The 121,896-nt window shown below is 37.9% G+C and overlaps 2 protein-coding genes across 5 annotated transcripts; one reads left to right on the top strand and one right to left on the bottom strand.

Annotated features, from left to right (window-relative positions):
• Nucleotides 1-1,630: 1,630 nt before the first annotated feature.
• On the bottom strand, nt 1,631-30,821 carry WDR3 (WD repeat domain 3). 3 transcript variants are annotated; one of them, XM_055312555.1, is made up of 27 exons: nt 30,791-30,821; nt 28,946-29,139; nt 27,706-27,915; nt 24,798-24,916; nt 22,899-22,977; nt 21,894-21,989; nt 20,846-20,959; nt 20,556-20,657; nt 20,010-20,107; nt 18,755-18,862; nt 18,040-18,270; nt 16,249-16,342; nt 14,148-14,249; nt 12,571-12,656; nt 12,266-12,401; nt 11,500-11,556; nt 9,999-10,099; nt 9,685-9,796; nt 9,400-9,534; nt 8,893-8,943; nt 8,303-8,368; nt 7,722-7,814; nt 7,205-7,252; nt 6,447-6,490; nt 4,298-4,426; nt 2,683-2,776; nt 1,631-2,369 (listed from the first exon to the last, which is right to left on the bottom strand). In XM_055312555.1, exons 2-27 carry the CDS (start codon nt 29,114-29,116, stop codon nt 2,214-2,216), a joined length of 2,832 nt encoding a protein of 943 aa, XP_055168530.1. In that variant the 5' UTR covers nt 29,117-29,139; nt 30,791-30,821; the 3' UTR covers nt 1,631-2,213. The 3 variants fall into 3 exon arrangements, with proteins under 3 accessions (XP_055168530.1, XP_055168531.1, XP_055168532.1); XM_055312556.1 differs by lacking the exon at nt 30,791-30,821 and adding an exon at nt 30,509-30,773; XM_055312557.1 differs by lacking the exon at nt 30,791-30,821 and adding an exon at nt 30,432-30,483.
• Nucleotides 30,822-30,907: 86 nt separating this feature from the next.
• On the top strand, nt 30,908-111,141 carry GDAP2 (ganglioside induced differentiation associated protein 2). 2 transcript variants are annotated; one of them, XM_055312126.1, is made up of 14 exons: nt 30,908-31,125; nt 39,275-39,515; nt 40,602-40,741; nt 51,111-51,264; nt 51,666-51,754; nt 56,877-56,953; nt 58,467-58,626; nt 60,647-60,803; nt 72,627-72,703; nt 73,450-73,526; nt 76,351-76,490; nt 77,140-77,194; nt 86,692-86,835; nt 89,654-111,141. In XM_055312126.1, exons 2-14 carry the CDS (start codon nt 39,340-39,342, stop codon nt 89,699-89,701), a joined length of 1,494 nt encoding a protein of 497 aa, XP_055168101.1. In that variant the 5' UTR covers nt 30,908-31,125; nt 39,275-39,339; the 3' UTR covers nt 89,702-111,141. The 2 variants fall into 2 exon arrangements, with proteins under 2 accessions (XP_055168101.1, XP_055168102.1); XM_055312127.1 differs by lacking the exon at nt 30,908-31,125 and adding an exon at nt 31,237-31,367.
• The last annotated feature ends 10,755 nt before the right edge of the window (nt 111,142-121,896 follow it).

Raw genomic sequence — 121,896 nt, 5'->3', positions numbered from 1 at the left:
AACAACATATAGAAATGTTACATTTCTATACACCAATAATGAAGCAGCAGGAAGAGAATCAAGGAATCCATCTCATTTACAATTACATCAAAAACGTAAGATACAATGGAAGAACAAATATTATTAAAGTGTCTATACCATCCAAAGCAATCTACATATTATATGCAATCCCTATCAAAATACCACCAGCATTTTTCACACAGCTAGAACAAACAATCCTAAAATTTGTGTGAAACTACAAAAGACTCCAAATAGCTAAAGCAATCCTGAAAAAGAAAAGCAAAGCTGGAGGTATCACAGTTCCAGACCTCAAATTATATACAAATCTATAGTCATCAAAACAGTATGTTACTGACACAAAAAATAAACAGATCTATGGAATGGAACAGAAAACCCAGAAATGAACCCACAACTATATGGTCAATTAATCTGTGAGAAAGCAAGAAAGAGTATCTGATAGGAAAAAAGACAGTCTCTTTAACAAATGGTGATGGGAAAACTGGACAGAAACATGCAAAAGAAACTGGACCACTTTCTTATACCAAACATAAAAATCAATTCAAAATGGACTAAAGATCTAAATGTGAGATAGGAAACCATCAAAATCCTAGAGAACACAGGCAGTAACCTCTTTGACCTTGGCCATAGCAACTTCTTTCTGGCTATGTCTCCTGAGGCAAGGGAGACAAGATCTGTGCTATAGGACATTTATGAAAGAAATTGAAGATGACACAAAGAGGGATCCCTGGGTGGCGCAGCGGTTTAGCGCCTGCCTTTGGCCCAGGGCGCGATCCTGGAGACCGGGGATCGAATCCCATGTCGGGCTCCCGGTGCATGGAGCCTGCTTCTCCCTCTGCCTATGTCTCTGCCTCTCTCTCTCTCTCTCTCTCTCTCTGTGTGACTATCATAAATAAAAATAAATAAATAAATAAAAATTAAAAAAAAAAAGATGACACAAAGAAATGGAATGTGTATATAGACACACAACACACACATATATACACTATATGTATATACATATATATGTATAGAACATATATGTGCATGTATATACTATGTACACACAGAGAGGAATATTACTCAGCCATAAAAAAGAATGAAATCTTGCATTTGCAATGATGTGGATGGAGCCAGACAGTATTATGGTAAGTGAAATAAGTCAGAAAAAAAACGCCGTATGATTTAACTCGTATGTGAAATTTAAGAAACAAAAAAGCAAAGGGATTCAGCTGTAGAGAATAAACTTTTGGTTACACAGTGGGGAGGTGGGTGGGTGGGGGTGGTCTAAATAGGTGATGAGGATTAAGGAGTGTGCTTGTGATCAGCACCAGGTGTCATATGGAAGTGTTGAATTGCTGCATGGACACGTGATTCTAATATTACACTGTACATTAACTAGTTGGAATTTAAATAAATCTTAAAAAAAAAAAAGACACGGAAATCTGAACAGAACTGCATCAAGGTTGTAGTCGTTAACTTACTTAAAAATGTCCCACCAAGAGAAGCCAGGCCCAAAGGAATGTATCGGTTTCTCCTCCTAAAATATTCCCATCCCCTCAAATCCTATGTATGTATGTATGTATGTATGTAGGTATATGGTATTAATCACCCAGAAGCCCAACAAAGCATCTCAGCTTGACTATACTTTAATTAGAAACAGCTCTTTAGAGAAGTACAATTTAGCAATTAGCTATTTTTATATACAGATAAAACCACCAGTATAGGCTGTTTTAGATAATTTTTATGTCCTTTTCAGCTCTGTAAGTCCATGAGTCTGCATTTAATGGGAGAGGGCAATCAATTCTGCACCTGATAGTCTCTGGAGGAGATAAAACGCAATACAAAAAGTAACACATCAACTAATCTGTTATCACAGAAATAAGAAAAACTTTGGAAATATTCATTTCAGCTCTAGTCAAGCAACTAGAAAAAATATTCTTTGTTCCCTGCTAGAATGGGAACAATTCCTGAAGGGCTCAGCCTTTGAGGGCACAGAAAGATTTTAAACTATTATGCCTTAAGTCCAAAAAATGGAGCCCAGAATCCTGCATTGGGCATTTCCTCAAGCAAAGCTAGGAAATACATCCTGACGTCTTCTGCAACACACCAAGCTCTGTTACTTGTTTATTTTCAAGTTGGCACCAATTCTGCTGCTTAGTTTAGAAGTTCCTTTAAATTAAAAAAAAAAAAAGGGGGGGGGGCACATTTCAGTTCTAAGTATATGTTAAAATTAGCTTCTCCCTCTTTTTCCTCTTCCTCTTCTTTTCTTCCAAGTGGCTGGTTGCATCAGCAAAAAACATAACTTCACTTTTTGCCTCGCATTCCCTCTTGAGATATTCAAGACCTGCCCTGTTGAAGCCAATAACATCCTGGAGAGGGACAAAAGAAAGATTAAATGACCTCTCTCTTACTTCAGTTCAACACAGCAGCATATGAGAGTCAGGAGAACCGATGTTTCTGGCGCTCTTACTCATCCCTCCTTGTCTAAGGTCTTTCTGGTTTGGTTTAGTTTTCTTCTATTTCTACCAGCTCCAATGAAAATACTTACCTCAAATACACATACATGTCTGGTCAATATCACCAAAGACAAGGCACAGTTCACTATGTTGTTTCTATGCTTCTAAGTCACACACACACACCAGGATTTCCCCCTCATTACTGTACTCCTACAAGTATACCTACCCGGACTTGGCTGACTTTTGAAATAGTTGTTTCCTTTAGCTTTTCAATCACTGGCACAAGCATTTGGTTACTAGTGATCTGCCCGAAGTGAATTCTAATAGAAAAGCAAAACAGTCATGTGACAAAAGAGGTAGTGGTTCTGGCTCTGCTTACCCCTTCTAGAAAAGCATATAGACAATATCAAAGTAAACAAAACAGAAAAAGATTCATTTTATCATATGGCAGTATAGAAATGCTTCTGGCAAAAAATAGCTAAAGATATTTCTTTCCTGCTAATCAATTTTATCTGATGTCAATTTTAACAATACTACGGTAAAAATCATAACACATTTAACTTGTGCAAAGCTGGCTCTTTTTGCAGCCAACTCCATGCAGCCACAGACTTACAAAATGGTATTTCATAGAAGGCTCAGAGAGAAATGAACACCTTAAGAAATACTAACTCAACAAAGATTTATTAATATTTCCAGTAAAGCCACTGCAATAAAAGATATAGTCACTGATCAGTAAGACTCTGACCTTGGGTATTAAGATGATGTCCATGAACTCATGCTCCTGAGTACCCTCAAGCTCACCTGTGACCTGCCACAGCTACTTGTATAGCACTCCCCATCTACAACCCCCTGATAAGCTGGAAGCACTCATGGTATTTCACTTAGAATCAGTAACCCTGATTTCAATAGTACATATGCTATAGTGATAAGAAGTTATTAGTAACATTGTTGAGTATCAATTTAAGGCCTCAGGACTTGCCCAAAATTATAAATCTGGCAACAGAATATATATACATATATATATGTATGTATGTATGTATCACTGTTTTTTTGCTACCATCTTGGTGGAATAAAAGGAACAGAGGATTAAGAATCATGAAAATAGATCAAATATCAATTTGTTAAATATACATGTTTGTTTTTTTTTTGGTTTTTTAACTATTGGGTATTGGCTGATCAATCTGTATTTTGTCTTCAGAACAGCATTTTAGAGTGTTCAATCTCTTTTTGTTTTCTGCTATAACAGCTGGAGACCGAGGGGCAGAGAGCAAGATAAAAGAGTATATTCTTAAACTCTTGGAAATATGTTCTTTTTAATTACACACTAAGAGGAAATGTTCATATTTAAGAATAATCCCATAAACATATTTTGTTTCTTCTTTCCCTCCATGTATGCCCTTTCTTTTCCATTTGTTTCTAGAGACCTGAAAAATAAAGGCACTATTCCTTACGACGCTGTTATGAGGACTAAACTAAATAATTTTGCTTCAACAGTTAAAAAGATAACAAATGAGGCAAACCGGCCACTCAGTGATGGCCTCTCAGCAAACAGACAAGGACTAGAGCTACTGAAACCTGGAGACCTGTGCTTACAGAAGTGTCCCTGAGCAATGCTCTATCTTGATACTTCAGAAGTAGGTCATCACTATTATTGTTTAAGCACAAGACTGATTCTGCAGGATCAGGAATAATTTGTCACACAACAAGTGAAATCCTGTAACCATCTCTCAGTCTGAAACAACAGATTTCTTAACCCCAAAGCATTGATTCTGTCCATCAGTTCAAGTAACACTGGAGTGGCGAGACCATGTAGACACAGTATTCTTTGGAAAGGATGTTACCTGAGCAGAAAGAAGAGGCACCTACACAGAAGTTCGATATCAGAGCCCAGCTGGATGAATTCATTAAGGAGCTTAAGGAGGTCTGGGACATACGAAAAAGGTAGCACAAGCAGAGATTCTTCTAGTTCGCTGAAGAAGACAGTAAACATGACATGAACAAGAAATGTTTATTTAAATAGTATGAACTGTTCATCTATATCCTGAATGGTTCCTTCTTTTCTGTTTTGTTTTTTATATTCAGTATTTTCATCTATCTGATGCATTCTGGTCCACGGCATGATAGGAGAATCTGACTTTTTTTCCCCCCAGATAACTCATTTCTCCAAAGTGTTTTGTTAAACATTCCACCTTTATATGATACTTCTTTTACCATACATAGAGTCCTTACATATGCGACTCTGTTTCAGGGCTTTCAAGTCTATTTCAATGATTGATTCTGACAACAATCCTATAGTATTTTAGTTTTGCTGACTTTAATAGCTTTTTAATCTGGGAGAACAGCTCTCTTTTGCTACTTTTCTAGTTTGTTTTGTTTTACTTCTCTTGAACTAGTTCTAGTATCATTTCATCAACTCCAATTTCAAATCTCAAGAGGATTTCAACTGAGTTACAAACCTATAAACTAGTTATTAAAAAGACAGAAAACTTAAATCTTCAGAACATAGACTATTTCCTTCTAGGAATGTACAATACTTCCATTAATTTAAATTTTGTTGTACATTTCTCCCAGGAAGATTCATCATTATCCTCAGATAGCCTGTTCTTATTAAAATGGACATATTTAGATATTAAGAATTACTATGAAAATAATTTTCAAAAAAAAAATAAAAAATTTTCAGTAGCTCAAACTCACAAATAAAATCCAAAGGTAAATCACAAATGAGAAACATTATTGCAAAAATACATGACAAAAAATTCTTAAAAACCAGTAAGAAAGTGATGCTTGGGTGGCTCAGCGGTTGAGCATCTGCCTTTGGCTAAGGGCGTGATCCCGGGATCTGGGATCGAGTCCCACATCGGGCTCCTTGCAGGGAGCCTGCTTCTCCCTCTGCCTGGGTCTCTGCCTCTGTCTCTCTGTGTCTCTCATGAATCTTTAGAATTCTTTAAAAAATTCTTTAAAAAAACAAAAAACAAAAAACAAAAACCAGTAAGAAAGTACTAGAGTACAAGAAAAGGAAAGTAAAAATTCACAGAAAAAAAACCCACAAATGACCAACAAATATTAAATTTTTGCTTCATTAATAATAGAAAGAAATTAAAATGACACAATACCACCTTTTGCCTCTAAAACTGGCAAAGAATTTTTTAAAGCCTGGTCAAAATCACTACAAGCTTTCTGAAAAGTAATTCAGCAACAAAACCTTTAAAAACTCATACTCATCAGTTATTGTTCTGCTACAACAAAGATTTCCATGTAAAGGTTTTTGTCGAAGCAGTACTGATAATAGCAAAAAACAAAAGCAAATCTGATAGTAATTATACATATAATGGAATGTTTTGATAGAATTCATTTTTTCTTTTTAAAAATATTTAATTATTCATGAGAGACACACAGAGAGAGGCAGAGACATAGGCAAGGGAGAAGGAGGCTCTTCACAGGGACCCTGGTGTGGGACTTGATCCTAGGACCCTGGGATCACGACCGGAGCCAAAGGCAGATGCTAGACCACTGAGCCACCCAAGTGCCCCATGTTTTGATAGAATTCCATGAATGTAGTTTTGAAGAATATTAGTAACTTGAGCAAATGCTCAGGGAATATTCCATGAAAAAAATACACAATATAAAATTATATACAGAAGATTCCAATTGTGTATGGACACAGAAATAAGGCAAAGGAAATAACACAACCAAAAAAGGTTACCAGTTGGTACTTGTGATTGATGATACAGGATTTCATTACCTACAATATAAAGTAGGACTACCCTTCACTTGTCTCTAAAAGTATCTCCCTTCACACACTAGAAGGAGCCTGCTAGTTCTGCTTCTAAAAGGACATCATAATATACTGTTTTCCACAAAAATATTGACATGGTTAAACCTATAAGGAAAATAAACATCAATTATAACTTCTGCTTATCTCATGGTCAGACAGCCATTCAATAACTGATGTTAGTGGACAAATGATAGTCATTGTACTTTGGGACTCACCTTGACTTGATTCCTTTAAAAATCTCCAACACATAAGCTGAAGGCTATAAAGGAAGCATGAGAACTTTAGTGGTACTCTAGGTTGATTTCTACTGAAGCTCCCTAATTCCCATCTAAAAACCAAGGATCCCACTCACAGGAGAAACAGCATTCTAAGATGGCAATACATGCACAGGCTTAGATTGTCACATGTGGGTTCACTTCCCAACTCTGTTACCTTCTGTCTGTAAGTCAGGCCAATTTCTCATCTGTAAAATGAGGCTACATTGACTCACATGATGACCCTGATGAATGATACAGGCAAGTAAAGTACTAAGTCTAGAGACTGCTATGTAAGCATACACTGTCCCATTTCTCTCTCTCTCCTCCTTTGTCTGATTTACATCAACTTTTCCTCTAAGAACCTCAATTTCAAAATTCACTTAGATGAGCAGAATTTTCAGAGGGTTCTGGATACTGAACAAAAATAGGCACTAGAAAATATGAGAATGCCAGTCCAGTCAGACCAGAAAGAATGACTTAGAAGTTACACTAAAACTTTTGAAATGCTCAATACCCTAGAGGGCAGGAAAGACTTAGAAGTTACACTTGGTCCTTTTGAAATGCTCAATACCCTAGAGGACAGGAGAGGTGTTAATGGCAAAGTACTTCCCAATACATTCAGCCTGAGATCATGCCTCTGCACTTCCTGCTGTGACTCTCTTGTCCCTGAAAAGTACCTCTGAGTAACCAAGGGGGAACCGTTAGACACTACTCACAGAGATATTGCCATAAGCCATCAGGATGGGATTAATGGGAAGAGGAACCTGTCAAGAAATCATTAGATCAAGTCATTAAAAAACAAGGCTCTGACAGTGCTTGTCACAGGCAGGGCAATGACAGTACGGTTTTTAAAAGGGAGACCCTACAAATAGAAAGAGTATAAAAGTATAAAAGAGTCATCAGGACTTTTAGTTTCCATTGCGCTTATGAATGAGTTTGGGCAATATATTTCATCTAGAAGCCTGTAACGGTTGTAGTACATCTGAAACCACACCAGGAGTTTCTGCTGCATCCGGTGAGCACTCCATCCTGAGGTTTCTTCTCCCTCACTTTTTATCCAGACCCAACTCCCCTCTTTCCAATCCCTCAACTCCTTCTAATACTTGGAATTAGAAAAGACTCTATTACATTTATGTCATTTCCTGATCTGAGTCAGTAACTCCCAAGTGACAGTGTTCTCAGAAGTTCTATGGATACATGTTTCTCAGAGTGTAGCTCCATGGGCTATCTCACCTCTTTCCCTGCAGCTTTACAAATAGCTTTGTGTTCCTTCCTTTTCGCAGTCTCCTCTCGGTATAGCTCAACAGCCTCCATGATCCTCTCAGCCTACAATGATGGCAACAAAGGAGAGAAATCATTGCTACATGCCCCAGCATCCTGGAACCCTGCAATTGGAAGGCCTGACTGAAAAAGTACCACCTAGCTAGAACTGGTTTAATAAACATATGCCAAGAGTGTCAAACAGTAGGTAATGACGTCTCTGGTGTTTGTTTTCTGTTTAATGTACAGAGAGGAGACTAAGCATCTTGGGTTTAGGGGAGGCCATATGGATGCCTCCATGTGGAGGAGGGCTGCTCCTGGGACCCCTGAGGGGTGCTGCTTCCAGGAGATCAAGCTTTCCTTTCTAGAAACCATGTACCGATTCGGCAGGACTGCTGTCTTTGGTTGCAAGGGAGGACCAGAGGTTCTGAGCTCCATCTATGAATTTCAACAACTTTTTGCCACAAAAGGGCTACCTGGTTGGTAAGAAGTTGGGATCTTCCTTAAAAATGTATGTATCTATAGATATAGATACAGAATGTATATTAACTTACTGCTTTGACCGTTTCAATAGTTTTCTTTCCAGTAAAGTAATTGTCACCTTGAGTCTCTCCTGGAACCTGCCAGAAACAGAGATCGTTGACAATACTGTTGACAGGCAATAAAAAACCAATAAAGTAATCTTCCATCCAGAAAAGAACAGGCATCATTGTGTTATGATATAGGTTACATGGTGTTATCAATTACCCATTAATAAAGTACTCAGGTGCCAGACACTATTAAGTATTTTATATTCATTATAAGAATATCCTACTCTCTAAAAGTATAAAGTGAATGCCCAATTTCTAAAATTTTTTAATTTTATTTTTGTTCTATGATTCTCTGAAGCCTCCTTAAAACAAAACAAAACAAAACAAAACAAAAAACGCCAGAATGACAAATTTGGTCAGTCATTTGTCCCACAAAATCAGGATATACAGTTAAATCAAACAGGACTACACAGATTGTTTCCCACATCAACTGATGGGAAACAACTTTAGCATCTGGCCCCAATTCTAATTCCATTAGAAATTCTTGAAATTAAAGTAAATTCCAAAAAGATAATTATAGGGCTCGATTTTGGGGTCCCAAAAGATTTACTTACTACTGGTTGGTCTTCTTTGGCCACACTCTCCTCATATTCTGCTTCCCTTTGCTGTCAAGAGACAGATAAAATTAATTTGGAAGAAAAATCATGGTCTCTACATGAAGTGAAATGAGACAGGGACGAGCTGCTTCTTTCAAAATGCAGTCCTCTGTTGGTATCTCTGTCTCTGTGTGGTTGCCGAAACAGTGACAGGGTGTTGGAAACCTCTCCTGGAGTCAGGCCTGACTGAGGGGTGGCCGCATTAGATAGAATTCTTAGGCTAGGACAGCAGGTTCAGATACCCACCAGCATGTTTTTTTTTTTTTTTTTATTTTAATTTTGTGTATTCATGAGGAACACAGAGAGAGGCAGAGACACAGGCAGAGAGAGAAGGCTCCCTGCAGGGAGCCCAATGTAGGACTCGATCCCAGGACCTTGGGATCACAACATGAGCCAAAGGCAGACACTCAACCACTGAGCCACCCAGGCATTTCCCCAACAGCATGTTCTGTAACCAAGCCTTACCATCTCCCTTTCTTCCTCAAGAATAAGAGGCTCCCTTGTTCTTTCCCAAAGTCTCAGAGATTTGTCATGGGACGATGACACAACATAGTCTCCACTAGGGCTTACAGCCAAGCACCAGATCTCCTGGTGGTGCCCCTGGAGAGAGAGAAGACACAAAAACAAAAAACCCTGAGAAGGAACACCTTATTCCTTGACCGATACCTGCTCTACATTGAGTGGGAGATCAACATTCAGTCTTAAAAGTGGTTCTCAAGTACTGAGCAACCAAAGCAGGAAAGTGGTTACCTCCAGAGTCTGTATGTGTTCAAATTTGTCTGCATCCCACTGCTTAATCTTGTGGTCCTTGCCAGTGGTGAAGAAGAGGTGGGACTTGGGTACAAACTGCAGGTACATCACACTGAAAAGTGAGAAAAGTGATCAAATGTCATGTCATGTCATGTCATCAAATGTCATGCTAGTGAAGAGCCTTGCACACATTTGTGAAGAGCTAGTTCTAGGATGCCTAATTATTTAGACTTTTAAATTTATGACTGCCTAAATATAGACATAGATGCTTGAAGGAAATGATACGTACAGGTGACTCAAAGGTCTGCACCTACCTGTCATCATGTGCAAAGAGAGACTTATGGCAGTCTCCGAAGTCCAAGCCCCAGATTTTCACATTCCTGTCGGCAGAGCCCGTTGCTATTAGTGCCCCATCCTACAGAGGAAGAGGTAAACTGTGACTTTACTTGATTATCAGAAACTCTATAGTTAGATAAAACAAGATAAATCAGAACATTTAGCCCATTTCTCTCAGAAACATTAAAATCAACACCATGCAATTTCACCTCTATCAAGAGCACCTATTTCTCTGCTTTTACCTAAGATTTCCTTAAAAAGCTTGTTGAGTAAAAGCAAGAACTCTGCTGGTTCCAAAGTTTTTATACTGCTACAGGGTGGTGGTGTGCCTTGATGTCGGAATATGTTCTGAATTACAATACTGTAATTGTTTATATACTTCCTTAAATAGGAAGAAGAATCTCGAATCTGTCATAGGATTTAGGTGAAGAGGGGAGGAGGAAGAAAGAAGAGTCTGGGAAAGAACCTACTAAAATGTTTGCAATCCAGCCTTTTATCCTACATTCTCTATTTCTCTTATCCTACGTCCTAATATCCTAAGAGAAAGATATTTCTCTTATCTCTTATGCCTCACTCAAATAGTTGTCGGCATAATAAGAACATCAGAAATATCTTGTGCTGTTCATGTACTAATCATAGACAGCGAGAGCATGGAATCCTTTCATATAGACTAGGCACTGTCTTTAAATACATTATTCCCACTTTTATTCATAACTAGACGTTGCAAAAATATGATTTTGCTATGGCTATAGTGCAAAATATTGTAAATGTCCAAATATGAAGCCAAGTTCTATCTTACTCACCAGCATCACCTTCTAGACTTTTTAAAATTTTTTGTATATTCAGGTGCTCTACCAATGATAGCATTTTATTTTTTAAAGATTTTTACTAATTTATTTGAGAGAGCAAGAGAAAGAGTGTGTGTGCATGAGCAGGGGAGAGGCAGAGAGAGAGAGAAGCAGACTCCCCACTGAGCAGGGAGCCCAACTTGGGGCTTGATCCCAGGTCCCAGGATCATGATCTGAGCTGAAGGCAGATGCTTAACCAAAGGAGTAACCCAGGCTCCCCCCACCCTCCAATTCTATATTTTAGACAAGATACTGGGGAATCCACAATAGGGAGTTAGTTCTAAGGATTAATTCAGATATTTGTGAACATATTCTGAAAACCCTAATGTAATTAATATATATATTATATACATATTATAATTATAGTTAATTGTACTATACATATAGTACAATTACAATATTTGGAAAGTCTTAAAGTAATTAATATATATGTTTTATATATATTATAATTATAACTAATTGTACCATATATCATGATACAATTACAATATACATTGTTTTATGGCTTTTTGGGTAAAGTCAGATATACAACGGGATGAAAAAATATTCAAAATGAAGATAGCAAGCCAAGAACCAAGAAAGTACTCTAGAAAAGACAACTTGTTACTCAGACACTTTAAATTTTACTTACATAAGAGATGTCCATGCATATAACAGGCAGTTTGTGTCCATAGAGTGAGAGAAAAAACTAAATATAAAAAAAATATATAAAAATAAATGATGTCTGTCTATAAGATACAGGCATTATTTGTTACATGTGGATCTAAAATATAACTTTTAAAATCCTAAATGCTGTTCTGGATTGCTTTATTTTATATTTTCAGAGAAGACAAACCACTGTAGGTGGCTTGTACCTGTGTCTAGCACACAGACCCTGCGCACACTTGCCAACAACATTGCACTATGGAGGAGCCAGGGATGCCCCAGAAGCCTACTACTTCAGTCAGAATAGGGCACAGGGACATTCTCTGCATCTTTTAGCTGAAAATACTGGGCAATTGCTTCCCAACAACATTCCCAGACCTGCTCCAGTCCTTCCGACTCTGGGCATAGGGCCCAGTAATCTATATTTTTAAAAGCAACCCAAATGATCCTGATGTACAGCCAAGCGTGGAATCACTGCCTAGGTGATGTAGCAATGCTCTTAAACTACTGGCTGCAACGGGATTTTGTGTCTACAGATTTTCTGAACTTATGAAATCTAACTTGCTTTAAACAAAATTTATGAACCAAAGGCTTCTTTAAAAGAATTCTAGCTTTCCTAATGCACCTACAATGTTTTGATTCACATAAACTTCTTCAGAAACATAACACTGCTGGGCAGTCAAGGCCACTTTACAGCCTCAAATCATGGTCACTCAGACAGACAAAACTATTTCCAGGCATAATCACTGTACCTTTAAAGTGTCAACATAGAAAATTTTCACAGTACAGTCCAGCAAAGATACAGCTAACAGTTTTTGGTTGGGAGAGTAACGGACACAGAGAACGTCTTCATCTAGTTGTAAGGTTCGGGTTTGCTTCACAGAAAGTCTAGTACAACAGAAAACATCAAGAAAAAAAAAATTAGCACTCTACAAAGACAGACAAAAATTCCAAGAACTCCCTGGAACACAAGGGAAATACACATGTCGAAAGCCCATTCAGGGGTTCCCCATTCTCATTCCCAAAAAAGGACACAAATTAAAAAACGTCTACTCACCTCTTCTGGGTACTATTTTCATCTTTTACCAATTCAAAATCCCAGAACTTGACAGATTTATCTGCACCACCTGTCACAAAGCCACGCTGAAAATCCAATGATATTGCAATTAAAAAATATTTTGCTACAGAAACTCTGGTAAGTTATATATCAAAATTGTACAAAGGACCGTTTTTATTTAACGGCATGGGAGAAGAATTAAGAAAAATGTGGTTCCTCCTTAATCCCTTTCATTGCTCTTTTGGGGCTGCTGCCACAGACTTTATTTGAAAATTCCTAGCAGGGGCAAATGGTTACTACTTCTAGTTATACTTTTGTTTACCACCAGGAAGACTCCAAACATTGTATGGTTTTTTGCTCCACCTAAGAAAGCACCAAATAAATTTGCTATTAAGTAATAAAATGGTTTGACAAATATACACAGATTGGATCATCAAGTTAAATTTATTCAAAGTAACAACTCAGAAGGGTGTAAGTTTATTCCTTCAATGTCCCTGCTCCAGGGGTACAGGAAATATATATTTTCAAATATATTTTATATATATTCAAATATATATAATAATATATATACATATTATATATAAATATAAACATATAATATAAATATGTATTATATATATAAGTATAAATATATATTCAAATATATTTTAAAATTAAAATATGTTTGAAAGTGTTTTCCAATATCAAGAAAATTACTCCCATTACATAGTATTAAAGTACATGGAATATGGGTCAGAAAACTAGATCTCAAGTGTTCATTCTGCCATTTGAGATTAGTAACAAGCTTACGATGGTCCTTTAATGTTGCTGTAATGACAAAGACTAGTTTATAAAAACACTATAAAAATAGCAATAAGTGACACATGGATGTAAAAATACTTTGCAGAAAGAGAATCCTCTATAAATGCAAGATGTAATTACTATTTAAATCTTAAATGCTGTTCTGTTCTGACCCCAAATGGCATGACCCACTCTAAATTCCGGATTCCATTTTTTCCAAAAATAGTATCTACTTTCAATGGATGAAGGTTTACCACTATTGAGAAGATTCAAATGAATGGCCCACAATCTCTTATTATTGTCCAAAAAATATCTCAAAATGTTCTGAGCAATAGCACCATTACTGGAGTTAAGTACACAGTTCTCCAAGATGACTCCTTTCAAGGGAAGCACCCTGTTACTAACTTGAAAGAGCTGATATATTTGCTATAAACATTAGACTCAAAGTCCTAGATGTATGGCCTAGAAGGAGAAAAGTTTACTCCATCCTCTGCATTTTATGGCTCAAGGGAATATTTCCTCTTAGGAAGTAGCACAAACCACTGGTGAAAACTCACGAGGGTAAGCAATCGGACATCTGATGATCAAGAGCAGCTGAAGGAGAATTCATTTGATAATGACAGCTATTCGTACTATGAGGCACATGATATGCCGTCATATGGGAAATCTAAAGATTAGAAAAAAAAGTGGGCTTTCTTTAAAGAAACCCTGAAGAAACCTTTGTTAGGCAGGAGTAAAACCTGATGTAAGAAATGGGAAAGTACTAAAGTCCAGATCCTGACATCTGATTTAGTTACCTGATCTGGAGAGAGAGACAAGGACCATAAAGCTCCATCATGTGCGTTTATTGTCTCCAGCAAATTTCCTGAGGCCAAGTCATAAAGCTGCAGCTTTCCTGTCTATGGAAGACAAAAAATGAGCACTACTCCAATGAGCACACCCACAACCACCAAGATTCATGCCTACATAGTTCAGGAAAGATTTCATAGCCAAGTAGCAGCCATGTGGCGGATGGCTTAGCAAATGGATCCCCATTCAGTGCTCTGTGCTTCCTATGTGAATATATGCTGCTGATGTGCGGAGTTGACTCTGGCAAGGTTGCTCTGTGGCAAAACGACACAGAACAGTGCAACCTGGCAGTCCTGCACTATTGTCACTTTCACTGGTTCTCCAACTTCAGAAGGGAAATAGCATGGTCAGAGACAAGTGAGAAGACGATAGCAAATACACCTAAAAACCTTTCAAGTTTAATCAAATTTAAATGGTAACTGGCTTAACCAACTCTTCCCCCATCTAGTTTCCTTTTCTATGATACGCTGACAATAAGAAACAGAAATTTAGGGAAGGCAATGGACTTAAAAAAACAAACAAACAAACACCCAAACCTCAAAAGCTTAGAAAACAATGAGCCATACTGTCTGCTTAGAATTTGGTATATGAAACACAAAAAATTAAAAAACTAAAATATATATATATATATATGTATATATAGAAATAAAAATAATGTGCCCACGGTGCCCACAAGGCACAAACAGAACAGCAAAGCCTGCTCTCTGATGGGCTTTTGTATAGGGGTGGCAAGAGTGTAGGTGGGAGACTCGAGTCCCAGGGCTGCCTCTTTCCAACCCTATGACTTTTGATGAATTCACCTCAAAGAGCCTGTTTTATCTGTAAAATGGGGTTCACAGCACCACCATCTCTAAGCTGGTGTGAGCATTAAATGAGCTTATGGACATTAACTGCCTCGCACAGGGACGGGGCTGGGGTCTGTGGATTGTACTTAAGTCATACAGGTAGACTTCGAAAATATTTGCAAAATGCTCTCTACACACACACACACACACACACACACACACACACACACAAATAGGGGGACATTTGTTGAAAGAATGAATGAGAAGAGAAACTTAGAGTTTAATGTTTATTCCCTGACACTGATCCTAAAACCTCTCTGGCTTATTTTACATGTTTAGCTGGGCAAAAAAAATACCCATTGTGATACCGAGGTTTACTAATTAAACAATCAGGCACATACGACACAAGTTTAGGGGGATAACAATGACAAATCCTTGCAAAATACTTTTAAGTACTCCACAGACATATTCTATTTTATTTTCACGGCTACTACTCCTACTACCCAGTAGTTCTGCTACCAGCTCTCATTTACTAGTTATTTACTATGAACAGTTTCTGTGCTAAGTGCTTTCCGTTGTGTGAAATAGGTTGTTTACCTAATCTTACAAGAGAAAACCAAGATGTATAGGGGCAAGGTCAAAGTTCTCATGCCTTGTGAGTGGAAATTCTAGAATTCAAACCTAGGTTTATGTAGTGTAAAAGCCATTGTGAAGAAGCACGTGTCATCCTATTATATGGATAAGGAAACACCAGAAGAAATTTCAAGACCTGCTCCAAATTACCCATTCTAGAAGGGGGAGAATCTGAATCCAAATCTGTGTCTGCTTCTTCCTGCACGTTTATCTCCCAATCTGATTAGCAACTGGGAATGAGGATGGGTCAGTCTGTCTTTATTGAATGCTTCTACCTGTCAAGCATGATACTAGGGACTTTGTATATTTTATCATTAGTCCATCTCAAAACATAATTACATATGTGCTCATGTAAAGTCGAGCACCAAAACATGAATGACGGTTATCTCAAGGTCATGACTGTAATTTTCTTTCTCACAATTTGACATAAGGTTTGATTTTTTAAAAACAAAGAAAACAAAACTAAGAAGAAAAACCCCTCAAAAAAAAAAGGGCAATAAACTACCAACCGTCTCATATTAGCCAGCTCTCATTCATTTCCAATATGCAAAAGAAGGACCCGAGTTCTCAAACAACTTTAAGAATACTGAGTAGAAGAGCCTCCAAATTCCAAGAAAAAGTCTCAGTGTACCTTTGTTCCTATGACCACCTGCCTATCACCAGGTACGAAGAATGAGCACAGTGCATATTCGCAGGTCATTGTGCGGATACACTGTAGTGTGGCCCTGTGAGAAAGAAGGAATAAAGAATTTGCATATTAAGAGAACCGGCTTCTCCATCCTAGAGGTCAGTGCGTTCATTCAACACACACCTAGCCACACAGTTGGGCTCTCAGACACAATTATAGTCAAGAGAGAAAAACTTAAATGGCACTTATTTTCTTTTGCAGGGACTTCCTAATTCTAAGGAACAGAGATCATGTAAAAGCAGGGCAAAAAAAGCATCTGCTGAGCTCAACAGAGCCCAAGGTGCCACCATAAAGAAGTAATTGAGCCCACAGAATTACAAGTTGAATTAGCCTGTTATTAAGTATCTCTACAAGTAAAATTCACTTTATTAGACTACAAAGATTCATCCCTTCAACAGATTTACATCAAATGCTCATTTCATTCCACATTTAACAAATGGCAGATGCTATTTTAGGTGCTGGAGGTTTAACAGTGTATTAAATAGAAATGGCCCTGAACCTTGAAAACTCTAACATTCTTCAGGAACAAGGCAAACACAAACTCATCTGACAGGTGATAGCAAGTGCTGCAGAGACACAACTTGGTGGGAGGGCAGAGGCGGTGAAGGAGCAGGACTGCCATTCAGTGACAAGATGGGGAGAAAGCCTGTATGTGAGGGGGAAGATGGTTCCAGAGACATAGACCAGGAGCGCAACCCCCACAACAGGGGCTCGTTCTTGCTGTGTTTAAGAGATGAGAAAAGGCCAATGGGCTCTTGTGCGGCAGAAGGGGAGAGGAGTAAGAGTTGAGGTCTGTGAGTACTATGGCTTCTAGGCAGAGTGAGGTGGAACTGCTGGGAGTGATACCAATTCCATTATGAAGGGCACCCTGGCAGCTGCATGGAGAATGGGCTATGGTGGGGCACACAGCAGAGATCCGTCAGGAAGCTATCACGCCGACCCCAGGGAGAGGCAAGGGCAGATGGGAATTGGTGGTAGCAGCACGGGTGACAACATGCAGTTGGATGCTGGCTAAGTTCTGAAAGTGGAGCTCACAGCATGTGCCAGTGACCTGGACATAGGATATGAGAGAATGGCCACAAGCATCTGGGGGAGAACAACTGGAAGGAAGTAATTACTTTTGAAGAAGACGGGGATGTCTGCAGGAATACGCGGGGAGATCATGGGAGAAATAAGATCACAAGCACTGTCTGGGGCATATAAAAAATGGAGATGCCCAATTAGACATCCAGGTGGTGATACAAACCAAAGACTTGGGTGTAAGGGTTTGATGTTCACGGAAAGGCTGAGGCCAGAGAAAGAAATTTATGTGTCATCAGCATAGAGAAAGCTGCAGAAAGTGAGTGTAGACAGAGACAGGATTTAAAGACTACCCTAAAGTATTTTAACACCTAGAGGTCAGAAAGGTAAGGTCATATAGGAGTAAAAAGCTGGGCAGTACTCAGAGCCTACTAGAATTTAAGGAGTAAGCAGTCTGTTTGCACATTTTTCTCTAGCCACGTACAGGGACAAGCTTCAGATATGGAATAAGCTTGTGGGAGTTTTTTGGCATCAAATTTAAAAAGGCAACTTTTCCTATTCTAAACTCCACAGGTCTGCAGTCAAGATATATGCTGAGAGAATTATATGTAGGGCCTTAAGAGATTAACATCTAACCGTCCAGAGTACTAACACCTCATTCACAGGGAAGAAAAGACAGCTTGATAAAGTGATGGAGAGCACCATTTCACAAACCTGTTCCATATTTTCACGGAATCTGCCGCAGCCGAAAGGACGGCAATATTGTCAGAGCTGAAAGACAGTGTCCGCACGTCACTGCGGTGGCCCCCAATGGTGATTCTGCTGGTCCTGACAGGCTGAGGGGCAGGCGCAGATGGGTGCAGGGAATACGATTCCACCAAGTTGTTCTGCAACAGGAAGACTGCCTTTAATTCTCCTTGAGGTGAATGAATCAAGTCAAAGGATCTGCATGAGAAAAGAATTCATAAATGTTCTAACCACCATCTTCACTCACAAGGTTAACTTTTTTTAGTAGAAAGGCTTCACAACGTGTCCTCAATCTATGTGACGTTTGAGCAAGTATAAAGAATTTTACAGGAAGTGCTGAGTATTAAAGTCAAAAAGATCTATGCTCAGATATAGGATATGACATGTATCTTGCTTTTATGTATATAATTTTTATTAAGTGACCTTAAATTGTTTTGGAACATGGGACATAGATTTTTTTCTTTTTAATGGCAGCAGAAAAGACGACTAAACAAATAGAAACAGTTATTAGAATAAAACAAATATGAGAGGAGTAAGTGGGCCCATGGTGAGGACAGATATCCCATGATCACTATCTCCTCTAGACTGCTTACAAATAGCATGAAAAAGTCAATACAAGTTTGTAGCTTACTATTTCTATAATATTGCTCTCAGGTACTTCAAATTCTATACTTTTACTCACTTTATTTTGGCAGAAGTTTTAATATTAGCCACCCGTTGGATTTCATCTTGCAGAGTCATTTTGACATCAACTTCAAGGTCTTCTTCCTCGCCTTTTGAAGAATTTAATCTAGAGGGGGGAAAAAAAGACAATCATGCTATCACTTTTCTAGAAGCAGCTTTGTTATTACATGAGTCAAGGTATGGCTCCAAGACCCACAACCTGCATGATCCTGGGAGTCACTTCATCACACAGGATTACCATGAGAATTAGATAACGCAGCATGAGTAGAAATGCTTTGGGAACCAGTGTCATAAACTTTTATTCCATTTAATGGGTACCTTCAACAAGTGGATTCTTTTTCTTTTTTTTTTTTAAACAAGTGGATTCTGAAGGCAACACCCCATGAAATTTCCTGGGGCAAGTAAGCCTTTGTAATTCAAATTATTCCAATGAAATGTAACCAATTAACTTTTCTATCTTCAAGACTTTACAGAGGATCCATTAAGCAGCACTTCTCAATCCAACCATGTCAAATAAATCAGAGGTTTCAAAAGATTTGCCAAGTCAGGTGACAACTTATTTGAGTCTTGATAAATTTCGACCACTGTAGAACAGCAGATTTCTGTGGTTACTATAATACCTATTCCAAGGTGATACTGCACCCAAATGTCAGTTTTATAGTCCTTCTCACAGCCCCCAAGCCGAGCATTATGTGACCCAACTTCCTTCTGTATGGGCTGCTGTCACTGAAGACACCTGTTGGCTTGAGAACTAAATCATTTAGAAGCTATTTTTAAAGATTTGTATAGCCTTTCTAATTCTATGTGGCTCTGAGCTCACGACTCAGCATATACTAGTTATGAAGCCATACTAGAGAGCAGAAATTTAAAACATGGGGATCCCTGGGTGGCGCAGCGGTTTGGCGCCTGCCTTTGGCTCAGGGCGCGATCCTGGAGACCCAGGATCGAATCCCACGTCGGGCTCCCGGTGCATGGAGCCTGCTTCTCCCCCTGCCTGTGTCTCTGCCTCTCTCTCTCTCTCTGTGTGACTATCATAAATAAAATAAAAATTAAAAAAAAAAATTAAAAAAAAAAAAAGAAATTTAAAACACGGCCTATCAGCACTCCATGATGTCATCTCTAGCTTTGAACAGTGATTACTAACACAGTAATTATTTCCTTAAAGAAGCCATGGTTTTTCTGTCAGTACTGTGTGGCCCACCCAAGATACTTTAATAATAGTAATTATCAAAACAAAACAAAACAAAACACACTTTGCTTTCTTTCTAGCTTTCTTCATCTTCTTATCCATTTTCTTCTGAACTTCCGCTTTCGAAAGGACGCAGAACACTTCTAGCACAGAGTCAGTTCCCTAGAAAGGCAAAAGTTGGTGTTGAGTCCAGCCAGGACAGGCAATTTGTAACATAGCTTTTTCTCAGTAAGACCTAAACAATAATGTTCCTTTTTCTTTTTCTTTCAACCTTACTGGTTGTACTACGTCTCCAGGACTGCTGTCTGGGAATACCATTTCCTACTCCCAGCATTGCTCTGAAGAACAAAGTGGCAGCCAGGTAATGCTTTTAAACTGCTCAGAAAAGCACACATTTAATGCTTGCTAACAATAAGAACAACTATAGTAACTATTACTGTGTTATGCTAATAGAAGCTAGGGATTACAGGTCTATACAGCAGCACATATTGAATTGCTAATATGACAGGGGAGGGGGGGGAATTAATCTCTACACTGAATATAAAACAAGCACCAGTTTCTGAAAGGAAGAGCCCCCTGCCTATTGCTGTCTCCTACAACTGGTACTCACGTGGCAAGCTAGAATCCTGCCTGTCCTGTCGACCGCAAGGTTCACAACTCTGTCCCTTCCCTCCCGCATGATGGAGCCGACTTTTCTGCATGTAAGGATACGCTATGGAAGAAGCAAGGGAGAAGACCAAGGTTAAATACAAATCTCTGAAAACATATGATTCTAAAAGAGATGCAGGTGATAAAGATATTCCCTAAAATGGAGATAACTGCCAAATTTTTAAATTAAATAATCTCCAGTTCTCGCTTTTCCCACAACTGAACTCAAATGAAAGTAAAAAAAGGAATTACATCCTCAGGAGTTTCATCTGTCTCTGGGATTCCATCCTCAGGTTCGTGTGTATCCTGTATTTCTGGGGAAGACCCTTTACTTTTCTTGGGTTCTGGTTCTTCTAAATCTTCCACCTGTTTTATAAAAATGGGAGAATAAAAGCTGAAATAATGTGTCGCAGGAAGTGACTCTTTAACCCTAATAACTTACAAACCCATCCTTATAGCCACAATTAACTTCCATTTAGTGCTCTCTTTGATCAATCCTCTGCGACAGTAGGATCCTTAACCAGGGTACATTAAAAACTGACTACGGAATTGCAACCAAAACAATATCCACTATACTGTCTCTGACAACTTCCCAAAATATACAGAGTAAGGTTTAGCAACTGTAATTTAGACGGAGGTGAAAAAATGATGACGGACTCTTCATTAACTTTAAAACTTTAAGTGAAAGAGCTACCTACCATATTTTGGGGGAAAGATGCCAGTCTGACAAGGAGAACTACAAAGGTAATCCAGAAATGAAAAGATAAAGCCTAGCCTACTATGGTAGAATGCACCAGGATAGCTACTGAACACAACACTACACACCTGCCGCCAGCTAAACCTGGGGTCTATAAACTTTTTTCCACACAAAATCTGTGAGGATCTGAGAAAGTTATAGTCTCAGAACATCTATGTTTATACACACACACACAAATTTTACATAGATTTTTGCCTAAGGGGAAAGGCTCACAGACATCCTGAAGTCCATCCATGGACACCCAAAGGTCCAGGAATACCATGCTGAGAACTCCACCAACTAAGCCATTAGCATCACCAGAAGGTGTAAGCCTAAAACTATCCTTCTTCAACCTCAGATAAATGAGGGCAACTGAGCTAATAATGAAGAGAAAAATTCTGATTAGAAGTTGGAAGCCATCAGTGTGATAAAATTCCTTCTAGCACTACCGAAGTACTCAATAATCATATCCGATTCTAAATTCAATGAGCCTATGACATTGCTAAAACATGGCATTGCCCATGGCCAAAAAAAAAAAAAAAAAAAAAAAAAAAAAGCAATTACCTCTTGCAGATAAGTTATGTCCCAAGCCCTCAGCTCACTGTCAGAAGACCCAGTGATGAGTCGCTTTTCTTCTGACACCAGGACCAACCCCCACACCTGTAAAGTATAAGAAGATTCAAATAACATGATTTATAAGAGACTCCAGGATATATGATGTGACATTTCAAAAATCTAAGAATACTACCAGTAGTGAAATCTCTTTGGCATTTGCAAAACCTAATGTTAAGGTAACCCTTTCAAAATACACTAAGAGAAATCTCACTTTTGGAAAGAAAATATAGCCTGTGGTAGAACTGTTGCTTATGAAGTAAACTTGAAGTTTCTCTGTAATTTCCTACCCTTAAATTTAGATAATGGCTGTTCAGCAAAAATCCTAACTAGAATCCACTCAAATGATGATTTTAAGTCTGGTACTTCTTTGCTTTCAGCCATACTTTGCAAACAAAACGTATCCTATTGATGTCTATTATATAATTTTCAGCCTCAGATGTCTAAGAACAATGAAAAGAACAATACTGTTGTGAATCAACAGTCAAGGAATCTCTTTTGCTTTTCCTCGTCATTGACTCCAATATGTTTTTGAAAGCCTGGTATGAACAAAGCATGGAGGATGCAAAGATATAAAATATTCCCTGATCTCTATTGAAAATACCTATATTTGGGGAACTATTATAATGGCTCCGACTTGCTGTTTACATGTCACCGGGCCAGGCACTGTTAATACAGTATCATTAAACCTCCGTATCATCAAAAAGGTGGATACATTATTTAAAAATGATGAAACCCATATTCATGAATCAGAAACTTATCCAAGGCCACTTTTTACTAAATGCCATTGCAGCTGTATCTGCTCTGATAGCTGGTGTTTCCTCCACCACCTGTCTTTCAAGACAGTACACGACGATTATCGTGAGTAGTGAAAACAAAGGGCCATGAAAGGCCCAGGGAAGGAAAACATCTTTTCCTTTTGCCTTGCCATTCTTTGGCCCATGACCCTACATGTACCTCAGTTCGGTGGCCAACCATTGTTTTAAAGCAGTGCTGGGTGTCAAGGTCCCACCATTTCACCATGGTATCTTTCCCACTAAAAAAAGAAAAAGGAGAAAAATCTTATTAGGGAAAATCAGTAAATGGAGGTCAAGGACACATTTGTTGCCTTTAAAAAGATATACCTAGCAACAATGTCTAATATTACTATTCCACCTCACTTTTTAAAAAGAGTCTTAATTTCCATTATTAGGTAGGAAATACAAAGTTTCACCTTTAAGCAGCCCAGAATTCAGTGTCAAGGAATATAGATGCCAACCTGTGGCCCATCAGCACAGCACCCACGCTCCCCCAGTGTCCCACAAAAAGCTCTCACATCTCTTCTGCTACTGGCTCCCACGTATATCTGGTCTCCACATCCTGAAACTGCCTCCTCTGTGAGGCCTTGACTCCTTCCAATTCATTTCTGTATGCGAATCTGAATTTAAGTTCTGCTGCCTGAACTATTTTCATAGCTTATCTGGTTTCTTTGTCCATTCCTGTGCCTTCATTACATCTAATAAACTATCAGATAATCTCAATTTTTTAAACTTTCACTAGCTCAAGGTTCTCTATAAAATCGAAATCAGGCTCTTCAGCACCACTTTCAAAACCTCTCATTAACTGGCTGAGTTTCCCTGCCACTGAGCTCTATTCCTCCTGCCTCAAATGTCTCCTCTCTCTTGTTTCTTCACTAATAGAAATCTAATATAATCCTCCTTAAAGACCAAACTGGGGAAAAAAAAAAAATCCAACTTATAAAGTCTTTCCAATACAATCCTGCCTCACGTTACTTCCTTTCTTTTACACAGTTGACCCCTGTACAATGAGGGGGTTCGGGGTCAACCCCCTCCCCACCAGCATGGTCAAAAATCCTCAGATACTGCTGACTCATTCAAAACCTAACTATTCCCAGACTACTATTGGCCAGAAGCCATACCAGTAACATGAACAGTTCATTAACACATATTTTGTATGTAATATTCTCACAAAGTAAGCTAAAGAAAATATTAAGAAATCGTGAGAGAAAACACATTTACAGTTCTGTACTGGATTTATTGAAAACAAAACAAAATCAAAGAAATGCATATTAAGCAGACCTGCCCAATTCAACCCTGTTGTTCAAGGATTAACTGTTCCCTAAGCTAAATGTGTATATTCTAGTAGAACCTAGTCATTCTCTCATAGAATCTGTATTATCTACAAGACACACCAATGTGCCATCCCACGGGAACTAACCCATCAATGGCATGGCATTCAGTACTCCTTCATAACTGCTTCTGAGTCATTACTATGGTTCTTCTAGTTACTGCTGGCAAACCTTAGGATCACAAACCTTCCTGGGTGGCCATTCCTTAGGTTGGATAATTATTTATTAGGTTGAACCATATGAAATTGCTGATATTTGGCCTATTATGTTTGACTACATAAATGGAAATTTGAAATGGTTCACCCTAATAGATGTTCAGAAGGCCTACGTATAAAGGACAAATCACCTGCCTTTGGTATTCACCTCTGCCCACGCCTCCACATTCTGTTCTGCTTTCCTGACTTTGTAGGGATCCAGAAAGCAGACCGCTCATTCTATAAAAGGCATGTTAAAGTTTAAGAAACATGGAAAAGCTAATATCAGAGGATAATAATGATGAACCAGAAAAGGAATTAAAAAATGCTAGAAATAACTCTGGATAGCTTCTATGATACTACTGGGGAGAAGAGGGAAGCAGAGAGGAAAGCAGAAGGCCGAAGAGGAAGAAGCTAGAACATGTGCCTGAGGGTAGTCTGGATGAATGAGGAAGGATCAAGGCAAATTCTGTTATTGAAACCCTCTGCAATGCATTTACAAAGTAAAGAGTTGGAAATGAGACTGTTATATACCTAGTAACTAGCAGATTCTTTTCTCTTAGAAACAATGCTTGTGTGACGGCGTCCTTATGCCCCTTAAGACGGTAGAGGCCACTTTCATTGATCACATCCCACACGATAGTATCTGTGTCCTAAAGGATTCAGATAATACAAAGAATTTTCTTTACCACATCAGGCCTTGACAAACAATAGGATGTAATATTTTTATTACTAAGTTGATATATCATCCTTGTAGAAAATTTAGAAAACATACAGAAAAGTTTAGAGGAAATAAACAGCCGTTTAATTCTACCATACAGATATAACCACCATAGATAATGTTGTTTTATACTACTACAATCCAACATCTAGATTATTTTCAGAAATAGCATGGGATCATGCTATTCATATCCTTTTATAACGACCTTTTTTCCATTATTTTAAAATACTTCTATTTTTCCATATCCTTCCAGACTATTCTCATTTTCAATGATCACATAATAATCAATCCTAAAGATATACCATAATCCATTTAAACATTTTCCTACTTTAGTCATTTAGATAGTTTCCAATTTTCTATTATAAATATGTGGAAATGAACATTCTTGTACATGAATCTTTGTAGAATACCTCAGATCAGAATAATACCTCAGATCAGAATACTATAAAGGGAAATTCTTAGGTTAAAAGGTATTTCTGTTTTTAAAGTTTGCAATTCATCATGACAAGGCGATCAATTTAAATCGCATCACTCTATAGATCCACCAAGGATATGAATGACAAGGCCAGTTTTCCCATCTCCTCAGCTCTGGATATTATTAGTTTCTTAAAAACCGCTGCCAACTTCAGAAGTTACAAATGCTGTCTCAGTATTTATTGGATTTACATTTCTGAATACTGATGAGAAATTCCACCCATACTCTGTGGTGATTACTGGGCACTTGTACCTCTCTTGAAATGCTAAGTCATGTCTTTCGTCTTCCTTTGGATCTTTGTTTGTAACTTATTAAGAGATGAATTATATTAATCCTTTTTATATTGAAAATATTAAATACTTCCTCTTTTTCAATATTCTTTAACTTTTTTCCCAGTTTCATTGGGAAACAATTGACATACATGGCTGTATAAGTAATGAGTACATACAGCATGATCTATCTTCTCACACAAAATGAAAAGAAAAAAGACAAAAGGAAAAAAAAATCCTCAATGTGAGAACTGTTTCTAGGACTTACTCTTCTTTTTTCTTGTTTGTTTTTAATTTAAATTCAATTAATTAACAGATAATGTATCATTAGTTTTAGAGGTAGAGTTTTCAGTGATTCATCCGTCTTATATAAAACCCGTGCTCATTACATCATGTGCCTTTCTCTTAGGACTTACTCTTAACAATTTTCCTATTTCTTTTAAATCTACAAATGTTTCAAATGTAAACATTAAATCTGTCAATCTTTTCCTTTACAATTTCTTTGTTTGCTGATATGCTTCAAGTCTTTTTCTACCATGGTATCAGATAAATATCTACTAACATATCTTCTAGTTTGCTTAAAATATCTTCAATACAAAAGTCTTTAATCCGTGACTCATTTTGGTAGATGGCATAAAGCTTTAACTTAGATTATCCCCCTGCATACTTAGCCAACTGTCTAAGTATTGCTTTATAAGTAATCATTTTTATATACACCAGAAATGTCATTTTTAAAATACACTACTTAGGGGCGCCCGGGTGGCTCAGTTGGTTAAGCAGCTGACTTTGGCTCAGGTCGTGATCTCAGGGTCCTGGGAGAGAGCCCCAAATCAGGCTCCCTGCTCAGTGGAGAGCCTGTTTCTCCCTCTGCCTCTACCCCCCTGCTCATTCTCTCTCTGTCAAATAAATGAATAAGTAAAAATAAAATACACTAATATGAAAGTGGATTTGAGTCTGGGATTCCCATTTGGTTGCAATATCTACCTAGTTTATATTGATAGTGGATTAGTTTAACACCTTTTTTTTTACATTATTTATTTGAGAGAGAGAGAGTGAGCCAGCAAGCAGTGGGGAAAGGCAGAGGGAAAGGGCAAAGCGGACTCCCTATTGAGCAAGGAGCCTGATGGCAGGCTTCAATCCCAGGACCTAGGGATCATAATCTGAGCCGAAGGCAGACGCTTAACTGAGACACCCAGGCGCCCCTAGTTTAACACATTTTAAATTATGACTTCATAATGCATCTTAATATTGAAAACTCCTAAAAAGAAATCTCTGAAAAAAAAAATGCAGTCCTCTTTTATTATTCTTCTTTCCCAAACTTCTGGTGTTTTTGATTCATTTGTTTTCCATACATACTTTTAAATAATTTGGTCATATTCTTAAACTAACAACAACAAAACCTTTCTGAGACACTTATTTAAATTGCTGTAACTATACAAATTAAGTAGAAAACACTAGAATCTTTGTCTTCCCATTCAAGAACATGGTTTGTATCTCTGTTCAGGTTTTCTGTTATATTCTTCAGTATAGTTTCCTAATATTTTTCTGTTACCTAATACAATTTACTATTGTAAATGGAATCTTTTATAGTTGTTTAACTGATGACTCTGAGACATAGGAAAGCTACCAATTTTAACAGTAAAGAATGACTTTTGTCTCTCCTTACCCCATCTGTTTTTTTTTTTTCCTTTGTGTACTATTTTGAGTAGCACTTCTACAATGATGTTATACAATAGTTATCAGGAGCATCCTCATCTTGTTCCTATACTTCATAGGCTTTTATCAGAGAATGTGACAGGAAACAAAATGAACCTCCCAATTGATTCTCATCCTCCTCCCTCCATTTCCACCATCTACACTGTTTTGTACACAAAAGACCGATTGTTTCACCTAACACTTTTATGAACAACCTGTCCAACACATGCCTTATACTCCCTTACTAAGTTTAAAATCTGGGCACCTGATTCAAGGTCTCACCTTGGACCCAGATGCCAGCCTGCCTCCTAGCTGATCATACTTCAGGGAAGTGATGGCTGCTTTGTGTCCATTGAAGGTCACATTTCCTTCCCCACTCAGGAGACTGAAGATTCGGATAGACCCATCCTCATAACCAACAGCTAAGTGCAGTCCATCTGGGGAGGGACATAAGCAAGTGACTTCTTGTTTAAGCCCCTGAAGGATGAGAATCTGAAATCACAATTATAAACAATGTGCAGATAGTTAGCATGTCAGTAAAATTAAGAGTATCAATAATTTCAAATCATTCTTACTACTATTAATAATAATGAAATTCTGCAGTTCATCTCAAGTTCTCTCATATAGGAATTATTATTTGTACAGGACAATGAAACATTTAAGAAAGGGTAAAATTACTTTCTCCAAAGCTCTACATTAGCATAAGTCGTACAAAAATTTCCCAAGTGATAAAGTATCAGGTCCTTATCCTAAGTTAACACCAAATGATTTTTCCATAAAGGGTTATAAACATATCCTTGCTTTAATTGAGCCTCATCTTAAAAGATACCAACCTGTATGACACAAGGGTCCTGCATGGTTTTATCCCCCAGATTAATATCCCCCAGATATATCTGGGGGATAAAACCATGTAGCCTACTTCCTTGAAAAGAAGTATCAAACAAGTATCAACATGGATCAAGTATCAGAGTATTAACCTCTTGGGAGTCACAGAGTGAATGGGCAAGATCAAAATGCCTGTTATTTGGTGTGGCAGAAGGGTAGGCTTAGGAAACTCAGTGACACAAAGTATCAAAGCCTACTTTAACAAACTTGGGCCTTCTCTGTGGAAGTAAAAAAGAAAGGAAAAAAAAAAAAAGGTTCAGTCATCATAGCTGAGTATCACTCTTTTTAAATGCCTAATATATTATAACTGGTTGTGAGGGCCAAATAGAAGAACTTGAAACATAACTGATAGAAAAAAAAAACAAACACTTCAGGAATAATGATCACAATTACCCATAAATACTACAAATAGATACCTAGGAGGTAAGCTCCTATTTGGTCATGGTTTTCAGAATTTAGTGCAGAAGAACACCACAGAACCTGATACTTGGCTACTTAGATCCAAAGAGGAAAGCTTTCTTTCAGGGGCACACACTTAAAAAAATCTGGGCATGATAAATCAGACCAGCTCCAGTTCTGCCTCTCTATTTCTCAAATACCTACATATTAGTTACAACCTAGTTAATATCTGGCTTACCTTCTCTCCTTTCCTTAAGTCCCAGATGAAAACATGTTCACAGGCTGGTACTGCCACATAGCGTCCTTTTTCACCACGAAGTGTCACAAAGACAATATTACCTTTTTGGCTGCCAATAAGGCCAAAGACTGCACTGGCAACGTAGCGTAGGTACTGCTTTGTGAGCCCCATGTCTGATACCACAGGTGAGGCAACTGTGCACACACACAAAGAAAAGTCAGTTCACTGGGAGCCTTGGTTCTGCTAGGCTAGCAAACACCAAATATTTAATCATGCAAGTAAAGCCTGTAATGTGTGGCTTCTTAACCTTTATTTATTCTGGATAAATCATTGACATAAATACTTGGACATCTACATTCTTTATTTGCTGTTGACTCAACACATAAGCCTTCACTCCTTGAGTTTTTCTTTTTTTTTTTTTTTTAAGATTTTATTATTTATTCATGAGAGAGACAGGCAGAGACACAGGCAGAGGGCGAAGCAGGCTCCCTGCAGGGAACCCAATGCAGGACTTGAATCCAGGACCCCAGGATTACCACCTGGGGCTAAGGCGAACGCTCTAACCACTGAACCACCCAGGTGCCCCCACCCCTTGAGTTTTAAATTGGTCACCTTGTTGTGCCCACCTCACAAATAACTAACATATGGCCCCAAAGCAGCTAAACAATTCACTTCTGTTCATTCAACCGCCATCAAAGTTTTACACCGAGGTTGACAGATTGAGCCTGAGTAAAATAAAATCCCTAACCTCGTGAGGGATATACATATTCTTGCACAGTGGTTCTCAAACTCCAGTACGCATCCAAATCACCTGAGCGGAGCTCCCCCCCCCCCCCCGGTCACGCCCATGTTCTCTCTAAAATATTTTTTAAAATATTGTAAATATAAAAATCCTTCTCAATAACCTTACAAAGTAGGTACTATTCTTACCCCTCATGTTACAGACAAGGAAGCTATGCAAAGATATGTGAAGTAGCTAGCCCAAAGTCATGGACCTAGTTTTAAGCGCCAAAGCCAGGTTCCAATCCAGTCAAATCCCAAAACCTCTTCTTTTCACCACTAAGCTAAACTGCTCTTTGCCTCTGCCCCCTCTTTTGTCAGAAACTTCCATCTAACTCGTCGGTTTTCTGAAGTAGGATTCTTTTTTTCTCTTTCCACTGCTTCCTGTTCCCCTGGGTTCCTGCGGGGTTAGTTGGTCTCCTTCCTCGCCCTGCCCCCTTGCTTTCGTCCTACTGTTGCTCCCACCTACCCTAACGTGCACTGTCAGGTCAACCTATTTTATTAGGTCGGTGTTACCCTCTGAGGCCCACTTCCTCCGAGGCCAAGCCATTCTCGCAGGCTTTTCCGTGGCCTGGATATTGAACACCTCGAACTCCTCGAACTCCTCGGCTCTGGTCTTCTGTATTTCACGTGCACGATCTCCCCGCCTAGGGGAGAGGGGTCACAACCTAGCCTTCCCCCGCGGCCTACCATCCCAGCTTCCTACCTACGGAGCCCCCAAACAACTCGCTTCTACGATGCCCTGACGCCGGGGGCAGTTACAGGCCTGTCCGACGTCCCTACCCCGAGCCTTCAGTCAGGACACAGTGAGGAGGGCTCCGGGCACGGATCGCGCGGCCTCAGCATCCTCGGGGCGGCGGCGGCCAAGCGCCAGCCCCGGGCGTGTGCGGGTGGCCCCCGGCGACCGTAGGTTCGCAGTCGCTCGGGGTCCCCTTCACTCCCTAGCAGCCCGCCGCAAACGCCCGCGTCTCATCTGCTGCTGGCGCCGCCGAGGCCTCTACCAGGAGCGAGCAACTGCGAGCGGCGAGCAGGGGCGACCGACCGCCGGGCGCACACAGCACTCACCTCCGCCCGCACGAGGCTCCCGGCCGCCTGGCCCCGCCCACAGGCCCCACCCCTTCCGGCTCCGCTCTGGACCCGCTTCCGCCCGGCATTCCTTCGGCCTCCGAGGAGGAAATGACGTAAGGCCGGAGTCTGGTCGGTGACGGCCGGCCGGTAGCGGAAGCCGGCGTTTGGCGGCTCCGTGCTCCTGCAGCTCGCTGGTCCCTTCTGCCTCCCGGGACTGTGACGCGCCAGGCCGCCGCGCTCCTGGCCACGGGTGCTCGGGGATGCCGCTCGGCCGCTTTCTACGAGGAGCTTAATCGGCCCGGCTGCCGCCCGGATGGGACCGCCGGGGTGCTGTGAGAGGCGGGACCGGGGCCGGGAGGGAAGGCGGGGCGGGGCGGGGCGGGGCGGGGCGGGGCGGGCGGGGGGCGCGGCGGGAGGTGCTCGGACTCGGCCGGGGCTGGGGGTGTGCGGGTGGAGAGGGTTGGTGCTGTGCGCCCTCTGGAAGGATGAGCCCGCCTCTTCGTCCCCAGCGGCTAATCGGGCTCCTCGGGCCCGCGGCGCTGTCGGGGAAGACCTGTCGGCAAGACGGCACAGGGTAGGCAGATCTGGGCGCCAGGGACCGTGGCGCCGCGGCCACTGGGAGGCCTGCCCCGGGATGCAGGTGGGGCAGGGCGGCAGGGACTCCCGCCGGCTCCAGCCCCAGGGTCGAGTGTGTGTTGCGGTGCACGGGGACCCGAGGTGCCACAGCCCGAGGGCGGCTCGAGTCAGGTCTGAGTAGGGGCTAAGCCCAGGATGCTGAGTCGTCTGCATCCCTGCAGTCCCTGGAGTGACGTTGGTCTGGCTTTGTGTCTCGGCTCCCTGGCCACATGAGGGGGAACTGCCCACGGCGGACTCCTCCTTGCTTGGTAATTGAGGTTGAGGTGCTCTTGTCACCAGGTACGCAGGAGCTTTTCCCTCCTGCAGCTCTGTCGGGCTTCTCTTCTTGGGCTGTACAGAAATGCTCAGACTTGAGTTTCGACGTCTGTGGTTGTGGAAAATTAAAGCTAGCGTAGAGCAGTACGAAGGAAGTAAGCCCCTGGCTTCGCTTGTTGAACAGGATACCTGCAGCCAACCTAGAACTATCTGATTGTTTTCAGACGTGTTTTGCAATCGTAAGACATGTGCAGCCAGTCAGTCTTTCACATTCAAGAAAATTGCAGTCGTAGCGAATGGATGTGACGAGACTGTAGATAGACGTAGGTGTTTTGAAACAGGATTGCTGTGGGTTGGATGAATGAGAAGGGAGGATATTGTGGCAACAGACTATTATTTCAGTAAGTTTCACGGGGAAGGGAGTATTTCGGTGGGTGTGTACGGTTACTGTCTCCCGTAGGGGATGTGCAGTATATCATTAAAGGGGGAAAACAAAATGTGCGCTTCAGTAGAAAACTGCATAATCTAGATTCTATCCTGAAAGCCATTCCAAGAAAATTATTTTACGACTCTGCAAACTATAGACGACTAATGTCAATACTAAGTGATTTTTGTCTACTGACATGCAGATTCTGTCCTCTTAGAGATTCAGTGGAAGTTACCTTCTTGGACATTCATTTTGATATTCCTTATCTATTAATGTGTTCAATTTTGGGATTCCTTTTATGTATCACCCGCAGGCTTCTCTTTTGACTTGAATGTTTAATTCATTTTTACGTTTGAACGAGTCATGATTTTACTTAAATGTTTTTAAATGTTATGAAATATGGGAAGGAGCAATCACAAATTGAAAAAATAATTTTAATAAGAGTTGGTGTAAGAGCCGCTTTGTGCTAAGATATGCATCATGAAATTCCCAATTCATACAGTATTAAAGAGTATAACCCTAATTTCTAATTTAAGTTTCAAATAGTTCAATATATTAGTACTTATAATTAGGACATAGTAAACTTTTTTGAATATGAAGATGGTACTACGGACTCACCATTGGAGCCTGTGCTTTGGATATTTTTGAATGACCATGTTAAATTTGACATAGGCCATTGACACCACTTAGAAATACTTTTTTATACCGTATTTATTGGTGGCCTATCTAACGGCTTCAGTTTGTTTCTCCAACCTAAGTGACTTTAAAAAAAAAGGTTATTTCCTTTTGCGTAGAATGATTTTTAAATATTATAATAGATTTGATGTTGGGATGAAGGTACTATACACAAATATCTAATGTGCTCTGAAGTTTTAAATATTGGAATACAAGGCATAAAGAATGCAAGCCTGTAATTAATGCAAATACAGTGAAAGAGAGCTGGTAATTAATGGTCAAAAGCATGGACAGCTCTCTTCATACTTATATCCAAGTCTGTCTAATCAATGTAAGCATTTTGAAGAACAAGCAAACAGATTTAAAGTTCCTGTTTTTCTCTTTTAAACGATACCATTTTCTTTTTATCCAGACAAAAGCCAGGTTATGCCAAGACATGATCCAGGGTATTTTGCCTGATTTGCACTTAGTCCTAAACAATAAAAACCTCTCTAGCCAATCCAGTTATTCATATAAAGCATTATTTAGAGGACTTCTTACACTAAAAGATTGGAAGATTTGTTTAAAAAAAAAAAAAAGGAGCACTTAACCTAAACGTTGACAATATTGAGAAAAGAGACGAGCCACAGGGTAATGAGAATGGTTTATACTTATAATGCATTTGAATTATAAACGATATAGAGTGTTCTCTTCGTATTTAGGTCCTCATTCATGAAGATACTAAAGGTAACCCTTAACATAGTATGGCTGAGGAAATAGGTATGATCCCTTCTGAAATCTTATGTTTGTCTCATGTAGAATTTTTTGATTCTGGACATATAGATGTCTTGCCTCAGGAGCCTTTAATACTAGGATTTAGTGTTTGCTTATAAAGCTGTTCAAAGTACAGAACTGATCAACGGATAGTGGAAAGTCTTGGTCCTCTTTACTGTTAACCAAAATTCTGGCTTTAGCTATAGATTACCCTTTCCCCCTCCCTCACCTGAGCACTCTGTGTTCTTCCTATCACTGAGGTTCTCATTCTGAGTCTGGGAACCTTCTCAAATTTATTTGCAACTCCGTGCTTGTGTGGGCTCATCATGTACTCACATTTTGGATGGTAAAAAGGTCTTGACCTTTTATATGATTCTCAGAGGAGTCAGTGGCCCTAGGAATGTTAAGAACCACTATACCTTAAACATCAGGGATCAGATTTTCCTGCCTAGCTTGGCTTTGCTGTGTTGGAGAAGAGGGAAGATTTAAATCTCTCTTTGGTGAGAAAAATCAATTTCTGCCCAGAGATGGAGCTTAAAAGGAATTTACCCTTTGTCAAATGCCATGACACTTTCTATAATGCCGTTAAACTATGAGAGCTCTGAACTGTGTATTTATTACTCATTTAGTACCCAATATCTTATGGGTCACAGTGACTTTTAAGATCTGGGAAGAAGGTCCAACAAATTATATATATGGACAAGATGTGATTAAAGATATAGGAGAATCACTAGAAGTGTACCATCAAAGAAGGTAATAGAATTTGAAAGAATGATCAATAATTAATGCAACTAAAAGTTTCCGGATTTGACATTTGTTTAGTCCTTGTTAGACCTTGAAAAAGCAGTTTTAGCATCGTTACCAGAGACGGAAGCAAAACTGGAGTAGGTTGAATGAATGGGAGAAAAGGAAATAGAACTGCAAAACAGATTTATGCCTATAAAGGTGAATGGTGGAACAAGGAGTTTTGTGGGTGTCTGAAGAAGAAATGGGGTAGGAAATTTTTTTGAGAATAGGAGGACCAAGGGGAAGGAGAGGTCAGATATTGTGAAGGGAGAGTAATGACATTTTTTTAGAGGAGAGCTGGTGAAGTGCAGTAAAATGCCTAAAAGAAGGCAATTTGGCAGGCTTTAAAGTGTGGCACCTAGATGTGCCCTTACCTCTGTAAAACCCTTCTACTTTTAATCTCAACCATCACTTTCTGGAAGAGACATTCTCTGCTTCTCCAAATCTAAATTAGCCTTCCACCTTGTTCTTTACAGAATACTTCTCACAGATACTATGTATTTATTTCTGTGATTATGCATTTGTGTGCTTTTTGTGAGTCTGTCTGTTCCATTAGAGTCTCCACAACTAGCAATACTTGAATAAAGGAATGAATATAGTAGGCAAATAAGCATTTATTACTGGCAATTTGTATGGATCATGAATTCAGTAGCAGCTTAGTTTTGTGGTTCTGGCTCATGAGGGTTTCTCATGAGGTTGCAATCAGGATGTCAGCTGGGCTGAAGTCATTTGAAGCCCAATTAAGTCTGGAAGATCCAGGGTGATTCCTTCACCTGCCTGGGCATTGATACTGGTTGTTGGCAGGAACCCTCAAGTTCTTCCCACGGGGGCCTTTTCATGGGTTGCTTGAGTGTCTCGCATCATGCAAGCTAATTCCTCCAGAGCAAGCACTTCAAGAAAGAGCACCAATATCTTTTATGACTCATCCTTGGAAGGCATATACTGTCATTTCTGCAGTATCCTGTTGGTTACATGGGTCAGCCCTATTCATAATAGGAGGCAGCTGTACAGGGGCAAAGATATCAGGAAGCAGGTATCCTTGAAGGATATCTTGGAGGATGTTTACCACAGGTGCTATATGGTATAGTATAGAGAGTCACCCAAGAATTATTAAAACAGTTTCCTAATAGGGTTGATGGAGGGCCTAGTCGAAAACATGAATTTGTCTTGGCAGAAGACAGGATAATTACTAATTTTTTTTTCTAGTAGTATAAGCAGGATTAGGAAAAATAGATGTTGATTGATCTAGGTGTTAGGAATTAACAAATCATTACAAGGGCAGGCATTGAGATAAATAAGTGTATCTTAATTTAGTTATTTGTGTTTGGTCTTGGTGCTCATTAGAGTCTTTTTTTTTTTTTAATTTATTTATTTATGATAGGCACACAGTAAGAGAGAGAGAGAGAGGCAGAGACACAGGCAGAGGGAGAAGCAGGCTCCATGCACCGGGAGCCCGATGTGGGATTCGATCCCGGGTCTCCAGGATCGCGCCCTGGGCCAAAGGCAGGCGCTAAACCGCTGCGCCACCCAGGGATCCCTCATTAGAGTCTTTGACAGCAAGTGTTTTAGTGTCTGCCACACACGGAGACAAGTTTTTATCTCCACAGTGGTGCAGGTGACTTTCACATTGGCTCTGAGAAAGTTGTAACAACTTTTATTGTGCCTTGCCTTGTGCCAAATTATATCATTTAGTCCTCACAATAATTCTAGAAGTATATTATTTTTGAAATAAGGAAAACCCTGGCTTACAGTCAAGGATAACATACTGTTAGGTCCTAGACCTAAACTCAGGCCTGCTGATAACAGAGCCCAGGCTTTCACATAGTACCACCCTGCCACTCCTTCAGTAGTATAGTTGTTGCATGTGGAAATATTTATCTCAAAAACGCTAAAGAAGCCAGATTAAAACTTGTACATTTGTTACAATTTTACCTATCATAGGAAAAGTTAGGAACTCAAAAAAATTTGGTTTTTCCTCTCAACTTTTTTTTCTTAAATGTTCTGTAATGCTCTTAGAAAGAAAAGTTATTTTAAAGAAGTAATTTTGTCCTGAAAGTTAACACTAGAGTTTGCAAAATGAAAACTGACTTTTATGTGTAACGGAATTTTTTTATATTATACTTAAGTTTTCGCATGGGTCCTAGTCCCCAAAAATCTGTGAATAATTTTTTAAAGTGTGAATTTCTGCAGAGTGTCATTCTGTTGAGCTTCAGGCAGTTCAGCCATGGAAAATGCGTGTAGTCTCTCTTTGTCCTCTATTCAGCTTGTCCAGCTCAGGTTTGAATACAGCAGATCTCGTGGTTGCCTCCAATTTCAAAGGCCAATCAGTTGGCCCAAACTCCAACTTCTAAACATTAGTTTCTTTATTTCAAAATAATTTCAAAGGCAATTTTTTTTTTTTTTTGAGAACATTTGCCCTTTAATTTGCATTTAAAATCAGTTTCTTTAAATATTTTAGTTACAAGTTCTGAATAGTGAAGACAGAGTAGATGCTGCAGGCACTCAGTATCAGCTCCCAACCCCCTCCTGCCCCAAGCCTTGCTTCTCTGCTCAAGATCCAAAGGGGCATGCTAAGTGGCTCCTGGTGTCAAGTGGCCACTGCAAAGGCAAATTTTGTATCGAATAATAATCCTCTTATACAGGTTTATCATAGTGTAAGCTATAAGACCTTTCAGAAATTGTTAAATAGATTATCACATTTCCTACTCCACGGTGCTGGTTCAGGAATTAGCAGATCGTGCCTGATCCACGGTTCATTGCACTTAGTTTCTCGCATTTCTCAGCAAGAAACACCAAGGAATTAGATGTAAGAAGGCATGTTTGTTCTCCTGGCCTCTAACAACAAACATTAGGATCACACAGAAAAACCTATCAAGAGGTTCACATGCTACCTTTTGTTCCCAGATTGTCGGTCTGCTTAGTGTTACCAGAGACCTCCACCTTACAAAACCCAATAATCAATTCCCAGTCCTGTTACTCAGCATTTCAGTAGCATTTACCTTAGCTGATCCTTAAGCTCTCCTCAGAATACTTCCATCACTTGGCTTTTAGGGTGCCATACTTTCATGGTGTTCTTCCTGTCTTATCAATCCCCTTTATTTCATTTTTTGACTTGTCCTCTTTGCAGCCTGTACGTTTTACCTTAGGACTCAGTCCTCTGATCTCTTTTCTCCATTCGTATTGTGTCTGTTGGTAATCATGTCCAGTTCCTACAGCCTTAAATGCCACCCACAGTCTGAGTCTTCCAAATTTATGTCTGTAGCCCAACCTCTCCTCTGAGCTCTAGCCTCATGTAGCTAATTGTGTGTCTTACATCAGTGCTTGGCCAAATGAGGGGCATCTCAAAATTTACACGTGTAAAAAACATGAGGAAAAATGACCTTGTCATTCCCACCGCACAACCTACTCCAGCCTCCCCCCTTCCCTGTAAATAGCATTAGCATCTATATAGTTACTCAAGGAAAAAAATCTAAGAGTTACCTTTGATTCTGTTATTTTCCTTTACCCTTCATATTCATTTAGCACATCTTGTTGACTCTAAGACTCTACCTTTCAAAATACGTTCCAAATCCAACCATCTCTTGTCACTGTCTCACTTAGATCACTGCAGCCATTTTCTGCTGGTCTCTTGTTTTACTCTCGCCCCCACTCCATTTCACTGCAGCTAATCTGATCAAGGGTTATTTATATTAAGTCATTCCCTCTATCAAGATCCTCTAACAACTTCCTGCCCATATTTACAGTAAGACTGAACCTACTTATCATGGCTTACACACTGCATCATCCAGCCTTTCCCTCTCACTCCAGCCTCATCACCTACTACTCATTACCTAGCTTATTCTGTTCTATCCAGAGCAGTCTCCTTGCCCTTCCAGCTCCCTCCAGCTCCTTCCTTACCTTTGGGTCTTTTCTCTTAGTATGTCCTCTTTCTGAAATACTCTGCAGGGCTTCCCATGCCCATATCCATTTATTTAGCTCTCTACTCAGATACCACCTTTTCTTCTCATCATATTACTGCTTCCATTCTGTTGGATACCTGCTTGCTTGCTTAGTTATCATTTATCATCTCTTCTCCAGGAAGCATAAGCTCAGTAAGTGTGTGGACTTGCGCTGTCTTATTCACCAGTATATATCCAGTGCCTAGAACAGTACCTATTACACAATGAATGCTTATAAAGATTTGTTAAATGAATGAATCTACATTTTGCTGAAACAGCTGTCTGACTTCTTGGCAAATTAAATATCCTTACTTCTCATTGTAATACTTGATACTGTGTGTCTTCCTATCACCCTCTTCTAATTTCTATATTTCTGTACAGCCAACATCCTACCACATTTGTGTCTCATGCCATACCTTATAAATTGTCCAGTTCTGTTAATTCTTCCTTGGTATTTTGCCTCTCAAATCCATGCTGCCTTCTCCATCTGCTCTATTAAGTTCAGACTTTTCTTACCTCTTTACTTCTTGATTGCAGGAACCTCCCTGCTTCTCATTTTGTCTTACTCAGTTGTCATTAGGATCTTACCTCCATATTATCAGTTTGACTGAACTTTTACTTTTTTTGACTGAACTCTTCAAATTGTGCATATTACTTATTTTTATATCTCTTGCAGCACCTAACACTCCCCCCTTCCCCCAATAGCAAATATTCAGTGAATGTTGACTGAATTGACCTGTGTTTCTGGAAAGCAGAACTGGTGGGCCATGTGATTATTTTAATGGCTATGATTCTCTGAAAAGAATTTGTGCTTAAATAATTCCCCTTTCTTCCTGGTTTAGAGAAATTATAGCAATTCTTTGTTGTATATTGGTTTTCATGGAATATTTTAAGCGACTAATCATACAATGTCCTATTAGAGCATTTCACAGTAGAGATTTTTTTTTATCTAATAGAAGTAAAGTAGTATCTGTACTTCTCTAATAAAACAGTTCTTTCTTTTCTTTTAAGCTAAAGTCTCCAGTTAATATTGAATTGCTGAGGAATTTGGGGAAAGAAGCTGAAGTTCCCATTCCATGGATCCCTTGGGTGCACCTTCCCAGTTTGTGGATGTGGATACACTATCAAGCTGGGGCGACTCGTGGGAAGATGAATTAAATACTTCTGATAGTGCAGCTGAGACATTTCAGGAAAACACTATTAGATCACCTTTTCTTTACAATAAGGATATCAATGGGAAAGTGGTTCTTTGGTAATTCTTTGATTAAATTATATCATGTTATAATGTTACAATAGTACTCATAATAATTCCTTCTAAATTTTTCCTCGTTTCTTCTAAACTTTTTTTTTTTTTCGGTAAGGCCTAGCATTGTTGAATTATTGTTTTGCGTATACTTAGAGTTTTATTGAGGTATAATTGGCATACAATAAACTCCACATTTTTAAAATGTTACAGTTGGGTGAATTTTGACTTGTATGTATCCATGAACCTGCTATCTCACTTTGATCACCACAATCAAGATAGTTAATATTTTTATCACTCTCAAAAGTATTTTTTTTGTGTCGCTTGGTAATCCTTCTTGCCTCCTACCTACCCAACTCCACATTCTCAAGCAAATATTGATCTTTCTTCACTATAGATTTGTTTGCATTTCCCAGAGTCAATAAGTGGTTTTTCACATATTCACAAAGTTTTATAACCATCACCACAGTCAATTTTAGAACATTTTCATCACCCCAAAGTCCTATACCCATTAAGAGTCATTCCTCATTTACCCCATCTCACAGCTGTAGCCAACCACTTATCCTCTGTGTATAGATTTGTATCTGCTGGACATTTCATGTAAATGAAATCAATTGTGACTTAGTATAACATTTTGAAGGTTCACCCATGTTGTAGTATGAATCAGTACTACATTCCTTTCTATGGCCAAATAATCCATTGTATGGATATACCTATCACATTTATCAGTTTATCAGTTCACTGACTGATAGACCTTTGGATTATTCCATTTTTAGCTATCATAAATAATGCTGCTGTGGTATACTCTTGAAACCAGCCACTTTAGCATGTAGAAGCATTCATTACAGTGAAAAAGAAATTCAGAAAAAACAAAGGCATATTATGAGGGTTCTGTGGGTTTCAGGGTTGTAGCATTTGCATTGAAGATTTGTCTCCCTGAGTTCAGAATTGCTTTTCTGCTATTGCTTAAGCTTGTGAGCTACCAAAACCAACGTTATGAAGGGAGTGAGGATAGAATGTCTTGAAAGAATTAGCAGTTAGCTTTGTTACCTACCTCTCTTCCCCACGGTTGTTTTTTGTTTATCATTTCCTCAGGAAAGGAGATGTGGCATTACTGAACTGTACAGCCATTGTGAATACAAGCAATGAAAATCTTACAGATAAGAACCCGGTGTCAGAGAGTATCTTCATGCTTGCGGGGCCTGATTTGAAGGAGGATCTCCAGAAACTTAAGGGTGAGATCTCTTAGGTATAGTGTTGCTTTTATTTTTGGTATTTGAAGAAGCATGTTTTGCATTTAGTGAGAATACTGAGTAGATGTAGCTGTTTTGTTGTTGTTTAGACTACATAAAAACAGTTTTTGAAAATCCCACGTTGTGTTAGAAATGGAACACTGAAACTACTCTCAGTAAAACTCTGTCATGTTCTTGAATTTGAAAATGACAGTCACTGTAGCCACTTAAATCTTTGGTAGTGCTTTCTTGGCCATATATTTTTCTTGCACTAATAAACCTTGCAAAACAACTATCTTCTCTAAACTGAAAAATTTTATCATAATTTGATATTGATAGAGAACTTTTTTACATACCTTGTGGAAAGCAAATGTTGCACTTTGGAAGCTGACTTATCCGAAATGCATTGTAAGAGCAAAATATATTCTTGTTTAATTTTGCACTGCCCCTTTTTTCTTAACCAAAACATTCTTCTGAGAATATTTCATTGGAAATGGGGACAGATAGAGTTCTAGTAGTTCAGAATCTTGTTTATTTTATTTGCATTCATTTTCTTAAATTACCAACTTAGTAAACCAGGTTACTGTTATTTGAGCCCAAATAGAATATTGTGAAATTCAATTATCCCATTTTATAAAAAGTATTTATGAAATACAGCAGTGTTTCTTAAAATGTAAACAAGAAATCTCAGCTGTATAAAATCTTGATTTCTTTGACCTCTATCATTTAACCATGAAAACTGTTTTCTAACCTAATAGGGGTATTAGAATTTGAACAGGAATGCATAATATTGCTGACCCCATGAAAGAGAGGATAGAGAGAGAAGAATTATATTATCTGATCAAGAAACTGAACTCTGACTATGATAGCAGAAGGAGGAAAAAAGCCCTTAATTAAACTAAAAATGTGATACTATGAAGAACATGTAGAAACTAGAAAATGTTGTAGAGATAATACTGAGAAGTTCTTTGATGAAAGTAATAGAGAAGCTGGTCTGGAAAAATTCCTTATGGCCTGTGTGTATGTATGTGTGTGTGTGTATTCTCACATCTTAGAGCTGGACTTATAAGAAAAAAGGAAGTAATAAAATTTAATACAAGCATACAAATGAAACTTCAGTATTTAACATTATGTGTTTGAAAGTCTCAGAGCAGGAGTTCATGTTAAAACTCTGCTCTTCCCTGTGTAATGTAAAACCAATTACTTCATGTCTGGGCCTGAGTTTCCTTCTCTCTAAAGTGGGCATGATAATAGTCCCTGCCTCAGTTTCTGACACATAACAAGAGATTAGTGAGTATTTGGGGATGGAAACAGTATCATGAAAATCAAATTTAAAAATGAACATTAAGTGCTAGGCACGTTCTAAGTGTTTAATGTTATTACTGGTGTTAGCTACAGGCCTCAGTTGTTTAATGAGTTGTTGACAACCTGAAGAGAGATTATTTGTGATGCACCGAGGGCTGGATACTTAATCCTGGGGATCCCTGGGTGGCACAGCGGTTTAGCGCCTGCCCTTGGCCCAGGGCGCGATCCTGGAGACCCGGGATCGAATCCCATGTCGGGCTTCCGGTGCATGGAGCCTGCTTCTCCCTCTGCCTGTGTCTCTGCCTCTCTCTCTCTGTGACTATCATAAATAAATTTAAAAAAAAAAAAAAAAGATACTTAATCCTGTCCCCTTTTTGCATCTTCAGTAACAACTTCATAAGTGTTACAAAGTGTGACTTCCAAAATTTGTAGGTGATAGAAGCTGAGAGGAGTTAATAGGAGATTTTGGATATTAGACCAAAAAATTTTAAATATTCTGAACTGACTGGAAGTATGAGCCAAAAAATGAAAACATTTACAGGGATGAATGCAAAAGTCTTGGAATAAGCTTAAAACCTTAATTATCCAAATTCAGGTTGGGGAAGCCCAGTTTGATATCCCTTATTATACAAGAAATTATTTGCTATCAGTAAAATGTCCTTATCATTTACTCCATTTTTCAGGCAAAAAACTTTAGGGTTAACACTACTCATTATCCCCCGCATAAAGTCTGTCATCAAGCCATAAATAGATCTTGAATCTCTTTATCACCACAACCTCTAGTCTAGCCTATCCTGCCATCATCTCCCCTGTGGACTATAGCCCTAGCTTCCCTTTCAGCTGATCTACCTACATTCATTCTTCTTTACCTAAATATATCTTCCATATACAGTAAGCATTTGCTTTTTAAATTGTAAATCCCTTCTTATTGTTTCTCTGCTTTGAACCACACTTAGTGGCCTCCCATTACACAGAAAATGCAGACTCCTTAAACTGGACCCCAAGGACTTGCAAGATTTCAGTTGCTTGCCTCCAGGCTTCTTCCATGTCCCCTTTCCCATCCTTACCATACTTGAAACAAACTGATCTTCTTTAATTGCCTTGTCATTTAGTTCCTTTTCAATTTTGGAAGTACTTTGCTCTTTCTCTTAGTTTTTAACTCTTATTGTTAAGTCTTTGCTTATCTTTTCCCCAAAGCACTGTTTGATTTACTTTAGTGCCCAGTCTCCTCATGATATATGCCCCTAGCCTGTAGTATTTCTCTTTGGGGCTTTTACCACATTTGTAATTTCATAAACTGTTTACATGATGACAGTGTTTCCATTAAATTTTGCCCTCCATGAGGACCGGGATTGTATGTCTTATTGGTCTTCATCTGTCCTATACCAAGAATGGTGGAAGCATCCTTTAAGTAGTAGATGAATAACTAAAAATTCTCTGGGATTTTGGCTAACTAGACTCAGCGGTGATAACTGGTCTCATTTCTACTGAAAACACTAACAGTATCAGATTATGTCACTAGAAATATAACATCATAGAGAAGGGTAACTTGTTATTAGCTTAAAATAGACTCTTATGTCTATAAGATGTTTTATGTAAGCTTCATAGTATCCATTGTATCCAAGAAAAAAACTATAATAGATATATAAAATATAAAGGGATTAAAGCATACCAGTAAGAATAAAGCACAAAGGAAGACAATAAGAGAACAAAGGAAATTAAAAAAAAAAAAAAACAGGAAACAGTTAACAAAGGGGCAATAGTAATTCCTTACCTAGCATTAATTACTTTAAGCATAAAAGGACTAAATTCTCCAATCAAAAGACACAGAGTAGTTGATGGATTTTTTTTTTAATTTTTTTTTTTAAAGCTCTTGGCTATTTTTTTTAACATTTTTTATTTATTTATAGAGGCACACACAGAGAGAGGCAGAGACACAGGCATAGAAGCAGGCTTCATGCAGGGAGCCTGACGTGGGACTCGTGAGTCTCTGGGATCACGCCCCGGGCTGGAGGCAGCGCTAAACCCGCTGAGCCACCAGGGCTGCCCAGTTGATGGATTTAAAAAAAAAAAAAAAAATTATCCAACAATATAGTGTCTACAGGAGATTCACTTTAGCTTTAATGACACACACAAGCTGAAAGTAAAGGGATGGTAAAAGCTATTTTATGCAAATGGAAACCAAAAGAGAACAGGAGTGGCTCTATTTATGCTAGATAAAACAGACTTTCAGTCAAAATTGGTCACAGGAGATAGAGAAGGTCACTACATGGTGATAAAGTGGTCAGTTCACCAAAGGGCTGTAACAGTTATAAATATATACATACCCAATACTGAAGCACCTAAATATTTAAGGCAAATATTAATAGACCTAAATGGAGGAACAGATAGCAATACAGTAATAGTTGGGGACCACAGAATACCACTTTCAACACTGAATAGATCATCTAGACAAAATTAATAAGGAAACAGAGGGCCTGAATTATATTATAGACCAAATGGACCTAATAGACATATATAGAACATTCCATCCAACAGCACCAAATACATCTTTCTCAAGCATGCACAGAACATTCTCCAGGACAGATTATATATTGGGCCATGTATCAAGCCCTATTAAATTTAAGAAGATTGAAATCATATCAAGTATCTTTGACCACAATGGTGTGAAACTAGAAATCAGTAATAGGAGGAAAACCTAAAAATTCATAAGTACATAGAAATTAATACATTCCTGAGCAATCAGTCAGGCAAGAAAAAATCAAAAGGGAAATCAGAAAGTATATCGAAACAAATGAAAATACAACATACCAAAATTTATGGTATATATTAAAAATAGTCCTAAGAGAGAAACCCATAGCAGTAAATTCCCACATATTAAGAGAAAGATCTAAAATAAACATCCTACTTTAAACCTCAGGACATAGAAAATGAAGAATAGTCTAAGCCCCGAATTAGCAGAGGGGAGGAAATAATAAAGTCTGGAGTGGAAATAAAAGAAATAGAAACTAGAAGGAATTTGGAAAAAAAATCAATGACAAAGGAGCTCATTTTGAAAAACAAAATTGACAGACCTTTAGCTAGCTAGACTAACCAAGAAAAAGCACTCAAAATTATAAATGAATGAGGTGATATTATTACAACTGAACCATCGAAATACAAAGGATCGTGGGAGACTGCTATGAACAATTATAAGCCAACATATTGGGTAACCTAGAAGAAATGGATAAATTCCTAGAAACCTACAGACTGCCAGGACTAAATCGTGAAGAAACAGAAAATCTAAACAGACCAAAAGGAAGTTGAATCAGTAATCAAAAACTTCCCAACAAAGATAAGCCTAAGACTTGGTGGCTTCCTGGTGAATTCTATCATACATTTAAAAGAATAACCATTTTCCTCAAACTCTTCCCCAAAATCGAAAAGAACACTTCTGAACTCATTTTATGAAACTAGCATTACCCTGATACCAAAGCTAGGTAAAGACACTGCAGGAAAACTACAGTCCTATATTCCTGATGAACATAGATGCAAAAATTTTCAACAAAATACTAGCAAACCAAATTCAGTAGTACATTAAAAGGATCATACACCATGATCATACACCACATTTTCTTTATTGATTTATCTTTTATTGATTTGATAGATCAAATATATCTATCTGTATATATTTATACACATACACACAATGGGATATTATTCAGCCATAAGAAGGAAATCTTACCATTTGTGACAACGTGCAGTGTTACATGTTGATTATGCCTCAGTAAAGCTGGTGACGGTGAGGGGAAGAAGTACAGCATCAGAGTCAAGAATGACTGTCCTTTATTCTCTCGTGGTAGGACCTGTAATATACAGTATTCATCTTAATTTTGTTGCTACTTTTTAAGAGTGATGATAAACTGCACTACACCTAAAAGAAAATGATTAGCCTGGTGTACACTGTGGAAACCATATTACTTGAAGTTATAGTTTAAAGAGCTAGGGCTGGCATAGAGAAGATTTGAGGGAAACATCATTTTTCTCAAATACTTGAAAAAGTTTCATATTGAAGAGAATGAAAGATAATTTTGTTGTGTTCCTAGGATCCTTGGTGGGAAGATACATAAAACTTTGTTTCAGTTCATTTAGAGAGAATTCTCTAGGAAGTGGAGCTTCCTAAAAATAGAATGGATAGATTAGGCCTATTGTACCTATTGTACTTCCAAAAAAAAAATAGTGTGTTTGTGTGTATGTATGTTTGTATCTCAGTCTTATATCCAGTCTTGAATTTAGGAATTTTACAAGCCTAAAGCTGTGTAGGGTTGTTTGGTAAAGAATGTGAAATTGATAGGATGCCCAGGTGGCTCAGCAGTTGAGTGCCTGCTTTCGGCCCAGAGTGTGATCCTGGAGTCCCGGGATCGAGTCCCACATCCAGGCTCCCTGCATGGAGCCTGCTTCTCCCTCTGCCTATGTCTCTGCCCCCCCCCCCCCCCGTGTGTGTGTGTCTCATGAATAAATAAAATCTTAAAAAAGAATGTGATATTGATAACGATGTTTAGCTTTAGAGTCAGAAATAGCATCTAATAATAATAATTCACCTCTCTACTTGTTTCTGGGCAAGCATATGTGTACTTAAGTACTTAAGTAAATCTTAAGTAGCATAAATAATAAGCTTAAGTATCTCATATGCAAAATGAGGAGAAAAATACTTTCTTCTCCCATCACTGTATATTTTTGCTGCTTAAATGTTCTATCACTTGGTACTTAGATGCACAGGTTTGCTAGGATGGGAGTACTCTGTTCTCTTTATGAATAGGACTCTTTGGTATAAGCATTAAGACAATTTTAATGTTTCTTACTGTGGGTTTTGGGATTTAGAGAGAAGTAAGTGAATTTGAAAAGTACTAACTAATCTTTAATACTCAGATATATTCAGGTTATCATTGCAGCAGTGCTCCTTGGCAGAGGATGTAGTCAGGGATAGATGACAAACTTGGACAGAGCTATGACTGGAGTGAACTTGGACTTACTCAGTAAATTTGTATCTGTTTTACAGGAATTAAAAATACTTTCAGGACTGTGTTTTAACTGTTCATAATGATGTCAAGATTTGGGCTTTGGATTAGAAGAAATCTGAGCTAGAAAGAACAAATGGAAGATTGGGAAGCAATGCAGTAGTACTTAGCATAAATCTAGTCTCCACAGAGTTCTGAGTTTTGGTTAACAGTCACTAAAGGAAAGGTAGGACTCCCAAAACCAGAGTATCCTGAACACTTAAAATTCTTTTTGTTTCTGTAATCTGTCCTCCGAGATCTTTGGAACGGATTGTGTAAACTGCCCAAATACATGTTTGCTTGCTTGCTTTATTTTTCTTACATATATCAGTTCTTTTAAATATTTGTTTTCAATTATAGAAGCAATAAATGTAAATTGTAGAAATTATATGCACAGAAGCTACAAAATAAGTGAAAATTTAACATTTCCATCATACAAGGATCACCAGTACTAGTATTGTAGTATATATTCTTCTGGATTTTTCTATATGTATTTATGGGGGTATATGCATACATTCTTAAATATTTTGTTACCAGAATAAAATAATTATATGTATACAGTCCTTATCTTAAGTAAGATAATTGTATACATACTGTTCTGCAGTCTTTCTTTGGCAAATGAATTATACCTTTTGGCTTCAGAAATGACTTCATCTAATACCCAAACCACATTTTAAATTTCCAGTTGACCCAGAAATGCCCTCTGCGGCTAGTTTGTTCGAACCAGTATCCAATCATGGGTCACACATTACATCTAATTGTTGTAGCTTTTAAATTTTTTTTCATCCATCTCGCTTTGGGAACTGACTTGTCGAGTGAACTACCCAAGATACTTTCCAAGATGCCCACCTTCTAGATTTATCTCATTACCTTGAAGTGCCATTTGGTTTGTTGCTTTATCCCTTGTTTGTATCTAATGGAATCAGGTTTAGCTTAAGCATTCCATAGATGATGTTGTATTGTGTACTTAATGTATCATATTGGAAGATGTATAAAATCTGATTACATTTGGTGATCTTTGTATGGTGGAAATGTTAAATTTTCACTTATTTTGTAGCTTCTGTGCATATAATTTCTACATTTTACATTTATTGCTTCTATAATTGAAAACAAATATTTAAAAGAACTGATATATGTAAGAAAAATAAAGCAAGCAAGCAAACATGTATATTTGGTTGCACAATCCATTCCAAAGATCTCGGAGGACAGACTACAGAAACAAAAAGAATTTTAAGTGTTCAGGATACTCTGGTTTTGGGAGTCCTACCTTTCCTTTAGTAACTGTTAACCAAAACTCAGAACTCTGGAGTTCTGTAAGAGGGCAAAGTAAATGCTTACTTCTTTTAATTACCATTTTTCAAAATAAAGAATTGGTTTAATAACTGCCTCAAATGGTGTCATATGAGGTTTCTCCACCTTTCTCTCTTTAGAGTGTCAGTTTGTGCTCATGGGTTTTCATTGACCAATGTATATGTAGTTTTAAAAGTCAAAGAATTTTATGTTGAGATGTACACAAAGGAAAGCAACAATTCTCTGCGTTTCCCTTCCCTGCCTTGATTCCTGTTTTCCAGGGGCATATATACTTTCAAACCTTTAAGTTCCTTGTTTTATTTACCTATTTTCAAATAATATGCTACAACTACTCTATTGATTTTTTTTTCACTATCTATTGACTTCTTATTGTGGAAATTAAAGATTAAACTCTTGTTCATCCACTCCCCTCTTTTACATATACATAAAATACATTTTCTTCCCCCTTTACCACCTTCCCAAGTTGGTCTGTGCAATTTTTATTAAATCAACCTTCAGTATTGGCATTGTGACTAAATAAATATTACTCACCACTGATTACAAAACTGATTAGTATTCTTTTCATACAGCTATTTTCCCCTATGTTGATTTGATTACTTAATTTTCTAATTAATTAACTTATTGATTCAATGCTGGGCTTGTAAATATAGCTATAAACCTCTCAATAAAGTTAAAAACTTCTGTTTATCTTTCAGCTCTTTTTTTTCTTGATAAGGTTATCATCCTAGGAAATCCTTTTATCTACTTAGTAGATTGGATCCCTCCATTTTCTAGGTCTCTTGCCTTCCTCTTCTATGATGTACTCCTTAATTTTTTAGTAAATCTATCAGGAGATTCTGAGAATGAGGGAGAGGGCAAAATTGCTGAGATCTTCTACCTTCATACTTAGTTGGGAGTTTGGTTGGAAATGAAATTCTAAGTTGGTAATCATTTTCCAGGTTTTTGATGGCATTGCTCCAATTTTTATTATTGCTCTTGAAAAGTCAGATGCTATTCTTATTCCTGATTCTTTGTATGTTGCTGTTTTTTTTTTTCCTCTGGAAACTTTATGATCTCATCTTATTTTGGGTGTTCTCAATTTCATAGTGAGTGCCGTGGTATGGTTTGGGTATTCCATGGGATCCTTTGTCTAGAAACTTACCTTTTCAGTTTCGGAAAATTTGTTTTTTTCTTTCATAATTTCCCTCCCTCTGTATTCTCTGTTCTCTCTTTGAAGAAATTCTTTTGGATTTTGCACATCCTTGTTTAGTCCTCCAATTTTCATGTCTTTTACTTTCCAGCTTTTTATTTTCTGGGAGATTTCCTCAACTTTAGCTTTAACCCATATATTGAACTTTTTGTTCTTGCTATCATGTTTTTCACTTGACTAAGCTATATAAGCATTTTTTCCTGTTCTCTGAATATTTCTTACAGTATTCTGATTCTGTTTCAGAGGTGTACTATATCTTTTCTTACCTCTCTGACAGTAGTCATTTTGGTATTGGGAGTTGCATTCTCTCTTTTTTAAACATTGTTTTGACCCCCTTTGGTCAGAGGCTTTGCTCACTTTTTGGTGATCCTTGAGTGTCAGTTGAATTTATGAGGGGGGGAACTGAGAAGGTGAAGGGAAGCTTTGTTTTCATGGGCAAGAGTTATTGCTTGGTGAACCTAGAAGCAGATGATGAACAGGAGCCCTGTTGTTTTGTTGGGGAATCTCCCGTAGTTATCACAATTTGTGAGTCCTTTGGTTTGGGCCTCTTAATTTCCTGGAAAGGAATCTTTCAGGGGTATAAGGGTGAATGTCTGTGATTTAAAAGCCAATTAGGAGCAGAGGGCTAGAACTATCACTGTTGAGCGTAACACTTTAACTCAGTCCACTCTCTTTAGCCATGCCTGGGGTTCTGGAGTCCAGAAACCAGTTCCACATTTATCACCACAGCAGGTGGTAAAGAAATTATCACCTTGCTGTGCTGGCTGGGGAAAGGTTGTTGCAGATTTGACTGTTTTTATGCAAATTCCACTCAGCCTCCTCTCTTTAGTCCCACTTTACAGCATAGTTTTTACAAGTACATAGGCCTCCATTTTTTGAGCCTTTCTAGTGTTGTATAATAATAATAATAATAATAATAATAATAATAATAGGTAATGCCTGTATGTACTTTGCACAGATTAGACCTGTAAAGTAAGTACTAGGAGTATTCCCATTAAATAGGAAATTGAGGCACAGAGAGGCATAGGTAGCACAGCAGGAAAGTGGTAGACTCAAGATTTGAATTGAAGTAATCTACCTTGAATCCAGCACTGCCTTTCAGTACAACCAGCTGGCTTCGTATTCATGACCCCATTTCTATAAGCACTTAGGTTTCTCTGCTTGCTGAATCAGTTATTTCTAGGCCACTTACTTTTGACTTCCACAGTTTTGATGATAACTATGTGCTTCACGTCCTCTCCCCCATTCTCTTTGCCTCTGCTTTTCCTATTTTTAATTAATTATTTATTTAAATTCAATTAATTAACATGTAATGTATTTTTGGTTTCAGAGGTCTTTGTTGTCTGTTTTTTGTACCTATTGTATTACTTCATTGTCACTTTTGGAACAGAGATAAATTTTTATGTTCAATCCATATCTGTAATTGAAATTTCTCAAAGTTCTTATTACTTTTCTCTTTTATGTCTTGTTTTGTTGACTTTTTTTTTTTTTCCTAACACCTTCATGACTTAGTATGTTCCATTGTTCCCAGGTTGCCGGACAGGTGAAGCAAAATTGACAAAAGGATTTAATCTAGCTGCCCGGTTCATCATTCACACAGTGGGACCTAAATACAAGAGCCGCTATCGCACAGCTGCTGAGAGTTCCCTGTACAGCTGCTACAGAAACGTGCTTCAGCTGGCCAAGTATGGTTTATTCACTTCCTGGATGCAGCATACCATACATTGTTAAAGGCTCTGGTTTCAGAATGAAACTGAGCCGAGGAAGTCAATTTTGAGGGCCTTGAATCATGTAAGAAGACTCTGAAAATAAAATTAATTATCTTGACACACGTAGCAGGATAAAAAGAGTGGATTCAGGTTACTTAATTTAACCTGTTCCCACTTTATTCAGTCTTTATTTGGGCTATATTTCCCCCAAATAGTATCATTATAATATTGATATAATTATTAAAAAGTATAACTGGGATTAACTATTATACAAGATTTATTGGGGAGTTAAGGAAAGAAGTTGCTGCATTTTTTAAATTAATTACATATGTATGTATTATGAATGTTGGTGGTTTGTGTTTTCTGTTTGATTGCAGAGAGCAATCAATGTCTTCTGTGGGATTCTGTGTCATCAATTCTGCAAAACGAGGTTATCCTTTAGAGGATGCAACACACATAGCACTTCGTAAGTAACATCAGAGATGCTGTGCATACATTGAGCACTTTGTAAGTAGGATTGGGATGCTGTTCATAGATTGAGTCTTACAAAATTTTTTATCACTAGTTAAGTAGTTATAGCCAAAGAAGATGTCCTGATGAACAGATCATGGCATCCTGGAGGGAACTTTGTACTGGTAAGTTGCTGAGCTCAAAATACTTGCTCAGGTTGATGTTTTTCTCAACTTGAATAAAGGCTCAGAAATTTGTCTATTAAATTGGGAAATGGCCAAGAAGTATGGCCAACACATTGGGTATTTGAATCGGTATTCAGAATAATCTTAACAGGCTGTAACAATGAAGTCTAAATAGATTTCATAATATAGTGTGTATAAATAGCACTTTGCAGTTGAAATAGCAGCTTTCAATGTGCAATTTGAGTATAAATCCTTGCACTGAAGTTTAAAAAAGACGGGGCTCGATCATAATGAGACAGAATGTCATATATGTGATATAAAAATATGTTTAGCTTGAGAGAACCCATGATTTCACTGTATTATATGCAAGTTCAGACCACATCTAGACATTTGTATATAGTTCTGGGTGTCCTAACTTATGAGACACTGACAAACTGGAGAGCAAACAGTTTGAAACATTAGTGGTACTTCTCCTAAGCTTTTAGCATATATGATGCTCATCTTCAAATATTTGAAGGATTCTCATTGTGAACTTATTCTGTGCTGCCTGTTTAGAACAGTGGTTCTGAACTGTTTTGGGAGCCATCACAAACTACATTGAGCATTTGATGGAAGAAAGCTGTGGACCCTTTCTCTGAAGAATATACATACAGAGGGAATTTGCAGCAATTTCAGGAAGTTGATAAATTCTTGTAAGGATTGTAGATAAGACTTGCAATGGTAGAAGGCAGGTCTTGGGACTATGTCACAAGTGGGACAGTTGGTCCCACTTTAGGTAGTACTCTCTAATGGAAAGGTATTTTAAGTAAATTTCTTGTCACTAGGAATGTTCATGCAAAAACTAAATGACCATCTATTGAAGATATTCCTCACTAAGGAGGAAAACTACACCAGATGATCTTTAAAGCCCCTTTCTATCTCTAGAATTTAAAGAGGAGGAGCTAAAAGTCTTACATCCATCAAAAAATTACAAAGATATTCAAATGTTAAGATTATTATTATATAGCCTAGAATTTAGAGTGAGGGCATAAATAATCTTATTTAATAATTAGCTATTTTTAAGATATAAGATCTTACTGCTCAAGGATTTTATAGTAAATTTATATATTTTGTAGTTATGCCTTATATATATATTAGACTGAGCTTCTTGATCAGAAATCTTTTCATCTTTGCATTTCCAGTGCTTCCATATGCCAAGAATACTTTACATGTGGAACTTGCTTAAGAAATACATATTTTAAAAGGAGATAAAGAAGTTCCATTTTGTTTCTTCAGTAGCCGTGTGTTTTAGGTGTTCATTTTACCAATAAAGAGGCTCAGAAGTTAATCATGTTCTCATGGTTATGCAGACTCCTGCCTCCCAAGTCTAGTAACCTTTCTATTATACTAGATAATTTAATTATATACATAACATTGAGTTAGAACTACTTCCGTGGGAAACTACTGTTACCACTACTCTGCATGTATTCTGAATGGTGCCTTACCAAAACAAAGTTCCTGCCTTTATATAATTCTTTCTGGCAATGCTCTTGGCAGGTCTTGACATTCTCTGATTCCTTCATCCTTACCTCATCACCCCATAACTTGAGCTAAGTCTTTTTTTATGTCACTATTTCTTATTAATCATACAGGTTAGAATTTAAAGAGGCAGCAACATTTTATAGAAAAGGCTCTAAAAAAGGAGTCAAGAAGACTGGTTTTTGATCTCGAGTCTACCAGTTTCACCAACTTTGTGGTCCCAGCTAAATGACTTGATATACTACCATAGAGGTGTCAACTTTGAGCAATAATTGTAATAAGAACAGATGAAGATGGGTCTAAGAGACTGTGATGAAGCAATTTCTAAGAATTTGATTAGCACAAAGGAAATGGAAAACGTAAAGATGGACAAGTCAATTTAAATTTTATAAGACCTGTTTGACTTACTACATCTTAAATCTAATAGCAAAACTGTACCATCTCATTAAAAAAGTATGCGCACACAAATAAACAGTTGTGGCCTTTGCTCACATACTTTCTGAGCATTTGGGAAATCAGTGGCTTATATACTTTTGCAGCATATATGGGCCAAGAACAAATTTAATAATTTTTTTCCCTACTTATTACACTATTACCAAAACTTATTTCATTTGAAACCTAAGTAATAGGGAATCCCTTGGGTGGTTCAGCAGTTTAGTGCCTGCCTTTGGCCCAGGGCATGGTCCTGGAGTCCTGGGATCAAGTCCCACATCTGGCTTCCTGCAAAGAGCCTGCTTCTCCCTCTGTCTGAGTCTCTGCCTCTCTCTCTCTCTCTCTCTCTTTCTCTCTTTCTCTCTCTCTCTCTCTCTCTCTGTCTCTCATGAATAAATAAATAAAATCTTTAAAAAAAAAAAAAAAACCTAAGTAATATCCTCTTGATAGATGTATCAAGACTGTCTTTTTTTTTTTTTTTCTTGGTTCATGTACAGTTCAGTTCTCCATTAGGAGCCTAAAGAAACCTCTGGATTGAAATAAATTTATCAAGTTATTTATTCATTCAGCAAAATTTTGAGCAATTGTGTGCAAGGCCCTGTACTATATAAAAGAGGATACAGTGGTGAGAAAAAAAATGAAGCTGTTTTTCCAGATGAAACTCTGAAAGAAACCATTTGAATTGGCAGTTCGTACTAAAACCTTATAGCCATGACACCACTCTTTCTTTTCTCCTTTTTGCAGAGTTACCTTTCTTCATGAATTCCGTTGAGGGAATTCAGTTTGGTTACTATCAGGCATTGTATTTTGTTCTCCAGTGGAAATCCTACAGTTGTATGCTGGGAAACCATTATGTGTGAACATTAATTAAAACTTGGTGTCAGGGCACCTGGATGGTTCAGTCACTTAAGCTTCTGACTCTTGATTTTGGCTCAAGTCATCATCTCTGGGTTGTCAGATGCAGCCCTGATGTGGGCTCTGCACTGAGTCCCTCTCCCTCTGTTCTTCCCCCTACTCATCCTCACGCTCTCTCTCGCTTGCTCTCTCTAAATAAAATCTTCTAAAAAAACTACAAACTGTAGTGTCAAAATAAAGAAAATCCCTTTTTGAAAATTCATTTTTTAAAAATTGTTAAAACAGAATAGAGAAAAAAATGAAAAGTAAATTTGTCATCTAACAGAGGGAGAATTATGAATAGCTTAGCTTGGTCCTTCAACAAATGGATCTGCTCTGTTAGATTCTCCAGATACAGTAGTAAACAAGACAGGCAATATGTAGATAACTAGACCCATAAAATGTTAATTCAGCTGCTAGTTATTTTTGAATGATTGCTTGCTATATTCTTAAAATGTGCCAGGTTCTGGTAATATTAATGTTAGATATACTTGGCCTTCAGAGAGCTCATGGTCTAGCTATAAAATGCAATGAGAAATTCACAAATGGAGGTCCTTCAGGTTATAGGAGGAGCACAAGGTGGGGTCATGGAGTTCTGTGTACTAGATGGCCTTGGAATGGGTCTTGAAAAATGACTAGGAGTTAACTAATAAAAGGTCATGGTGAATGAATGGTATTCTAGTCAAAGGTAACCATGCAAACAGAGACAGAATAGCATGGAAGTTAAATGGAATGTTCTGAGTACAGCAAAGAAGCCAATTTGCCAAAAGCATAAGGTTTGTGGGAGGACTAATGGGAAATAGAACTCTAAGGATAGGGGTGGAGGGATGGCCAGTTAAGGTCCAAGTGTGGCAAACCGTGTTGGGGACTTAGATCCTAACTTACAAGCAGTGCAGAGCCTCAGAATTACTTAGTAAGGAGGGTGACAGGGGAAGGAAGATAAATCAGGCAACAGTGAATATATAGACCTAGAAAAGAGAGAAACAAGAAAACAGGAGCTTATTGCTAAAGGCTTCATGAGTATTAAGATCCTGAGAACAGCTACAAGAGGAATGGGTGTTAGAAATAACAATAGAATTTTAAAGGACATGATGCAGAATAAAAGAAGAGGTGAAAGGAGTGTTAAAATTTTCAGATTTGAGCTTGGATAAATGATTTGATGTTGCTATCTGGTAAAATAAAGAATATAGGTAAAGGAACAGATTTTGAGGGAGAAAGATGGAGGTCAGTTTCAGACCTGTGGAGTTTGAGGTCTCTGGGTTATCTGGGCGGATACACCCAATAGGCAGGAGGGAACTCAGCTCTTCTATTCGGAAAACAGAATATAAAGATTTGAGAATGTCAGTATTTACATTGATGCTAAGCCAGCAAATTGGTGAGCTAAATAGAGAGTATATATGTCTGTCTGTCTGTCTGTCTATATATATATATAACAAGAAAATAATTGTGGAGGACAGAACCCTGGAAGACAACATTTTTAAATGGACATATAAACTAAAGCTGGACAATCTTCTAATGAGATAAGGACTGAGAAAAGGCCATTAGGTTTCATTGATAGGAAATTGATAGAGAAGAATCAGAATAACACAGGAATTAAGAAAAAAATAATTCACCTTTGGTCAATGGGATTTTGACAGGGATACAATCCTGAGTAGGTCACTGAATACTGTAAGTAAATGAATAGTCAGAGAGAAGGAGGCCCTAGGGAATAAAAATAAATTGGATAAAGAAGAATTGTCTGAAATCAGCATCTCCAATGGCCAGGCACTATTTTAGATGCTGGCAATAAAGTAGTAAGTAAAATAAAACTCTTGTGCTGTTGAGGTATTTTTGCTCTAGCAGATGGGGCAGGGAGGGCAGAGAAGATACAAAATAAGCAAGAAACTCCACAAATTTTTTCTATAATATTTGCTCTAGAGGAAAGCAAATCAGAGAAGAATTTTTAAATATGGTGATCTGGGCAAGCTTCATTGATAAGGTGTCATTGAGCAGAGACCTGACTGAAATGAAGAGTGATCCATGGTAAAAATAAAACTTCGAAGAGTTTGAATTTTCTTCACACAAGTCATTTCTTATTTATTGAATAAGTTTTTCTATTCTTTTCCTTAGGCACTGTCAGGAGATTCCTAGAGATTCATGGGAAGACCATTGAAAAAGTAGTATTTGCTGTCTCTGAACTTGAAGAGGTATTTTGCTAATGATGTTGCATTGTTTAAATCTTATTTTTACTTATTTATCTTTGTCTCATCATTATCTATTTACTGAATTGCCAGTAGCATATCCTAGGAATCTGTGTATGTTTTTGGCAGTGGGGCTTACCATCCTTTGTTGAAAAGAACTCAAAGTCTAAAAACAAGTCAAAAAGGAGCATTTTGATCATGTTTTTACTGCTGAACCATTTTCTTTTTGTGAAATCTTACAAGGTAGAGTTCTGCTGTGCTCCCTGTTTTAGTTTAGTTTTAGTTCTTAAAACTCCTTGAGGCATCACCTGAAAACAGGTGACAGCCTCACCTGGTGACTAGCATTGATTAAGTTGAGGTTTATGTTTTGTTTGTTTTGTTGTGTATAGTTAGGTTTAATGTATTTCAGCTTAACTTAGAGCCATTTTAGAAAACTAGTTTTGTTTTTTTTTTTAACTTTCATTAAGTTTTATTTAGTTATAGTGTGCTCTATCCAGTTCAGCTTGTATTATTTTGCAGTTTTGTGGCCTTGGGAAAGTTACTTAACCCCTCTGTGCTTTGATAAAATAGGAATATTAATAATACATCACAGGAGTTTAGTGATGAATGAGTTAACACGTGTGAAATATCCACTTATGGTATCAATAACTATATACATGATATATAAATACTTTGGAAATTACGAAAATGGGGACACCTGGGTGGCTGAGCAGTTAAAGTGCCTGACTTCAGCTCAGGACATGATCCTGGAGTCCCAGGATCGAGTCCCACATCGGGCTCCCTGAATGGGGCCTGCTTCTCCCTCTGCCTGTGTCTCTGCCTCTCTCTCTCTCTCTCTCTCTCTCTCTCTCTCTCTCTCTCTGTTCCCTCATGAATAAATAAATAAAATCTTTAAAAAAAATTGCAAAAATGAGGCATATTTGCTTGTCTGCTGTCTCTTCTTGTTTTACCTGGTTTACCTATCCATTCAATGATCCTTTATTCAGTGTCTGGCATCCAGGCTTATCACACTAGATTCTGGGAATACACCAGTGAACAGGTCAGGGTCATTGTCCTCAAGGAATCCATTGGCTGTTGGTGAGGGCAGACAATTCAGATAAGTTATGATAATTGTGATAAGTGCATTAATGAAGGTATAGAATGGATAGGAACACATAATTCAACCCTGCACAGGGTTAAGAAATCCTTCCTATGGGAGGTGATAAACATGAAATCATAAAAAATAAGATATTCCAAGGGAGGGGTAAATGACAATATGACATGAGTGGCAGGTTCAGTGACCTGAAATTGCCAGGATGGGGGTCACATTTAACTTTATTGACCACCTAACAATATCCTGACCCTGAACGTAAAAACTGCTTGAGGGCCCTAGACAACATCTAGTTGAGCTTAGAAGTGGTAAGGTTTTTATTTTTGACAGAGGCTGTCTTCACAGTGTCTAGAATAGCACTAAAGGTCTGCTGATGCCTGCTTCATTGCTTCATTATTTTTTACAGAATGTCTTGCTTTTCTGACACAGGCTACTTACCAAAAGCTGCTACCTCTGTACTTCCCAAGGTCATTAAAGGAGGAATGTCGATCATTGCCATACCTACCTGCAGATATCGGAAATGCGGAAGGGGAGCCTGTGGTACCTGAGCGACAGATTAGAATTAGTGAAAAACCTGGTGCCCCGGAGGGTGAGTTCTGCTTTTCTTAATTTCCCTCTTTTATCAGGGACTGATAAAACACTGCCAAGAAGGAGAAAGTTCATTCTACCTTTGGGGAGCTCTCTATGGGTGTGACATTGAGTTCAAGACCAACTTAGACGTTGTTAGAGGCTTATTCTTGTTAAAATTTACTCTTTAAGTTAAAATACATATATTTACACACACACACACACACACACACACACACACACACACACAAACCATTAAGTCTGTTAGACAGTAGAGATCCAGAAGTGGATATAACAACTCTTACACCCTCATGAAGTTTATAGTTGCATGCGGGACCCTATTTGAGACAGTAATCAAGTACATAATTATCTAAAATTTTCAGCAGCTTTAACAATATCCTCCAAAAGCGAGACCTAACATTAAATACTAAAACAGGAATGCCATTACCATTTGTTTTGTTTCTTTAGGTTATATACTCATGTAGATTGAAGCAATGGTAGAACATGGTAGGATGCGAGCCCTTCTGAATCTGAATCTGTGCTGTATGACAGCTTATATTGATCTTCATGCGTACATGGTTAAGGTCGTAACTCCCTTGTGTGGAGACATGCCTCAGAAGCTTCAGAACTGGATGTGAAAATTCAGCAGCTCAGGAATTACTATGAGATTCCTACTGTGAACACTTTTAAACAGGCATCAAAATCTGTAGAAGGTTGTTCATCTCCTTTTTATCACCAGTACATAGCCTTAAATCAAGTGGAGGGAATTGGAAGTGGTGTACCATCAGGAAATATCTGAACAAGCTTTGCTGGAGGGCTACCCATGTACTTTAGGGTATCCCCAGAGTTATTTGGAAATTTTCATGATTGTGACCACCAATGTAGAATATAGTTTTTCCTAAATGTGTAAATGCATTTTGTATGACAAGGAGTAATAATTGCAAACCCAATTTGAGATCATAATGCTAGGCAGATTAGGCTAACTCATTAGCCAAAGGGTTCCTTGTATCTACCATTTTCTAAGAGTGCTTGATTACCTCATAGATGGAAGTCCTAGTATTATTCATAAATATTTTCAATTAGGATGTTCAGTCTGTTAAAATAGATGTAAAATCAGCTTTACCTGATTTGTTCATGGGGTTTTTGTTTTTTGTTTTTCATAAAAGCAGATTTCTCAGCCATTAGCCTGTCACAGATTAAGGAGCAGTGAAGTAGATGTGAGGAAGTCCCAGCTGGATGGCCCACATGGCTGGGCTTCAAGTAGTGGCATTGCTTTGGGAAGCTCCCCATGGTCCAAGGCATTTTTTTTTTCTTTCTTTAAAAAAAAAAAAAAAAAAGTTTTTTGAACAAAGCTAGTAAGGCAGTAGGGGAACACACTAAGAGATAGATGACCCATTCCCAAAGTGCTGACTTCTAGCCAAACACAAAATGATCGTCTGGATACATTAGAAAGTTGATTTATTAATTTGTAGTGAAAACCAGAACACTTATGAGTCAGATGATTATATAGGCATGACCAGTGTAGAAAACCAGGATGCTAAATTAGAATTAAAACATATCTTAGTGAACGTGGATCCTATCCTGCAATATTGGGCAAACAAGCTGCCATTGCGAGTTATCCGACAAAAGGACTCAAGTGTTTGTGTCAGTTTATCATGTGCTCCCTCCTTAAAACAGTTCTGGATAAATGACTCTAAACATTCGTTCTTTATATTTCTCTCTTCTTTAAACCTACATACAATATGATTCTATCTTTTTGTTTATCATTACCTTCTGTTCTTCCTTCTTAAGTTTACACTCAAGTCCCCATGATTTGATTTTGTGTATTCCTAAAACTTCTGTTACACAGGGACAAGTGGTTTCTTGCATTATTTTAGTTCTTCAGATGCCGAAATCTGATTTCAGTTTGAGTTTCAAAAAAATACCCTCAACCCCAGTTTTTTTGATGACGTCATAGTCATCCCTGTTGCAACATTCACAGTCTGTAGCATTTACTGTCAGATTTTATCATACACTCTCTGTTGATAGTATTTTTGTTACAGACAACCAAGAAGAGGAGGCTGAAGGCTTGGGAGTTGACCTTTCTTTCATCGGCTCTCACGCTTTTGCTCGAATGGAAGGAGATATTGACAAGCAAAGAAGACTGATACTTCAGGGACAGTTATCAGAGGCGGCCTTGCAGAAGCAGCATCAAAGAAAGTAAGGCAATCCCTTTGGACTGATAGACACAGAGGGACATGAGAAATCAGCAAGGAGCCTGCATGGACTAAATGATCTGCATATAACATATTCTCATCTGTTCTTCATGACAAAGTAGTGGGAAATATTGTCCCCATTATGTAGATACAGAAATTCAGAGTTAGTTTATCAGTGGTCACAATTAATATGTGGTGAAACCAGTGTTCAGGTGCATATCCGACTTCAGAGCTCCTACTCTTCCTGCTGTAAGTGTAGTGCCTCTGGGTGAAATTTCATTCTAACCTGGGAATAGGAAAAGGGAAAGGCAGAGTTATGAAGTTTTTACTTTACTATATTGGTAATTAAAGCATAATCTACAGTTTTGTTAAATTTAAAAGTACTTTATTTCTCCCTGATTTATCCCAAGGATCTTATAAAGCCATTCCATTTCTTTTTTTTTTTCTTTTTTTTAGCCATTCCATTTCTTTCAAGTGTTTTCATTTTTTTAAATTTAAATTCAATTAATTAACATAATGTATTATTAGTTTCGGAGGTAGAGGTTAGTGATTCATCAGTCTTATATAACACCCAGTGCTCATTATATCATGTGCCCTCCTTAATGGCCATCACCCAGTTACCCCATCCCCTGACCCCCTTCAGCGACCCTCAATTTTTTTCCCTAGGATAAGAGTCTCTTATGGTTTGTCTCCCTGATTTCATCTTGTTTTATTTTTCCCTCCCTTCCCCTATGATCCTCTGTCTTGTTTTTTTAAATTCTACATGAGTGAGATCATACGGTAATTATCTTTCTCTGATTGACCTATTTTGCTCAGCGTAATACCCTCCAGTTCATCCATTTGGATGTAAATGGTAAGATTTTATCCTTTCTGATGGCTGAGTAATATTCCATTGTATATATGTACATACCACATCTTCTTTATCCATTCATCCATCAGTGGACATCTCAGCCCTTTCCATAGTTTAGCTTTTGTGGACATTCCTGCTATAAACACTGGGGTGCAGGTGCTCCCTCAGATCACTACATTTGTATATTTGGGGTAGATGCCCGATAGTGCAGTTGCTGAGTTGGAGGGTAGCTCTGTTTTCAACTTCTTCAGGAACCTCCATACTGCTTTCTGGAGAGGCTGTACAAGCTGGCATTCCCACCAATAGTGCAAGAGAGTTCCCCTTTCTCCACATCATCACCAACAATTATTGTTTCCTGACTTTTTAATTTTAGCCATTCTGACTGGTGTGAGGTGGTATCTCATTGTGGTTTTGATTTGAATTTCTCTGATGCCGAGTGATAGGAAACATTTTTTCATGTGTCTGTTGGCCATCTGTATGTCTTCTTTGGAAAAATGTCTGTTCATATCTTCTGCCCAGTTCTTAATTGTATTATTTATTCTTTGGATGTTGAGTTTGGTAAATTTTTTAGAGGTCTTGGATACTAGCTCTTTATCTGATAAGACATTTGCAAATATCTTCTCCTGTTTTGTCAGTTGCCTTTTGGTTTTGTCAACAGTTTCCTTTACTGTGCAAAAGTTCTTCATGAAGTCCCAATAATAGTTCATTTTTGCCTTTGTTTCCTTTGCCTTTGGAGATGTGTCTAACAAGAAGTTGCTGTGGCTGAGGTCACAAAGGTTGCTGCTTGTGTTCTCTGGGATTTTGATGGGTTCCTATCTCACATTTAGGTCTTTCATCCATTTTGTGTCTATTTTTGTGTAAGTGTAAGAAAATGGGCCAGTTTCATTCTTCTGCACGTGGCTGTCCATTTTCCCAGCACCATTTATTAAAGAGATTCTCTTTTTTCCATTGGATATTCATTCCTGCTTTGTCGAAGATTAGTTGACCATAGAGTTGAGGGCCCATTTCTGGGTTCTCTGTTCTCTTCCATTGATCTATGTGTCTTTTTTTTTTACCAGTACCAAAACTGTCTTGATGACTACAGCTTTGTAATATAGCTTGAAGTCCAGAATTGTGATGCTACGAGCTTTGGTTTTCTTTTTCAACATTCCTTTGGCTATTCAGGTTCTCTTCTGGTTCCATACAAATTTTAGGATTATTTGTTCCAGCTCTGTGAAAAAAAATTGTTGGTATTTTGGTAGGGATAGCATTGAATGTATAGATTGCTCAAGGTAGTGTAGACATTTTAACAGTATTTGTTCTTCCAACCCGTGAGCATGGAACATTTTTCCATTTCTTTGTGTCTTCCTCAATTTCTTTCATGAGTGTTCTATAGTTTTTGGAGTACAAATCCTTTGCCTCTTTGGTTAGGTTTATTCCTAGGGATCTTATAGTGTTTTCTAAAGCAGTACTGAATAAGTCCTTTTTAAAGCATAAAGGAAAGCAGCTTATGTACTTTTGGGTAAGCTTTTCTAAGGATTAACAGTCCTTGGAAAGCTAGCTGCTTTTCAGAAACTTCTAAAGGAAAGAAAAATTATAAACTCTAAACAGTTCATATCAGCATTACCTTACAGTGTTGGTTGAGAGATTAACATCTCATAGGATTGTTGTAAGCACCTAGTACTTACCAAGCTCTTAAAATCGGTCACTGCTGTTTTCCTCGGTACTGAGCAAATTATGGTATATTTTGCCTTTTAGCTTTGTTACTTGCCATCCCTTTTGACTGGAATACCCTCATCCTTTAATTCCTGCCCATTCTCTGGGTTTCAGCTTAAAAATGATTGCCTCTAGAAAGGTATCTCCCTGGAGATAAGACAGAAGACAGAAGAGAAGTCTGGAATAGATGCCTCTTCCTCTTTTTTTTTTTTTTCTTCATATCCTGTACTTAACCAATGTATAGCATAGTATTTGTCACAGTATATTGCAATGATGTGTGATTGTTTTAAGTTTCCAACTATAAACTGGAAGTGGACTTAGATGACGTCTGGAGTCCCTTATAGAATTAGAATGTTGTATCTGGGTGGGTGAGTTTCTGGTTTTCATTTTATTCTGATTTTATTATTAGAAACAACAGCAAATTTGCCACGAGGGGGCACCAATGAACAGTTTTTCCAAAGGCAGTCACAATCAAATGATAGCTTCGGTGGTTTCTAGACTTAACATGTGTAAGAATCATTTGGCAAACATTTTTCTTTAAATACAGTGAGGGTCCTCTCCCTCACATGACTGGGACTTTGGCATCTGTATATATTTTGAAACTTTTTCACATTGTGATTCATGCACTGCTAGATCTGGGTACCTTTTTTTAGTCAAAAGCAGTGGTTCTTAAACGATTTGGTCTCAGGTCACCTTTGCACTCTTAAAAATTGTTGAGGACTCCAGAGAGCTTTGGTTTACATGGTTTGTACCTGTTAGTATTTATCATATGAGAAATTATTTATTAGTTTATTTAAAAATGGGCCATCATGGTTTTTTTTTGAAAATTAGAAGAAATGGCACTGTTTTACCTTTTTGAAAAGGTTTAAATGTATGCCTTAATAAAAGATGGCTGGGGGATCCCTGGGTGGCGCAGCGGTTTGGCGCCTGCCTTTGGCCCAGGGCGCGATCCTGGAGACCCGGAATCGAATCCCGCGTTGGGCTCCCGGTGCATGGAGCCTGCTTCTCCCTCTGCCTGTGTCTCTGCCTCTCTCTCTCTCTCTCTCTCTGTGTGTGACTATCATAAATAAATAAAAAAAAATTAAAAAAAAATTTAAAAGACGGCTGGATTCTTATATCAGCATTCAGATTGTTGCAGTAAGTTATCTTGGGTGAAGTATACAAAGAAAATCTAACCTCATTCAGATATATAATTAGAAAGAGGAAGAGTATGTTAATAGCCCTTCCAAATAACTTATGATATTCTTTGATATTATAATACAACTTGGTAAATGGTAATTTCTTGAAGTTTAGTTGTAATATGGAATCTCAAAGCATATCCATGAATTTTTATATTCTGTTATATTAAAATGTGTTGTTCTGTCCTGCTCTTTGAATGAATTTTATAATAGGAATTACAGCATGAATTTATAACATGATGCATTGTCTTTTGGAAAATAATGATTCACTGAATTGTTCAGATTTCCTAAATATTGATATATTTCATTGTACAATATAAAAAACTGTGTTAATATTGCCACTGATCTCATCAGAAAAGTCTTAAGTATTAGGAACTGTAAGCTTCTGATAATGGTTACAAATTTTTCAAAATAATATATATTTTTTAAAGCTCAAGTTTTATCACAGACAAGAAATACCATTGATTTTTCTTGAAATGACAGGATCACTTTATTCATTTTTGAGGACACATCTGCCATATACTCATGTTGAGTAACCACAGTTTGTCTGCCTGCCAGTAGTTATTTGAACAGTGTTCCATGAAAAAAAGCAGCAAGTTTAGCTTACAAGTCCTACAGTGCCTTTCTTCAAGACAACCTCATACTTTGGTATGCAGAAGTGTTTTATGTGTTCTTCCCATTTTATATGTTAATATTAAAAAGATGTGTTCCCAAGGGTTGATTTAATTAATAATTTTTACCTCCTCATCGAAGACATTCTTAAATTAAACTGGCTTTTTTTCTTATTCTTTATTTTTTTTCCTCTGTGAGAATTTTGGCAATGAAGAACACAATGGCTGTTAGTACAGTCTGGTGCCTCTACCTTGATTCATTCTAAGGCACCAGTAGTCTACTTAACAGTTGCTTGGTGCAAATGTCAACACAGTGAAAAAGGAAACTGATGTTTCAGTATGATTGTGAAACTGTCAGAAACAGTTTTGACCTTGCAAACCCCCTGAAAAAGTGTCAGACTATGGACCACACTTTAAGAACCACTGGTCTATGGTCTCTCACCAGTACCTTATAGTTGAAAGGAATTTTGGTAATCGTCTGATACAGTTTTCTGAAGTGGAGTACAGTCTCTAGGCATTAGAATCACCCGGGCTGCTTGCTAAAAATGTGTATGCCCCACACCAAATTTCCCACCTCTGTGGAAAGGGCTCAGAAATCTTCCTTCTGAAGTTTCTTAGGTGATTATTTTGTGCTCCAAATTACTGATCTATCTTCTTTACTTTACAGGGGGCAAATGATCCCCTAGACTGGGTACCCAGAGGTACAACTCACTGAGAAAGAGCCTTCAAAGTGGTTATTGCGGCACATCTCCCTTCTCTACTACCTTCTTCAGCCCACTTACACAAACCAGCATTAGACAAGTTGGCAAAGGACTAGAGATTTTTTTATATTCATATACAAAGAACCTCACTGTTACCCCTTTTCTCAAAGCAGTCAACCTATTCTCTTTTACTTCTTTCTCTTACACATACACATACCCCTCATACCTTTTTCATTTCTCCATGAGTGCTATAGATAATCTGGAAATTTTGAAGTTTGTGTTTGGACTGGAGATTTGTTTGTCTTTGGCTCTTTCTTTAAGGATAACTAGTTCAAGCCAGTATTAGATTAAATCTATTCACTCCTTTCTGGAAAGGAGTCCTCAGCAAAGGTTTAGGTTCTAGGAAGGAATATGAATGCAGCATGGAAAGCACTGTCCTCCTTACTGGTCTTGTTGATCTTGAGAGATTCATATTTGTACACAGTTGATGGTTTCCATTCAGTTCAGGAAACATTGGATATTTACTCTGTACAAGATAATATTCTAGATACTGAAATATACAGGGTTAAATAAGGTAGTCCCTCTGTTTTGAAATTCATGAGTGAGCCACATCGCCTTCAGGGGTATGTTCTGAACAATGGTCAGACTTTGTGTACATATAGTCAACACATCGTTGGCCAACTTAGAGAAGAGCACAGCCTGTAGCTCCCAAAGCCTGAACTAAGAAACAGGCTAGGTGCCTCTGTCACATAGTTCTCTTGAGTGATAAGTTATGTCTAAATCAAAAGGTTTTCAGATTTCCCGTATGTGTCCAGTGCCTGTGATGATTAAAGGTGAAGTTGTGTCTGATAGCTATGCTGCAGAATACTTCAGAATAATAGCAGCTCAGAAGTGTGGTCAAGGAACCAGAGACCCTTTCGGAGAGCCTATGAGACCAAAACTAGTTTTATAATCCTACTCAGACATATTTATCCTTTTCCTTCCCAGTCTCAGAGTGTTTGGTGGAGTTTTCCAGAGGCTACTTACTATGTAGCATTGCAGTAGATGAAATGCAGAAACAGATGTGAGAATCCAGCAAAATTTAAAGAGATTTGCAACAATATTAAAGACACATTTTTTGTCATAAAAAGTTATTTAGGTTCATATAGAGCTTTTTGTTTTTAGATTTACAAATTATCTTTAATATTTCTGTTTTTATTTCTAATATGGTAGGTATAACTGAGATAAACATAAAAGGGTCCTGAGACCAGAAAATTTGAGAACTGATGACTACCTGTTTAGGAGTTTATGATATAACTGAGCTATGAGTCATCTATTTGCATACTCTGCCTTGTGCTGAATGTTTAAGATTGCGGGTTGTGGCTTTTTAAAATTTGTTTCTCTTACTTTTTCTAAATAAGGCTTTATTTACACATAAGGAGTCTGATTTCTGTTAATTATGTTAGTTGATCAGGTTGAGCAAAGGATAATTTTTATCTCTGAGGAAGTAGCTCTTTAGCTAGCAACATCTTTTTGAAAACTTTCAATTCTTCCATCAGTAACAAAACTAAAGGTCCCGTGGATCGGCTATATAGGGTCCGATCATTGCTCTTGTGGCATTGCCTTGCCACACCATTATCTCTGTGTGGTAATTCATCTGAAAAAATTAGGCATGTTGTCTAATTCTTTATATTTCTAGGTCTTCTATCCAACTCTGACATTAATTTGGTATATCATAAGGAAGAAGTTGGCTTACTTACAAAAATTAGGAAGCAATATTCTTTTTCATAGATCTTTTAAAACTCTTAAAATTATTTTACAGTAACTTTTTCATTAGTGTTCCTTGGTCAGCTTAAGACCAAATTGCCTACAACCCATAAGTCATTTGCCACAATAAAAACTTTATCTCATTCATTATTAAGTATTTATTGAGCCCTTACTAACATACCAAGTGTCATGATGAAAACATAATAAAGTGACATGCAAGACATACAGCCCCAGCCCTCATGGAGCCTAGGGTCTTGCAGAGGAGAGATATGGTAAACTAATTATTAAATGAATAATTTATTTTAAATTACAGGATACAGTAAGTATATAACAACGGTCCTAACTAAATCTAGTGTGGGGCAGTTGCCCAGGCCAGGAAAAGCTTGTGTTGATTCCAAAACCCAGGCTATTGGTCATACACAAATAGTTAGTCATTAGTCTTTTAAGAGTTTTTAGAGTAAATTTTCTTCATCATTCAACCTGAGGTTATGCATGTGGATGGTAACTGATTAACTGGAAGAAATTGTGTTTTGTTAGCTTTGTGAGGACAGCACCCACCCTTAGTTGCTTACAGTCTGTTAAGAGACTGTCTACTCAGTATTTCTGCCTTCAGAGCACTATAGTGGCCACCTTTCCTGCCATTTTGCCATATTTTGTGTGACTGTTTACCTATGATTATTGTAGTTTACCCAGTAAGTAATAGAAATCTGTTTATTTGGAGTAATCTCTAAGAAAATAAGAATCTATTTTGAATTGATATTTTCCTTTTTTATCTTTTGTTTTGATTGTTGGATTGGGATAAAAGATTGCATAGCATTTTTGAAATAAAATGCAGAAACTACAGCAAAAAATGAGATGCAGTTTATAACAGATAGAATGGAAATTTAAAAATATTTTTTGAATAGATGAGGGAAATAAAGCATTGTTTCTCTATTGGCTGAGGAGATAAAACTAACATTTTTTGCTTTTATTTCCTCCTCCCAAATACTTTTTTAAAAGAAAAGAAAATTGACTAGATAATCAAATCAGATTTACATGATCCATAGTGGAATGGAGGAGACTTTTAATAAGAAAAAAGAAGAAACCAGATGAAGATAGCAGTCCTGAGTTGTGCCCTGGAATTTATCTTAATACTTAGAAACTGGAGCAGCACCACTGTCTCAGCAGTGACAGTGACAATAAATCTTTTTTAAATCATTAAGCCTTTAAGAATCTCATGCAAGCTATAAACCTCCCCATGAACATGTTCATATGGATGTTGCTTTTGCCAACCAAAATCTATTCTAGGATATCAAGGTGTTAATCATAGATTAAAGTTAAAAACATTTTAGAGTTGATACTATTTCAGAGTTCACACCATGGACTATGGGCAATTTTAGATAGATTAAGGACTTAATTTTTTTTAAATTAAAACTCATGGAAGAAGTAGGCTAGTATCTTTTATACCTTGGAGAAAGGACAGGTTTCTTAAAATATAAAAAGCAGTGGCTATAAAAGAAAAAATAGCTTCGACTATATTAAAATTGAGAACTTTGGCAAGTGGGGCAATAAATCTTAAAGAAAGTGAAAATCAAATTATAGAATGGGAGTTCACAGTAAACATAACTGAGAAATGATTGCTATCAAGAATAGACAAAGAGAATTCCTACAAGTGAGCGAGAAAAGAAGAAATAGCCCTGTAGAAAACAAACAACATGAACAAGCATCTCACAGAAGAGGAAAACACACACAGTAAACGTGAACAGGATCTCAGCATCATTAGTGACCAGAGACCCATTTGGCAAGAATTAAGACATCTGCTAATGCCAGCTGTTGAGGAGGACGTGGCTTCACGGGGTCTCATAATCATTGCTTGTAGAATGGGTACAATACTTTGGAAAAGGGATCTGGTCTTATCTTCTGAAAGTAAATATACCTGTAACCTAGCACTTCAACTCCTTTGTATCTACCCAAGAGAAATCATGCACTCCTATACCAGGAAATGTAAAATAAGTTGATTGTAGCACTGTTCACAGGAGCAAAAACCTGGGAACAGTCTAAGTGTTCACCAGTAGGGGAGTGGATGAAAAAAACTATAGTTTTCATATGATACAAATACATTGTATAGTCGTCATAGTGAATGAACAACATCGCCACCCAATTATATAGATGAATCTTAGCTGTCTAGTCTAGTAAGTCCAACAAGTAAGACCCAAAAGATTACATACACATAGCATTATAAGCTTTTTCCAGAAAGTTTTTTTGGAATATATCAGATGAACCAAAAGGATATAAAAAGGAAAGCAAGAAAATGATGGATGGGTGATTCCAGAGACTGGTTATAGGGGCGGGGGCTAGAATTGAAGGGGAATGACCACATGATTAGATGTAGATTATTGTGAGGGTGCTATCTTTTATTGGGGACAATAGGTTTCAGAGTGCTTATTACTTCATTAAAAATAACTAATTAGATAACCAGCTTTTTAAACATTTTGTAGATTTATTTTATTTTATTTTATTTATTTTATTTTATTTATTTTATTTTATATTTTATTTTATTTATTTTATTTTATTTTATTTTATTTTATTTATTTTTTTATTTATTATTTTAGAGAGAGAGAGACAGCAAGTGCCTAAGAGCAGGGAGAGGGGCAGAGGGAGGGAGAGAATCTCAAGCAAACTCCCCACTCAGGGCAGAGCCTGACACAGGACTTGATCTCATGATCCTGAGATCAACTGAGCAGAAATCAAGTCAGATGCTAACTGACTGAGCACCCAGGCTTCCCTAGATAACATTTTTAAAAGAGAACCACGTGTGTACCAGTGATGAGTATTTTGAACCAAGGTTAATTCTATTTTGTGCGCCTAAATTCCAGTTGAAAATTTTTTTTTTTCAGAGTTCATTGAACACGTTACTCAGCATCAGGAGTTACCCTAGAGATTGCCTGGACATATAGAGGCAAATAAGATGGATTCCCTATCTTGTAGGCTAACAGTAGAAATGAACACTGGCAATAAGTGGGTGAAGCCATGTACTATACTTCATGGTGCAAAGAAGGGGGAGCAGTTAATTCTACATGTCTGGACCTTGCCTCCACACCCTCTCACTCTGCTCTCCCCACCCTCCCCTGCCAGCCCTCCTCTCAGCATATCGATAGAATATTTAGACCTCTGTTGGATTGCTTGTTTCATTCATACTACAGAGTTCATTCTTTATAACGTGTCCATCTCATATGTTCAACCTCAAACTCTTTGAATCCAAGGACTTTTTATCATTCTCAGATGCCCCCCAAAATATCTTGAATAATACTCATGTTTATTATTTCATTAAAGATTTGAGTCCCTGCTGTGATGCGGGCACTTGCATGTACACAATATATCCTTGAAAAATGAGCTAATGAATACAAGAGTGGAATATAGAAATTAATAGACATTTACTGAATTCCTTTACATGATTTGTGCTAGGACTTGTGATGCTCATAAGACACTTAAGATAGTCTGTTCAGTCTTATTGTGAAGATGACTTAATCAGAAGACAGAAAACAGTATCATTGGGGATTTAGTGTGAATAACCAAAGAAGTGACTGTGTAAAAATGTGGAACATTATATATAGAGAAAAGGAGAACTACTATAAAAATAGGTCTTTTCTTGACTTGCAAATTGTGTCTTCAACCAAAATTTAAAGCTATTTTGTCTCTGACTTTTCAATTTACATAGGTGGGCAAGTTTCCTTTTTTTTTTTTTTTTTTAAAGAGAGAGAAGTGGGGAAGGGACAGAGGGCGAGGGAGAGAGAGAATCTTAAGCAGGCTCCATGCCCAGCACATTGGGCTCAATCTCACAACCCTGAGGTCATGATCTGAGCTGAAATCAAGAGTTAGACTTTTAAAAGACTGAGCCACCCAGGCACCCTAAGCTGCGAAATTTAAAAAGGAAAACTATGGAACTAAGTGATACCAAGTGTTTTTTTCACAGGCGGTAACAATTTCTGATACTAGCAAGTGTATCACTTGATTACAGTTCAAATATAATAGGCTTACTATTAAATATCCTTAGCTTTGTGATTGTACTTTGTAGCTGAAAAGTATTCTACATAAACACCACTTTGCAGATAAGGAAACGGGTCCATAGAGTGGAACAGCTTTATTTATGCACAGAAAGTGATAGGATTAGAACCAAGTCTCCCGCTTCTGGTTTAGTTTTTCTCATGTTATGGGATGTTGCCCTATGGAACCTAGATGCTTCAAAGTTGCTTTTCATGCATTTCAGTGCCTTGAAAGCTTTTTTTTGTCCTTTGAATTTTAAGAAAATGGTCTGAAATAGAAAAAATACTGACCTTTTCAGAAATCTGGAGATCTGAATACAACTTCAAAATTCAGCTCTAATAACTAAGATTAGCTCAACGTTTTACAGGTCGTTTCCCCTCTTTGAGACTTTTAATGTCTGCCAATTTTAACGCCCTCTTAGCTAAAGCCGAGCTACATTCCCTAGGATCTGCTATATGGGCTATCAGTGCACCTGGTTTGATTAACCAATCATTAAATAAGCCTGGACTTCCTACATAAAATTACCTGGTTCCTTTGTGGTCCCACATGTTCAATGCTTACCAGTTTTTCTTCTGCATAGTAAACTCCTTGAGGGCACTGACCGTGTCTATTTACTGCAGGATTCTTAATACCAAATTGTTGAATGAGTGAACATCTCTTTTAAATAACTACTGTTGCTTTAGGATTTCTCTGTTTGCATGTTTTTTTAGTAAAGGAAGATAATAGTATTTGAAAACTGTTAATTTGAGTAATTGGTACCTTTGCTATTTATATGAGTTGTCTTCACTTGATTATAAAGGATTTTTTTAAATCATTTAGTATGAACACCTTCCTTTCTCAGTTTCTCATTTGTGTTTATTATCAATAACACATTAGTAGAGATTCTGCATAATACTATGACCTCCTTAAGTCCTCGCACATTATAATAAAATCTCATTCTTTAGGGTAAGATAGAAACAGATTCCGTTTGTAAATTTAACTTACAATGGGTTATTATAATAATCATGTCCTTTATTTCTATAGTTATAATCGCTGGTTATGTCAAGCAAGATCTGAGGATCTATCTGATATTGCTTCTCTAAAAGCCTTATACCAAACAGGTGAGTAACTTTTCTTTTGCTAATTAAGGACCTTCCCTAACACACTGTTAGAAACTTTTTCTCTGATTTTGTATGTTTTATCTTAAAAAAAAAATTGTTTTTATACTAATGGGGATAGTTTTGCTCATTATCAAGATCATAAAAATAATATCTCAACCTAGACATTTTCATCTTGCAATTCTACATTGGCTAACTTTATTTCTTCTTTATGTCCTTTTTCTTACCTTTTAACATTTTTTCTACTTTTAAAAATACCATCCACCTGCTATTCAAAATTCATACCTTATATAAATATATGATAGAAATATATATAAATATATATAAATATATGATAGAAAGTTCTCAGATTTCCACTCTTTTTCCATTAGATTTCTTTTTCAGCTAGTACTTGTTAATTTCCAATTAGTTTTTCCTGGATCACTAATGTTATTAAAAGTTGTAGTGAACTTAAACAAGAAACTATTTATAAAAAGGTCTTTCCCTGCAGCCTTACCTTTGGCTGTCCCTTATTTAAAACCTGTAAGAAGCCTTATCTTAAAAGTAAGGCAAGTCATCAAACCTCATGAAGTTTAAAAAAAAAAAAAAAGTATTGTTTTCCACAGTGAAAGATAATCTAAAGATGAAAATTTTTTTAAAAAGTAAGTCCTGATTTTCAGTCTTTTATATCTGTGTAGAATATTTTTATGATATTAGAGTCCAATCTTGGAATGAAGTCCCTGGGTACTGATCACATTTCCTGTTCACAGGTGTTGATAACTGTGGTCGTACAGTGATGGTGGTAGTTGGAAGAAACATTCCTGTCACGTTAATAGACATGGACAAGGTAAGCCATAAAAAGGCTCTGTTTTACACATAATGTTGATTTTTACAGTTAGTAGGATATGAATTTGGAATCAGGACTTAGAAGATGGGGCATAATTGTGTGAACCTGGGCCGAGGAGCGGCCCTGGGTCTGTATTTTGGCACATACCACTTCAGTAAGTTAGGGGTTTGGTTTTATTCTGTAGGAGAAACAAAAATTCTGGAATGCCATAATGTGATCTCCAAAAATGCAGCTGCTCTGTTTCGGGTATGACGCAAGTCGCAAGTTTTGGGTTGGAATCACTCTGGATTATAATTGTACTAACAATCAAATACTGCTTTTCTTGAAAAAAGAAAAATTAACTCTTGAGTCTCTATCTGAAGAGAAGTCAGAGATGTAGTATAGCATAAATCCATGATTCCTTCATCTGGAGGCAAAGGACAGAAATAGCTGATTCATAAAAAAAAATGGTATTAATGGCAAATAAAAATAAGAAAATAATTCTGCTTTTAAAAATGATTAGTGGGCAGCGCGGGTGGCTCAGCAGTTTAGTGCTGCCTTCGACCCAGGGCATGATCCTGGGGACCCGGGATCGAGTCCCTCGTCGGGTCCCTCCGTGGGTCCTGCTTCTCTCTCTGCCTGTGTCTCTGCCTCTCTCTCTGTGTGTCTGTCATGAATAAATAAATAAAATCTAAAAATAAAAATTTTTAAAAATTAAAATGATTAATAATCCAAAAAAAACAAAAACAAAAATGAATCAGGATGAGATACCTTTTTTCACCTTCAAAACTTAGCCAGAACTTTTAAATAATAATCATTGTCATCAAAGATGAAATAAAATGATAAAAGTGGTCACATCTGTTCACCCAGGAATTCTATTCCTGAGAATTTGTACTAAGGAAATAATCTGAAGTATGGAAGTAACTACCACCCCTGAAACTGCCCAAGTTGGAATACTCATTGAATCTGCAAAATAAATCTGTAAATCTTAGAACATCAGTTTTATTAGAAACTTACTGTAAGAGAGGAGAAACACTAATAAATCATTCCTAACTATAGTAACAAATTATGTACTTAAAAATGTAAAAATCACATCCATTTTTAAGATAAAACAGAGTTGTAATTGCTTCTGGCTAAGCATTTAGGCTCCTGGTCCTGGTGTTTGGGTACAATATAGAGGCATTGGAGTTGGCATGTTACAACAGGCTCATTTGTAGCACAGAATTGTAACTTAAATTCCCAATATGTACCTACGATGTACCCACAAGTGGAATGTTATATGACCCTTCAAAATTATGGTTTTAAAGGCAAGTACTGTAGAGAAATATTTATAACATAGTATCAGTAGGAGAAAAAGTGATACATTAAATTGCCTATACACTGACCTTAACTTTTTTTAAGCATAAAGATAAAAACTCAAAATGTAAATATTTCAAAATGGATTTCATGGTTTTAGGGAGAATTTGTTTTCTACTTTTTTTTTTTTTGTCATGTGGCTATACCTCCTTATAATGAAAAAATCTGAAGTTAAAGATGGGGAACTTAATACTGAAAATGAGTATTTTAATTGCCCTGGGGTAGAGAATGGATAGAAAGAGGACCAGAAACAATCCAGTAGAAGCAGAAATAATAGTAAAAATACACACACAGAGGAAAAACTCAACTGATGTAAATGATACCATTAGTAAATTTCTACTTGTAGTCATTTGTTTTGTGTTATCAACAATCAATATGACATTCATTCTTATCATTATCATAATGTGATTGATACCAATAAAAGCATAAATCTCTGCATTTGATTTTGGTGTGCACTTGCTTGGTGTTCTGGATATTCATGATGTATCATATAACATAATCCTGGTCCGAACCAGCAAACTAGAAAGATAGTGTGTTTTCTTAGTGCCCTCCCCTGTCAGTTCTGATAACAGTTGGATGCTAATCCGTCTCAGTCCACTCATGTTAATGCCAAGGACTCTCCTGAGGAGAATTGGGAAATTGCCTGTTTGATAATAATCTTTCAATTGGTAACTCTTAGCTTCCTCTATGTCGTCATTTATAGCTATACTACTGGGTCACCCTGGCCCTGCCCATATTGTATCTCTGCTTTGTGTTTAATGTTTCTCTTAAATTTCATCCTTCTTGTAATGGAATATTTCTCTACTGTTTCTCTAATGTGACCCAGATCATCATAAATTTTGAGTCTTTCGGAGCGTTAGAAATACTGCCCAGCCCATTACCATCTACTGACTAAACCTGTTCTCATTTTCCTCATTCAGATCAACATTAAAGATGCCAAGAAAAATAGTCCTCAAAGTGAGCCATGAGAGGGAGGCATCACTCATAATATATTTGTGTACTAATTCTTGGTTGCATGAGAGCCATAAGTCTGTATCCCAGTAGCAGCTGCCAAAATTTTCATTGAGTTCAAGCAGAAACCTCAAGAGAGATCAGAAGTCTACAAATTGTACTTGTAATGATATTGATATTGGTATCGTAGAGAGGGAAAACCGGGCAATTGACCAAAGAACTCTTAAGAATATATGAAGAGTTATTTAAGACTGGATGTTCTTCTCCACCACTTACAAGGCCAAAAGGGATCCTATTGTAGCATTTCTGAGAATTACTAAAATAAAAAAAAAAGAGAGAGAGAAAATTACTAAACACTGGCATGGTTCATTTTCTTGAAGCTTTTTTAAAAAGAGAATTGATACTAATTAGTTAGAGATGTCCATCTGCAGTGCCAAGGGCATGGATTAGACTAATCTTCTGGATTTTGCCTTACTCTTGGTTCTGTGAAATAGACCACAGTGCAAGATGATCTTACTTTTACTTCTCTTTTTCCTAGGCTCTCTTATATTTTATCCATGTAATGGATCACATTGCTGTGAAGGAATATGTATTAGTATATTTTCACACACTGACCAGCGAATACAATCACCTGGACTCTGACTTCCTGAAGAAACTCTACGATGTTGTTGATGTCAAGTTAGTTATTTTTGCAAATTATGAAGAGGGGAAATAGCTTCTTTCTTTCCTAACATTAATCAATAAGGAAACATTGCTCATATTCTGTGAAAAGATTTCACAGATAACATAGATTTTTATAAAAAATAGATAAGATGTTTTTATATGGGGAGGCCCTTCTTAACTCTAACATTTTGCATCTAAGTACATTCCTGTGTAAACTTTTCCCTGCTTTTAAACATCTTGAAAAAGTGTTGGGATCATTACCAATCTTTGTATATAAAGTAACAAAAACAATGCTTTCCATTAGTAAGGTGTGTTATATTACTTTTATCAAAATATGTTTATAAATATTATCTCATTTGACCCAGTGACCCATGAGTATGTTAATCTCTTATCCCAGAGATTCTAGTGCAATATATAAAAAATTTCTTAAATATGATTTTACTTTGTTCTACCTGTAGATGGCTCTGTCACGGCTAAGAGTAACAATATCTTATATAAAACAGGTACTTTAAATAATGAAATGTTCTCTGAATCATTTTTTGACATTTTACCTAAAATTCAATAAGTAGAGTTATTTTTAATTTTTTCCTATATTTCTGTATTTTAGCAAAGAGTTCATTATCCATAACATGACATACTGACCCTTGTTTTTATTTCAAATCAGATACAAGAGGAATTTGAAGGCTGTTTATTTTGTTCATCCAACATTTCGTTCAAAGGTACAGTGTGTTTCTTTTTGGCTAAATCTTGAATTTCAGTGCACTGCATGCCCGCATATTAAGCTCTGTTTCAAGATCTTGATTCTTACTATCACCCCTGTGACTGCTGATTTCTTTGTTTACCATTCATCTTAAGTGGTACTGAGTTGTGGTCCTAACACTTTGGTCCCATTTTAACTCCAGTGTCATTGTAGGCAATTCATATAAGCCTCTTTGTGCTCTTTGTGCTTTGGGCTTTGCTCATACCCTTGATATAGAATATACTTTCCTTCCTCCACTCATGGCTAACTTCTATTTGCCCTTCAGATCTCTGCTTCAAACAATTGCTTTCCATAAAGAACCTTCCCCAACTAATTCTGCAACTAGTAGGTACTCCTGCATTGTACCCCTGTAATATTTTAGTCTTCTGTTGTTATGTTTTTCATTCTCGTTACTTAATTTTCTACCTTGTGTTAGCCTGCAAGACTTGTGGGAGTTAGAATACAGCTAGCTTGCTCTTTTACTCTCCATAATATCCAGTCTTACATCTTGACTTCATCAAGACATATACTCTTTTAGTCCTTCTGAAAATATCTTTTTTTTTTTTGTCTTTATTTCCTTATCTATCCAGCCTAAAACTCATGTTCTGTCATTTCAGTCATTGCTGTTAATGCCTAAAATAACCTGTGATCTCTTATTCTTTCATCACCCTTGCCCATCAAAACCTGGTCATGAGATATTTCATAACTCTGCTTTCTTCACTCCCGTATCTGGGTTGCTGAGCACAGGTGGAGAAGTCTTAGAGCCATGTGATTTTGGGCTTCTAAGCAGACTTATGGAGCTTTCACTGGTAAGGGGCCTGTGTTATTTCACTGGACTGTGTCCCAGCAGGGCTCTCCACTGTCCTCAAGCCCATTCCTACCAGCAGATCCTCATTCCAGATGTTGATCTGGCCTTGTTCTTAACCAAGAAATTTAAAACATCAGTAAAGAGCTGTCTGTTTTCTCCCCCAGACTTACCTGCCATCTGTTCCTATCATTGCTTCCTTTTCTGTCATAAAATTGGGTTTCTTCTTAATGAAGAGCAGCCCCTCTAGCTGTGATCTGGATCTCATAGTAATAATAGCTAATGTTTTCTAAGCACTTAGTATGTTCCAGCTCTTCCCATGGGTTATCTTGCTTATGTCTTAGATCTACAAAGGAGATAGTAGTATTATGCCCATTTTACAGGCAAAGAAATTGATGTTTGAGAGTTTAAATAACTTTTCCAAGGTAAGCAACTATTAAGTAGCAGAGGCTGGGTTTAAATCTAGACATTTTAATTGTAGAGTCTCCACTCATAACTACACAATATATTTCCATCTCCTCAGGACCTTCTCTTTAGCAATTTTTATCTTTCTCCTCCCATTTTTCTGGATCTAAATCACCCACTTTTAAACATACTAAAGCCTTCACTTCTCTCTCTTCCCCTTAACAACTAAAATTTTTAGTATGATCTACAATCTATGTTCATTGTCTTCCATTTTCTGAATACCTTAAGTTCTGGTCCAAATCCCACTCTGACAACTAAAGCTACTTGCAGCAAAACTACTGATCATCTTTATTCTACCTGTTTTCCTTGCAGCCTTGATCACAGATGGTCCCTTCTTCCTTGAAACACTTTGTCTTGGCTTCCTTGAAACTTACTTTGCCGAGTTTTCTCCCACTTCTAGCTGCTACCTCTCAGTTCCCTGTGCTGTGCCTTCTCTCTGCTCATCCTTTGAGTATTAATGTTCCCAAGCTCTCATCCTTTTCTTTCATTCTTTCATCACCTTCTTTCATTCCTGTGTCTTCAACAACCCTCAAAATTATATGCAGTTCCCAAACACATGTCAGGGGAGGCAGTGAAGCCAATAGGCCCAAGACTCAGGGAATGAGTTAAGAAGCCTAAAATTTATACTTTAGGGCCTTTTGCAAAAGTTGACCAACCTCAGGTCTAGGCAAAACAAATCAAAACAAAAAAAAATGCCAAACCCTGATTATATCAGTGGGATTTGGAGAAAAAGAGGATTTATTTCAGCATAAAGCCCAGGATATAGTTATTTATTAGATGAGTAGGGGTGAGAGAAATGACTGTGTCATCCATGACTCCCAAGTGTCATCAGATAAAGGAGATCATGGATTGGGATATCAATTTGAGAGTCCCCATCAAGTAAATAGAGCTTTCACTCTTTAACTATGTTAATGAATTAAGTTGCAAAGAGGACAACTAAAGAGAGAGCCCTGGGATCAAGGAAGGAGATCAAGGAGAAGTAATCTAAAAATCAGCAGAGGAGCCAAGATTGACTAATGCTCTGGGAGCCAGTGGACAAGAAAAGCATCAAAGACAGTAGAAGCAGTCATTATTTTAAAGCACTGTGGAGAAATTAAGTTAAGTAGTAAAAAGTCTTCATTACACTTCATAATTAAGAGATGAATGAAGGCTTCACTGAAAGAATGGTTTTCACTTTGGGATTTCTCGATTTCTCATTGTTTACAAAATTATTGAATTTCTCATCCAAATACTATCTTTAAAATGTGCATGAAATATTTTAAGTAATTTTTTTAAAAGTTACAAATTTCCTTTTGGTCCCTTAGTAAGTGCTAATTATGCTTATGAGAATACTGTTTGGCCAGGCTTAAAAAAAATGTACAGTGTTGGAACAGTTCGTTAAATGAAGGGCTTTTCCTGTTCTGTTCAGTTCTGATTACATGGTCTTATCAGATACTGTCTATTATCAGCTTTTCCACTATTTTGTTACACTCGGTGGGTAGCTGATTTTTTTCAAGATTTCAGGGTTTAAAATAACTATTTAAAAATCAATTGTATATTTTAGCAACAAACAATCCAAATGAAATTTTAAAAGTAATATTATTTATACTAGCATCAAAATATATTGAATACTTAAGGATAAATATGACCAAAGACGTGGAAGACTTGTGCACTGTACAAGACATTCATGAGAGAAATTAAAGGAGACCTAAGTAAAGGAAGACATATTTTGGACTGGAAGACTTAACATTGTGAAATTCTATGCTTGTTCAATGTGTTGATTCAATGGCAACCAAAATTTCAGCAAGCTTTTTTTGTAGAAATTGACCGATAAAAATCCAAAGAATTTAAATAGTCAGAACTATTTTAAAAGAAAACCAAAGTTGGAAGACCAACACTCCCTGCTTTCAAAGCTTATTCTAAAGCTACAGTACTCAAGACATTGTGAAGTATTGGGATAAAGATAGATATATAGATCAGTGGAGCAGAATAGAAAATCTAGAAATAGTCGCATGTGTATATAGATAATTGGTACTTGAGAAGAGTGCGAAGTCAGAACAGTCTGTTCAATAAATGATACTGGAGCGATTAGATATCCATATGCAAAAAAAAAAAAAAGAACTTTGATCCATGTCTTGCATCACATGGAAACTAACTGGAAATTGATCAAAGACCTAACTTGTAAAATGTAAATCTATTAAACTTCTAAAAAGAAAATATAAGAGAGAAAGCTTTGCTGACTTTGAATAAAACAGAGATTTCTTAGATACAACACCAAAGCACAATACGTAAAAGAAATTAGACCTCATCAAAATTAAAAACTTCTGCCTTTTTAAAGATGGTTAAGAAAGTAAAGTAAAAAGACAAGTCACAGCCAGAGAGAAAATCTTTGTAAATAAAGCATTTATCTGATAAAGGATTTCTCTTTAGAATAAAGAAATCTCAAAAATCACTAAGAAGAATACAACTCAATTTAGAAATGGCAGAAGATTTGTGCAAATATTTCCCCAAAGAAAACATATAATGTCAGATAAGCACATAAAAAGATGTTTAACATAATTAGTCATTAGGAAAGTGCAAATTAAATCGAATGATATACCATTGCACTCCCGTTAGAATGGCTAAAGACTGACCATATCAAATGTTGGTGAGAATGTAGAACTAGTATTCTCATATGCTATAACATTTTATATTTGGATCAGTGATCCGAGTTATAGAAACCTTGGAACACAATTTGGCAGTATATTTATAGAAGTAAAGGTATACCTACCATGTGACCAGCCATTCCAGTCCTAGTATTTATGTGAGACAAATGAAAGTATATCCATACAAAGACTTCTACACAGATGCTTATAGTCCAAAACTGGAAATAGCTGCATACCCATCACTGGAAGAATTAATAACCAAACTATGGTATATCCATACCATAGTTTGGAATACAACTCCGTAGTAAAAAAAGAATGAACTGTTAATACAGTTGCAGCAACACAAATGAATCTCAAAATAATTATGCTGAGTAAAAGAAGCCAGACAAGTATAACACATTGTTTCATTCATATAAAATTCCAGGGCATACAAACTAATGTGTAATTATAGGAAGTAGAGCAGTGATTACCTCTGAGCAGGGAAAAGGGGTGGGAGGGAGGAATTACAAAGGATACTGAGAACCTTTGGTAGTGATGGCTATGTCCTTTTTCTTGATTATGATATGAAACCATTTTCATGGGTGTATGGATATACCAAAACTTAACAAATTGTATACTTCAGTTATGTGCAGTGCATGCGTATTAATTACATCTTAATTAAAAGACACATTTTTTAAAAACTGCAGTGAGAGACCACTACACTTCCATCAGAATAGCCAAAATTTAAAAGACTGGCAATGCCAATGTTGCCAGTGACGTGAAGCAGCTGGAATTCTCCTACATCATAAGTAGGAATTGGAAACTGTGCAAGTACTTTGAAAAGAGTTATGAAAATCTCTTATAAACTAAATATATACCTTGTCTGTGGGCCATCAGTGTCACTGCTAAGTATTTACCCAAATGAAATAAAAACATATGTGCCAAAGAATTCTCTAAGAATGTTCATAGCAGCTTTGGTCATAGCAGCCAAAGACTAGAAACAGCCCAGGTGCCCATCAATAGGATTATGAATAAGTAAGCTCTAGTATATTTTTATGATGGAATGTTTCTTGGCAATGAAAAAAAAACACACTACTGATATACAAAACCACACACAGGAATCTTAAAATTTAAACATTAAGCTGAGGGAAAGAACCCTTACATAAAAATCATGCTGTATGATTCCATTTTTATGAAATTCTAGAGCAGACAAAACTAATCCATGGTAGAAAAAAATCAAAACATTGTTTGCCGCTCTGGAGAGGGCCTTAAGAGAAGAGGAGCATGAGGGAGCTTTCTGGGGTAATGAAAATGTTTTATATCTGAGTAGGAGTTTTATATGTATAGTATGTATTTGCCTAAACAGCAAAAGTACACCAAAAATCTGTATGCTTCATCAAATGTAAATTTTATAGCAAAGAAACTGAATGAACATTGAACTCTAGTTAGAAAGACGAATGTTGTATTTGGGGACAGCTTACTGATAGCTGCAATTTACTTGGAAATAGAGCAAAAAAGGGCCTGGGTGGCTCAGCAGTTTACCAGCTGCCTTCAGCCCAGGGCGTGATCCTGGGGACCCGTAATCAAGTCCTATGTCAGGCTCCCTGCATGGAGCCTGCTTCTCCCTCTACCTTGTCTCTGCCTCTCTCTCTGTCTCTCATGAATAAATACTTAAAAAATATATATATATAGCAAAAAAGTAGAAGGGATCAACAGATGGATAAGTGATGGTAGATATGTGATAAGGAAAACATTAATGATTGTCTTAGATGTGTCTATACTGGTGTTCGTTGTAAAAATTCTTTCAACTTTAGTGAATAGACATTTTTATAACTTTCTTTACTTCTGTTACAAATTCAGATTTATCAGAATAGTGTTTCTTTGTACCAGACTTAGAAAAATACATAGCCACTGTTTGCTAAGATATGACTTTAATTCCTCCTCCACAGTAGAGTCTATAAATAGCTTATCCACCTTGCAACATTGATGTAAGCACATTACCAGAAATTTCAGTGTTAGAGCCACTAGCTTTGGCTGTCACTGGAATTGCTTCAGATAGGAGTCAGTGGCAGGCTGGGCAGAGGCTGAAGAAAAGATGTATAAAGTGAAAAGCGTTATGCTACCTCTTCATAATGTTTTGGGGTGGGGGAAATCAGGGAGGATTGAGAGAATAAAACCCATGTATAATGAAATCCACTGTTCTTTCATACTAAGTCAAAAACTCTAAATGGGATGTTTATAATTATAAAATAACAAGATGAAATCAAAGGATAGTAAAACAATTGAATCACACTGTTCTGATTTCGATACTCCTCAGATCTTTTCCAGGCCACTCCACCCAAAATGGTAATAAATTGACTGCTCATATAAATCAGTATTATTTTTCTTCTTCAAAGTTGACTAATATAAGGCAAACTAACAGAATGTAAACCCACTCTTGATTCTGGCTCCAGTATATTATTTTAGTGCACAGTTGTGTGAACAGTCTTTTCCTAGTTTATATTGTTTTGTGATCCTGTGTTCATGGCTTTGCATTTGTGAATAGTTTGTGAAAAAATTTCCAACACCCACAAAATATCACAGTAGTCTTTTTCAAATTTCAAGTTTTCATCAGTTCATTAAAATAGTAGATACTAAGTAATACAAGTTTATCTACATAAGTGTATATTCATGCCCTACAAATAATTGAGAATTAAAAGTTAAGCTATATAAAACTAAATTTTTTTAAAGTGAAGACAATGCTGAGTGTCAGCATTAAACAGAATATTTCTAACTGGGTTTCGCCGTCTGTCTACTTGAAGTAATTTTCTCTTGCCAATTCCTGGAGGATGTGAAGGAGGTAATGGCAGAAATTGGGATGGAGAAATGTGTTTCTCTTTCACAGATTGTACGCCTGAGGTCACTGACTAGTCTCCCCAACCCAGCCTTCTCATTGAGTTTACCACCGCCACCCCATTTTGTATAGTGTAGCATATTCAGGAGTCCTTTCATAGAACTGTATGTACAATTAAGAGGGACCTTAAAGATCATGTAGGTCTAACTTGCTCATTTTATAGATGAAAAAACTGAGGCGCAGATTGAAGTACAATGTACTTTTGTTGAAGTATGAAGAAATATTAAACCATTCCTAAGCAGTATTAATAATACCCAGTAATAATAATATACCCAGAAAATCTTACTCCTCCACTTGTTAATTCTTCCAGTGCATATGAAGTTCCTTCTTTTGTTGGGCATTAATTACATACTATGAATATAGTATTAAATAAGACATTTCCTGCATTGGGGAGTTTGCAAGTCTATAGAGAATATACATAGATAATATAATACAGAATGCTAATTACACAGTAACATGAGTAAACAAACTGTTGGAACATTTAGAAGCTCCTTTCCAGTTTTGGGTGGAGAGTGGTCAAAGAAGGCCTCTGAACTGGGGTGAATTTTGATCTGAGCTCTGAAGAACAATTGCCAGGCATACAAAAGCAGCAAGGAAAAAGGGTTTTGAGGCAGGAGAACAAAGGCACAAAAGTTTGCTCCTTAGGCCTTCATAGCTCTGTATTTTTCTCCCTTTTTCCAGAGAGCAGAAGCTCCTTGTATGTGTAGGTGTTCACATATTTCTGTGGGCCATTCATTGCATTTAGTACATTTTGTCTTAGTTGGTTGTTATTCTTATGCTAATAATCTAGCTCCTCTACTACAGTCCAAGCCCCCTTTAAAGGAATGGCTCTATTCTTGTTATCCTGTAAGATCTACAACTCAGTGCTTAGTACATAGATGACCAGTAGATGTTTAACTCCTTGCACAAATGCTTAATCTCTTAACACAGCCTTCAGATGCTTCTCTGTTGAGACTCTACAATCTTTTTTATTTTCTTAAGCTCTTTCTGGAATCTATAAGATGTCTATGACCTCTTCATAGCTCTTACTGGTTATTAACTACCTCTGTGGCTGGTTGTAGAGCTCCTAATCTGGAAGTTTTCACTAATCTAGTTTGCAGAAGTTTCTGTTAATTAGGTATGTAACAGCCTGTGCTTTAAAGAAGCTGATGTCAAAAACTGATTTGGGGTATGTAAGTAAGCGACTGTTTAATTTTACATAAGTTAACTTAACCTGGCTGTAGCAGTGCCAAGTGCCTCTTCTCCCCTCCATCACCCCTCTCCAAATAAACTTGGTAAAATGGGAGGGGATACGTTGCAGAGGGAAATGTTAATAATTGAGGCCTTGTGCCAATCATTGGTAGTGTAGCCAAAATAGAATAGTGATTCAGGCTATAAAAATCATTGTAAAATAAGTCCTATCTTTAGTTACTCATTCTTTATCAAATACTTTGAGAATGATGGTTCTGTCTGTATCTCATAAAACTTTAGACTATTACTCTATGATTGTCTGCCAAGTCCTAGGGAGATTATGGAAATGGACATAAGAAACTGAAATACTGAGAAATAGAAATCAGTGTTCAAAATGCAATGTAAATTTCAGGTGTTATAAACTCAATAGAAGAGAGAATCTAGAGCTGTAAGGGAGAAATGATAATGGAAGTGAGTCTCTACCAAGTGCAGATTTGGGATAGGATACTGATAAGTTAGTGCAGTGTTGTCTCTATACTTTCATGCCTTTTCTATAAGGAGGCACGAAGGAAATATGTCATATTAGGGGTATGGAATATGTGAGAGGCTTGGAACACCCCTGGTAAATGTGACAAGTTTGGCATCAGTGGCAGATGCCCAGAGTGTTGTGTATGTATAATATACAGTTACATGCATTTGTCGTACACTATGCCAGTGTGCATGTTTATATACACGCTTCCTTCTGTAAATAAAATGGAGATACCAACAATATTGTCCCTACCTTACAGAACTGTTGTGTAAGCCATTGGTATACATAACTAATTAGATTGGCAATTTAGATAGATGAACAATAATTTGTGAGTTCTAGCTGTTGCCTGGTTTATGTCAGTATTGTTTGCTACTAAGAATTTTTTGCTTTTTCGGAAGCCAACAAATTTGCTGACTAGCTTTTATAGATTGCATGTTATAAAGTGAAATGAGCAAAGGTGGCTCCAGACCCACAGAAGATTTGCTTTGACTGACTAAGAAAGAAACCACATGCCAGGTGTCAACTGAAAAATAAATGTAATGTATCAAATATTGGCAAAACTTTATTTTCAGTCTCACTTGAAAAAAAGAGTTTGTGAATTTGGAGATGTTAACCATTTTCAGAGTACCAATGAATCAATTACTCTACCAAATAGTGTAGGGGTTTTGCCCACAGTAAGAAGCATGTATCGCATGACAACATACTACACACATAGGACAGACACCTAACAGAAACAAAAGCTTCATGCAACACTTTGCTCAGCCTTACAATGTTACTCTGCTGTGTTTCCTTTTTTATCGTTTTTACTACTGTTCATAATCCATTAAACTGAATGCTGTATTCACTGATGAACTACAACCCACACTTTAAAAAACATTACTTATTAAAGGCTTTTTCGGACATAGGTTTCAATTTTGAATTATAGTTTCTATCTAGCATAAATCTTCAAAATCATATTTGTATTTGTTACTTTGGCCACTGGCTTAAGTTGTTTTTCTCTTCTATTAATCAGGTATCAACGTGGTTTTTTACCACCTTTTCTGTCTCAGGACTGAAGGACAAAATCCACCATGTGGACAGCCTCCACCAGCTATTCTCTGCCATATCACCAGAACAGATTGACTTTCCTCCTTTTGTCCTTGAATATGATGCCAGGGTAAGAAGTACCAGGAGTCCCCCCTTACCTAGTGCAGTAGTTTAACTATTCTATAGGACACTGCTTGCGAGCACAGCATCCTTTATTATAAGATGATATTAATGCAATTAGCAGGTTTTAGTAAACTTGATAGTATCACTTAACATTCTTTTCCTACAGTAACTAGGAAAACGCATTGTCCTAATAGAGGACCCCAACAAACTTTTCAATGAGAGATTTTTTTGCTGTTGGTTTGAAGCCAATCCTTGCTTATATTGTCCTTTTTCTACCACTTCTGCCTAATTTTCTTAGGATTGACTAGCTTTTCTGTGTTAGTGATAATGGCAATGGCTTAAAGATCTTAGAGTGATTTAGAAGTAGACATTTTAGGAAATAAAATCCACAGCATTTGGTGACTGAGTAAGCCATTAGGGGAGATGAAAGAGGAAGAATGCCTAATATGACTACCAAAGTTTTTTCTGCTGTGGGAAACTTGATGGATGGTATTGCGACCACAGTGTTCTTTGGAGGAAGAACATTGGGGTGAGGGGGTGGAGGAAGTGGAAGAGAAGAGATTGGTGGTGTGTGGTTTGTGACACACTAGGTTTCAGGTACCCTGTGGAGCACTGAGGTGGAGATCCAGTAAGTGGTTGGATATTACCTTGTAAGGAAATATTTTCCTTTGCTGGGAGAAATGACAAATAGAATCAGAGAAAAGGAATTGAGTATGGAGTTGGTTAATTTATTATCATGTTCAGTTGTGCCTTGCATGTAGTGGAAAAGACAGGGCATGATGTGTCATTGTTGGCTGGTTTCAGTGGGCTTCTATTTTCTAGGTCTTGGGTGACTTAGAATAGTGACATAAGTTTTATAGGAATGTAAGGAACCTTTGAAGGTGATTAGAAGATAATTTTTATCTATCTATATCAAAATGTTACAGAGACCATTTCAGAAAGGCTCCTGGTCAGCATTCTTACGGATACAAGATTTAGTCAAAGAAGAGAGTATACAAATTTGGCAACAGTTCTTCAAAGTTCTAAGACTATTTCCAGAAATAGAGAAAATAGATTGCTCAGAAAATATATTGCTCACAGTGTGAGACTAATATAAAAAGCTCTATTTCATAGCATTAAGAATTAGATTTGCCCTTCTTACTTTATCACAATTTAATGTAGATAGTAGAAACCTAAAAACATATGGTTGTAGAATGGAATGGGGAAATCTTAAAGATGGATAGTGAACCATTTCTTTTCAGATGAACTTCAAAATAGAGTTATCTCTTCAGGCATGTTTCTTAAGCATGGTTTCCATGCATGGTGAGGATATAGGAGTGGTTAGTATAACAGATCTTGATAGGAAACTCTGAAGTACCAAAAAAAAAAAAAGTTTTCATTAATTTTTTTCAAGTATCCTGAAATGCAACCAATCCTGGGATTTGTTTCTACCTAATTTTAAAAAATCTTTTTAATACCTGGTCAGATTTATAATCAGAAAGTAAATTTTCCTAGATCTTCTCTTATTTTCCTGGCTATGGTCCCAGGATCAATCTTACTCCAGAGCATCTGCTCTGAAAAATTTCAGAGCTTTTAGGGGCACCTGCCAGCACAGTTGATTAAGCGTGGGACTCATTTCCGCTCAGGTCATGATCTCCAGGTTGTGAGATCCAACCCTATGTTGGGCTCCACACTCAGTGTGGAGTCTGCTTGAGATTCTGTCTCCCTCTGTCCCTCCTCCTTTCCTCCCCTACCCCCTACATTGCTCACCCTGTCTCTAAAAAAAAAAAAAAAAAAAAAAAAAAAAAAGTTTTGATTCCCTTAGTTACTCAAATAACATTTAACCACCTACCATGTTCAAAACCAGTTAGAGTGAATGCTCCATTCATAACAAATAATGTAAATATACCACAAAGTACTGGTATTTTCTTTCTTTTTTTTTTTTTTTTAAGATCTTATTTATTTATTTGAGAGAGAGAGCACAGGCAGGGGAAAAGGGAGAAGCAAACTCCCCACCAAGTAGGGAGCCCAATGTGGAGCTCAGTCCCAGGACCCTGGAATCATGACCTGAGCCAAAAGCAGACCCTTAACTAACTGAGCCACCCAGGTGCCCCAAAGCACTGCTATTTTCATCTCTCATTCTCCATTCCTATTACCTACATTAATGCTAAGCATTTCTGTTTATGGTTTACTAAAACACAATTTGTCAGATACTTTCCTTAAAAATGAGAAATGAATCCTAAGTCCCATAAATGTAATCAGAGGTCCATCTACCATAAAGTTAACTGTCTTCATTTTTATTAAGATGAAGTTAGCCAAATGAAGTCAGAAAATTTGCCCTTACTCTTCTGTTTTGTTCCATCATTCTATATTAAGATTTGGCACACAGTGAGACAACCCAGTCTAACAAAATAAACTGGGCATTAAATATGAATACATGAGGATTGAAATTCAGGCACTTCTGGTCACTATGAGGTGAACTTCGGTGAGTTATGCAAGCTGTGTGATCATCAGTTTCTTCTGTAAAAAGAGGATGTTACCTACCTCATAGCATTATGTGAGGATATAAAGGGATAAAGAAAAGTGCTGTTATAAAGTATCAGGCATATAGAATATCCAGCAAGTAATAATGTTATTTAAAAATATTATCCTGATTACCTCTGCTTACTCTACACCAGCTCTGGCTGACTGCAGCGGAGCTGTTTTGAAGGCTGAGCACCTTGTCCAGGGTCAGGCATGTGCTAGATATTGTACATACATGATCTCATTGACTATAAATCCTTTCTTTCACATTACCATTTAAATTAAATTATTTAATTGTTCTTATCTTTTTTTTTCTTCCACAGGAAAATGGGCCTTACTATGCATCTTATCCCCCATCACCAGATTTGTGACCTGCCATCTTTTAGTGCTACTGGTTTCCAAGGACATCACTTTCTCCACAAATTGCTACCTATTGAAGTGAAATTCATTTTTGCTGTTCAGATCCAGAGAGCCTTTTGTCCCCACCTCTCTGGTATTTTTTTATTGACTGTATATTTTCTGGCACATAAGCAATCTGAAAATGGTAGGCCATTCTGAACTGCACGCTTATTTTAAATTTGTATATTTGTATCAAATGAAAATGTTCATTTTTAGAGGGTTGTTAATAGAAATTGGGGAGCAACTTTTAAGTATCTTCAGTTTCCTGAAAGGACACTGGATTTTCCATTAGACAAGCCACCAATATTGTTCATGCCATCTCTTTAACATTGCATGCTTCCTTTGTGTACTTAAATGTTTCTCAAAATATATAGAACCAATGTATGCAGACCATATGCATTGTTTGCTTCAGATCCTGGCATTATGTTTGATATAGATAATTTAGTTATGATAAAAAAGAATTGTCTGGGATTAAGGATGTGGGAACGTATCTGATCAGAGCATCAAAATCAATAGGAAAATACAGGTCTTAGCGTTTCACTACACCAGTTAAGGTTAAGATTTTGCATTATATGATTTGTTAAGATTGCCACTATTCTAGTCTCAACAGTGGGGGGAAACAAGAAGACTGTATCTTCCACCTTTTTCCTATAATCATGGGTGATTTGGTGTCCTTCTTCTAAAGGATTGCACTCATTAGTACTCTTAAGTGAAAAGCATCTCCTAGACTCCATTTTCAGTGAGCCTTTAGAGAGTGTGCTGTCTCCCCAGAGTTGTGATTTTGTTGGGCTTTACAGCTCCTCCCTCTCAGGACATTTCTTCGCAGTGTTTCTTGATTTACCTACGTCCAAATGGAGGAAGTGTGTTGCAGTGCACAGAATTCCAAACTGCTGTTACCACTCAGGCTCTATTTGTGCCTTAGCTCGCTCATGAATAAAAATTAGAATTGTGATACCAACCTCACAGAGGTATAGAAGGCTGGCATTTAGAAAGGGCTTTTGGTGTTCTGGATGCAGAATGCTAGGGGAGTTCGTGTAGGTGTCACCCCAGTTCGTTTTTAAAATGATAATAAAAGTACTTCAGGGTACTACCAGGCACTCCTCTTGTCCTTGGCACCTTTTGAGTGACTTTTCTTGTCTTGGGACAAGAGTTGTTACTGAAAAAACCCAACCCTGAGGACCTCCTTCCTACTTTGTCCAGAATTTCTTCTGGCCTACTCCTCTCCCAGTGCTACACGTTTAACAAGAGGCATCTGTTAGCCATTTTAAACATTTCTTCTTGAATTGAGGTCAAACCAGTATCATTTCCATCTGGGTGTCTTCATATTCCTTTTGATTCCTACATCCCCGCCCCCATCTCTCTCACTCCATCATGTACATTGGCAGTTTAGAGAAGAAAAAGTAGAGCTCTTCTGTTCTAATGTGTTCAGGGTCAGTGCTTCCAAAGATCTTTTTCCTCTGTGCCCATATTAATTCTTCAGTGGATAAAGGAAACATACATCTTTTATGACAGAGAAATCCCCCTCTAGTTGGATTAGCCCCATCCTCTATTTTCCAGTGCAAACAAGAGGGGGCTTTATGTTTCTTTGATAAGCACTCATATCTTTTGCATGAAATGGGGACATTTGCTTTGTGTCAGAAATCAAAGCCACTTATCCTTGTATATGCTTATTTGATAAGGGTTTCCTGTATGTTACTTAGGTCATCAGATGCAGACAGCCAGTCAGATGTCTACTAGTAACCTTCCTCTTAAACAGCACTACTTTATATCCCTTAAGCTTTGAGCTTTAAAAATCTGAAAAATTAGCTTCATCATTTCCAGTCTATTTATTGTTAGATCATATTTGAGGTATCTTTGCACTAAGAGCGGTTATAAAAATATGCCAACTTTTCTTTTTTGTAAGTGGACTATCTCAAATTGGCATCTGGCCTGAATCATTTCCTCTGTAGATAATAGAGGCTGCAAGCTACTTTGCCATTTGAAAGGAAGAGAATTGATTTGCACCATTTCTTATAGGCAATAATTTTGAAAGAACGTCCCTTTGCCATATTCATATGAGTATATGAATGTCTAATAACACAAGCAGGCTTCTATATCATAGGTTCTAGTTCAATTGATGTCCTAGGGTATAAAGGTGTATGTATATATATATATATATATATATATATATATATATATATATATCTCAACCACATTTCATAATTTAATGTGACAAAAGATAAGAGTTGCACTTCTCAGTGAAACTAAATTTGGTATGGGACCAAGTTCATGCTTTTATAACTGTCTAAAGTGTTATGTAATATAGTTGTTGGAAGGATTAAGTCCTACCAAAGGAATACAGTGACCTTGAGAGTGAAATGATTATGTAACGTTCAGTATATATCTGCCTTTGTCAAAAGGTTGGGTTGCCTGGAGAACACATGCCATTCTCAGAGACACATTAGAGGATGAAAGGATGACTGGGTGGAGATGAGTACTAGCATCTGATGTTAATTCAAAGCACTACCAAGTACTTAATTAAACTTTGGTCATGCCAAATGCTAGTTGAATTGAGGAAGAAACAACTTACAAAATATTAGGTGAATTCATTAATTCATGCAAGGCATAATAGGATTTTCTTACACAAGTACATTTCTTCAGCATCTATTTGGATTCTTTTTAACTCATCTATATCCAATTTTCTTGATAGTGAAAATAACCTCTTGAAAAAAACTGTCTTCATTAGACTCTTAAGGCTTAGAGACCAAGTAATTCAAGATTTTCTTTAATACACATCTTATTTCATTGGCTGGTGCTCTATTATGTTTATTTTTCCGAAGGGATCCAATTAGTTTGAGACTAAAGAACAGGATTTTTAGAGTATTTTTGATAGGAAAATGGGTATAAATTTTTTTATCAAATATCTGAAATCTGGAAGGATTAATATATCTTGCATTTCTAGAGAGGGACAATTGTAAACAGTTGTTTAGAAAAACATGGCTTGCCTATTTCTACCTGTTTTCTATTTGCTGAGAATATCATTCAGTGAATCCAAACTGTAGGTAATGGTTTCATTTCTTTGCAATACCTAATGGAAAGTGATAAAAATGTAGTTTCAGTATAAGCTAAAAATCACTCTGTGTTTCCCGATTGTCTGTGTATGTATTAGAGAGTTTATATTGATCAACATGTGAATAGAAATTATTATAATTTTAGGTAGTAGAAAGAAAAGGATTGTATGGTTCTAAGAACAGTGGATTGATTGTATTAAAGACCCAAAAGACTACAAGATAGGATATACACCTCTAAACCTGGAGTTGACCAGTGAGTTTCAGATTGTTGTCCTCGTAAGTTACGGTAATTGTAATTAACACACACTTGAGTGTTCTACCTATATTGGCACTAATAGCATACCTAATGGTATATGATTAACTTTTGGTTCAGGATTGCCAGAAGCCATAAAGGATTAAAGGAGGACTCTACCTGTGATCTAGGTCATATCAGAAACCCAGAGATTATAAGAATTGCCTATTAGGCCAAACCATATATACATATGCATGTATAAACTAACACATACATATGTGCCTTCCTACATATGTACATGATTATATATATGTATAGACACATGGTAATCCACTTTGCATTACATTCTTTGAATGTGGTTTCTATGGCCCATATGTAGAGAACATAGAGCAATAAATAACATAGTTGAAGCTTTGATTCTATCAAAATAGCCCTTAAGCTGATAATATTAAGGTCATTTTCTATATTAGTGGCTTTCTTGGATATTAGTTGTTAATTTTGTTTTCTTTGCTTCCAGGAACAGTATCAAATCTTTTTAATGCTTACTTATTAAATGTATAGGGCCACTGAGTTCAAGGAGAAAAGCAGATATTCTGTAGGTGAATTACACTAACAAAAATCATAACTACTGAATGTGACCTAATATTTTTATTGAACAGTTAAAATGAATACATTTTGTATGCATGGTTACACTTTTTTTTTTGCAGTGTTTTGCTAGTATAAGCACATAGTCATCATAAACTGAGCCAGTACTTTGTCAGTACTTATGGGCCAAAATATTTAAATATGAGCTTAACATACATAACTGATTTTATTTACTGTTGGGCACAGGAGACCTAAAATTTTTATTAACATGATTTTAAAATTTGTTTATTTAGAATGTATATATTGCATTTAAAAATGTATTTTGGTCTTTCTGAGTTAGAAGTTAGATACCATTTAAAGAGAATCCCACTCTGTGTAAGTATAGCTTATGATGAAACAGTAGTAAAATAGTAATGTTTATATCGAACCCCAAGGTGGCACATTCTGTTTTATCATTTACACCTAGCTTTTCTCTAATCACTGAGACTAAGCTACAGTAGTAGTACAAAATGCAGTAAATTTTACTGTCAGCCTTCTTTATGGGGATCTAGACTAGTGCTTCTCAAACTTTAATGTACATATATTAAATTGGCTGGCAGTATGTTAAAATGCAGATTCTGATATAGTAGTAGCTCTGGGGTAGAGCCTGGGATTCTCGGTTTCTAACAAGCTCAGATGATTTTCAATACTCCTGGTCCCAAGACCACAAATAAAAGAGCCTAGATTATATTCAGCTTCTGTATTTTCCTTATTTTGAGGAAAGGAGACATAACTGCCATAATCCCTTCTGTGGGCCAGGCACTCACATTCATTATCTCATTTAATCCTACAAATCCAGGCTCCTGGGTGGCTCAGTGGTTGAACATCTACCTTTGGCTCAGGTTGTGATCCCAGGGGCCTGGGATCAAGTCCTGCATCAGGCTCCCCATGGGAAGCCTGTTTCTCCCTCTGCTTATGTCTCTGCCTCTCTCTCTATGTCTCTCATGAATAAATAAAATTATTTTAAGAAAAAATCCTATGAAGTAGATGGTTAAATGACCTGCTGATGCCCACGCACACAAGCAGGACAGTACTGAGCAATGTTTCTCAATTTGAATAATGCACATCCCCTTTGACTAAGGAAGGCTCTCTTAGTTCCTGTGTTTTTATTCCATTCTTTATTATGTTAACTAAGTATATGTAAACATAAAGCTACATATAATGCTTTATGCTTATAGCTGTTGCACAAGTATAAACCCAAAGAAATTTATAAATAGATAAAAGCAAAACTAACGAAATTTAGAAAAAAAATTAGTGAAATATGATGGATGATGACATTTTACCAAAACAAAACGGTCACTTGTACCGTGATTATGGCATGGAACACTGTAGTACAGGTTCTTTTGAGATCAGCATGCACCTGCCATGTGCTGTGTGCCATGTGGTGACTCAGTTCTCCCACTGTGTTTCTTAGTTCAGACTCTTTCATTTGTTTAGTACATAGTGATGTACGGTCTTCATCTAGCTTGACTGCATCCTTTCCCTATTAAGGGAAATACTTTCTCTGTTCTCCATGTTCTCCATAAGCCTCCCACAGCTAAAGCAGAACCCGACTTCACTGTGCAAGTGAACACAAATGCAAACCTAGGCACTGAAACGTCCTGGCAATATTTGGTTTTAAGGCAGGTATGTCAATAAATTGATAACCAAAACATTATATTAATTATTTTTAAGTTTTCTATCATCATGAGAAATGTCTAATTGTCAGAGAATACCTGTGGATCCCCTACTAAATACACACACACACACTCACTCACTTACATTCACTCCTCCCTTCCCACACACACAAGAATTTAATGATGGTTAGCTAGCATTGATGCTTTGATTCTTCACACATTGGGGTTCTGACCTTGAGCAGGTTTCTCAGCCTTTTCTGAACCTCAGGGTTGTCAGGTGTGAAACAGATAATCTTATTGAATAATTAAGAGAAATAAATGCAATAATACTTATAAAGCATGCATATAGTAAGTGTTTATAAAAGGAAGCTACCATTGCTTTGATTAGAAATAATAATAATAACTAACATTTGAGGACTTACTATGTGCCTTCAACTTTGCTAAGTACTTTATATATGTTGTCATATATTGAGAGAATCAGGATTCAAATCTAAGTCCTACTTCAGAGCTTATACTCATAAAAAATAATATAAAACAGGAATATAAGTTGCTTATTTAAAAAGTTATTTAATTTTAAATTGTATTTTCTCAAAAGTTCTTACTATAAAATTAATGATGCTTCTCTGGAGGTGGGCAGTGGCTAATTTTTTTTTTAAACAGTTGTGTAATATGCTAGGAAATTGACACAAGGTAAAATACAATTTTTTTAAAGGCTGCCATGCTAGGTTGTAGTCCAGTAAAAGGATATTAGAATCATTAGGCTCAACTTGTACATTACTGTGCTCTTGCACATTTATCATCTGTAACTAATGATAACATGAGATCTTCCTGAATCTCAATGCAGCTTTGTTGCAGAAAAAAGAATTTTCCACCCACCACTATTATAATCCTTGATAGTTCTGAGAAATAGTCTGCAAACATCTTAATTTTCACCTGTGAAACCCATTTTTAAAAATTGTTCTGTCCTTTAAAATAGTTTCAAGTAAGTCTTCTATCTTTTCTTAGCTTTCTAAAATAAGTTTTGGAGTTCTGAAAAATGAACAAGCATACCTCTGGCTGGGCTTTTTACTCTTGGCAGTTTTTTTTCCTAACTGGGTGCTAGGAGAAGATAGCAGGAGAGAGTTGTAAGAGGAACTCAGTTATTTATTAACAGAGATAGTATGTATCAAATTCAAATTCTTTCCCTACTTACTAAAACATACTTGCACACATTATTAAGGTAGTGGAGGTACATGAAATGTGAGGCTATCACTGAATTTTGTAGTCTGTTTTAAAAAATATTTATAGAAGCCTAATAATAACCTATGTTGTGGAAATGACTGAGTTTCTGATCCAGCATCCCTAACGCATCTGCAAGATCTTTAAGTTCAGGGAATGCATGGCTCTCCATACATGTGGGATATTAGTATAGAAGGTATGTCCTGTGTGATACCTCACTGCTTCATCCCATAGCACAGCATAAGAAAATTGTCCTGGCTTCACATTAGAGATAAATCCTCATTCTACCTGATTTCCTCCACTTAGCAGTCTGTTGCTTGATTTGGGTTGTGAGTCCTACTTCTCTTATTAAATACAAATAAGACCAGTTTATTATGACTTTGGATGGAATGGCCTTTTTCCTCTTTAAAATCCAAATTTATTTTTCATAAGGAAGTATACTAAGCATCTGACTATTCCATTATGTCTTCTAGGTTAGATAATGTCTGACGACATTTTCACTTTGAAATGCTTATTGTAAATTATAACATTGATTTTTTAAAAAACATTGTAAGTAGGGTGTAATCTATGAATCTATGAATAGGGTGTAAAGTAGGCATTAAAGCTTCCTATAAAGTGGGGCATTGGTTCTCAAACACAGGAGGAGGTAGAGGCTCAGGCAGGTGAAGGCAGGTTGGACTCATAGCCAGATCATGTATGTTGTACGTAGTTTCAGAATGACCTTCTGCCATCTATAGCTATAGCCCTTTGGTTTAACTGTCCACACAGCTGCTTGGCTTTGACGTTCCCTCTTCTGGCCTCTCAAGAAGTTTTTGTGTTTTCTTTTATTATTTATAATTTATTTTTTTTATCTCAGTTGCACTTGCTCAGCCAAGTTCTAGGGGAGGACCAGAATTCAGGAGTTAGCTGCAGAGGTTATCAATCAACTTACAATTTCGTAAGTGAAGCCCAGACATGCTGCACACTTGTTTTCTTTGTGTACTTAGTGCAAGACCAGAACTATGAGGTGCTAACATTTCCTTGTTGAATCCATCTTGTTGCTATGGAAAATGCTGTCCTAGATAATTCAGTTTGGAGCCTCACATAACCCCCATGGAAATTGTACAAGAAGTGAGAAAAAGGCAAGGAACTCCCACCCCTTTTTTTTTTAGTTCACAGTAGTGGAATGGCATAGGGTAAAAACACTCTGTGTCTTGGATTTTTTGTTTGCTTGGTTTTTTATGTTTTTAATTTATTGTGACATGTACCAAAATCAAATTGTAATATAATACCATCCTATATTATATTCTTTTGGATATAAAAGCTCTCATGACTATGCCTATTTCTATTCTAATTTTGTGGAGTATATCGTTTTTTTGGTATGTTAATCTTTTAATTTTCTCTTTATTTTTTTTTAGCAGCTTTATTTGAAAAGTAACTGACATATAAAATTCACCCATTTAAAGTGTATAGTTCAGTAGTTCTTAGTATGCTCGGTGTTGTACAACCATCACCACTATCTACTTGTAGAACATTTTCAACACCCTAAAGGGAGGCCCCATACCCATTACCAGTCATCCTCCATTCCCACTCTCCTCCACCCTCCCTCCTGTGTTGTTTGGGCTTGACTGCAGTATGTCCTCCCCCTAAGCCATGTCTCCAGGTTGCACTTATTGGGAGAACAGTGTCTCAACAAATACTTGTTGAATTAATTAATACCCATAAGTCACTAGCCATAGGTAGCAACTGAGGAGTAATTGAAAGGGCCATGGCATAGATGTCAAAACACTATATTCAAATCCTGACTGATGCTTACTTACTAGCAGTGTTGTTCTGGGTATGGAGTCACCTAGCTCTTCTGAGTCTGTTTTCATATCTATAAAGTGTTGCTAGCCATAACTACTTCACAGGACAGTTGTGAAAAAGACCTGAGAAAATATAGTCGCAACACTCAGCACAGTGCCTGGCCCACACTAAGAAAGGAATGGCTCTTTGGTCCCGGGTGAGAGAAACCCCTGGCTTGGTGACCAGGCAAAAACACCTGTGGTTCAAAGCAGTGGCATCGCCCTTTCCTAGGGCTCAATCTTCCCAGTTTCTTCCTCGCAACAGAGAATTCTAGAGTACAACTTGCAACCGCTTATTCTCCCTTAACCTCTCAAGTGCTGCTTCCCCTCTTTCCTAACCAGCATGATAGCTGCTTTCTGTCCCCATGCCGATGTCGATGCTTACGTAGGGCCCACCCTTTGTATGGAAGCGAGCACTGTCCATCAGCTCTAAAGAACTGACCATCGAGAATGGATTGCCAACCCCCTTATCCCAACCTCAGCAGCATTTATTGCTCCCTTCCTTCACCATGGGTGCAAAAACCCTCTCCAGGAGAATAAGCTGCCCAATTTAAGCAACTGGCAGCCTGGGATGATTGCAGGGCCTTTCAGGGACAAAGGAATGTATTTAACTATCTTTTTTGTCTCATAGCTGCCACCTTCCCCTGCTTCCAGAGTTGCCTTAGCAGATTGCTACACACGCATCTTAGAAAAACATTTCCTGCATAACACAAATGAAATAACAGCAGCTGTCATTTACAGGATACCAGGCATTGTAAATATCTAATTCTTACAGTAAACTTGCAACCTAGGTATTTTCCCCATTCTACAGAAGGAAAAGAAGGACCTTGGAGAAATAAAGAAACTAGCCACAAGGTAATTTTAGGGAATAGGTTTTGGAAAGGCAGAGAAGATTGGGTGAATCTACCTATATAGAGTGTCTTACTTCCACTATTGGGCTATTCATTATATGGCTTTAGAAGTATAGGCTCAGCCATTTACTAGCTATGTGACCTGGATGTGTTTCCCAACCTCTTTGAATTTCAGCTTTCTCATATGTAAAGAGCACTTATCTCTTAGAGTTATTGTGAAGATCAAATGACTTCATACTCTGAAAGTCTCATAAATATTAGCTTTTGTCTTATTTAAATATTCTAATTGCTGTGATCAAAGTGTCTCACTTTCCAGACTTACCAGATACACTTGGCTCTTTAATTTTTAAATTATGTCACATTCCCAACTCAGAAAATGTATAATGTATCTGGTGTGTCTTTCTTTCAAGAGAGAATGACATTTTAAAGTGAAGGTTGGCAAACTTTTTAGGTAAAGGGCCAGATCATAAGTATTTTAGGTTTTTCAGGCCATATGGTCTCTGTCACAACCATTTAGCTCTGCTGCTGTAGCAGGAAAGCAGTCATAGACAATACTTGAGCAAATGGGCATGCCTGTATTCCAATAAGACTATTTATGGAGACTGGAATTTAAAGTTCAAATGATTTTTCAAGTATAACAGAATACTATTTCTCTTTGTTTTTGGCCAATTAAAACTGTAAAAGCTACACTTAGCTTGAGGGCCCTATAAAAACAGGCAGTGGGCCATAGTTTGCCAACCCCTGTTTTAAATAAATAATTCGATGGTTCTTTAAAGCTGATGAATCCAGCAGAGGCCTAAGTAAGGAAAGGAATGTGGAGGAAGAAAATCAAGAGCCAGTCACCCTATCAACTAGCTAGCCCAGATCACAGCTATGTTAATCACTCCCTTGCCTAACACAATCCATGTAATCCCTTTAAGCTTAACTTTTTTATCTATAAAAATGAAGTAGTGATATCTCTCTGACCTTAACTACTTCCTCCTGGTGGGGGGAGCTTGATAATAATTATTTGTTGAACTTATACCTTTGTGCTGGATAGTTGAATCTTTTTTGTTCTTACCCTCTTTATTCCTACTTTACAGATGAAGAAATGGAGATTCAGAGAGACAAATAACCTGCTTCAGTTTACAATACCAGTATCTAAGGGGTTTGACTCCCATAAACCCTTCCAACCCTCTCAGTAGAATACAGACTCTGAAAATAGAGACCTCACTGGACTCATTCTGTGCTATATCCCTAGTGCCTAGACTAGTACCTGATATATAATAGTGCATAAATGCTTGTGGAATGAATGAATGAATGAATTTTTCCATTATGCCAGTGGTTCTTAATCTTTTCATAGGTCAGGGACACCTCTGAGAAACATTGTAAAGGTCTGGATCATTTCTCCAGATAAATCTCAAACTAAGAAACCTTAAGTATTTGACAAACTATTGAAAGAAGATGCTGTTCACATACTCTGAATAATATTATTCTCATACGCATGGAAACAGGATTTGGAGATGTCTTATTTCTTTCTTTTTTCTGAAATCATGATATTAAGGAACCTAAACAAGGCCTAAAATGTTTTCTTCTCTATAGGCACCCATCGCTCCCAGACATACTTCTTAAAACTCTTGATCCCCTTACAAGTCACTTTCTCAAAAATTATTACTTAAAAACGACTTTTATTGAGCCCACGTGCTTCAACATGAAAAGTGAGAAACCACAGCCTATTAAGACTAATACGCTGTTTTTTGTCTTTGGAAATACAGTTGGGAAGGAAATATTCACTCTTTACTGCCTAAAGACCAACCAAATCTGAATCTAGTATGTTACTCAGGACAGGCCTTCTGCTGTTTCTACTTCTTGTCATTTACTTAGGACAGTACATTCTATACCATGGTCTCCTGTTAAGACCATGAGAGAGAGTTATTAAATATTTAGACATTAAAATCAGACATTACTAATTTTTATTTCCTCCTATAAAGCATCTGTTGTTTACATACCCCCATTCTTTACATCGGGACCTTGAGATCATGACTTACTTTAGGTAAACAGTAAGATTAAGGGTATTTTATTTTCACAGAATGCTATAAAAACAAAGTCTGTTGCTCATGGTGGCTTAAAAAAACATTCAGGTACTGCATTCACTTGCTACTCCCTCTGCACTGTTTATTGCATCCCAACCCCAAAGAAGTTCCATTCTAAAACATGAGTATTCTCTCCTGTTTCTGGTACAAGTCACTGTATTCACACTTTGGCCTTGTTGTACCATTTAATTTTTCCCATGGCACTTACTACCAAGGCTCATATTCAACCACACCAATTGTTAAAAGTACTGAAATACTTCCATACGAGAATAGCTGCTATCCTGAGTCTTCCAAATGCACTTTACTATCCCTTCCCCCAGTTTTCCTGGTTCTCCATACAATCTAAAGGGTTAATACTACCTACCCTCCCAGAACCCTACTCCAAGACTACGGCTAACACTTCTGATTGGTCAGTGCCAGTGCCATACCAGTTAAAATAACACATTGTTGACATATTTATATATGTACATATGAACAACCAGGGGTATGAACCTTTCTGTTTCCTTCATTACAGTATTCATTCTCTCTCCTTGAACAGTCCCTGACATCCAGTAGACTTACATAATTGCTAAAAGAAAAATAAAGTGTGTTTATGCTTATGGTGTCAAAGAAGTAAGGTCTGAAGCAGGAGAACCACATGATCAGTCAGGATTTGGGAACTACTTGATGAGTCCTAGGAGCAGAAAAGACATCGGAGTTAAGAGAATCTGTGTATGATACTTTTTTATGGACAGCCAAATGATCTTTCCTTTGGTTAGCCTTGCTTCACAACATTAATTTGCTCTTTCCAGGAAGGTTGAATATAATCGAGGATTGGGTTTCAGGTCCCAAATTGCCTCATTAATGACCAAATAGGAGACCCAGAGTCAGAAACTAATCTTACACTAAGCCCACAAGGCGTGGAAGCCTGTGTGAAGGCTTTTATGTGATGAGGTAATCTTACTCAGGAGTTTTGTGCAGTTTCCTGGGATGGTAGAGACACAGTCACCCATAAAACGAGCCTGAAAGCCTAACTAACCAGAGCTGTTCCTGTTTCCTGACAGCTGGGCGCGCGCACACACACACACACACACACACACAAAGAGTGGGCACTGTGGATGCTTACTACTAACCAGAGAGCTGCTCAGGTAAAACTCCCCTACACAAACCTGGGCACCATTGTCATCATGCCCCCATCAGGGTAAGAGACGGACAAGAGACACACGCATTTCACATCACTTCTGCAGAGTCCAAAAAAATTGAGTGCAGTGCATTAAGAATCCCATAACACTTCCTGCCTTTCCTTAATATCTACTGTGAATGTCTCTGAACTTCTGAAGCTATTCCAAGCCGGTGACATCTGTTATTTTTTATTTTTACTTTATGAGATATAATCTTCCATTTGTTCCAGATTTGTCTTTTTCAGTGTTCAAGGAGTACCTGCTAAACCTTGCATTTTATAATTTGGTGATTATTTAGTGCCATACTTCTTAATGTCTCCTGTCTTTATGTAATCAGCCCCAGATGAAAGTAGTTCTTCAATAGGCCCCACATACTTGGGGGAACTGTGAGGCACCCAGGTGCGAACTGTAAACTGCCTCTTGGGTCCATTACTCTCTTCTCCATCACACCAAAGAGGTTCTGTGTTTTCTTAATGACTGCAAGATAATTGAGATGGAACAAGGTGGCGCTCTGCCCTCTCGTTTCAGCTCTCATGCTGTAAATAAGTTTCCTGTTTTTGATTCATTCAGTGCCATGTTATTTTGCATTTTTGTCCTTTGTTGATTCCTCTGTTTAAAATGGCTCCCGGTGTAGCACTAAAGTGGTATCTAGTATTCCTAAATGTAAAAAAGGCTGCGATGTTTCTTGCAGAAGAAATAAATGGGCTAGATAAGATTCATTCAGGCATGAGCTGTACACTGCTATTGGCCATGAGTTCAGTTCTTAGTGTGTCAACCATATAAGAGATCCTTAAACAGGAACGTACAGAAAACAAAGTTATGGGTTGGTTGATGAAAATGTTTTGACTAGAGGTTCAAAGGAACCTCATGTTGTATTTCTCCTTGGAATTAGTGTTCCAGCAACTTAATAGAACACAACTACCACAAATAGTATGAATAAGAATCAATTGCAGTTGTGAGCAATTGAACATGCACTACTGTGTTTGTCTACTAATTAATACTAAGGTTAATAGATACAAATTTATTGCTTCCTCAGAAAATACTTATTGAGCAGCTACCATGCACTGGGCCATGGGAATACAGCCTTGCACAAGAGTCCTTAACTTCATGTATCTTATAGCCTGGTAGGGGCATGATATTTTAAAATGTTCTTGCAAACACATAGAAAAACTGTGAGTCTGATGTTAATGACCAATTCTATCACAACAGGGGATGGACAAAATTCTTAACTGGAAGGGACTAGGCAATGTCTGTTTTTGTTTTTTTTTTTTAAAGATTTTATTTATTTATTCATAAGAGATACAGAGAGAGGCAGAGACATAGGCAGAGGGAGAAGCAGGCTCCATGCAGGGAGCCCAATGTGGGACTCGTTCTGGGGACTCCAGGATCACACCCTGGGCCCAAGGCAGGCGCTAAACTCCTGAGCCACCCAGGGATCCCCAGCAATATCTGTTTTATCAGTTCTTCCCCACCTGTTCTGTCCATTCTCCTATCTGCACTAAAATGTAATCAGCTCCTCTTCAGTCAGTCCAGGATCCTGGGAGAATCTTGATAGAAAGCAAGTTAATAGGTCCTTTCCCACTCATAAGAGAGGTCTGGAAAAAGCCTAGTCCAAGTGTTGCAAAAAGGTCATGTTTGGGATACTAACTGATTACAGCTGCAGCTGCTCGCATCACTGTAATGAGAATGACCATGGCGCCCTCCTGGGCTGAGCAGAGAAAAGGGCTGGAATCTCATAGTAACAGCTGCTGTGTTTTGTATTTGCGTAACTCATCATGGCTGCCCTATATCTGATATTTGAATATCTGGAAGCACATAGAATCAATGATCCACTTACTGCATGGTGATAAATATATAGACTTTCTGCTTAATCAGGGCTAGACTGTGATTCTAAACTCTTTTGCTATGCACTTTACTATTTTCCATATGATTCTAAGAATCTTCCTTGTCCAAAACATCTCGTGTCTCACTCTGCAGTCTTTCTTTGTATACTAATATCTGCCCTTTAAACTTGTTTTGGGACCACATGCCCATCCTCAGAAAGGGAGCCACCAACTCCCCACTTAAATTTGTGATGACTCATTCCCTGCTAACCCCTCTTCCAGCAGAACATCTTCAAGAGGCTAATACATGATTTATGAGCCCTTTTCACATCTAGATCCTTTCTCATCATGCCGGTCTGTATCATTCATCCTCTTGTGTGACCCAGGATGGTGTGAGACCCCTCCAGTCCGCTAGGGACTGATGACCTCCTTCTTACACAGCAACTAATTTCAGGGGTTATTTGTCACTGTGAGCAGTTACTCTAAGCTCAAGCTTTAAAATGTAGAACCTTCTTAAAAAATGTAGAATCAATGTAGAATCTTCATCAGCTATATTTCTATTGCTGCAGCCATTTCTCTACCTGTTTGCTACTTGGGAAATCCTTACAGTAATCAGATTGACCAATGTTAGCCAATTCTCCAAATAGGGCTTTGGATACTGCCTGCTACATAATATTTTCTTTGCATTTCTACATTAAACAGAGTAGTTTTATTAACCCTCCACGTGGGTTTTGTTGAAAGACAAAAACTTCCCATGTAGACCATACACTCGAAGAGGTCATACTTGCAATATTTGTTTTGAACACCATAGTATTCACATTCCTGACCACAATACTTGCACCAAATATGTTTTTTTTTCACTGACTAATTGGGCTAAGTGCCATCCTGGATTCTCACATTAATTGGAAGCCCTGCCTTTTATAGTTACTTCTGGACATGACATTATAAATATGTACTCATTGACTATATTTTAAAAATAGCCTACTTACTGCTGGGGTAGGGGCAGTAGTTAACTGTTTCACACCCATTTCTGTATTTTTTGTTTGTTCTCATTTTTTTACTTTATACTGTCCTATCATGAAAAGCAATTAGGCATGTATCTATAGAGATATGCATTACAGGTAGGAAGTGGAGAAGGTAGGAAGTAGAGGAGGCAAGAAAATCAGTCTTGCCTTGTTTACATATCTAAAGAGCTAAATGACTTTTGGTATCAAATGAGTTATTTGCAAAAAGATAAAAAAGATGGATTTCTTTGGCAAATGAGAGAGTGCCTGTCCCAATTTAGAAAGGCCTGATAGTGTTGCGATGTTTTAAGTGTTGAAGATTCTTTTCCTTCTTCTTTTCCTTGTTCATACCACTTAACTTGGTAGAGTGTTGCAGAAAGAACCCAGGCTCTAGGAGTAGAAGGCCTGGATTTGAACCTCAGCTTCTCAGTTTTCTTACCTATCTGGCCTTTATCTCATCTTTATGCTTATCCTTTTTTTAATTTTTTTTTAATTTGAGAGATAGGGTACATGTACACACATGAGAGTGAGGGCAGGGGCAAATGGGGAGGGAGAAGAAGAGGGAAAGAATCTCAAGCTAACTCCACACTGACTGTGGAGCCCAATGCAGGCTTCCATCTCCCAACCCTGAGATCATGACCTGAAATGAAACCACAAGTTGGGGGCTTGACCAACTGAGCCAACAAGGCACCCCTAGATCTTATGCTTGTCTTATACTGTATCACCTCAAAATATAGCTGTGAAGGTAAATCATGAACTACATCCAACTAGAAGTAATATCATCATCACATCCTTTGTAAATCAAGATCAACTCCCCCCTGAGTCTGGATATTGTAAGACTTTGCCAGCATTACAAGTTTTAAGAAAGGCTTCTGCTCACCCAAATGTAATATAATAAATGCAAGGACTTTGCCAAGGCAAATTCCTGAAAAGAACACAGTGCAACAGAAGCAGTTCACAAAGTCCTGTGAGTTTTGGTCAATGATTACATCCTGTTGCAGTGTTAGCAAGAATTGGCAACCAACCTGGAGATAGAGAAAAGAAGTGACGAAAATGTCAAGATTCCTTAAGCAGATATGTCACGGAATGAGTTAGAGTAGACTAGGACATTGTGTTCAGCGATAAAGGCCAGGAGGTTTGGCCATCTCCATACCAAATTATTATGGTCTTATTTGAAGAATCTCACTTTGCTGTAAAGTGTTGAAAACAAACACATTGTTAGTTAGGAGTTGTTAGTCCTGACCTTTATTCTGGATGACCTATGGACAAACACCATACTGTACTTTCCTGTCTTACAGTTTTAACATTTTATGGTTTTCAAATAAATATTTAGGACATGTGGTATGACAGTTGCAAGTGAACATTTGAGGAAGATGAACTTATTTGAATTTGCAGCTATTCCAGAGAGATTACATGGTAATCATGTTCCTGTTTGGTCATGGTTCTTGTGAGATGCGACATTGCAGAGATTTTCCAGAGAGAATCATATTTGAGAGTATGTTGGGCTCAACTGAATTTTGCAGCATGTCTAAGAACATTCCTATTGGCACTCCTGAGTTGGATTTTTAACTCTCTTAGCATCAGGTGTGAGGAAGGCACACCGGAATATAAAATGCATGTTCTCCATGTTTTGCACAGGAAATCTGGCTAACAGAGATCTCCTAAGTCCAGCCCACTACATGGTTCCCAAAGCACTTTCTCCCACGGGTGAGCCTAGAGGCTCTGCATTCATTTCTCAACCTCTTACCAGAGAAACTAATATTCTAACCCAATTATCAGGCTTTGACCTTTGGCACATTTGCCCTGTTGTCCTTATACACATAAGCACACTTGAAAAATGGGCTAGGTAAGAAAAAAAAGAAAAGTTGGTATCAATAAATCAGCCAAAGGGAAAAAAGAAAAGGAACCACCAAGAAATTGAAGGAGGCAGATGGAAGTGGATAAAGTGGTGGATGGAGGGAGGAGTTTTCCTGAAGAATGTGCTGTATCAGAGGACTATGACCCCATCAAAGAAAGAATTCTGACAGAACTTCTCTCTTTCTTCCCAGGGGTCTCTGATCATACCAGTGAGTCTGGGAGAAGAAGTGGAGGTATAAGGTCACATTTCTGAGCATCCTAAATTCTGCTTCACAGTCCTTTGAGTTTGCCGAAACTATGTTCCTGACTTTTGCATTTAAAATCCTCAGTAAGCAATGATGTAACCTCAGAGAGAGGCTGAAATAGTGTGTTGAGGTAAATAACAATAGCCTGTGTTTGTAATCCTTTACCACATGCCAGGCATTATTCTAAAAATATGAACACATTTGGTTCTCCCAACAATCCTGTAAGGCTAGAACTCTTATTTTCCCCATTCTGCAGGTGAGGAAATTGAGGCACAAAGATAATTAAGTGGCAAGGCTGGGATTTGAACCTGGTATTAAAGTAGCCAGGCCTCCAATTTGCCCATAGTGGTAGGCAGTTACTTTCCTAAGGATACCTGTGAATTGGTGAATTGGAATTCAGACTCTGAGACTCCCCATACAGCTTTATGAACCCCACAGCTGGTACCAGTGGTGGAGGCTATTGAACACTGCTGAAGTGTTTAATGTTGAGCCTTATACAGAGTAACCAAGAGTGTGCTAACAATTAAATGAGGAGGTATATTTGATCTTAGAACTGAGTACTTTGGTCGCTTACCATTTGTCCTTCCTCTGACAGGACTTGTCTTGGCAACCACCCAAATAACTGCATGTCCCAATATGACATAAGAAACAGGCATTCTCCAATGGTAACTTGGAATAGAATGTTCTTGATATGGAAAGACTAGGTTCCAGAGTTAAATGTACAGTTATAGTTAGAAAAAAATATATACATATGGTACAACAGTACTTTGGGGTTACTTATTCTCTTTGGACAATTTCTAGATGTGCTTTGACCAAATTAGTCAGATGATTCTCTTTTTATTTTAGCCCCATTCACTCTATTAGAGACTGGAATTAATTGCACAATGTCATGTTGGATATAGGACTCAAGCTGGGCTGCAAAACATATTGATTTCCATCATCTTTAGTTTCTTTCAGCATTAGTTTCCATGCTGCATGTAAAGGAACTAGCTTTTCATTCAGACCTCAAGATTCCAATGATAAGGCCCCAGGCCATTTTTACAGCTTCCTCTTTTCCCCACTACTTTACCTCCAAAGAAATTGGGCTAAACCCTACCAGAGTTTCTCCATTTCTGAATTTATGCTCTTCCTCTGAGTATCCTTTAAGACCTGTCATGAACCTCTTACCTTCCAGGAAACCTCCACCAATTTCCCAAAGCTCATTGATCTCCCCCACACTGAACTTGATCCCTATTTTAAGGCTCTTGTTGTTAACCTTCCTTGTAGATGAGTTACTTGTGTTCTTGTCCCACGTCCCATTTCTTCAGGTGGAGTGTGTGGCTTAGCCATCCCTTCACTCCCTGAGCAACACCTTTCTTAAACAGCCTAGCTCTGTGCCTTCCCAGGTATGTATGTTGTGAGGTGATATGTCATAGATATCAAATGTTAATCAGGGAAGGAACCTTAGAGTTAACTAGTATGACTTTTTCGTTTTATAGATGAGACAGAGAGATGTACAGAAGCCAGCCACCCAAGGTCACTGGTGAGATGGGAATCTCATCAGGTGACCTGATTCCCTGTAAATTATCACCTTCTAAAATGTGAAGCAGTACATGATGTCAAGGGAGAATATTTTGGCATTGTGAAACTATATGAATTGTTTATATGTTGATGGGAATAATAGAGCAGAGGGGAACATTGATGACACAATAATTGCAGGAGGGAAATTGTTGAGTATGTGAGAGGGGATGAGATCCAGTTCACGACTCAAAAAAAATAGACCTATCAGACAGTAGGGGACACTGAGTACATGGGTAGGTTGTAGGCATATTGGTAGATATCAAGAGAAAGTGGAAATTTTTTTTCTGAGCTTTCCTGGTTTTTCTTTTGAATAAAAGATAGGGTTTTCAGCTGAAAATGAGGAGGAAGGAAAAGGTATTGGAGGTGTGAAGTGAGAAGAGATAAAAGTCCTCTAGGGGAGTGGGAAAAGGAATCAATGACAGAATTACAGCATGATTATGGGCAGCACTAACTACTTGAGGTTTATGGTCAAGCAGTGTTTTCCAGTGGAGACGTTATTGGCCTTTTGAGCAGGCCTGTCGCTTGAGCATTTAGTATCCCTGGCACTTACATCCCTCAATGATTGTGATGATCAAGAAATGGTCCCTGTTGCATTTCCAAATACCCCGTAGGGGCTCTGAACTGTTTCTAATTGAGAAGAACTGGGACACCAGTCACAAGGGGGTATGCTTTTCTTTGGTCACATTCAGCTCCTCAGGTGCTGGCAGGAAGAAGGAGGAGATCTGAATTTAGGAGTTTTTGGATGTGACAGACAAGAGCAGGCAAGAGTGAAAGGCAGGAGTATTGAGGGTATATGTAATAGAGTGATGATAACAGTAAGGTTTTCTAAACAACGAATACCTGCTACTGACTCGAAGCAACTCAGGAGCGCCACATTGGTGGAGGATTTCTGGCTACATTCAGGGACAGTTGGACATGTATCAATTTTCTGGCTATTATGAATAGAGCACTATGAACATGATTATACATATTTTTGGGTGGACATACACATTCATTTCTCTTGAGAACATAGCCAGGATGGACTTGATGGGTCACAGGGCATACGTGCGTTTAGCTCTATTAAAAACTGCTCATTCATTTAAAAGTTACGTATATAGCTACCTTTGACTCAGCCATTCCATCCAAGTATTTATCCAAGAGAAAATAAGGCATATATCCACACAAAGACTTGTACATTACTATTGATAGCAGCTTTATTTGTAATAACAAAGAATTGGAAATGACACAGATGTTCAGCTACAGGTGAATAGGTCAACAAATGGAACTACAGCCATACAATGGAATACTACTTAGCAATAAAAAAGTATTAATAGACACATAAACATGGATGAATTATAAATAATTACTTGAGTAAAAGAAGCTAAATACAAAATACATACTGTATGATTCCATGAATATAAAATCCTAGAGAAGACAAACTAATCTATAGTGATAGAAAGCAGATTAGTGGTTGCCTGCAGATGAAGTGGTGAAGAATAGAGAGAAGGGATGGACTCCAAAAGGCTTGAGGAAACTTCTGGGGGTGGTGGATGTGTTTATGTTCTTGACTATGGTAATTACTTCATGGGTGCATACGTATGTCAAATTTATCAAATTATACACATTAAAAATATGCAGTGTATTGTACATGAATTATACCTCAAAGCTAAAAAATTAAAAACCTACTGAACAGTTTTCCAAAGTGGTTTAACCAATTTATACTCCATCAGTAATGTATGAGAATTCTAGTTTTCTATCACACTTGGTCTTAAACAGTCCTTTTAATTTTGGTGGTAGTGTGGTATTGCATTATGGTTCATTTGCATTTTCCTGATCAAAAGACATTGAGCACCTTTTCATATGCATAGTGTCATTTGAATATCCTCTTTTGTTAAATGCCTATTTCAAGCGTTTTCCCATTTTCCTGTGGGATTCTTAGTCTTTTTATTTTGATTTGTAGTTTTTTTTTATATATTCTGGATGAGGTTCTTATCATGATGGGGGAGAAGAGGTTGTCTTCCAGTGTGTCACTTGCCTTTTCACTCTCTGAATGTTGTCTTTTGATGAATATTTCATAATTTTAATGAAAAATCCAATTTATTAAGTTTTTCTCTTGTTTAGTGCTTTTTATATCTTGTTTTAAAAATGTTTGCCTCCCTAAAGTTACAGAGATATCTCTTGTATTTCTTTTCTACGACCTTTCGCTTTAATAATCATACATAGGCCTATGTGTTAAAAAAATTTTTTTTGGTATACTGTGAAACAGAGTGTGAAATAAAGGATCAATGAACACTTTTATTCCAGTGGATTTCAGTTGACCCAACACTATTTATTAAAAAGAACATCCTTTCCTGTGCTGAATTTCAGTGGCATCTTTGTCACAAATTAGGTAGCCATATGAAAACCATTTCTTATACCTTGTTTATAGATTTATTCTGCTGTATGTACAAGCTCTGTATCAAGACTATGCTAACCTCATAAAATAAGACCAGAGGGTCCTTTTTCTATGCTCTGAAAAATATGTACCTTGGAAGTATTTGTTTCATGTGTTTAAAATACTTAAATCTGTAAAGCCATCTGTATCAGTCAGTGTCCAATCAAGAAAACAGAAACCACTCACAGTATTTAAAAAGAGAGAAATCAAGATAGAATGAACCCAAAAGCCAACCAAGTAAAATTAGCAATAGTAGAAATAACTGTCACTTCTAATCTGGAGGGAACAAAGGTAGGAAGAGGTGTTACTAGAGTCCAAAGGCTAAAATCATGAATTGGAAGCTGGAATCAGGTTGGTGTAACTAGCTGGAGCTTGAGTTCCAGAAAAGAGGTAACAAGTGGATGAGACTCCATGAGGGGCAAAGTAGGATAGGACAGATCCTGGCTTCTCTCCTCCCCCTACCTCCAGCCTCCTGTGTGCCTTCCAATTATCTCTCATTACCTGAATCTACCAGAATGCAGATAAGGAATCTGGGAAGAAGAACCTGCAGGGGACATCCTCCGAAAGATAATGCCTAGCAGGGGAAGGGCATGTAGTAGATTGGAGGGCAGAAGTCCCAGGACTGGCATGCTACCTGAGCCCAAAAACCTTTTTTAGACTTAATAGTCAGCTTTTCTTCTAATTCTAATTTTGGTCATCTAATATTTTCCAGAAAATCATCTATTTCACTAAAGTTTTCACATTGTTAGCATAAAATATTACATTTTACCACTTAAAACATCTTCTATATTTATAATTAAATCCACTTTCTTATTCCTAATTTTGTATATTCTTGAGTTAAATATCTTTCTGCATTTGCAACTATTGCCTAGGGACAGGCAATGTCATTTAACATGTTCCTCTGACCCCAGTATGTCCTTTTAACTGATAAATAGGTCTAGAAGGCCATGCAATGTAGGATCACCTTGGCAGGAATCCTTCCAGGCAGTGGTGCGTACATCCATCAGGAGGCACATAAACATAAATGATTTTTTTTTTCGAATAAGCAGCTGTTGACCACTGACAGAATAGAGGTCACAAATGATTGTAAATTAATTTTATCATTCTTTCTTTGTTTACCAGCTGGAAGATTTCTATTAAGAAAAACAGTCCCTTTATCCCTATTTGGTCACTCTTGGTGATCTTTTGACTTTCACTTTTACCCTTTTTCTCTTTAATATTTCAGACTTTTTTTTTTTTTAGATTTATTTATCTTAAGAGCACAAGCAGGAAGGACAGAGGGAGAAGAAAAGTGAATCTCAAGCAGACTCTGCACTGAGATCATGACCTGAGCCAAAACCAAAACTCAGATGCTTAACTGACTGCACTACCCAGGGGCCCCCAGATTTCTGACTTCTTTAATTGGAATAGAGATCTTTAAAGTACAGACCTCACAATTTTCACCGAGACACCCCTATAACTTTTCATTTATCTTTTTTATATATAATAAAATATTCAAAAGTTCAAGAGGGCAGAGAATAGAAAGTAAGCCTTCCTCCTCTGCTCATTCCTCCCTTGAACTCATTCAGTTCCCTTCCCAGAGGCAGCCATTGTGACAAATTTCTTCTGATAGGTTCCAGAGACATAAAAATTGTATATATGTTCAAGTGACAAACCAAATGCAGTAAAAGGTTAGTGATAAGTGAATCTGTGTGAAGGGTACAAAGATGTTCCTTATACCATTTTTTAGAGCTTTTATTGTAAGTTTTAAAGTATAAGTAAAAAGGAATATGTATATTATATAACATATTAATTCTTTTTGTGGTGCCCCTCTCTTTTCTCATTAAACAATGTAATTGTAGGTCTGTTCACGTCAGTATATAGAGAGATGCCTCATTCTTTTTAAAGATTGCTATTGTTGCACTGTATGGAAATGTAGTGTATCATAATTTATTTAAATAACAGTATATAGATGGACATTTAGGTTTTTTTAAATCCACTGATACTGCCAAGTTGCCACAGTGAATGCCCTTTTATATTGTTGCTCATGTGTGTAAGCGTGCCTAGATAAATTCCTAGGGGTAGAATTGCCACATCAAAGAGTATTCAAGATTCTAATTTTAATAGTAATCACCAAAGTGTCCTCCCTAGGGGATATTCCAGCATATACTTCCCCTGCTTTTTTAAAAGTGCTCTCTTTCCCATACTCAGTAACACAGTGCAATATGGAACTCTATTTCTGATCTGATAGTTGAAAACATTGACTTTCTTTGTAGTTTTAACTTGCACAGCTCTTTTTGTTTAAAAGTTGCCCTATTTTTTCTTTTCTGTGGACTATCTGCTTATGGCCTTTACCATCTCTGTTGGGCTACTGTTTTTTTGTTTGTTTGTTTGGTTGGTTTTGTTTTTTTAGTTGATTTATAGGAGGTCTTTATGTGTTAAGAAAGTTAGCTTCTTGTCTATGATATCATAACATTTCTGAGCTGGAAATAATAACCTTAGAATAATCCAGTTCAGCACTATCATGTTACAAATTTTAAAGCTGACTTAAGGGTATTACATGACTTGTGAATCTGCAGCCCAGATTTTTGACTCCTAGTTTAGAAATGTTTACACTGTGCCATGCCAACCCTAAGACAGAAGGAACCAATACCCACCCTTTCAAAATGGGTAAGCATTGGTGTCTTGGGACTTTGTCCCTATCCCTGGCCCTATTATTCCTAACTAATCCTTTAGGGAACGATCTCTCACCACAACTTAGGATACATAGCAAATCACACTTCTGGATTCATCAGACTTGCCTTCATCAAAGGTCTTATTTGCCCTAAGCAAAATGACTTCTTGACTTTTCCTACAAATTCTCATACTTGAGCCAGTTACTCAATTTGGATTAGCATCTGTTAAATGAAGATCTCTGCATTGGGAAAGACAGTTGGATAAAAAAGAAATAGAAGATCCAATCCATGCCTTGGTGAACTATCCACTTGAGGGTACATAGCAAATACGTAATTGCTTGCTAATGCTCAAGGCATGCATATCAAGTGGCTGATTCAATGGATCTGTATCAATTAGAAAAGGAGTCCTGCAAGTTTTTACTTCAGATCTGGAAGGAAGTCATGTATGTAGATTTAAACAATATCAACTAACACATGTATCACTCTCTAGTCCTCAGAGACCATCACAGACATCATCTCTTTTCATCTAAATGATGGTACTTTCTTTCCCCTTTCATACATGAATAAACTATTGAATAAGAGAGAGACCCAAGCGGCTTATTCAGATAGCCTGGAAGGGCCCAGGGCTTCTCTCTCCTGGACTATGATCTGTGCACTACACAACACTGCTTCGGTTTGGCAGAGGAAGGGAAAGAAGCGGAGGGAGCAACTGAGGTGGTGGAATAAGTCACAGATTTGACTTCTTTTAAGAGGCCCTGTGGTATAGTGAGAAGACTATAATTTTGGAGTCAGACTAGATTTGAATCTGTCTTGCTTTTTACAAGTTGTGACCTAGGCAAGTTACTTATGCTCCAAGCCTCCATTTTATCAGCTGCAGAATGGAGTTAATACCTACTCTTTAAGGTTGCCTGACATACAGCAGGTATCTGATAAATGGTAGCTACTTTAGCTGGGAGTGGGCTAGAGTAAAAATGTAGGTAGGTTTCCCCCTGCATGTGTTGTTGATTGACTTGGTTGAAGCAAAGAGAGTGGGAAGCAAAAGACACACAAAAGTCCTAGGGAAAAGCACTGCAGTCATCCCTCAGACTTCTCAGGCTCTGGTCCTCTTAGGGAAATTTTTGTAAATGTAAGAAAGAACTAATTGAGAAGAGTTGAATTGCACCGTCCAGATGCAATTCTACTTGCATAACACATGAGTCAATGTGTATACAAGTACAATGTAGAGTGTTAAAGTGAGCTCTGGACTCCGTGGTGGAAGAGGGACTTGTCTTGGCCTTTGCCACTTTCCAGCTCTGCGTTCTTAAATGAATCCATTGACTTCCTTGCTCCAGGGACACCTGGGAAGCAGGGCTAGTCATCCCTCCATCACAGGATTTCCAAGGATCAAACTAGAAATCCAATTAACACCTATACAATACCTACTGTGATGGTTAATTTTATGTGTTAGCTTCGAGGGAGTTTTAGATGAGATTACATTTAAATTGGTGAGTTTTTGAGTAAGCAGATTACCCTCCACGATGTGGGTGGCTCTCATTCAGTTGAAGGCCTGCATAGAACAAAAAGGTCAGCCTCCCCCAGGAGGAGGGAATTCTCTAGCAGACTGCCTTCACACTTGATCTGCACCATTGGTTATCCTGGGTCGCCAGCCTGCCAACCCACACTGCAGATTTGGAGGCCCTCCCTCCATAATCATGTGAACTAATCTCATAAGTCTCTCTCTGTCACTGTCTCTCTGTTTCCTATTGGTTGGTTTCTCTGGAGAACCCTGACTAATATAACTACTATGGATCAGGCGTTGTTCTAGGGCCTGGTGTTACATTTTTAAAGGATACAGGGAACAAATATTCTTGAGGGACAAGACAAGGAAATATCAGGTAGTGATATGAATAAAATGCAAAACAGGGTGTTGAAAGAGATTGGATGGGGCTCCTTTGGCTTGGGTGAATCTGAGTGGAACATTATAGATAGGGGAGTGCAAAGGTTTTTAGGAATGAGCTCAGTATGCTTGTGCAGAGGGCAAATCTGTGTGCCTGGAAACAGAACAGTGAAATAAAGAGTGGTAGGAGATGAGGTAGGTAAGGTTGTGAGGTCATATCAGGTAGGCCTAGTAATCACATGGTAAAGGTTTTAGGTTTTGACTAAGTACAGTGGTTTATATTGTGATTTATACACACATACACACATACATACATACACACACATCTTAGGTGAACTCACAATGTACATAAAATTAACCATTCTAAAATGAACATGTTAGTGGCATTTAGTATATTCACAGTGTTTTACAATCACCACCAAAATATATTTTTTTAAAAAATCATTCTGTTTAGTGTGTGGAAAATGGATGGTGAGGGAGTAAAGGCACAAAAGAACAAACCTGTTTGGAGGCTGATGTTGAAAAGATGAGAGTGGCTAGAGTGGCAGCAGAAAAGATGGACAGAATGGACAGATCCATGGGGCATACTTTAGGGGAAGAGCTAACAGGCCTTTCTTTAACAGATTCAGTGTGGGTTGTGAGGGGAAAGTGTAATATACATGGAAGCACTTTGTAAACTTTGGCAGACTGTCAAATGTTATCTTCATTATTTTGACTAGGATTTTATGATTATTAAAGAGAAAGAGCTGGTCTAGGTGGTTTCTCAAGGTCCCTCAAACTCCTGAGATCCTTTCATGCTATAGAGCTGGGTAAACTGCCTTGGGGTAAAAAAAAAAAAAGGGAAGATTTATTTGAAGACGTTCCTGATCCATGCAGTGCCCAAGTGCTTCCAGAGAACATTTCCAAGGCATTGTCCAACCAAATACTTGGTGAGAACAGGCAAAGCCTGCCTTCTTCCAGCCAGCAAAGCTATGTCATGGCCTGGAGGCGTGCATGGGAACTGGCAGGCCGGGGTTCATCCCAGACACTACATTTTTAAGAAGGAAGTGCCCTGACGCCTGGGCTCTCAGACCTCCAAGATGTCCAGTAAAAACAGACTGGGTGGCGAGGCCTCAGGCCAAAGAAGGGAGAGTGCTTCCAGCAGTGCAGCCCTAGGCAGATGATTCTTGCTGGCAGTGAGCATGCCTCAGAAGGTTATGGCACTTTCCCCAGAATCCCAGGGAGCTGGAATCTGAGATCTTGTGCATAAGTGAGGTTTAGCATCTAACCCTGTTAGCATCCCAAACCACATTCAGGTGGCAAGATTCTTCAAGAAAGACTCTCTCCAAAAGACAGTTTCTTTCCTCCTTCCCTTCTGCTTTGAGGAGCTTGCCATAAATCCAAATCTATTTGGTTTATGATCTTTGCAGTCTCCTCTGGAAAAAGTGACTTCTTTTTCACATAAGATTTAGCTTTAGATAGTTAGGCCTCAACTAGACCAGGAATGCTCTTCCCGAAACAGAGAATTTCTCACTACGAAATAAAGAAGCTGAATTAACTCTTTAAAGTCACCTGAGTAATAATGCCACTACATTATAATTTGTGAATGGTCCCTCTTCCGTCTGAGAAAAGAGGCAGCCTTAGATGCCATTAGAGCTGTAGTTCTCAAAGTGTAGAACCCAGACCAATAGCATTAGCATCTACATCACCTGGGACTTGTGAGAAATGCAGTTTCTCAGACTCCACCTCTGACCTACCAAATGAGAAACTCTGTGGGTGGAGCACAGCAATCTGTTTTCACAAGTCTTTTAAGAGGTTTTGGTGCATACTCAAGTTTGAGAATCATTGCCTTAGAGAAATAGAAATGTAGAACCTAGGAAGTCTGAGTGAAGCAATCAGTGGTGATCACATGATGGATGAATGAAATGAGGGCCAGAGAGAGAAGGTAACTTGTCCTAGAAGATGTAGAGGACAGATAGCCTTTTGGTCTCTTTTGGATTATCCCTCCTTTCCCATAGGGAAACTCAATTTTCTTTTGAATTGTTGTCCTTTCTTAGAAGTTCTAGTTGCTCACCAGTCCTCATATATTCAAGTAACTTTTAACGTTTACTCTGCATTTTATATAAATCTGGCCATTTTATACAGTAATAGGTATATGACACTAAGTACATAAAATGCTAAAGAGATCTTTGAGTATGGCCTAAGTGGGGTTTCCAGGAAGCAGATTTGGTGCCGAGAATTGCATGCAGAAGTTTACTGGGTGTACTTCCATAGATATACCAAAAGGATTGGTCAGAGGGAAAAACTGATCCTTACTATGGCTGTCACTGTGGCTTTAGACAATCCTTAGACAAACTCCAATTCTGGAACTAGGTGAGCTTTCAGAATTACTTCTCATGGAAGCAAGGCAGCCTGACCTTTATAGCACTACATGAGCCAGCCTGGCTGTGAGACGCCCTGGGAGGGGATTCAATCTTGGGCCAGGCAGCTCTCTGCCAAGGTCACTGACTAGTAAGCTATGAGCTATCAGCAGCTGGGAGCTGGGTGCATCAGCCCTGAAGAGAGGATCTGGAGAAAACGGAAGATATTCAAGATTTGGAGAGTGGATGTCAGGATCAGAAGGATTTGCTGGCTGAAAATAAAACCAAAACACCTGAGACTCAATGTTAAAAGAATCAGATCCTAGGGGATCCCTGGGTGGCGCAGCGGTTTAGCGCCTGCCTTTGGCCCAGGGCGCGATCCTGGAGACCCGGGATCGAATCCCACGTCGGGCTCCCAGTGCATGGAGCCTGCTTCTCCCTCTGCCTGTGTCTCTGCCTCTCTCTCTCTCTCTCTCTCTCTCTCTCTGTGTGTGTGACTATCATAAATAAATAAAAAAATTAAAAAAAAAAAAAGAATCAGATCCTAAAAGAAGGTGTGTTGTTGATGAGACTAGAGAACTTACTATCTTTACTAAATACTCCCAACTCTAGTGAAGAGGATCATGGTATGTGCCAGAGCTTTGCAACATGTGTGCTAGGGAACAGACTTGCAGATGTATGGGGGCTTTTACTTTCTTGTGACCTTACAGTGGCAGAACGGGACTCAGCATGACAAGCATCCCTCTGTCAGTTCACCCAGTATGCCATACAAAGAAGTTGGGAAGCACTAGCTTATAAAGTTATTTGTTCAATTGTGCCATATTATGTCTGAGGCAAGTTAGGCATCACAGATGGAGGTGGTCTGTGTGAATTTACATAAAATCGGTTGGTGCTTCTCATGCCCCATGCCAGACTGGGATCCTTCTGATTCTGAGAACCAGCTCTGTTTATACAGAAACGTCTCCAGAGTACAAGTAAGACAGTTCATCCAGATACTCTAGAATGATTAAATATCTCTTTGGGGCAAAGGATATCGCTTGAAGCTTTTCTCTACTTATGTCCACTTAAAAATACCTGCTTTGTGTTTCAACATCCTAAGTAGTATTATCCTCAGGAACTCTCTGAGAATGACTGGGCACCAGTAAGCCTACCTTATCCCCTCATTGATAAGCCTATATCAGATTTGTCATTCAGACTCTTATTTGGGGACTCAGTTCTCAATAGCTTGCTTACCTATGAGGAATTGATATAACTCATTTCTCAAACCAGCAAACCTGAGGGGCCAACCTCTGGGTCTTAGTGACTTAGTATGGAAATCCTGGGCAAGTCTCTCTCAGCATCATGCAATGAAACATCATTCAAGGAAACATCTCACACAGAAGGGATGGCTGCTGGAGAAGCAATATGTTGTCACAGGACACAATAATTCTGGGGCTGTGCTCTCTGTCTAAAACTGGGCATGATGGGAAGGAGTTTGAGAAGCTTTGATGACAGACATCTGCTCACTGACCCTTGGGCTGGTTCCCTGTGGAGAGATCTCAGTCCTGTAGCACAAATAGGTGTCATGCTTTGCAATCCCTGGTCATTGGGACAGACTAAAGGAGACACTTGAACCATTCTCATCTTCCCATTCTATCACCTTTTTGTAGGGAAGAAACACTAGGTGTTGTTGTTTTCCCTGTGTGGTTGTGAGCTTTGATCCAAACCCTTGGTCATCTTGGTCTCAGAGTTACCCCAGTACTAGATCTCAGGTCAATTTCAAACTGGTTTTGCCTAATCCCTGGGCTATAAGAAATATGGCCCTCTTGATTTTCTTTTCAGGGGAGAGAGAGAAGAGGTAGTAGTGGTCTGAAAATATAGCCCCAGTGCCAAAGGATCCCTGCTCATTGGTAGAGGACCTCCCCACAGCCCATAACACACTCACACACACACATACACACACACACAGCAGGTCCATTCTCTAACACCAGAGAAAGGTGCACCAACTTCCTCGTGGGTGACACCATGGAGGTTTCTCTGGCAGAGCAAGTCTGGTCAGGTGATGGATGTTTCACTTGTACTGTTGGCTTAGGGACCAGAGAAGCAGGAAAGGGAGAGAGCCAGACCTGACAACCAAAATTCAGCCTGAGTGCCTGTCTCCAAGGGAGGCTTTCTGCTGTTCTCTGGGACTGTGCCAGCCAACTTCAGAGAGAGAGAGAGGTGTCGTCTCTGTTTGGAGTTAGCCAGAATCCATTCCCTAGTGCTTTGGAGCAGCCAACTGAACTCTGGCATCTTCTCATTGTGCTTTAACGCGATGCCAATAGGCTCCACCCTAGCTTGGAGATGGTGCAGCCTCTGCCAAAGGCTTTGTCTTTTTTGACCACAGGCCCCAGAATGTCCAGGGGCCTCCAGCTCTCTAGGTCCCACCAAACCCCCAGGCCTCCCTGGCACACTGTCAGAGGGTTGCTGCCACTGCTTTGACGCAGACTTAGTCATAAGCTGTTGCTCTTATCTCTCTGCCTCTGTGTTCTCCTTTTTAAAGACAAGGATAATGACCTCTCTATTTTCTCCATGCCTCTATATGTAGGTGCCCCCATGGCACCTACCACAGAACTAGTTACAAGGTAAGGTCTCAGGAAATGTCTGATAGGTGAACAAGGAAAGGCATAAAGGAATAAATGTATTTTTGAAGATTTAGGAAAGCCCTGCTACCACTGACCACCTGAGTGAGATTGCTGAGCTAGAGCATCTAATCCTAGGGCAGTAGGTAGGAGATGAACTGGGGGACCCTCAGCAGTTGCCCCAGAAGCACTCCCCAAGTCTGGAACAGGAACTCAGTATCTTTCTTTGCCAACGGAGACATCTTAATATCATCCTTGCAAGTCCCAGTCTTGACTAGAATTGGGTATGTAATAAGAGTCATAGTAATATGACAGAAAAAAATCTATACAAAGGATAGTATGTAGAACCTTTTTTACTTTAGGGGGTTCTGAGGTTTAAAAAGATTTTATTGTCTTTGAGCTGGCCAAGTATACTAGTCAAGGCAAAACTAGCTTTTGTAATAAGCAAACCCTCCAATTCTCCATAGCATCACTAGGGTAGTTTTATTTCTTGCTCCCATCAGTCCCATCAGGGATTCCATAGATAGCCTCCTATGTGATGGTTCGTGGATCCATGTTCTTTCCTTGAGGATTAGCTATATCCCCTTGGGTCTTGGAGTCCTTCCTGCCTTAGCTGGCAGACAAGGAGAGAGAATGAAGAGGAGAAATACTGAGTTCTTAGTCACTTTGGCCTGGAAATGACACGCATCACTCTGCCCACCTCCCAGGAATGAAAGTCAGTCTACCTAGTCCACCATAGCTCTACCGGCAGGCCAGGGAGTTAGGAAATGTAGCTCCAGTTGAAGAGCTCTCTTTGAGTCTCCCTCATCCTGAGAGGGGATGCAGATCTCAGAAAGACAGCTAACTGTCCCTGACACAGCAAAGTAATGACTGGTAGTAGCAAAGTGAAGAAACTGAGGAAGTGGGAGAAAGGACACAGAGCTAACGGAGAAGAGTCTGAAGCTCAAAGAAGAGCGAGGGTAAGGAGGAGAGAGAACAGATTGGAGCATCAGCTGTGGGGTGTGAGACTTTGGAAAGAGACCATTAAGAAATCTTGCTGAGTGTTAATGGTGCAGTTGCTCCTTTGTCAGGCTTCACCAAGCCTTTAGTAGCTGGTGAGAGGGCAGAGGCTAATCTCAAGGCCAGACTTGCATGAGTTAAAGGACCAGAA

This window comes from Nyctereutes procyonoides, unplaced genomic scaffold (assembly GCF_905146905.1).
Source record: "Nyctereutes procyonoides isolate TBG_1078 unplaced genomic scaffold, NYPRO_anot_genome, whole genome shotgun sequence".
NCBI lineage: Eukaryota > Metazoa > Chordata > Mammalia > Carnivora > Canidae > Nyctereutes > Nyctereutes procyonoides.
Note: the sequence above shows the minus strand (reverse complement) of the source record. Positions and strands in the feature narration are given on the sequence as shown.

What these genes read in the sequence shown, in the direction of transcription:
- WDR3 (XM_055312555.1), bottom strand. Translation starts at nt 29,116, where the DNA reads ATGGGGCTCACAAAGCAGTACCTACGCTACGTTGCCAGTGCAGTCTTT. An exon ending in GTAAAGCTGCAGGGAAAGAG is followed by an intron (nt 7,253 to 7,721) that starts GTGAGATAGCCC and finishes ATTTCTTGACAG; the next exon opens with GTTCCTCTTCCCATTAATCC. An exon ending in TGGCTTATGGCAATATCTCT is followed by an intron (nt 6,491 to 7,204) that starts GTGAGTAGTGTC and finishes CTTCCTTTATAG; the next exon opens with CCTTCAGCTTATGTGTTGGA.
- GDAP2 (XM_055312126.1), top strand. Translation starts at nt 39,340, where the DNA reads ATGGATCCCTTGGGTGCACCTTCCCAGTTTGTGGATGTGGATACACTA. An exon ending in AACGTGCTTCAGCTGGCCAA is followed by an intron (nt 51,265 to 51,665) that starts GTATGGTTTATT and finishes GTTTGATTGCAG; the next exon opens with AGAGCAATCAATGTCTTCTG. An exon ending in ATCCAACATTTCGTTCAAAG is followed by an intron (nt 77,195 to 86,691) that starts GTACAGTGTGTT and finishes TCTATTAATCAG; the next exon opens with GTATCAACGTGGTTTTTTAC.